This window comes from Mus caroli, unplaced genomic scaffold (assembly GCF_978045245.1).
Source record: "Mus caroli unplaced genomic scaffold, Mus_caroli_1 scaffold_3, whole genome shotgun sequence".
Taxonomy (NCBI): Eukaryota; Metazoa; Chordata; class Mammalia; order Rodentia; family Muridae; genus Mus; species Mus caroli.
The window spans coordinates 81,259,532-81,403,710 of NW_028227258.1; the positions used below are offsets into that span (position 1 = coordinate 81,259,532).

The following is a 144,179-nucleotide window of genomic DNA, read 5'->3' on the forward strand; positions in this document are numbered from 1 at the left end:
TTCTTACCTTGTTCCATTACTGTAAACCCAGGTCAAAGGGTTTCTAACATGCTTTGGATACATCGTTTGGTATATAGACATATCCAATAATTATCCAGAGACTACAGGCCAAACATTATTCAATTTAACGGGAAAAATTAAATAGTATCCAAATCCCTTCCTACAATGAAAATCCCAACCCCCAATATACAATTGCTAGTATATCTTTATAAATATTCAAAGAATTAATATAAATAAGAACCACAACCAGTTAGACATAATTCTGTCAGAAAACAGAAAAAGAAGTGTCTTAGTCAGGGTTCTCTAGAAGAACAAACATGGCAGAATGTATGTGTGTGTGTGTGTGTGAAGAGAATTTATTAGAGTGGCTTACAAACTGTGGTCTAGTTAGTCCAACAGCTGCTGCCTATAAATGGAAGCTCCAAGAATCCAGTAATTGCTTAGACCAAGAGGCTAGATGTTTTCACTGGTCTTCAGTATGTTCTGGAATCCTGGAAAGTAGGCTCTGATTCCAGTGAAGGCATAAAACTTGCCAGCAAGAATGAAAACAAGCAGACAGAGTCAATTTCCTTATTCTTTGCCCTTTATATAGGCTACCAATAGAAGACGTAGCCCGGGTTAAAGGGGAACCATCCTACCTCCAATGATCTGGATTAAAGGCACATATTCCCACTTCAAAGGTCCTGATTCAAAGTGAGTCTCCCCACTTTAAGTGATTTAATTACAAAAAAAAAAACCCCAAAAACCCAAAAAACAAAAAACAAAAAACTCCCTCACAGGTATACCCAGCTGCTTGGGTTTGTTAATTCCAGATGTGGTCAAGTTCACAACCAAGAATAGCCACCACAGCAGGCATGGTTCCTATATTTATTAGGTTAATATTCAAATCTTGATTCCAAATCCTAGTAAGGAAATTACAAAGGAAGTTACAGCCCACTCTTGGGCATAAATGCAGTTCAGCATGTTTTACAATTATATAAATTCCAATACCAGATGAGGTCATTCCATATGCAAAGTTAATTTAACATTTGCAATGGGATGACTACAGTTTATTACATGAAGGGGGGAAAAGGGAGTCAAGGAAAATGACATGATTACCTTGATAAGACTTAGAAAAAATATTTATCCATGATAAAAATTCCAAAATATTAGGAATAAAGAAAAACATATTAACCTATAAGGAAATAGATTTGCATAAAAATAACCTGTAAGATTTATAGAGAAAAATTTTAAAAATAGAAAAAAATTAAACAGTTTTAAAAATGGAAAATATTTTATTAAAACAAGTAAAATTAATTAATTGAAATGTAAAAATTCATTTTCAGAGTATCATTTAATATTTTGCTTAAAACTATTGACACTACAATTATATGAAATAAGGTAAGAAAAATGACACAGTAATCAGAAATAATGGAGATAAACATAGCCATCATTCTTAAATATAATAATCATATGGCCAAAAAGCATAAAAATTACTATTATTATCAAGTGATGAATTTCTCAAGAGTATTGGATAACTGTTCAATATGCAGAAATAAATTGCATTATGGTAATAAGACAACATACATAAAATGAAACAATAATAAATGACAATACTATATCACAATCAATAAACATCAAATATCTATAATCAAATTACCAAAACCTGTAAACTAAATATAGGCATGATGTACACTTATTGTATGGTACAATGTTTGAAGGCGCAATATTAAAAAAAAAAAGTAAATTTTCTTCAAAGTTTGCATAGATCCTACAAAAACCACAATAAAAATCCCAAAGCTTTTATTTTTAATCTTAAATTAAAATTAATGAGAGTGTGTAGTGGTGTATGTCTTTAATTTCAGTATTTGGGAGGCTGAGGCAGGTGAATCTCTGTGATTTTTGAGGTCAGGTTAGTCTTCACAGTGATTCCCAAGACAGCCTGGACTATATACAGAGATACTATCTCAAAAGAAAAGCAATTTTAAAAATATGCAGATGAATTCTATAATCACCAAGGCAGGGCTGATGAAGATAAATAAAAGTAGACCGTACTAAACATCAAGAACTGTTCTAAAGCTACAGTAAGTAAATCAACATAGTATCTATGCAAAGATAGCCTATTCCACCATGGAACAGAACAGATCTAAAGACACCCTCTCCACCCTTTATCAGTCTGTTAATAAATGTACTGAGGTACACGTAGTCTATTTTGCCCTTCAAAAGAAAAGGCTTATTCTCCCATCTAACAATGCTGCTTGAAGCTGATCATCGTCAATTCTCCTTCTTTGAGGATCATTTCAGTTGAAGACAAGTGGTCACCCCCTCTTCTAAGTTAGCCTGCACCCCTCACATGGACAGAAAGACACAGCTACTCACTAATCTGGGTAACTCTGGAAGGCTCCAAATCTATTCATGGAATCCACAAAAGCTTTTGTAGAGATGGCTTGTAAGAATATCTTCTATGTCTGATGCCACTTCTTTTCAGTTTCATCTATACTTAAATGGAATCCCAAGAGTGCTTCATAAATGCCTGGCGAGCTCATTTTTGTCTAGGAATCTGCTCCACATAAAAGCAAAATTGCAGCAGCTAGTGCCAGGACTCTGAAAAAAAAAAAAAAAAAAAAGCAGATGCTAGAATGTGTTTCCAGAGTCAAGGCATCTGTTAACTGACGGAGGGCAGCAGGCTTCTGCAAAGACAACCACATACTAAATAGTTCCACTTGCACCTGCAGGGCCAGATGTGATGCTCTTCGGGACAGCAAAACAGCAGGTGCTTCATATGTGGCCACTGATTCCTCTGTGCATTCTTTCCCATCTTTACCCACTAGGAAAGTCATAAAAAACCTTGGAATTAATTAGAATAGTCAGAATATTCACAGACATTTATAGCTTTTTTCTTGGATTGTGTTAATTCTCTCACACTGTCCCATGATTCAGTTCAAGAAAATCTGCACCCATAGATATGGCACAAAACAGAAATTATATTGTTCAATTGGTTTGATAGCATTATCTTAATTGAAATGTATATGCCATAAGTGACTAATGGTTAGAGGCCTCATACCATCTATATATTGCAATAAAACACACAGATTATCAGCATTTATTACAACACTAACATTTTCAAGGGTCAAGAGGTCCTTTATGCTTAGAAGTGAGAGAAAGATTATTGTTTTCTTTATCTCCTATTATAATGAAGGACAAACTTGGGTAGATCCATTACCATTAAGGATATACTACATGCTAAACTGGAAGATGGTGATGACTGTTCTACTGCTGTCCTAGTAAGGAACATGAGAATCTTCTACCCTATGGGTATGACCTACAGCAAAAATGGTGGGGTGTCTTTTACACCTCATTAATTTATTTGTTTATTCACTTTACAGCCTAATTGAAACTCCCTGGGTTCTCTCCTCCCAGTCCCACCTTGACAGCCCCTCCCACAGGAAATGGTTCTTAAGACAATTGATCCTATCTTCTTTAGATGTGGTCTGTGATTTTCACCCTTATTCTAGATAATGCATCAGTAGTTAAAAAAAATATGAAGAGTTTATTAGTCTCTGCAGGGACATCACATGGAACCTCAAGGTTCAATAGCAAAGCCACACCATCTCCCCTGGATAATTTGATGCCTTTGAAGAGCAGTCCCTGACTTGGTGTGTCTAGCATGATAACAGTCCAGAAAAGTACTGGAGAACTGTAAGTGATTATGTGGTAAAAATTGCTCATGATGAGCCAGGTTCTTCCAAATTAGCCATGAAATGAAGCCTACCAACAATCCTCTGTGAAGCAGAATTAGTACACTTTGCAGTGCAAATATGGGCATGTCTAAAAGCCTAAGCTGGTACTTGAAGTTTACCTCATGTCTTAGATAAGATTTCTAATGCTGTGATGAAACATCATGACCAAAAATCAAGGTGGGGAAGAAGGGGTTTATTTGGGTTACACTTCCAGACTATAGTTCATTATTGGAGAAAGTCAGGGCAAGAACTCAAACAGAGCAGGGTCCTGGAGGCAGGGGACTCCAGAGGTCACAAAGGAGTGCTATTCATTGGCTTGTTTCACATGGTTTGCTCAGCCTGCTTTTATATTGGATCCAGGACTACCATCCCAGAAAAGGCACCACTCACCATGGGCTGGGCCCTCCCTCTTGAACACTAATTGAGAAAATGTCTTACAGCTGGATCTCATGGAGGTATTTCCTTAACTGAGGCTTTTTCCTCTTGGATGACTCTAGTTTGTATCAAGTTGACACACAAAACCAGCCAGCACACACTCGTTAACTTGAACTGTCAAAGTTAACACGGCCGGGAAGGAAGTCTCAACCAAGCAATTGTCCTAATTAGATTGGTCTGTGGGTATTATTGATGGGGATTGTCTGAATATTCATTTGTATAGGATACCAGACCTATGCAAGTGGTACCACACCTCAGGCATGTGGTCCTAGGCTATATAAGAAAGCTAAAATGCATGAGTCTGCAAGTGAGTTCAAAACCCAGCATTCTGGTAAAGTTTCTACTTCAAGTTTCTGCCTAAGTTTCTTCCATGACTTCACTTGGTGATGGACTGTGACCTGGAAATATAAGTCAAATAAATACTTTCCTCCTGTGAAATGCTTTTGATGACAGTGTTTGTCACAAAACCAGAATAAAATGAGAACAATGATATCGCTCAAGGCCCCATGCTATCGAAGGCTTCTTCACAGTTCTCTCTGTTCATATTCATTGTTAAATTTGTTGTCTAGAGGAGTAAAAGTTTCAAGGTTTATTCGGGGTTGGTCTGTCCTTGGAAGTGAAAGAAAACCACCATTGTAATGAACAAAGCTTTGGGGAAGTACCTGCTTATTAACTTTGCATGAGCAGAGAAATAGCTAACAGTGAGAATTCTATGAAATAATGGTCAGTAGCTAATGGCTTGTCCAGCTAGACAGTAATTTAAACAGGAAAAAATTGGAAATTTGAGAAAAGTCTCTAGAGAAGCATTTTTAATTGGATACAGAGATGGGGACCATGTATGAAATATCTCTATATCACACATGAATTTCCACCAGAGAAAACCTGTAGAGAAATAAGAAACAAATAATTGGACATTATTTTTCATACAGTTAACTCCAGCCAGCCTCTATCACTGTGGCGTTCCAGGGCTACACAGTATATTCATGAAGGAAACAGTGATAGTGGCTGAGATTAACTGTGGCTTGGCCCAGAGGTTTGGGCTCCATTTAGCAGGATGAAATTATCCTTTCAATCAAATGCCTATGGTTCAAAAGATAGAACCAAAATTCAACATATTTAGGGTATTTTTCTTTGAGGAACTCTACTAGTTACTGAAGTGCAGTTGACTGCATAGAGAACCTATCAAGATGAAAGCATCATGGTGGATCTGACAGGAAAACTACATATTATAATAAGAGTTTAACCAACTATTTGGTTCAACAGTGTGAAATCTTTTGTAACACTGCTGCAGACCCAGTACAGGGGAATGTCAGGGACAAGAAGTGGGAGTGGGTGGGTAGGGGAGCACGGTGAGGGGAACTTTGGTCATGGTATCTGTTCACAGCAGTAAAACCCTAACTAACACAAGTAGATTGCACAACTTAAGAAGAAAGAAATGATGACTATCAATTATACACCTAAGGACAGTACATCTAGGACAGTAGTGTTTATATCAATAAGATTCCTTTTCTAAAGTTGCCTGGAAGGGGAGGCTCATTAGAATCCTGGAGGAACTAGATCTATGTTGTATAAGAGTTATACTCAAGTTCATGGCTCCTGCTTCAGAAATTACAAACTGATCCTCTGTCTTCTGGTGTTAGTAACGCTAGAAAATGGCTGTTGTCAGTCCTCATTGAATAGGATGTTCTTAGCAAAAGGCAGGATCTCTGTAGAAGGTCCTGCTTCTTTGGGTCTGAAAGCAAAGACTGAAGAGCATTTTCAAGATCTCAGCTTCAGACCTTAGCTCCAGAGTGCCTGCTCCAGAGTGGTTCACTGATGCTGTCATTGGTGCTGCATTTCAATCTGGCTTCTTTTTATACATCCAGTCTCAACTCTCTGTCAAGTCTATTCTCTCAACTCTCTGTCCAGTCTAGTCTTTTCCCTGAAACTGATTCTGATACTAGAAGTATTCTACAACCATCTATTGACCTGCCATCTCATCTTCCCAGGAAACACAGCCTATACAAGCACTTCTATTAATAAGTGAAATATCTCTATGATAAACCTATATGTTTGTGGTAGATTGCATTTTCAATGAATGGTACTTACTAGCTGAAATGTCTGCCAAATGAGAAAAAGTGTTTTGTCCCTTACTTCAATATCACACAAATATTAGTGTCAGTTGACTTTGTGCAAAAACATTAAGGATAAATCAGAAACATTTTTAGGAGAAAACATGAGAGCACATTTGACTAATATTCCCTAGGTAGGATGCATCAATGACATTTTGATTGTAAAAAAAATAAGAAGTAGACCATTTAATTTTTAGGACTTCTGATCACTGGACATTTAAAAGACTTGAAAGACAAGCCAAGAATGTTGATCCATTTGTGTGGTAGAGACAGGGATCAGAAACTGAAGACCCTCCACTAAGTAGCATGTTTGAGTTCAGCTTGAGATACATCAGACTCTCTCTCCAAATCAAAGAAACAACAAACAAACAGGACATCAAAAATCAGAAACAAAAAAGAAATAATCACTAAGAAGATAATAACTCTTTCCATCTCTTCAGAGCATCTTCAGCTATATGAGGCTGCTTCATGGGTAGTCCCCTGGCCAGATGACAGACAAACCAAATTTGATTCACTCTTATCTTTTTTTAAACATGAAAGTATGAAATGATCTGGAGTCTTAGAATGATGCAGGTAGAACATAGATTATATTCTGACAAGAAGTAAGTAGCTTTCCTTTAATGCTTCTCAACAAAGACACCATAGCACATGAAAGGAAGAAAGAACTATCTTACATCTTAAGAGGGAGCAAAGCCAATGATGATGTAAGTCTTTGGGGTTACTTAATTCTTTAATGTAACGTGTAATGTGTAAGGTGTACAGGTGAGGGGTTACTTAGAGGAGTAGAAATGACTTAAAGACAACTGCATCACCAAAGTCCGCCTTAGTATAGATGACAGTTTACAAATGCTGAGAGCACTAGACCACACTGCATAGCTGCTGGGTAGCTCAATAGGCTGGAGAGCATCTTCTCCAGGTGACTCAGTTGCTCTAAACCTCTTGTGCTGATGTCTAAGCTGATTTCTGCTTCTTCTGGGCTGCTGCTCTAGCCTCAGAGTCTTCTTTGCTGCTTAGTTTATCACAGAGAGGCTCTCATCCATCTTTACTGCTTACTCTGGACGTATTGAAAGCAGTGAAATTGGTCAGTTTCAGGGACTTCCAGAACCTATATTGAGTTGTTTACCTTCTGTCTTAAAAAGTTCCCTTGGGGGATTGAATGTTTCAATATCTTAGAAAATGCTATACAGCTGGGTTCAAGTCTATTCCTGCCCACATAGCTACCTGACAGTTTAAGTTCACAGTCAGTGACTCCATTGATTATTTCTTTTATTATATATTTTCTTCATTTATATTTCAAATGCTATCCCCAAAGCCCCCTATACCCTTCCTCCACCCTGCTTCCCAACCTACCCACTCCTGATTCCTGGCCCTGGCATTTCCCTGTACTGGGGCATATGATCTTCACAAGACCAAGGACCTCTCCTCCCATTGATGGCGGACTAGACTATCCTCTGCTACATGCAACTAGAGACACAGCTCTGGGGGGGGGGGGTGTGCTGGTTAGTTCATTTTGTTGTTTCACCTATAGGGTTGCAGACCCCTTTAGCTCCTTGGGTACTTTCTTTAGCTTCTTCATTAGGGGCCCTGTGTTCCATCCAATAGATGACTGTGAGCATCCACTTCTGTATTTTCTAGGCAGTAGCATAGCCTCACAAGAGAGAGCTTTGTCAGGGTCCTGTCAGTAAAAATCTTTCTGTCATATGCAATAGTGTCTCAGTTTGGTGGTTGTATATGGGATGGATCCCCAGGTGGGGCAGTCTCTGGATGGTCCTTCCTTCTGTCTCAGCTCTGAACTTTGTCTTTGAAACTCCTTCCATGGGTGTTTTGTTCCCCATTCTAAGAAGGAGCGAAGTATCTACACTTAGATCTTCTTTCTTCTTGAGTTTCATGTGTTTTGCAAATTGCATCTTGGATATTCTAAGTTTCTGGGCTAATATCCACTTATCAGTGAGTGTATATCATGTGGCTCCATTGATTTTTAAGCCCACTGTGGGGAGGGTATATTTGAGAAATTTATAACAACTAGGAAACAAAGAGAAATGAGGGTGTAAGGGTCCCACTATTACCTTAAGGGACACTTTCCTCCACTGGGCCCAACTTCCTAACTGTTTCTTTATTTACCTATAGTGCCACAGATTGTTGATCCAGCCTTGATCATGGGGGTATTCAGGGAAGATTTATTCCAACCTTGGTAGTTTGAGATTACTGGTTTATTTCTACTCTAGTCAATTAGTTCATCAACCATGATTATTTCAGATATGTCATGTATTACACAACCCCACTTTCCTTCTTTCATTTTCTTTCCGTAGGGAGTAATCACTTCTTATGCTTCAAGAATCCCGATGAATCTTCATCTTCCAGTTTAATTTCCAGACCCAGCCATGCTGTCAATCTTCCTGTTACGCTGAGTATCTGACTCTTGTCCAAACTCTTCTTCATGTTGTTCATCTTCCTCTACTTCCTTCTCCTCTCTCGTCATCTTGGAACTGGACAGGTAAGATAGATTATGTAGGTAGTTACGTGCCCTGGGAGAAGAAATTGATTTGATGGTCATTCATCTGGTGACTTGAAAACTGCCTATCTGATTATAAAGATGCCCCAATTTTCTTGTGATTGAAAAACACTAGTGTTTAATAAGAGAAGAATCATAGGTGCTGCTGTAAAAGAGCAGATTTGTTTGTAAGCAATTGCATGCATAGTAATGATTTTGACATCTCATTCTGAATCTGCAGTTAGCAAAGCAAATGACTTAAAAAGAAAGATGGACATAAAATGGAGGATAGCAAGACCAAACTGGAGCATATGCAGACAAGTTTTATTCTACATTAGCCTCTTCTCATTTCAGGCCAACAGCACTGGTGAGTGACTTGTAGAAGCTGGAGTTCCTTGATACACACACACACACACACACACACACACACACACACACACACACATTTGGCCCCGTCATTGAAGCAAGAAGAGGAGATCTGGTAGGAGCTGAAGATCCTGCTGGCTGAGGATACATCAGGTCACCAAAGTCAACTAACATGACAGCTGCCATTTTTATTAGCTACCACAATGCAGAACAGTCAGCCAAGACCTTCAGAGTGGTAGAGTAAAAGACTGTTGCTTCTATTGCTTTGCAGTCCTGAACAAAATGAGTCTTGTTGCCCAGACTATCTTGATATCTTACAAGATAGGGATTTCTACATCATTAAGTGTTTGTAAACTGGAGTACAAGTTTGTCATATCCCTTCTGCCATGAAGATGACAGGATTTTATCAATTTCTAAATGCATGGATATCTTGGTGGTACACTATGTCCATGAAATCTAGCTGTGGCTTCTTGCACTAGTACACCATATATAGAAGTGTACCATCACATGGAACAAAAGTAGGTTAGGAAACAAACAAACAAACAAACAAACAAACAACAATCCTAGTGGCTAATGCCAACTCTCTTTCCTGGTTTGAGAAGACAGAACTTCTTGGATGAATCCTTGAATGTCTACTGGACTGATGCTCATGTCCACATCATTTCATGGTGCCTTGTGAGTCTTCTCACAGGGCAGTTTTCACCTGTATTTACTGTTCTCTACAATTACTTCTAAATTGAAGCATAGGCTCCCTTAGGGCCACCATCAGCTCTACAGGACTTATATCTCCAGCATGTTTGGGGCCCAAGCTTTCTCTTTTCAGTGGTTCAAGTCTATGTTCTATAAATTTTGATTTGGATCCAGCATGAAAAAGAATGCAATTAAAATATACTTAGACCATTAAGTCGAAGCTCATTTATTTATTAACTTCTTCTTTCCAGGTTAATTTTAAATGTTATGTTTTTTACCCAGTCACAAATATGTGACCCCTGTATTCTGTGTCATTAATTAGTTTATCCACTATGCAGTAGTTCTGACCAGGGAAGACTCTTTCTGCTCCACTTCAGAAGACTTCACAGCATCAAGGAGGGTTTTATATTTTACTTTTATAAGTAAATGAGATTCTCACTTTTGAACTAGCTAAAGTGAAGTAATATGTCAAAGTTTATGTATTGAAAGAACTCTCAATTGTTATTTATTATCTGCTGAAGCTAAAGTTCATAAATCAATAATGTCTCATTTACTTATAAAATGTTCTTATTTGATAAATTGGGCAAGTGAAGAAGTCTACTTCCAGAAACTATTTGTATTTGTCACTATAAAGAGAGTTGAATATATTATTCCCCAAACCTGGAAATGATATTAAATCTCCTGAGTTTTATTCTGATGTTCACATCTCAGTTTGTTTGACAGTTTTAGATTTTGGCCTTTTCTCAATTTCTTCTAGATCATTCCCCATTTGGAGTTGGAGTCTGTTACACGTTTTGTTTGCACATGGGAAACTCAGTGAGTGTGAACTGTTTTACACTATGAATTGTACATCTTCTTTCACTAGCCTAATGGTGCTTATGTTGCTTGTAGCTGTTTCCTGAGCTAACTATATCTCACCTGGCATTTTGTCTGGACATCCTAATTTGCTTTTCAAATAAATACAATTAACTCAATAAACTGTACATATGACTTTTTTTTTTTTTTGCTAGAAATTCCACTTAACAAAACCAGAATGGGACAAATGAAGATTTTTTTTTTTTTTTTTAGAAAGTCCTTTGGTTTATAGCATACCCAAACAAAAACTTTCTATGAGGTATAAATTTGAGATTCTTTTGCTAAGTTCATATTCTAAATGCATCATTATATTATTACATGTTAGAAAATAAATATGTTATTTAAATATATAACTCATACTTTAAGGAAAACTTCTGGCTCTAAATGGAGCTAGATAGAGTCAATTTTGATTAATTAATTAATCAACTTGGAAATTCCTTTTCATGGTGCTCAGTTTGGATTTGAAATGTCTGCACAGGCCCATGTGTTAAGGTTGTCAGTTTGTGGGTTACTGAGAGGTGGGAAGAATGTTAAGGTATGGTGTGTGTGTTGAGAAGTTAGGTCACTGGGGATTGTTTTCTATGAGGATATTAAAATTCTGGCCCTTTCTTCTTTTTTTGCTTCCTGACAACAATAAATTCACCGAATCGTCTTTGCCACATATTATCATGATGGGCTATGTTACTTCAGGCCTAGTGCACAGCAGGGAGCCAAATAGGATGCTGAGCTGGCTCGGTGTGCAAAAACACTTACTCTAAAAACAAGAGGACTAGAGTTCAAATCCCTAGAACACATATAAAACCAGGCTATGGCTGTATCAACCTGTACCCCATTGTGGGGGGACAGAGAGATCTGTCTTGCTGGCCAGTCCATCTAGCTGAAACAGGAAGGCTTCAAATTGACTAGATGATACTGTTTCAGAAGCTAAGGCGGAGAATAGAGGAAGGCACTCTATAGCCTCTGCATGGGTACTCATGGATGTTCTTATATCCTATGCACACATGAGCAGGAGGTTGTCCTAAGAGGAGGCAAAAGGAGTAGTTCACTGAGGTTAATGTTGGTGGAAATTCTTCAAGATGGGTAGGAATGACAAGGAGGAGTAGAGAAAGGGGTCAGTATCATCAAGAGAAATAAAAGAACTAAAAAAACAGAAGAAAATTAATAAACAAACCAGAAAAAAGTCCAACAAGACCAAGTTAGAGCTGAATTCTCTGTAACCAAGAGTCAAAATCAACCTCCACCACTTACTTCTTTCCCACTGATGTTTTGTTGCATAATGGGGACACCATTGGCACACTGGCAGAAGCAGAAGTTCCTGGAATAACAGAGATTTGCTGAGTTATGGCCTGAAAGGGACAGTGTGACATGGTTTCTCACCCCTGGAGCAGCGCCAACAGGATATGGGCCTCCATGAGTGCTGGCAGTTGCTGTGGGCATGGTGCTTATTTGTATAATAATGTACACAATTTACTTTGTATCCCTCTTTCCAGAAATGTTCTCCCACCAAGGTTAATGACTCTATGATAATTAGAAGCATCATGAATCCTGAGTCTGGGAGGCAAGGGTGTACTTCAGCAAAATGGTAAACACTGGGACATTCAGGACCGACCTTAAGACTGTGGGAAAGACTTCTGAAAACACAATCTCTCGGCTATGCAAAATATAAGGAAGCAATATCAATTATATGAGGGACTTAACAGACCTAAAAGAACCGAGATAGGTGCACTATGATCCAGCTTGTCAGAAAGATACTAAAGAAGGATATAATGAAATTTAGTGAGTTGTGATCACAGGGCAAGATGCTACCCAGCTACATTTATTATAAGAGCTTACAAAGGCAGGCTGATTTCTGAGTTCAAGGTCAGCCTGGGACAGAGCTAGTTTAGGCCCAGGAGGAATGGGAATGATGATGTCAGAGCCAGATCCCAACCAGCTAGCTTACTGTCTGTATTTATAAAGGCAGCCAGATCTCTGAATTGATTGCTGTGTTTAAAAATATATATATACTTGCTGGGTTTTTTTCTAAGAATCAAGGGGCTACGATTATAAAATGTTGATTCATGGAATAATCAAAAGGAAACCTAAGGTAAATGATTGAATTGGTAAGTAAATAAAAGGCTGGTAAAGGCTGATTTTTTTTTTTTTTTTTTTTTTTTTTTTGTCTGCAAGAGATAAGCTAGCAGAGAGCTATTGTAGTTAGTTTTTCTTCTTAGAATTTGTTTGACAGGCTTTCTGGCTTTGGTGAGAAAATCGCAAAACGTTATCTACCAGGTTTTTTGACTTTGGACAGATAGATGAGAGATAGAGATACACAGATATATATAGAGAGATAGGGATTGATTGATTTAGCAGGACATGGTTCTTTGAAATCAGTGACACACCTCCTTCAGTATGGCTGCACACATTCCACACCTCCTAATTATTTCCAAATGGTTCCACTAACAGTCAAACATACAAGCTTATGGTGGTCATTCTTGCCCAAACCACCACAGTAAGTCTGCTCATTTTTAATATGTGTATCAGTTACTTTTATGTTCTTGTGATGTAGTATCCTAAATAGAATCAAGGTTGTATTCTATTTCACAGTTTAAGAGTATTGTACATCATGATTGAGCAGTACACAGAGCAGGATCTAGAAGCAGCTGGCTACCTCATATCCCATCAGAAAGCAGAATAAGAGGTTGCTATATATCAAAAGTGAAATAAACTATTTTATCCTGAGATCAAATAAGTTGATCTTGGTATTATCAAGTTGAACTAATTTACTACATGAATGTTTCTGAAAGTCTCTTGATTGCCGTGTGATGACTTATACATGATGCTGAAGCTGTCAGACTTTACTTTTCTGTGCATGCTGTCTATAGTATATCCCTGTACCTGTATGTCTAGCTGCTCTACAAAATTATGTCCTTTTTATATATTCTATTTTATTAGTGCCATAGTTTTACTTCCTTATGTTTATTTTAAAACCTTTTATATATAATGTGCTATGAATAATCTACATCAGGAGGGCTTGAAAAGGGAATGGATCAATTCTTAGTGTCAGCCTATCCCGTAAAAAGCAGGAAATATGCTTTCCAGCATGAGTGGTACAGGCACTCTGGGCAAACAAGGCTTCTAGGGAAAGCGAAACATCCTTGCTTGCTTTCAATCCTTCACCATCCCCACACTGATTTCTTGTTTTCCCTCATCTCTCCCTTTAGATGACAGACAGACACCTCTGCTCTGCAACTGCCATTTAGGGGAATTCTTTTCTTCATATTCATGACAAGGCTATATTCCCTCATCTGGAAAAGTGATTTATATCTACTTATTTTATCAAATTTATGTTATGTAAACAAATTTTAAATATATTTTGATCATATTCTTCCCTTCTCCAAAGACCTTCCGGATACACTCTCTCCCTTACTCAAGTTTGTTTCTCAAAAACAAATAACAAAACAAACAAACAAACAAAATCGAACAAAAGCACAATATAACAACAAAAAGTGCAAAGCCAAGAAAATGAATTAACCCACCATGCAAATCTACCAAACAGTAACCAGATAAACACACACACAACCACAAAACCATGTTGAGTCCATTGTATGACTGTGCCTGACTATGAGATGTGCCCTGAGTATAGGTGTTGGCTTCACTAATGGGACCTTGTTGACAGTGTACGGAAGTAAACCTATAGTTTTGGCAACAGCCAGGGTTGCTTTTGGCTTCACTTGGGATGCCTTTGGCCAACAGCTTAATTATATGTAACCCAATCTCAGTATTGGGATCTTCATTTGGTGATAAGAGACGGCCAATTGGGACTCTGTCTCCCCATTATTTGGTGATTTCTTTTTTATTGTCTTCATGTGTTTATATATTTTAAAAGTTTCTACTGTGTATTGTGTTTCTGTACTATCCTCAAATGCCCCTTAATTTTAGCAGTTTCTTGCTTGACACTAATGGAGACATACTGGAGGAACAAAATCTGGTTGTTAGTAATAATAATTATTATTATTGGTGTGTGTGTGTATGCTAGATTCTAGTTATTAAGAGTCACATGTGTATAATTTATTTATTAACTAGAAATATGTATAAGCAATTGTAAATTTGAGAATTAATAGTATCTGAGGGATGAACAATTTTAAGCAATTGTGAGTTCAGAGATATAGCATTATTAATATACAAATTAAGGTTTGATTGTTTAGCATTTTAAAACACCATCTACAGCACACAACCAGATTATTTGTGCTGGAACAGGGGCAACTGTGTGTCTTAAGACTCTACCCCACAGCAGCTAGTTGGGCCTACGTGGGCCAACGATCGGCTGGGAGGATGAGAAAAATGACTTTACAATAGTGGTTTTTTTTGGCCAAAGAATTGTCTTGGGCACAACTAATTTTTAATTACCAATTAACAACAATTATAAAACCTTTTTTTTATTTTTTTTGTAAAACCTTTTGTAGTAAACTAAAACACTAAGTAATAAAAGGATACTGTCTCTGAATTTTTTGGGTGAGAGCAAGGATTTAAGGTAAACTTCCCTTGAGAAGCATTAGTTAATAAAATACTTTCCACTTAGGAAACAATATACACTGAAAGATTAAAACTCTTGGCTTCTTGTATAGAAGCAGAAACAATAAAAATTTTTCTTCATAATGTAAAGCTATATTAGCCATACCTAGAGGTAAAATTTTCTAGTGATTACCAGTTTACTAGAAGTAAAAATCTTTGAATTTAAGTATTATTTTAAACATCTGAATAGATCTGTAACACTGTTAAAAGGAAATTTTCTTGAACACAGGGAAAAACTTTTTCAGGCATTGTTTGCAAAACAAAAGAAAGGCCACAAGCCGCTCTGGGGCTGCCCAGAGCCCTGTATTGACTCAAACGTAAAATACTTTTTATTTTTTTATTTTATTTTTATTTATTTATTTATTTATTTATTTTTTTTGGTTTTTCGAGACAGGGTTTCTCTTTATAGCCCTGGCTGTCCTGGAACTCACTTTGTAGACCAGGCTGGCCTCGAACTCAGAAATCCACCTGCCTCTGCCTCCCAAGTGCTGGAATTAAAGGCGTGCACCACCACGCCCGGCTGTAAAATACTTTTTAATCTGAGTATCAATCTTAAATTTGCAATTAAACTGTAAGCTGTAGTCAATGGAACAATGACAGTTTTAACCCTAATTTTTAAGTTTTTTGTGCAAGGTTAGGATAATACCTACAACCTTGGGAAAGCAAAACCTAAGTTTAAAACAATTTATCACCTTTAAAATCAATATTAGAAGCATTACTATCATATTACGAAGTTTGGATGTCAATTAATACCTATGAATACCTATTAAAGTAAGCTTTGACACTTTAATAAAGAGGCATTGCTTTAAATCTTATCTTAAATTTTACTATTTAGGATAGGAACCACATTAATTACTATCTAAACTAGAAATATCTTTAGAGACCCAGCCTCTTGACCTGCCTTAGGCCACGTGTCAGAAGGACTCTAAACTTGAGTTATCAAATTTAATACTAACCATCTGTAGCAATGTAACAATTATTAATCTTAACCAACAACTCATGAGCTGAATGTGAAAACATGTAGAGCACATTATCAATAAAAAAAGAACCAAATAAAGCAGTTAATTTTAGACCAATCAGAGAATATTAATTTTTGTAGCTACAATCATAGGATAAAAAAGCATTTACCATTGTCAAACACATTAATCATGAATCATTTATTAGATTTTTTACTACGAAACTAAGAGGCTGTACACTCACCGCTTTTTTCTAAAACGAACAGTTTTTTAGCAGGGGCCCTTCTGCCACGTGTCTGGTTTTTGGCTGAAGCACGTGGCAGCTCTTAGCTTTGCAGATAAAGTTTTTTATACCATCTTTATTATCTAACATAAAACATAGAACATTCATTTATACAGACTGGACACGAACATATATGAATTGAACACGAGAACAGATTGGTACACCAGACATTAAACAAGACACAAAAGGGGACACAGTACTCTTGTTATAAAGCTCAGAGAGAACAAAGCATGGCACTCCTGAAATTTCTCTCTGCTTTTTGGGACATTTTTCTTTTCTATGATGCATTTTTTTCTTTTTCTTTTTTAAACTGGGGCAATCTGCCTGATCTATAACTTTAAACCCTTCCTTCTTCCACCTAAGCAGCTTTCTAAAAAGCTGCGGCACACCACCTGTTTCCGTTTCTAGTTCTGATTAACACGCTGCTGACCCAAGCAGAACCAGCGTTGGGTTAGCACTGATTTAAACTTAATTCGTATCCTACCTCATCCTTAGCAACACTTTACAAAACTGAAAATTTAAGCTAGCGCTAGCATGTGTACCTGTCCGTTGCTCTGATGCCCGATACGAAGATCCTTTTCTGTGGAGCTCCACAGCAGCAGCCATTTTTCTTAGCATCCCTCTGTCATTCTTCAGGTCCCTGTTTGGGCGCCAAACTGTTGCAGCCCAACCGGCAGTCCGCAACGTGAACGGTTTAACTGAAAATGGCAGCTCGAGCTGAAAAGAGAGGAAGCTAGATGGGGCGGGAGAAAGAATGAGACCAAGACGATTTCATGTTCAAAGCCCCCCTTTACTAGTTCCGACATCCAGTTATAAAGGAAGGGGGAGGGAACCCGATTTCCCGACAAACAATCTCGGGATCAAGTAACAGGATGAACACGTGTGTGACTAGATTCTAGGCATTGAAGATTTGGAAAATGGTAATTCTAGATCCTGACCTAGATTTTAAATCTAGATCTTGTCTTTGTTGTGTGGGTATTTTTTTCCTTGGTTTTTATTTTCTGCCTGATTCTTAGAAGAATGTAGCAGCTGTGGGTTGGTGGGTAGGAAAATCTCTGTGGCCCTAATTAGTGTATTCACTGGGGGTTATAAGTAAAATGGGTTTCTGGATTTTCTTAGTGTTTCTGTTGCTGTGAAGGAAGGAAAGAGCTTATTTAGCTTGGACTTCCATATTGCTATTCATTAGTGAAGAGAATTAGGACAGGAATGCAAACAGGGCAGGGTCCTGGAGGCAAGAGCTAATGCAGAGACCATGGGGAGATACTTCTGACTGTCTTGCTTCTCATGGCCTGATTAACCTGTTTTCTTACTAATTGAGAAAGTGCCTTAAAGATGGATTCCACAGAGGTATGTCCTTATCAAAAATTCCTTTCTGTCTGATGACTGTAGCTTGGGTCGGTTTGACACGCACAACTAGTGAGAATATGGATGTTGGGACCTGAGGAATAGGCTGTGGGTAATGAAGGAGTTTCACAAGAAAAAGGAAGCTATGGTTTTCCACCAGGTTCTGCTTAATTGGTCCATTTGAATGGGAACAGAAAGTGAGGAAAGGACATAGCAGAAGATCTGTTTCAGCATTGGGAATGGCACTGTGGGATTTGACTTGGAGGAATGGAGGAAGAAGTGACGATCTTTAGTTAGCCTACTTGCTTTCCTGTTCCGAGTAGCCCATAGGCTTCCTGTGACTTCCTGTTGGTATTGGGTGGTGGGATGATGTAAGGCTATGAGGAAGGAGGTTTGGAGATTAGGATCTCTGTAGTTTGCTCTAGATGGGGGCAGGGAGAAGAGAGGCCTTGGGAGGTGGTCTGCTGCAAAACTAGGTATGAGGACAGAGTGGATTTGGAAGAGATGAGGGAAAGATGAAGATCTGGTGTTAGGACTGCTGATTTCTCTGACAAAAGTAGCCTGTGGTTTCTGGGACTGCTTGCTGTTAAGAACTCCAGCAATAGCAGGGGGACACAAATCAAGGAGTGGGAGAGGTCATTTAGGAGGAGAATATCTGTGGGACCCACTAGAGATGGGCCCAGGAGTGGAAGGGAGGTTGTGTCAGGTAGTCTGCAGGGCTTGGAATGAGACTGGGGGTTTGAACTTGTAGATATCAAGGGGAAGGTGAGGATCTGAGGTTAGCCTACCATCTTCCCTGGCTAGAGTGGATCTTTGAGTTTCCGGGGAGGGCCTGCAGTAGTTGGGGGCTGAGATTAGCCAAGGAGTTGGAAAAGGGAGATAGGAGGGAAAGACCTACAAACTGGGCTCAGAGAAGCCCAGACTCAAGGCACCATTCTCTTTAGTTGCATATGCCACCACAGTGATCAAATAGCATTGTAACAGTTAAATGACCCAGACCGTAGGATTTTGTTACAGCAGCAATCGGAAATTAATTTAGTGTCAAAACATTCTAAACACTTGGTAGCTGGTATTGTTCACCCTCTAAGTACTAGTAAGAAGGGAGAAGACAGCACTAACAAAGGCAACTGGATCAGGCATAGTTCTTCAAAGTCAAAAGGCTTATTATCTAATCCTTTCCTCTTAAAGTTAATAGCAATTAACTTATTAACTTATTGCTAGTTTTCAACAAAAAAGTATAAAGCATGCATGCTATAAAATGAACTGAGTGTGAAGATGCTTCTGTTTCTTGATTCTTTGTATTCTCCCCATGGGTAAAAAAAAAAAATTAAAAACTCAATTTATTGATTACTATTTGTAAACGGGAATCTATTTGTTAAAAGATGTTACCCCACCAAAGAGCCCCTTTGCAGAATCTAATATTTCTGCAGAAAGTTCCCTATCTGTCAAAAGTACACATTGTTTTATTTTCTGTTTGCATTCCTGGCCCAACTGACAGCCTTCTTCAACTCAGCAGAGAAGAGAAGTACTCAAGAAGTTTTATTTATTTATTTGTTTATAATTTCACAGGACAGGTGTATTTTGATAAGGAGGACAAATTATTTTCCAGAGACCTTAACCTAAAAGAGATTTTAAAAGGTAAATGAATAAATAAAAAAGATAGCTGCTGACTATGAAAGAATTGTGAAGATACACAGTTTTCTGAAATGGAAAATGCTGCACAATGTTCATGTGGACAGGAGAGCCTGAGACACAAGAAATATCCCAGGTAGAATTGCAGGGTAGCATTTTTGCTGTCATAAGAACTAAAAAAAAAAAAAAAGTATATTCTCCATACTAATCATGATTTCAAAGGCCTTTGGGAGAGGACAGATTTGGCTTGTTGAAAGAGAATGAAGAACCAGTGAATCAAATTACAACAGGGGATGTAGCAAATGGAATAGGTAATGGTGTTTTTATATGTGTGTATATATATATAATAAAATGTGCTGTATAAAAAACAAAGATAGATGCGGGGGGAGAATTCTATTCGTCATTAGTGTTCCTTGCTGTATTTGTATTTACAAGTAGAGATTTGAAGGACACACTTATTATACTGCTCTGAAACTATAAAAGAATTCTAGACTGTAACACTTTTGAGCCCAGGAACTTGTGTCCTTCTGAAGACAAGGAAAGGATAGGAGGAAGCTGTGCACTCAGAGGGAAGAGTCCCCGTCCCCAGATTTTGGACTTTGGAATCCTCTCTAACCACAAACAATGGTATCAGAAAGTAGGCCTTAAAAAGGTGGCTAGGTCATGATGTTAAAACTGTTGTCTGAAAAAAGACAGATATTATATTCTTTCAGTTCTTTGAGAGTGCTGCAAAAAGAAAGCATCAGACATTACATCAGATGGAACTCTACCTTGGATTCACAGCTTTAGAACCATCAAAACGAAGTTGTTTAAGCTACCTACTCTATGGGATTCTGCTATATCAATCTGAGCTAAGATATCTTCATCTAAATGGCAATTGAAGTGGCCAAAACATATGGAATGAAGAGAAGGATACTGTAGAGTGAGCTCGATCGAAGACCTGAGAACAGAAAGGACTCACAGCATCTCAAAACTGGAGGGAGAAATCAATGATATGAAAGGAAAAAAAATAGCCAAAGAAGGCAGAGTAGGCAAAAATGGAGACCCTTAGAGCAACAAACAACAACAGACAACATCAGCATCACTGCATCAGAGAAATAAAATAAAGGATGTGTGCAGCCCCTGGGGTGCTGGTCAGAGGAGTCTGAACTGGAGGATGTCTGATCATCTTATATTCAAGAAATATAGACAGACAAGTAAACAAGTGAAGGTCAGGAAAGGCAGAAAGAGATTTCTACTTTTAAGTGATGAGAAAACCCTGGTGTCCAATGATGTCATTAGAAAGAGTGTGCATGAAAGTCAAGTCAGGGAGAGAAATAATGTCTCTCTGCCTGAGACATGATGATACTTGAAGCACAGGGGGGAAAAAACCCAAAGAGGCTCTAATTGTCTGGCAGCAAACAAATACAGTTAATATGTCAAATAGACTTACTCAGAACACATCAGAAAATTTATAATCTCGTCCGTTCTATTTCATCACCTGCTTTGATTGTGTGCAAGTGTAGGAAGACTGTGAACATGTGACATAACCACAGAAAACAAGAACAAAACCCACTAAGATTGCCGAGAATATATATGGTTCTTCTACTATAATTCATTGGAAGTTTAATGATGGCTTATTAGCCTCTCTTCACAGTTTGTAAATGAAGTATCTGATGCACAGCTATTGGAGTTGTGCTGTGAGAATCAAGCAATACAAGGCACTGGGATTCATACTGTCTGTTAGAAAGCTGTTCCTTTAATCGTCTCTCCACAGTTTATATTCTTTTCTGTGCCAATGAAATGAAGCAAACAAAGTAAAACAAAGCCAAGCCATACACACATACTAATGCCAATTTCCTTGTCTTCTCTCTGGGTTTGACTTGATTCTGGTCTTTTCTTGACCCAACCAGTTCCTTACCTACTTCCTTCTTTCCCATTATCCCTAGAGATTCTGCTTCATTATGATCTCTGCCAATCCCTAGCCTTTCTCTCTGTCCAAACACACTGCTTATGCTCAGGTACATGTTATTCTGAGAAGACTATTTCAATATTTCAATTCCATCAATAATCTCCTCCTCCTCCTCCTCCTTCTTCTTCTTTCTCTTCTTATTCCTCCTTACTCTTCCCCCTCCTCCTCTGTCTCTTCCTCCTCTCCCTGCTTCTCCACTTCCTTTCTTCTTCTTTTTCTCCTCGTCCTTCTCCTCTTCCATGAACAGGCATGGAAGGACTGAAAAGTGAGTATGATTGGGGTTCCTGTTGTAAACTTCCCAAATAATCAATAAAAACAATCCTAAAGCTTTCCTTGATGATTTCTTTCATGTTGATTACACATTCATTTTATCATTTATGTTCTCAAGAATCCTTTTATGTCTCCACAAGACCTGCCCTTCCATTAATGCCAGATAAGGCTATCCTCTTCTTCATATGCATCTAGAGCCATGGGTCCCTCCATGTATACTCTTTGGTTGGTGGTTTAGTTCCTGGGAGCACATGGAGGCCTGGTTAGTATATATTGTTCTTCCTATAGGGTTGTAATCCCCTTCCCCTCTTTCAGTCCTTTCCTTAGCTCTTCCATTGGGGTCCATGGGCTCAGTTTAATATCTGGCCATGAGTATCTGCATCTGTATTAGTCAGACTTCTGTCAGCAAGTGTTTCTTGGCATCAGCAATAGAGTCTGGGCACAGTATTTGCAGATGTAATGGATCCCTAGGCAGGGAAGTCTCTGGATGGCCTTTTCTCCAGTCTCTGTTCCATTTTTTGTTCCTGTCTTTCCTTTAGATTGGTTTCAACATCTTTATCCATCAGGGAAATACAAATCAAAACAACTCTGAGACTTCATTGTATACCTGTGAAAATAGCTAAAATCAAAACCACAAGTGAAACCTCATTTTGTGAAGAAGGTGGAGCAAGGGGAACACCCCTTCATTGCTAACAGGAGTACAAACTTGTACAAATACTTGGAAATCAGTATGATGGCATTGCAGAAAATTGGGAATAGCTCTACCTCAAGATTCAGCTGTAGAACTCCTATGAATATATCCAAAAATATTCTACCATACCACAATATTTTCTCAACTATGTTCATAGAAGCTTTATGCATAATATCAAGAGACTGGAAACAACCAAGATGTCCCTTTACTGAAGAGTGGATAAAGAAAATATGGTACATTTACACCATGGAATATTACTCGCCTGTTAAAATCAATGGGTGGAGTGGAAAATGTCATCCTGAGTAAGGTAACTCAGACCAGAAAGACAAAGATGGTATGTGCTCACTTATAAGTGGATATTAGCTGTAAAGTAAAGGATAACCATGCTGCAGTCCACAGACCTAGAGAAGCTGAGTAACAAAGGGGGTTCAGGTGAGGACACATGAATCTCTCTGCAAAAGGGAAATAGACTAGATATTTCAGTTGGACAGGGGTCTGGAGAGGTGGGATGGAGAAGAGGGGAGGATGGAGGGCCAGAGTACTAGGAGAGACAACTGGAATCAGGAGGGTATTTCTAGGACAAGCTAGAAATCCAGTACAATGAAAACTCCCTGGAATCTATGAGGGTGCTAAGACTCTTAGCAGTGTGTGTGTGTGTGTGGGGGGGGGGGGATGTATAGCCTGAACTGGCAGTCTCCTGTAACCATGCATAACTTCCAGCTGAGGGATTGGGAAGCCAACCTAGCCACAATGATTCTGAGTACAATTTGCCCTGTCTTCAAGGTGTGCTGAGGTAATGGTGTGCAGAAATTGTGGGGGAGGCCAACCAATGACTGCTCCAGGTTGAGATCCATGCCAACAGAGGGATCCTGACACTGTGTGTAGGACCAGGAACCAGAGACTGGATAGACTAGAGATCTAGGATAGAACCAAACAGAAATGGAAAAAAAATTAATGAAATGAAATAATTCCTATGATATTCTTCTATACTTATAGACTGGTGCCTAGCTCAATTGTCATTAGAGAGACTTCACCCAGAAACTGATAGAAAGAGATTCAGAGAACCACAGCAAACATTAGGCAGAGCTAGAGGAATCCTGAGGAATAGGAGAAGGAAGACTTGTGGGAGCCAGAGGGGCCAAGGACACAACAAGAAAACCCACAAAATCAACTAACCTGTGTCCAAAGCAGTTCATAGAGACTGAACCACCAACCAGGGAACCTGAATGGGACTGATTCTGAGTATATGTTACAGTTGTGCAGCTTTGTCTTTTGTAGGATTCATAATAGCATAATCAGGGGCTGTCTCTGTTCTATTGCCTGCCTTTGGAACCCTTTCCTCCTACTGGGTTCCCTTGTCTAGCCTTAATAGGAGAGGGGGTGGGGTACCTAGTCTTACTTCAACTTTATATGCCATGGCTCCTTGATATCTGTGGGAGGCCTGCCCTTTTCTGAAGAGAAATGGAGGAGGAGTGGAAGGGAAGCAGGGGAGGTATGGGAGGAGAGAAGGAAGTGGAAATTGTGGTCAAAATGCTAAATAAACAAATAAATAAATGGTTTAAAGGTTATATTGAAGAAAGTAACCTCCCCAAACTGAATAACTAATATATTTATTCGTTTCTAAGGCTTATTTTAAAAACAGTAAAGATATGTCATTTACATAGATGGTGATGTTTCTTTTACTAATTTTACTAAAGGTTTAGATCATATGTCTAAATTATCTAAGTGTTGCATCATATCCTGAAAATGCAATTGTACTGAAAACTTCAACAAAATGATACAACCCAGAAAATCATTTTAAGTTCATATACCATCAAGTATATACTGTTTTTCCCTGTGGGCAGAGCACAAGCACAGGTTAGTAGATATTAAGATGGGTCATGTGATTGTCTAAGCAGGATCTTCAGTGTTGACAGAATACACTCCACATACTGAAAAGTAAGTCTTGTTCATTTAAATCTCACTCAGGTTATAGTTGTAGTATCATAATTAATATGAAGTTTTCATTGAATGTGATTGCTATTCTATCTATTATGTGATGATGTCAAATAGAAAATGTTTTAAGGATCCAGTTTCCAGAGTCAGACATTTGTAGGTACATCTTGCTTTAAATAATTTATTAGCAGAGTGACTTTGGAAAAATTGCATGGTATCCTTTGATTTTCATCTATAATATGAATCTCATAAAATAGTTTAGAATACAGTGAATTAAAAGTACTGCACAATAATGAAGAGTCGTAAGGTATATATAACCTCAATCAACATAAAAGAAAATTTATTTATGTAATTTTCATTATCATTCCTATGCTGAGCACAAAACATTTCAGTACTTAAACTAATAGAAGATAAAGTGGGGGAAAGCCTTGAATACATGGGCACAGGGGAAAATTTCCTGAGCAGAACACCAATGGCTTATGCTTTAAGATCAAATAATCAACAAATGGGACCTCATAAAATTGCAAAGCTTCTATAAGGCAAAGGACACTGTTAAAAGGACAAAATGGCAACAAACATATTGGGGAAATTCCTTTACCAATCCTACATCCAACAAAGGGCTAATATACAATATAGACAAAGAACTCAAGAAGTTAGACTCCAGAGGAAAAAAATACCTTATTAAAATGGGGGTACAGAGCTAAATAAAGGATTCTCAACTGAGAAATACTGAGTGGCTGAGAAGCACCTAAAGAAATGTTCAATATCCTTAGTCATTAGGGAAATGCAAATCAAAACAACCCTGAGATTTTACTTCACACCAGTCATAATGGTTAAGATAAAAAACTCAGGTGACAGCAGATGCTGGAGAGGATGTGGAGAAAGAGGAACACTCCTCCATTGTTGGTGGGATTGCAAGATGATATAACCACTCTGGAAATCAGTTTGGGGGTTCCTCAGAAAATTGGACATAGTGCTACCTGAGGACCCAGCTATTCCACTTCTGGGCATATACTCCGAAGATGTTCCAACATGTAATAAGGACACATGCTCCACTATATTCATAGCAGTCATATTTATAATAGCCAGAAGCTGGAAAGAACCCAGATGTCCTTCAACAGAGGAATGGATACGAAAATCTGGTACATTTACACAATGGAGTACTACTCACCTATTAAAAACAATGACTTCATGGAAAATTTTTAGGCAAATGGATGGAATTAGAAAATATCATTTTAAGCAAGTCATAGAACAACACACATGGTATGCACTCACTGGTAAGTGGATATTAGCCCAAAAGCTCTGAGTACCCAAGACACAATTCACAGACCACATGAAGCTCAAGAAGAAGGAAGACCAAAAAGTGGATGCTTCAGCCCTTAGACGGGAGCACTAAATACTCCCAGGAGGAAAATTGAGACAAAGTGTGGAGCAGAGGCTGAAGGAAAAGCCATCCAGAGATGGCCCCACCTGGGAATCCATCCTACGCACAGACAGATATCAAACCCAGACACTAAGGCAGATGCCAAGAAGTGCTTGGTAAAAGGAGCCTGATATAGGAGCCTGTCTCTTGAGAGGCTCAGTTGGAGCTCAAAGCCAACCATTGGGCTGAGCACTGGGTCCCCAACAGAGGAGTTAGAGAAATGACTGAAGGAGTTGAAATGTTTTGCAAACCATAGTAAGAACAACAATACCAACCAACCAGAAACCCCCAGAGCTCCCACTAAACCACCAACCAAAGCATACACATGGAGGGACCCATGGCTCCAGCTGCAAGAGAATGGCCTTGTTGGTCATCAATGGGAGGAGAGGCCATTAGTCCTATGAAGGCTCGATGTCCCAGTGTAGGGGAAGGCCAGGGAGGTGAGGTGCAAGTTGGTGGGTGGGATATGGGGAAGGAAGATGGATAGGGGGTTTCCAGAGAGAAAAATCAGAAAAGGGAATAACATTTGAAATCTAAATAAATAAAATATCTAATAAAATTGCTGACATATTAACTAATATTTAAGGTCAACTTGGGTCTTGAGTTAACAGCCTTCTTGACTTCATTTTTTTCTGATGCATACAAGCATATCTGTGTCTATATATTTGGCTGTTTTTCCCTGCTTTATTCATATGCAACTATAACCAAACAAATTTGGGAGGGAGGATTCTTTGTAAACACAGGAACTCTTATGATGAAGAACAAGACCAGCACTGGGTGACACCTGTAGTTCCTAGAGTCAATGTGTCTTGATATTGCAATAGATATTAAAGCTGTAGTAATATTCTAACTTCCTTTATTGCTCTATTACTGTGGGTAATTTCATTTCCATTTCTAGCCCCTGGTTTGTCATAAAAATATAGTTCATAGTAAATAGTGAAGATTTTTATGTACAACACTAAAGGTATTTTGTAATTAGTACTGAATTTTAAAAATTCACCTCTTATTTGAAAATGGGCTTCAAAACCAATTATACGATTGCTTATAATCTGTTGTATCAGGAGAGCATGTGGAAGTGATCATGGATTACCAAATACTATTTTCATTGTTTCATTAAGGCTGGCTACCCATCCTCTTTTGCTTTACTTTGCAGTTCATGAATAGTGCTTAACAGGGGTTAATAGACTCATTGTTTTCAGCATTTTCTGTTCTAATATTCTCCTTTACACTTTATTTCTTCTATTTCGAGAAAATGATGATTCATGAAAAACACATCTCAAGCAGCTGGATATGCTTATTTTTTGCTCATATTTGCTGATTATAATGCCAAATGGAGTGTAATTGATGGAAAACTTCACAAATGATGACTATATTGCAGGCTATTATTCTGGAATGAGCCAGGTAGAACTGAGCAACAAAGAAATTAATTTGTAATTAATATTTTATCTTAGTTCTGAGACTACTTGAGAGGATGAGTAAAAATTGCCTTTCTCAAAGACCAACTGATATAATAATTACCTCCTATTCCAATATTCAATTTAAGATACCTATTTAAGATATTTAAAATATCTATTTTAGAATATATTTAAGCTACATGACCAGGAAAAATAAGATTGGCATATTTTAGGGAAGTTCTATATACACAGAACATAGGTTTGTTATTATTTTGAGATAGGCCTATACAATATCTCCAGTTATTGTAAACAAATGAGACAAAAAACCAGAATGTAATATCTAACTGGGTTCCACATCTATCATTCTATGAAGCAAATAGAAATAAGCATAAATGGGGAAAATATTGTTTGTGGCTCCTCCTCTCTTTTCTTCTAAATATTTAATCTCAATTCATCTGTTTGGCCCTGGAGAAATTATGAAAATTATATATGGTCATGTGCATTTTCCTTGAGCAATATCAGTAGATAAAAAGTTAGAGATGCTCTTGCTGTCATTGAACACAAGAATAGTAGTGTATTCATAGTATATTAGGATGTTATCTTAGAATTAACAGTATACTAGAATGTAGTAAATACCTTGAGACAGAAAAAAAGGAAGTCTAAAGTTATCAGAAATCTTGGGATGTAGAAAAATATTGAACTTTTAAATAATATTTAATAAATCTCCCTGAGGTGTTAATATCTGAAAAAGAAGACAATGCTATTAAACAGTTAATACATGGCTTTCCTTGGGAAGATCATTTTCACCACAAGGAACAATTGGAGGCAAACACCCAAGGTGGGATGAGGATGGTGAAAGTCAGGGCAGCTGAGAAAGAGAAAGTGGGAGGTAAACTAAACAGAGTCACAGGTGTATATGGGGTGGGTGTAGAAGATCTTGCAGACAAATATATCCACTTTGGTTCATAATGTCCAGGGGTCACATTGCTGGGATTCAAGCTGAGGAATGATATAATACAACATGAAGTGCTTTGAAATGCATTCTGGACTGTGTGCTGCGAAGATTGAGAAACAGGGGAATAGTAGGAAGCAAAGTGTAGAGTACTGTTGTAGTACAGTTTGGGGACAGTCGATGGGGACCCATTCTAGGGTGGTTGCAGTACATATGGTCAAAAGTAATTGGATTCCAGGATTTCTACATTAGTGGTAGATGTTGGGGGAGGAGGGAGGATAAAACTTGAACAGCTTCACAATTTTTAGTCTTGCTCTCCCAGAGGATGACTTTCTATCAGTGGAGAAGAGGAAGGCGGCTTGTGGATCGACCAGTTTTAGAGAAGAGATGCTTTTAACATGTTGAGGTCAGCATATGCAGTGGTTAATAGTAATTGCCATCTTGAAAGGCTCTACACTCACCTAGAGTGATGAATATCTGGGCCTGCTTATGTATGAGGGTGCTTTCATACTAGGGTAACCTAGGTGAGAAAAAGACCCTAATTTGTGTCCACTCCAAGGGCTGAGCTATTAAATAAACTTAATTCACAGGTGTAAGCAAGTTTGGGGCCAGCATTCATGGTCCTCTGCTTCTTGATTTTCAATGAAATATGACCATTTGCCTGATATTACAGCCACCACGCCTTCCACACTATGATAAACTGTAATCTCAGGACCATAAGGAAATATATCCTTTCCCTTAAGTCATTTTTTTTTGTTAAGTATTTATTCACAGCAATGATAAAAGGAATTAACACTATATATATACATATATACACACACACACATACACACACACACACACACACACACACACACACACACACACACACACATATATATATATATATATATATATATATATATATATACAAACATTATACATATACATAGATATAAAACACAGAAAAAATTTAATGTTGAGAAAACATTTGGATACATAGTGTCTAAAGCAGCTCTGGAAAGAAGTCTAGTCTGATGAGGTAAACTTATTAATTAACACAGTATTTCAAAATGTGTAGATAGATGAGCAAACCAGGAATGGAGGAAAATAAAATCTAGAAAAGCAAGTAAACACGTTACAGATTATGGAAAATAAACTACTTCCTGATGCTGTTTTAGAAGATTCTTCTTTCACATTATCACAGTCAACAACCATGTTACTATAAGGTGGTCATATCTGTAGAAAAATATTCAAAATTGTGAGTGTAACTGTATTCATGCAAGATCGTTAACTCTGTCCCCTAAGCTTTGGGCACAAAACCCCACCAATCCATCACAACTCCTTGGTACCTTTTAATGAACAGCCCCCTTTTCCTTTATAATTGTCAGATTTCAGAGTACAGAATAAAGGAACAGAAGGCAGGAAAGAGACAAAAGTCTGACCTCAGCAGACAAAACTGCATTTATTAGGGCAGTAGCAATGTGCATCAACTGTCCTTCGAGGAGGGGAAGTGGTGTGAAGAGGAGGGAACGCCTATGAGCTCTTACAAGAACGGGCAGAGTTCTTCAGTATAAGGAAGTTGATAGAGGGGTGAAGGTACATGTGTGGGGCAAGACAGTCTTGAGAAATTTGTGATTGTTTTTGTGTGTGTGTGAGTGTGTGTGGCAGGGACTGCAAAGCAGTGCACCTTGAGAAGTGTCTCCACAAGCAGTTCTCCCTGACTTATGAAAGTGGTTGACCCATAACAGTTGAGGAACAGGAGTAAGGCCATTTAAGCAGCAGGACTTCTAGTTTCCTGAAGCCAAGGCATACTTTTTAAAATACTTCATATGTGTATGTATTTGCACATTTAGCAGGAAAACTGAACTAGTTGTGGAGATTCTGAGCATGGGTCCAAACATGATTGGGTAAGAGCTGAGTCTATTTCGTTACTCAGACTCTCCTGAGTAAAACTCAGGTTTTACTCATTTTCAACACTCACTTCTTATTCCTTATATGATCTTTTCTCCAATTGCCACATGGTATACAATGTGTATAGTAAGTCTTTATAACCCTTTTTAAAATTATTTTTCTTAATTAGGTATTTTCTTCATTTACATTTCCAATGCTATCCCAAAAGTCCCTCATACCCTCCCCCAACTCCCTTTCCCACCCACTCCCACTTCTTGGGCCTGGTGTTCCCCTGTACTGAGGCATATAAAGTTTGCAAGATCAACAGACTTAGAAATGTATGGTTATAGAAAAGAAATCTCTCCCATCACATAATAGTCAAAACACCAAATGCACAAAACAAAGAGAGAATATTAAAAGCAGTAAGGGAAAAAGGGCAAGTAACATATAAAGGCAGACCTATCAGAATTACACCAGACTTCTCACCAGAGACTATGAAAGCTAGAAGATCCTGGGCAGATGTCATACAGACCCCAAGAGAACTCAAATGCTAGCCCAGGCTACCATACCCAGCAAAACTCTCAATTATCATAGATGAAGAAACCAAGATATTCCATGACAGAAACAAATTTATATGGTATCTTTTCACAAATCCAGCCCTACAAAGGATAATAGATGGAAAACTCCAACACAAGGAGGGAAACTACACCCTAGAAAAAGCAAGAAAGTAATCTTTCAACAAACCCAAAAGAAGATAGCCCCACAAACGTAATGATAACATAAAAAATAACAGGAAGCAAGAATCACTAATATCTCTTAATACCAATGGACTCAATTCCCAAATAAAAAGACATAGAAAAACATACTGGATACATAAACAGAACCCAGAATTTTGTTGCATACAAGAAACGCGCCTCGGTGTCAAAGACAGACACTACCTCAGAGTAAAAGGTTGGAAAACAATTTTCCAAGCAAATGGTCCCAAGAAACAAGCTGAAGTAGTCATTCTAATATAGACTAAAATCAACTTTCAACCAAAAGAGACAGTATCCAAATTGACAAAATCAGAAATGAAAAGGGAGATATAACAACAGAAACTGAGGAAATTAAAAAACTCATCAGATCCTACTACAAAAGCCTATATTCAACAAAACTGGAAAATCTGGATGAAATGAAAGTTTTCTAGACAGATACCAAAGACCAAAGTTAAGTCAGGATCAGATAAACCATCTAAACAATCCCATAAGCCCTAGTGAAATAGAAGCAGTCATTAAAAGGCTTCCAACCAAAGAAAGCTCTGGACCAGATGGATTTAGTGCAGAATTCTATCAAACCTTCAAAGAAGACCTAATACCAATACTCTTCAAACTATTCCACAAAATAGAAACAGAAGGAACATTATGCAATTCATTCTATGAAGCCACAGTTACACTGTGCATTCTCCCTTGGAGATGGAACTGTTTCTGTTTAATCAGGAACCTGTCACAATTTCCTTACATAGAGGACTTCATAAGAGAATTTTTCTACTTCTATTGTTTTTAATATTTCTAATAGACTTTAAAAACTGTTTGAGTGCATGTTACTTTTAGCTTCAGAAGATATCATATATATTTAAGAGGCATTTAACTATTATAAATTATTTTGATGACTTAAAAATGTAAATACTGAGTTGTATATTTTAAAATAAATTCTATTAGTTTAATTAAAGAAGACAGTTAAAAATAAATAAATATTTAATAATGTTAAAAAGATACCAAATTGACAAATCCAAAACATAAAATAAAAAAAAAATGTGTGGTCATGTTTTGATACAATTAAAGGCATGCTGTTCTATTTAGTGAAGCTTTAAAACAAGGCAGCCATGACTTTAGCAATGGAAATAAGGATTGCTTCCGAGTTATTGCTGCCCTTGTGACACAGAAAGCTTTGTGGAGCTGAAAGACAGTGTCTGGGTGGAGGGAATGTCCCTCTCTCATGTTTTACAGGCCTATACATGAATTAGTGGAACATCTGCTCTTCTACACACAAGGCTGGGCCATGCTCACTTGGTTTCAAATCTGCTAGGCTTCCCTTAAGAGTTATTATCAGGTGGGCATGGAGGCACGGGCATAATAATATTCCAGCAGTAGCTTGAGGAAAGCAAGATGGGATTCCGAGATACAGTCTGACCTCAGCAAACAAAACTGTGTTTGTTTATTTGACAGAAGCAAGGGGCATCAACTTTCCCACAGAAAGGGAAATTGAATGAAGAAAGGGAACGAACTCCTGTGGGGTCTTAAAGGAATGGGTAGGGTGCTTAAGTTTAAAATAAGTTGTTTCTTAACTATGGAAATGAAAGCTAGAGTAGTTTAGTACCAAAAGGCAAAAACTAACTGGCACTGTCATGCAAAATCAGTGCTAAATCTCTTCTAAGATCTGTAAGCCCCTTACAGGCATGCATTTCAATTTCACCGGCTATAAAATTGAGAAGGATGTACAATTGTCTAGACACACTGAGGGTCAGTGGCGACACTGTGAAGGGGCCCTGTTGTGCTCAATGTCAACTGTGCAACCAATGTTAGGAGCAGTGTTCCTTGCACTATGCTATACTACTGTAATGATTCTGACCACACGAAGCCTGAGTAGAAAGGTCAGACTCAGAAACTGGAATTATCATTCCGACATTAAGGTAGAAGGTGGAAAGAGAAGATGATGAAACCACAGGAACCTCGTCCACTTTGGTTCAGGAAGGCCAACTGCTGTCCCACATCATGTAGTTAGTGTCACAAGCCTCCCCTTGAGCCCTGCTCCTTTATTTTAGCTCCTTTTCTAGCAGTTCCCCCCACCCCGGGGGTCCTGCGATGATGCCCTCCAAAGAGCCCTAAGGTCCCTTCTCCCTCCCTTCTCCCCCTCCCCACCACCACCGTGCAGCGTCTCGTCCCTCTCGGTGGCGACCTCCGCCCGCGGTCCCCGCAGTTGTCCGCGGCGCGCCACGGCGCACGCTCGGGGGCGGAGCAGGCGCGTCAAACTCGGCGGCGGCGGTGGCGGCGGCGGTGGCGGCGGCGGTGGCGGTGGCGCGGGCGGCGGCGGGACTCGCTGGTCGCAGCTGCCTCTGCGCCCGCCACCTGCGCCGCCGTCACCTCGGCGGAGGGCTGAGGGGCACGTGCGGTAAGGCCTGGCGGCGAGCTCCCTGCGGCGCGGGCTCCGGGTCTGCGCACTGCGGCGGGGCCGAGCTGGGGCCCGAGGCGGGCTCGGTGCAAGACGCAGTGTCCGATGCCCGCGGGGGACGGGGCCAGGGTTTGGGGACCAGAGGCGCCGAGGGCCCTGGGGTGCTGTGGGGAGGCTCACCTGGCCCTGCAGCGGCCGGTCGCTCTGGAAAGCCACAGAGCCTTGCGGACAAGGGTCGCGCGGGAGCCCGGCTGTAGCAGCTAGCATCGCTCCAGGAGGATAGGGGGCTGTGAGCCAAGCGGGGACAGACCTACTGCAGTACTGGGACTCTCATCCCCAGAGGTAGAGAGTAGCTGCGGGTGAAGGACCTAGTGACATGCCCTTTGGGCCTGCTTTGGGGGTGTATAGGATAAATATGGGGTAAACCTGAGAAGAGGGGGCGGGTAAATACAGGACACTGGTGTTCCAGATAACGGAGTGGGATGGGAATTGGGCGTTTAGGTCTCAGATTGCAGAAAACATTTTTATGCTCTGAAAACAAAGCACACAGAAGAGGGTTATTTTGTTGTTGTTGTTTTTGTTGTTGTTTGTTTGTTTTTAGCTATTCTGCTGTTAGTAAATGCTTGGGGGTTGCTTTATTGTTCATTGTACTTTGGCAAGGATAGTCTCTTCTGGGCATAGGCAGTGATGTTAATTTGTAGGTAGGAACATTATCTGAAGCACACTTCCAGTTTTGTTTCTTTACTATTACTCAGAACTATCTTTTTGAAGATGACTGGTACAAGAGTTCCCACACGAATGGGAAAACTAACAAGTCAACTTACTGCATGGCATTTTCAGGGTACAAAGTAGCATGCAAATTTAATGATATTTTACAAGCAGTGAGTTTAGAGTGTGAAGTTGTTTCATGCCAGTCTTCCTTTACCTTTCTATTTGTTGCTTTCCTTTGAATTAAGTCCGTTAGTGATTATCTTTTTGAAAAAAAAATACATAAAAATCCATACAACCTAGATTTTAAAATTTGATATCAAGTGTTCTAGCTAGAGTGAACCATTTTAACAGTGGGTTAAGCATCCTTACAGGTATGAACCTATTTTGAAATACTCTCCAACTTAATGCCAAATTTTAATTTCATATAATCCCAGATTTGGAAATTGTACAATCTCCAATCATCTCTTACTAGAACCTGGTTTTCTCTATATCTTTACTTGAACTGAGTCTCACCATGACTATAAATAGGCTTTCCTGCTATATAAAGGACACTTAAACGTTCAGTGATGTAGGATTTGAGATACGATTGTTGGTTGGGTAGCCATCATGAGAAGCTCCTTAAAGAGAAGTCACAGGCTTATCACATGCTCCCTAAGTGTGAATATCTTCTTGTTTTCTCTCGTAGATTGAGCTGCTGAAACTTCCGTTTTCAAGATGAAGTTTTCATTGGCAATCTCCTTTTTTATTTTAATGTCCTTGTTGTTTGAAGACGCTTGTTCAAAAGAAAAGTCTTCCAAGAAAGGGAAGGGGAAAAAGAAGCAGTATTTGTGCCCATCGTACGTTCCTCACATCTTATATCCTTCTGCAGAGCAATGTTGCTACTTTTGTTAGAAAACCTGACCGGTTATAAAAATGCCCACCTACAGCACTTTTTGCATCCACTCATGCACCTACTGTGTCCTGTTTGCAAGATGTCTGAGTAGACAGATGTTTGAAATGTGATGGTGGCTTCCTGTTGGTAAAGGAAGCTTTGTAATATACCTTTCCATATCGTTTACAAAAGCGAAACAAGTTATAACTTTATTTTGCCAGATATGCAACTTTAATTGGATGCTGTGGGTCCATGCTTTGAGCAAATACAAGTTCAAAGAGTAGATTTAAAAATGATCTGAAATGAGAATCATTAAGAATCAGATAACTATTATCGTGAGGTCTATTATATTTACATTGCTATACACAGTGGAAGTAAATTTGCATGGTACATGACATTTATTCTGAAGGATTTTTTGTAAAGGACTTACAAAAGGAATTTAGTGTATCCCTCAAAAAGTGTGTGATAAAATATAGAATTACTTTTGTTAAAAAAAAAAAAAGGAAAAAACAATCCAGCTACAGTCTCCCAAAAGTCAAAGTTTATCAGCCTGGGTTCTTTTCTGAGAAGGGTTAATATTACTGGTCAATAAAAACTGGAAATATCCAACCATTACAGCAGATAAACACTAAGTAATGACTTCTAAAGATTATGTGTTTTTAGGTAATAATATAACACATGTCATTATTTTGCTGTTATAGGCCATTTTTCAGTTACTATTGTTGAGAAATTATATCGACCACAGACAACAGTTTATTCCAACGTCAAGAACCATTGAAGTTTTATAAATGTCTGTAAGAAACATAAAGTGCCTTTTAGGGAGAAAAGATGTTAGACTTGATAGATACATTGGTAGTTGATACTTTAGAGATGTGGAGACTTAAGCCTGAAGGCAGGGTCATGGAGACTAATGTCTAGCATTCAGGAAGTTTCATGTCATGTCCAGAGGCATCTCCTAACTTTATCATCGACAGCCTACCTATTTAGCATTTTATGTTAGGATGAAGTGTAGGCTAGCCTTGAATTATGTGCATGCACTTTCTTGGCCTCTGGGTAAGATACCCTTGGGTATCTGCTGAGGGGTGAGAGGCAGGTCAGGCCTACCATGTGCTGACATCAGAACTCGTCAGGGTTAAGATTTTTGTGTCCTTATCAGATCAGCCCCCGAGGGAACTAGAGGATGTTAGGCCTTGTTGACACAAGCTGGTATATTCCTTGTGGTTGTGGTAACTGGGTGTGGTGAGGGTAGAGTCAGGCTATCATGGACCAGTCTGGCTTTTTTTTCACAAGTGAGTGATACTATGGTTACTACCTTCCAGTCAAACCCTTTCTGTACTTCCTGCATCCAAAGTCATATTGTTTAAAGATCATAACAGCAAATCTTGTTGCTTCCATTTACCTTATAATAGTATTTAGAGGACACTTGTTCTTTTTCACAACTACACTACTAAATTGCCCCAAGTGTATACATGGTCAGTGTATATGGTATCTATAGTTATTTAAGACAGATTTTTGAAAATGGGGTAAGATAGTAAAGTTTCTCTTAGAGCATGTGAAAATTATGAGGTTTCATAAGCTGCCATCTGCGCCTGTTGCGTTCTTGTCACAGTACTTCATATGTTACATCATGAGTTGAAAATTCATCTCAGCTAGTTTCTACCATAGTCTTAACTTTATTTTAATTTTTTATGAGAATAAGTAAAGTTTCATTGATGGTTGCAGTAATCCTATCAAATATCTACCTTATCAATATGTAAACAGGTCTGAGATTATAACTCAGCAGGCAAATGAATGTGTTCTGCTGAATTTGGTCGCTGGGACTCGTACAGTGGAAGGAGAGAACCAGTTTCTACAGAGCTCTCCTGACAGCCACATGCTTGCTGTGGCAGACACACATGTGCATACACGATCACTAAAGTAAACAGACAGACAGACAGATAAATATTCTCTGGCAAAATACACTTGTATATTTTTTGGGTTGGATTCATTTTATAAATAAATATCTCTTGCCATAGGAATATAATTCTATAATCCCAGCCCTTGGTAGGAGAATTGGGAGTTCAAAGGCATCCTGGTTTATACAGTAAGACCTAACCTAAAAAAAAAGCAAAACTGAAGTAAAATAAATGAAAATCAGCCTTAAGACTAAGAGCTTAAGAAATTCAAAAGTGTTTTCTCTGGCTGAAATTTGGTCTACTATATGAAAGTGCTGTAAAAACTCAGGCTACACTCTCAGCCATAGTAAAGTGCTGTAAAGTAATCTTATATGATTATTGATAGTTTAGAAATCTAAACTATTTTGTATAAATTCATTAAGTGTATTAATACGGAGAGATTGGCAGAGTTGGAATTAGAAATCTCAGAAATTGAGGGTAGAAAATGAGTACTTAAGATCATGAGGTTCTTGCCTGGTGAACTTTTGTTTATTTAAGCACTCTCAGGAGTGGCATTGATAAGCCATGGGAGCATATAAGCCTCGCCAGTATATTTGTAGGGAATAGAAGTTAACTATTTTTGTTTTTTCACTAAAAGAGTATTGTTTTTTCCTGTCTATTCTGAGAATGTACATTTTAAAATACAGGACAGGGGCCGGAAAGATTGTGATTTTTCCATTCTGCTGGTAAGAGTTCACCTAAACCTATGCATATAGCTGCACTCACCCACCATACATATAACATAACATAAACTCCCTGAATTTTATGTCTAGTTCAGAGCTGGTTAGAGGGTAACACCCTCCATCCTGACTGTCCCAAAGCTCAACTCAATGTGCAAAAACTGTTCTCAGAACTCCTCCACACCTCTACTAACACAGTGGCCCTTTGCCAGCAAATGACCACACTACCTCCTTGGCCATCCTCGGATCATGTTTGACCTACCTTTCCTACATCAGCATCTCAAATTCAGCAGGTACCAAGAGTCAACAGCTCAGTAGCTCTTCTTTACCACCTCTGCAGTGTCTCTACTTTCACCGCTTTTTAGAGTTATCTGATTTGTCTTCTCTATAATCTATAATATGGCTTGTTTTAACTTCTTCACTATTCTCCCCTCCCCCACCTCAGGTATTTCTGCTCCACACTGACTCTAGAGTTTATTTTGCTGTTTTGTTTTGTTTTATTTCTGTTTTGTTGTTGCTTTGGTTTGTTTTGCTTTGGTATTTTCTCCTGGGAACTTGGTTCTAATTAGGTCATTCCAATATTGAGATGCCTTGCAGGAATTCCATGGCTCTTTGGATATGGCTGACATTTCTTGTCTCTACACAGAAGATCTTTGATGGCTAGAGTCCAACATCTGCATCCCAGTCTGTGGATCATCCAGTGCACACCTGCTCTTTCCCATCTCCATCATCATTCTGTTCTTTGCGATAGTTAAAGCACCAGTGCTCCCTGGCTGTGTTAGTTAACTCCCATCTCCAGGCTCTTGTTGGAAATTCATAGCAGTAACTATCACTTGTTCACTACTGAGCCTCAGTCTGTGTGCCTAGACCTTTACAAATACACACACTACTGCATATATCCTCTTCACTCAGCATTTTAAAAAATTCTTTAATCCATTTTTACAGTCCAGTCTTCATCCCCCTCCCAGTGCACTCCCCCCTCCTGCTCCTCATCCCATACTTCCCTGACCCTGTCTCCAAGAGGATGTCCCCACCCCTCCACCCACACCCTGCCAGACCTCCGCACTCCCTGGGGCCTCAAGTCTCTCAAGAGTTAGGTGCATCTTCTCTCACTGAGGCCAGACCAGGCAGTCTTTTGCTGTGTGTCTGTCAGGGGGCTCATATCAGCTGGTGTATGCTGCCTGGTTGGTGGCTCAAGTGTCTGAGACATCTCGAGGGTCCAGGTCAGTTGGGTTGCTGGTCTTCCCATGGGCCTGTCCTCCTCCTCAGCTTCTTCCAGCTTTCCCCCAATTCAGTCACAGGGGTTCCCAGCTTCCTTCTGTTGGTTGAGTGCTAGTATCTGCATCTGACTCTTTCAGCTGCTTGTTGGGCCTCTTGGAGGGCAGCCATGATAAGCTCCTCTCTGCACGCACACCACTGTATCAGTAACAGTGTCAGGCCCTGGGGCCTCCCTTGAGCTGGATCCCAATTTGGGCTTGTCACTGGATCTCCTTTTCCTAAGTCTCTTCTCCATTTTTCCCCTTGCAGTTCCTTCAGATGGGAATGATTCTGGGTCAGAGCTTTTGACTATGGGATGGCAACCCCATCCCTCCAGTTGATGTCTTGCCTCTCCACTGGAGGTGGATTCTACAAGTCCCCCCTTCTAACTATAGAGCCCTTCATCCAAGGTCCCTCCCTTTAGTCCTGAGAATCCCTCACCTCCCAGGTCTTTGGTACATGCTGGAGGGTCTCCCCACCTCCTACCTCCTGAAGTCACCTGTTTCTATTCTTTCTGTTGGCCCTCAGGGCTTCAGTCCTGTCTTGCCGCCCCCCCCAAAAAAAATCTGATCATGTTCTCCCCTTTCCCTCCTTGTCCTTTCTTCCACACTGCCTCCCTCTGCCCTTCATGACTGCTTTCTTCTCCTTCCCAAGTGGGATTGAAGCATCTTTACTTGTGCCCTTTGGCTTGTTAACCTTCTTGAGTTCTGTGAATTGTATTCTGTACATTTTTTTGGCTAATATCCACTTACCAGTGAGTACATACTATTCATGTCCTTTTGGGTCTGAGTTACCTTACTCAGGATGATATTTTCTAGTTCCATCCATTTGTCTTTAAAACTCATGATGTTCTTGTTCTTAATAGTTGAATAGTATTCCATTGTGTAAATGTACCAAATTTCTGTATCCATTCTTCTGTTGAGGGATTGTTTCCAGCTCCTGACATCACAGACAAGGCCACATGAACATAGTGGAACACGAGCTCCTGTGGCATGGTGGGGCATATTTTGGGTATAGTCCCAAGAGTGGTATAGCTGGGTCTTCAGTAGATCTATTTTCAGTTTTTGGAGGAACCTCCAGATTGATTTCCAGAGTAGTTGTACCAGTTTGCAATCCCACCAGCAATGGAGGAGTGTTCCTCTGTCTTCATATCTTTGTCAACATGTGCTGTCACATGAAGTTTTGATGTTAGCCATTCTGATTGGTATAAGGTGGAATCTCAGGGTCATTTTGATTTCCATTTCCCTGATGACTAAGGACTTTGAACATTTCTTTAGGTGCTTCTCAGCTGTTCAGGATTCTTCTGCTATGAATTCTCTATTTAGTTATATACCCTAATTTTTGATTGGATAATTTGGGTTTTTGGTGGTTAGCTTCTTGAGTTCTTTATTAATTTTGGATATTAGTCCTGTGTCGAATATGGGATTAGTAAAGATTTTTTTTCCCCAATCTGTATGTAGGTTGTCGAACTGACCATAATGACATCAAAATCAACCTAAATATAAAACTATGACCTCTACTGAGAAACACTTGTGTGTGTGTGTGTGTGTGTGTGTGTAAGTGTGTGTGAGTTTGTGTGTGTAAGCTGACACTATGTTGTAGGGAAGCGATCCCATTCTCTGTCCTCATTTTGACAGTCTGATTTCGATAAGAACGTTCTCCATTTGTACAACCTTCTTTACATCCATGGCTATGATTGTTCCTGGATCTTCTCCAGATATTTGTAAACTCATGAGAGAACAATGCTTACTTGACTCATTACCAGGGAAAACAGAATGCCTGGCACAAAATGTAAATCAGGTGATAATTTCTTTTATAAGTGAAGGGATACCAAAAAGCCTTTGTCCTCTTCTTTATGCTTCTATTATGTCTGGATTTTACATCAATTGATATGGTCTCAGCATATGGGCAACTAGATTTATTCACAACTATGCTAATGAATTGAATGTTTTTACCCTGGGTTATGTTTGTCAGAGGCAGAATTTTGGCTTCATTGTATTCAGCATTTTATCAATGATTAAAAAGAAATATTAAAGAAAACAAAAACAAACTAAAATTTGTAACATTGGAAACGGTGATGTGAGATAGAATTGGGAGCCAATATAACCCTGAATTAAGAAACTAAGGCTCAGAAATAAGAGTTGCATACTGAATATCATATGTAATATATATCCACTTATATATAGATATAGTAATATATATATACACACATATATACATGCTGTATTCATACATATATACATATTTATGTATGTACTACATGTATACACTATATATGTATACACTATATATGTATATATATGTATGTATATATGTGCTATATATATGGCAGGTCATGTGAAGTGGGCCTATCTTGCAGGAGGGTAGGGGCACTGACAAGAATGTATACTTGGATGAATATGAATGGAACACAATGTTATACAGATAGGAAAATGTCATAATGAAACCCATTTATTTTTTATGATAATAACAACAAATAAAAATAAACTGATGGGCAAAGACCTAATGAGATAGGGAAATTGGTTTACCTACTATTTGTGCAAGTATGGTTAATAGAATATTTGGAAAATGTTTGATGATGTTATCATATTGATACAAATGAATGTGTTTTATTCAGACATTTAAAGCAAAGTTTAAGGGCATTTTTGCACTGTTTTACACAGTATTCCCAGGACAGAGAAATAATAGTAGAAGTAATTAAGATCTTTTCATACTGGGAAGTGCTAAAGGAACTGAGATAATTGAAGGTTGTTTGCAAGTGCTTGAAAATCTGTGACGTGAATAAGAAACTACACTTTACGGCTTGGCATCTGCTTAAAGCCAGGCTAATGAATAGGAGCTATATGGAGTGAGACTTTTGGCTTCACTTAAGTTTTTACTAGCAATCAGATGAAACGTAATTGACAGGATCAGGGGTGGTGCAGGTATCATCATGAGAGCCACTCTGGCATAGGAAATTTGTTTAGCTGGCCTATGTTAGGGGACTTGAAAATGAATAGATCGTATATTGGTGATTAAAGATATTTCAATTTGTGATATTTTAAAAATTTCTGTAGACTTGACATTGTATCTAACATCTAACTAAAAGCAAGAGATTGAGTCATCATTCTACACATTTAAATTTTCTCTTGCTCCAGTTAGGCAGATGTGCCTTTATTTTTTTGGTGGACTGACCTGGAAGGTTCTAGTATATAAAATGCATAAGCCTTGGTATTAAGTTGGTAAGAAGAATTTGATGACCTTCATTAACATAATTTTCCTTTAGGTCAGGTTTGTTCATGCCATTAATCCAAGTCCACAGGAAGAAGGGACAGGAGGCACTTTGTGAGTTCATGGCCTGCCTGATCTACATAGGAAGTTCCAGTTCAGACAGAAATGTATAGAATGACTCTGTCCCCAAAATCCAAACTCATCAAACAAAAGAAAGCTAAACACTATAATTTCCCTCAGAAATTTCATATAAGTTTTATTTAAATCTCCTTCAAACCCAGAAAAATCTCCCTTCTGACCTAATCCAGCAGGAAAAGATAAATCAATCCACCATACCTCTCCAGAAATGACTTCAGGATGCTGGATGATAATGACCAACACATCCATAAACAGAAGGCTTGTGAATATGGGTCTGTATTTGCATATCCTAAAAACCAGAACTGAAATATATTTAACAATACTAGCAATAGCAAAGATATGATTTAACAAACTTAGAGGAACATTGATTTGTATGTCAGATTTCTGTCATAGGAGATATAGCAATTCCTTTTCATTGATTTGCCTGGACAGTGTCCTGGTATGTATTACTAGTTTGGTCATTTCTGAACTACTGGGGCTCATTTTTTTTATTTAATTTATTTTTATTTCATGTGCATTGGTGTTTTACCTGCCTATATGTCTGTGTGAGGGTTTCAGATCTCCTGAAGCTGAAGTTACAGACAGTTGTGAGCTGCCATGTGGGTGCTGGGAATTGAACCTGGGTCCTCTGGAAGAGCAGTGAGTGCTTTTAACCACTGAGCCCTCTCCTCAGCCCCTGGTGCTCATTTTTAGGCTGAGGCCTCTGGATTTCAACCATCGGGCAGCTGATAATTTTAAGTGAACTATCATGTTTATGAAGAGTACTAGAGAAATGTCTTGAATGTGGCATGTGTGGCACAGACCTGCAGATAGTCTGTAGTTTTTTTTTCAAATGTATGGCTTATTATGCAAACATTAAAGATCTGGGACAACTCACAACAAACATATATATCAATCAAAAATGTAGCTCTAAGTGACATCGCCAATACTTGGAGGCAAGGTCCAGTCATACATAGACCATGGGTCAGGATAGTAGGAAGTAAGCTGAAAGTCACGTTGGCTGCAGAACAAGCCTATGTTCAGTGCTGGTTGGGGAAGGACAGTTTGTGGATGTTGGCACTGCTTCAGATTCTTGAGAAATGTATTACTTAAGAGCACTGGATGCTAACTACTCATGGTTTCAATTGCGCTTATCCAGGTCAGTAAGGGTGCTGGATGATCAGTGGTCACCAGAGTCAGAGAAGGAAATCTTCCTCATAGCAGACATGATCACTGGAAGGGCCCCCTGTTGCTGGAGTACATGTGTGTTGAGGTATTTTGGAACCTAGCATCTACTGAGCTGCTTGGAGCCTGGGTGTTTGTATAGCTTCTGAGCCTAATCTTGTCTTCTCAATCTAGTTAGCCCCTGCACATGAGTGGCACAGGCTACCACTCCCAGGACATTTTGGGGCACAGTCAGCTGCTTACTTTTGCTATCAGCAAGTTCTGGTATCAAGACACCAAAGAGTGCTACCATCTTGTGAAACACTCTGTGTTGCTTTCAGAATTTTGATCTATGTGTTTTCTACAAAATCTTTCTTTCTTCTTTTTCTGGCCTGTACCATGTTTTCCTTCTGAGGAGTTTCACATAAGCCATTAGTGATTGAGGTAGTTCTTCTATGGGTTTGCAATCATTTCAGCCCATATTTACCATATCTGCTAAGTGTTCTCCAATCCTTGACACGCTAGTGTTAAAATCATGACATAAGTAACCCAGCTTTACTTTTGCTCTTGTGCCCGCACTAAAAAAGAATGGGAGTTATTTCTATAACTTTGCCCATAACCTAAATTATTATATATAAATATAAATGCACTTGATACCTTCTCTGAGCATGTTTGTCTCTTTTAACATTTAATGCCAGAATATATGCACGGCATCAGTTGTATATAATGCTGAGAGGCAAGTTTACAAGGGAAAACAGAAGCCATCATGTTTATGCAAATGATAATGGTAGTCGTTAGTCTCTCTGGTTTCTTTTGTCTAGCTTTCCCTAGCAGACTGGATAGCGCGTCACTCCCTTCCTTCCATTTGAGGATGTGCTTAGTTGTACTTACTGTAGAACTATTCATGATGAAAATGTCGGCCAAACATGAGAGGCTGACGGAAAAAGATATCACTCATGTAAAAAGGGATGCCCGTGGGGATTGTCTGTCCTGTCATCTACTGTCCACGTAGACCAGGGTCTTCTTCTTCCTCCTTCTAGTGTTCAGTTATGTATTTTTCATACTATCTATTTTGCAATTTCTCTTTGCCCGCATACTGTTATTTTGCAATCACTTGAATTAATGATCTTGTCCTTCCAAACAATTCTTCAGTGTTTAAAATTGGCATCCCCATTATTCCAGTCAGTCAGGCATGAAGCCCAAATGGGAGCTGCACCTTTCCTTTGAAATGAGCTCCTCTACCATCATGTTCGGGTTTCATTTCCATGCATCTCCTCTTACACCGATGTCAACAGATTTGTCATGGTGTTTTCCCAGTGACGTGCCTTATTGTGATATGTCTCAGCATACTGTTTCCATTCTCTTCCTGATAGTCCTGCAATCAGTAACACATTTTCCAGCACCCTTTAACCTAGATTTCAAGGGACTCTTTCAAATTTATATTCCAGACTTTGGGTACAGCTACAATCTTGCTTTAGACAGGTTGATCTGCTCCATTTCTTAACCTTTCCTTAATATTATTATTGTTGTTATTATTATTACATTTAGAAACATAACTTTCTGTTTATCCAGATTTTGCCAGTTCTTCGGGACTTTGCTGAGTAAATATTGCCTTGTCTGAACAGAATGTTTAAATAGCCAGCAGCTTCAGTCAGGAGTGGGAGTTCTGTGAAGTAACAGTGCTCTGTAGAAGGGTAACTAGTTAATGTCTTGGAAACTGATTGAAATTCAGCTTTTGGAAGAAAAAAAAAGTATCCATCTTCCGATTTACTCACCTGTAATACTGTGCCAAATGCCTGTTGCTATAATTTTCAAGAGTTAAAATTATGTGGAAGTTTGTTCCTAGGGTCTCAATTGGTACTTGGTTGTTCGTGAATGTCTATTGTGTGTTGTTGGATTTGTTTTACTGCAGTTTTTTTTCTTTAAAGAGTAGAAATATAAATAACTTCTAATTAAGGCTTTTCTTGTGAAATAAATTAGACTGCTTTTGTATAAGCACAATTATGTAACAATGACTAAAGGAGGAAATGTAAAGGACATAAGTAAATTAAAGGATACTTGAGACACCTCTGTAGAGGAAAGGGAATTATTTAGTAGATTTTTTTTTTTTGTCACCACAGTGATTTTAAACTGGAGGAGATACAACCAAAATCAAGTATCCCTTGGATATTAATAGTATTTAAATTAATTTTCCTAACCCTGTGTTTAGGATTGGTGTTGGGCTCTTTCCCAGAATCATTTTCTTCCACATCATATATTTTGGCCTTTGATTAAATTAAATCCTTCATATGATGAGGTCTTTACTTCCTAGTTAAGTCATATGTATTTTAAGAATCTTCACTGCAAACAGTTGAGAGGAGGTGGCCATATAGAGTTTTAGCACCTGGCTATTTAAAGGTTTGTGCATAAGAGCTCCATGTATGATCGATAACACAGTTGAATCAGATAAGTAAGTGATGACATAGGAAAACAAGAGCTAATCTTTTGACACATCCATGGTTCAATGGCAGTGCAGTTAGACGTGGCATCAGTAAGACGAGTTCATCTTGCACGTCTCTTCACACATGCTGGACAAGAAGTGAAGCACTTTGGGTCGTTTATTTGTTAATGTGCACATCTAGTTCTTCTCTACTTTTTGACACAGATAATATTTTCTTCCTCATAAATAAATCTAGTCACGTCCTTGGAACCATTATTACTTGGTAAGGACCATGTGCTTTTCTCTACATCCCAGCACACCCCTGTGTCCACCTCTCCATCTTTTCCGTGCTTCATGGTTAGCTTCTAGAAGTCCCTGCTGAGTCTTTCCCCTAACTCTTCTGACTAGTACTGGATACACTGCTTTCTCTGACTCCTTAACCCTTGGGTCTTTCCCGAGAGTCACTCTTGACTCTTACATGGCCCTCCCATCCATATTTTATCTGTAGCAATTTCTGGCTTTGTGTGTGACTAGGGACCATTGGGAAATGATGTATCTACATCTTTATCTCTAGCTGTATTTACTATGTGATATCCAGCCATTCAATTTCCGTTTCCTACTGTACTTTACAGTACTGCACTCTAAATGCATTGGGCACAGCTCAGTGGTAGAGTATTTGTGTGAGGTCCTGGTTTTAATCCCCAGTACAACAAACAAACAAGCAAGAAAAACTTATTTTATGTAGTGTAGGCATTAAATATTAATAAGAATAACCTACTTTATGAAATTTTCACAGTAAGTATTGTTTTTAAATTAGTGAAAATAGCATTTTGGTTTGCATTGCTGTGTGTTAGTCTGGGGGCTGACATCATGGAAGACTCCTTATTTACATTCTCCCATGCACATTTGTATTAGGTTCACAATGGCTTATTAATTTAGCTGATCATGAAGAAGAGATGACCACGTGAAATGGGGAAAGGGAAGAACACTTAAATAGCTTCTCCTAATTTTGAATGTTCTTTAATGTTGTGCCAAAGTTAACAAACGATATTTCCTTAAGAGAGAGTGATTTTATGTGAAGCCTACAATCAGATCAGTGAACATTTTGTTCTGTTTCATTGCAGTTCATTGGTCAGACATGCACATTGAATGGACTCTTTTGTTCAGAAATGATTTTATAACAACCTAGAGTAGCAGCTAGAAGATACTCGCTTGCCTGCTTTGGACATTGTCCAGAGGTTGATCCCATCATTACACAGCATCAAATGACTCTGCCATTGAGTGTCCCTCTTTGTGTCAGTGGAGAGAGGATATACATCTTGGAAAGTGCTCAGACTCCTAGGAGTTAATGTCCTCCTAAGATTCTGATTTGTGTTAGAAAATGTGTATTTGTCACTAGCAAGTCATACAGCCATGTTTATCTTTTTATTACTTTTCCAAACAAAACAAAACAAAATAAAACCAAAACCTCGCCCGTAGTGTTTTGTTTTTTTATTTTTCTCTTTTATTCTTATTTTGTTTTATTTTGTATTCTGTGAATAACCTTCCATGAAAAATAGAAATCTAATTTAGCCCATAAGTAAAACTATCCAAGTGTTTTTATTCCCAACACTCTTCAGTTTAGATGGTAGCTATAGCACTGTGCTGGTACAATGCCGATTGTAGTTTCAAAATGCAGTAAAATTATGTTTATCTGAGTATTTCTTTAGAAACACTGCTTAGGGACATTATAATTTTTGGGTAAGTTGCTGTTAGGGTGTTAATGTTTAATATGTTTCGAAGGCTTGTGGTGTTATTTATAAGTTGTGTGGGTTTATATATTGGTGGTGTGTGGTATATTTTGATTTTGTGGGAACTTAGGTTTTGGTGTCTGGTTTATGTTGGCAGTGTGTGGTATGTTTAGATGAAATTTGGTGTTAAGTATTGGTTATGTGGATTTGTGTTTTGGTGGTGTGTGATGATGTATATTGGAGATAGTGTGTATTGGAGATGTGTAGCGTTATGTATTAGTAGTATGCGCCATGTTGTGGTACTGTGTGGTGTTAAATATTGGAGGTGTGGGGTTTTATGTATTGATGTGCAGTGCTATCATTTGGTGATTATTATGTTTTGGTGGCATGTGGCAAAGAATGCATTGCCAATACATTTAAATATTTTCTTGATTTTGTCTAATGAGCAAGCATTTTATCCACCATGGCCTTCGAGTGATGAGCACAATTGTCAATATTTAACAAAGAAAATAATGTGCTGCTGGTTTTAAGAGAATAGTTTTGACTGTGGTGTGGGCAGTCTGCAGGTAGACAAAGCAGGCTTTAAGAACTGGTATTCTAGTGTGCAGGCACCTCAGATGTTTGGAATAGAGACAGCTGTTCACTTCTCTGCTATGGCCAGCCTTTTCTCCTTCTAGCTTTTCTCTGCATGGCCAGTGACTTCTGAGTTAAACTACTCAGCTTCCACTTTACTGTGATATATTCTGTGACTTCTTCCTGACATCTGCCCTGCTTTTTTCCCTGAAGTTGTCCCATCCCTTCATATCTTACTACTTTCAGCCAAAAGCCAGGTATTATTCAGAGTCCCTGCCCTGTAACTTGTGCAAAATTCAGTACTAAAGATACAATGCCAATAATTACAAGTTCCAGCCAAAACTGGTTGAGTTAGTTCTGAAAAGAAAACATAACTCAGCTCCCAGAGACATGGGCTCATTTCAGTTTTGTCTTATGCCCTTCCACTGAACCAGATCTGTAAAATAAAGGCACTGATAGTAGGGATTGATGGATTTCTCAGTGTAACTGAAGTGAAATATTTCCTGCAATTTTTATATGGAATAAATTAGCTTCTCCTTCAGAGGCACATAGCCTGTTTGAAGACATATCACTTCAAATGTCTCTGACCTTGAAGGAGCAGATAGTGCTTCCAAACACCTCCATTTTCTCCTCTGGTAATGTGCACAGCCAGCCTCATGTGCTACCCAAAACAAAGGCTCTAAAGTGGGTTACGTTAACTTGTGATCGCAGAATATCTGAAGCAAAGTTCAAAGAATAGTTTGTATTTTTAATATTATTCTTAACGTCCTTGGACTTTTACTTAATTTTGAAAAGTAGAAAATGTTATTGGGGGAAAATATCTGCATAACTTCATTGGACATAGCCTTCTTTGTCACCTTTGATGCTGGCCAGGTTAGAGACAGCATTTATGGCATATTTTCCTATGTGAGGGCGAATGCCTGGTGTGATGCCATTACATCTTCCTGAGAAATGCATGCAGAGTATACAGAGTGAGTTGGTCATATTGCTGGCATGGTTTATTGTGAAGCTGGGGCAGGCTAACATTTTTATGATTCCATGTATAGCAGAGGACATCCTGGTTCTTTGGAAGATTAGAAAACAACTCTTAAAAGAGGTGAGCACAGATCTTCTCTAGACCCTTACCAGCTGAAAACAAGCCCATCATAGCACTGAGGTGTAATTCCGTCCATTCTGGTTCTTCTTCTTTTTTTTTTTTTTTTCTTTCACTAAACACCAAGAAGTGAACACATTTCATTATTGTTGCTCTTTATATCTTACTTATTTTAATTACTGGGTTTCCTCAAAGTTTTCACTAAACTTTTTAAGAATAACAGAATGTTACATGCAGAATACATAATTTTACAGGATGCCTTTTCCCAGACCCGTGTTCTATTACATGAAAACTGGTGGCTATAGGGTGGAGAGATGGCTCAGTGTTTCAGAGCACTTGCTGTTCTTCCTGAGGATGCGGGGTTGGTTATCAGCATCAATATCAGCCACCCACAACCATCTATTACTCTGATATCAGAGAATCTTGTGTTGTCTTCTGGTTTCTGTAGGAATCTGGACACATCTGATATATATTCACACTCACAGGCATACTCATATACACATGTTCCTTAGTGGTTTTTAACAGTGATGGGAACCCACATCATCAGTTCATAGCTGTGTTGAATAGATATAGATATAGATATAGAAGGAAAGATTTTTGGTTTTTTTTGTTTGTCTTATTTCTTATAAAAATGATCAGTTTGTGTTTAAAATGTTGATCTTGTCAAAGAACTTTAGTTTATAGGGTATTAAATTTTATTATATATTGTTTACTTAAATGTTGGTTCATTTGAATATTCTTAAATTCTTGCTTTAAAAATCTCTGCCTAACTATGCCCATTTATCTTGACTTCATGTCCTCATGGGATGCCATGCCCAGATTCAGTAAGGAAGAATTTGACAGGAAGGAATGCCATCACTGCAACCTCTGCTTGGGCACGCCTTGTTGCGGTAAATCTCCAACCCAAATACGTTCCGACAATAAAAGCACAACTCAGTTAATAGGAATACAAGCTGTGCACCTAGATTGGGCAGATCTACTGCTACACTACCATCTTCCACATCTATGAGACCCCTTAGAACTCACTGTTTCTCCAGGCCACATGCTTCTGCTCTGCTTCCCTCCCACCTCCTCCTCAGTTGTCCTCTCCCTCTCCTCTCCTCCTTCTTCTCTCTTCCAACTTTTAGCTCAACCCCTTAATTTGCCCAATTACCAATCAGTGGCTCTAGCCTTTATTTTAAAAATTAAGGTGAAAAGGTTTACAGGAAATCACCTGAGGGCTGACTCATTCCTTAATCGTAGCCCCTCCCAGGAGAATGTAATTAGCATCAAATTACAAGGAATCCCAGGGCTATCAGCAACTAAATCTTCCCAGTTTAGGTGCTTTAGGCTTGGTCCTCATTTTGGTGAGTTGAGGTGATGGTACTTTAAGAAATCTTACTTAGTTGAAGGTGGTTGGGTCCTGGCTCCTCTAGAAAGTTGTGTAGAATGCGTTTGCTTTTAGGACAGCAAGTTGCTAGAAATAAGAGTGCTCTGTTTGGCTTCCCTTATGATGAGTCCTTCTCTGCTTCTTGACATGCTTGGCACTCTGCTCTTGGACCATAAAATCTGAGAGATACGTGACTTCTTCCCTTTATAAAGCACTCAACCTCAGCTGTGATTATAATAGCTGAATTATTAATGCAATTATGAATTATTAATAATTATTAATATAATCATTTATATTTCATTTTAATTAAATATTAGTATTTATATTCATATAAATTGTGTGTTTAACATAATATAACATTGTATTTTCTGTTAGTAATGCCATGGGGGGGCATTTACAGGTTTTCCAAAAATAATAATGAGTATATAGAAAAAAAAATAGAAGTATTGGTTTTGGCTAAAGCCCTAAGGACTAGGAAAAAGCAATAGATCTCAGCCCTTGCACAGCAATGTTAGGAATCAGAGCCCTTCTGCCAGCAGTGAGGACTAGGAAAGGAAGCCTGGCCTGGGGACCTTAGCTAAGTATCTCCTATTCAGGCTCTGTTAGGGCTGAGGAGACCAAGGAAGACAGCATTCAAGGGAGCCCTGAGTGCAGCTGCGTCTCCACACTGTGATCATGGAGCTGTAAGGAGAGTGCATTTCCTTCTGGATGACACAGTAAGAAGCACTTGGAGGAAGAATCATGCCTGCCCCTGGTGTTTTGCAGGCTCATGGCAGACTGTGATTCATTCTTGCCAAGAACCCAGAGGCAGCAGTGGCTGAGGCCTTGGGGCCATGGAGCAGAGATGTGGAATGGGGAGAATTTCTGCTGGGAAAGAGAATATTGAATATTTACTGTTACTCAGATGTGGTTCATAGGAGGTAGAAGAGAGTGAAGACAGCTGAAAAGCATAAGGATGGGGAAGTTTAGAGAGAAAGGATTTTGTCCACAAGAACCTAGGAGGGGGCTGGACTCCAATAGCACCAATGTAAGGTGTAGACTTGGGGCAGGCAGGAGCTGAAGTTGGAGAACAGCCAAAACTCCTTCTTGGCAGTTGATGCAGAAGAATTGCTGTGAGCTTGAGGTCAGCCTGGGCTATGCACTAGGCTCTTGGTACGAGGAAACTCAAACCAAACCAAACCAACAAGCAAACAAAAAAACAATCAAGCAAACAAACAGAAATTTCCGAGACAGGATCCGAGAAAGGCACAAAGAAGTATCGATCAGTAAGTGCAAGGCCAGCCCAGGGAATCGGCCACACCAGGGACAATGCTCTTATATGTCTCTGTCTCAGGGCCTAGCTGGTTTTAAGTTTTTCCATCAGGCATCCAGTTTTGTGACCAGGACTCAACAAGTTGAATGTGCAGTGACAATTCTGAGTGGTAAGAAGGTGCCAGAAAGGAGTTTTCATTCTCTGAAGGTGACTGAAAGGATCAGGAAAGTTGCTGGAGATTTCATCATATATGCTAGGAAATGCTAACCCACAAGGCAATTAGCATATGGTGTGGAGGGGTAAAGTTTTCTAAGGAGTCCTGTGGATTTTAACTTTTCCAACCTACGGTGTTACTGATGGCTAAGCAATAATTTATAGATACAGAAAGGGCTAACTTTCTTTTTCTGTACTGGACGGAGGTAGGTAATCTAGTATTCAGAATAATGTCCATATTTGTTGCTTGCTCCTGCTGGATAGTGGTGTTTGCCCATCACTGTTCACATTAGCCTGTGGGGCTATAACAAAAAAAAGTCATTCAAAAGACGGTGTTTTGTTTTGTTTTGTTTTGCTTTGCTTTGCTTTTGTCTCTGGTAACAGATTTTTTTGCATATAAGATCTGACATAAAGGAAAGTGAAAGAGTCATGATAGCAGAGCCAGGTATGGTGTTAGGGGTGGCCTTGGGTTTTGCCACTGAGTTCCTGACAGGAACAAAGCCCCTTTATCTAAATGATTTGTGGTGTCTCTGAAGTGACTTACTTAAGGAGCTTTGAAGTTTAAATTATTCATACCTCAATATCCCGTCTTTACTTCTTTCAAAAATTGGTTTGTAGTGGCAGAGAAAATATTGCCTTTCAAAACGTAGTCTCATCAATTTTGGGAGAATAGTGGGATTAGAGTGGGGATTTGGGGGAAGGAAGATGCATGAATATATAGCATGCATTTATAGAAGAAGGGAAATACTCAGCATATTTGCTTAAATAAATCCCATGTCCGTGGCTTTTTGTGGCTGAGAGTAAATTGTGGATGTCTATCATTCCAAACAGTCACTGCTTTCTTTTCCTTTCCACATGACACAAATAGGCTCCGAGGAGTTGTCTGTCTCACAGAATCATTGCTAATCTAGCTTTTTTATATGTGCTGCCATAATTCATTGCTGAGACAGGCCTTTTGCGAATTAGTTTCCTGCAGTTATCTTCTCTGTTTACAGAGAAGCTCACAGAGGCAGCTACCAAATGTCTCGAGCCACAGTGCGTGTCAGCTGTAAGTCAGGCCTCCAGTCTAGCCAGCCAGGCCTGCTTAACTCACAGAAAGGTCAGCTATATATTGATTTTCTATTTTTTTTCTTTTCCCCTCTTGCCTTTCCCTCTTCTTTCTTCTCCCTTCCTCCCTCCCCTGCCCTCTTTCCCATTCCACCCTCCTCTTCTCTCCCTCCCTCTCCCCTCCCTTCCACAGACATGGAAAATGTGCAGTGAGAGGCTTGGGAGCACCGAGTCTTTTCTGTGTCTCCCTGTAGTTAAGGCAGGTGCTGCTAGACAGCCTAGGCTGGGCTGAGCTCACTGTCATCTCACCTCTGACTCTGAAATGCTGGGACTGCAAGCCTGTCACCATTCCTGGTTTACCTATTTTGGTTCTTTTCTGTCAGAAGAGAGGACGATCTTGCCTTTGATGTACAGTTAGGAAATTTCTGAGTGATATGTTGCATAACAGCATGTAGCAGGATAGTTGACCACATACATTTAGAAGAAATCAATACCTATTACTTAGCGGGAGAGCTGAACATGAACACTCATGTACTATGTTTTCCTGAACAATACAAATTACATGTATATTACAAATATTAGTTTGCAAAATATAAGGTTATATGATTAATGACTCTTGCTTTTTTTCAAAGTATTATTTATATTTGTTTTATGTATATGAGCCCTTTCTCTTTGTGTATGTATGTGCACATGTATATTCAGGAGCCCGGGAAGGGCACCTGCTCCTGGGAAATGAGCACATATGACTGTGAGCCACCATGTGAGTACTGGGAGTGGAACTGAGTTCTCTAGAAGAACAGACAGCGCCAGTTCCCCAGTCTCAGATTTGAGTGGACTATAGAGTTTGATGCCAAACTTTGTCTGTTTTAGAGACTAGCAGAGCATGCAGATAATTATGGTACAGGTCAATGACATTTCGAGATGCAGAAGTTCCATCTTCCGGATACTCTCCTGTGTTTGTCTTGAATTTCGGTGTAGGAGTGCTAATGTTATAGATGTGTGCTCTTGCACCTGGCTTTACATGGGTTCTGGTGATTTCAACTCAGGTCTTCATGCTTGTTCAACATGTCCCCTTTGAGCCATCTCCCCAGGCTTGCCTCTTTGCTTTCTTAGTATGGTCATTTGATGGAGAGACAGAAATTTTTTATGTGTCTATCTTCTGAGACAGTACCTTAGAGCTTTATAGAGTTCAGAGGAATTTGATGTGTGTGTGTGTGTGTGTGTGTGTGTGTGTGTGTAAGGGTAGATTCGGAAAATGAGAAAGCACTTGTTCATGTTTCTGTATTGGGAACGTCTCTTTGGGTTATGCCATCAAGTTCCTGCACACAGTAAGTGCCCTGATGTGCTGCAGTGGATGACAATGAGGCTTCAGCACCTGAGTTTCCATGTCCCTTAGTCTACTTCTTTGAATTGATCAGCCCTCAGCCCCTTTCAGGGATTCATGCACGTTACTCCTCTGCTTCCTTCTATAAGACCCGTTGTTCAAGTCTTTCATATGAATGAGATAGTGTGCTACTGGTCTTTACGTACCTGGCATATTTCCTATGACACAGTGGTCTCCAGTTCCATCCAAACTGATGCAGGAGACAAGGATTCGTTCTTTCCTTATAGGTGAGTATATTCTATCACATACATAGACTATAGATACTATGTATATGGATAATGTATATACTGTATACATGCTTCCTTTTGTATTCTTCAACAGAAAGCTGCTTGGATAGGTTCTGGACTTTGGCTGCTATATATATAGTAGAGCAGTAGAGATGGGGCTGACAATCTCTTTCATAAAGTGATTTTATTTCTCTTGGGTATATATGTTGGAACTACTGTACCATGTGATAAATCTGTCTTTATTTTTTAAAGGAACCTCTAAACACTTTTTTCCATAATGTCTATCCTAGCATCTTTGTAGGACTGCATGAGTTCCCTGTTAATCATGACCTTGTGAGCAATTCAGTATGCTGTCTTTTTGATAAACTTCCACTGAAGATTTCTTTTTTAAAAAAGGCTGACTTATTACTGTTTCTTTCATTGTTGATGCCTTTCTATTCTGCACAGTATTTTCCTCTCTTCTCGGGTCAGGAGGATACGTCTGTTTTAGCTTAGTTTTCTAGCGGCTTTGTTGTTTCATGACACACATTTGCTCTGTGATCCTTCTGCCCTGCTTTGACTCAGGCAGCCTGCACTTTTGGTGTCTGTCTGTGAAATCATTGCCAAGAGCAATGTCACGAGGACTTTCTCTTGTGTTTTCTTTTGAAGTTTGAGATCTTCTGTTTAAGGCTTTAATGAATTTTGAGTTGATCTTTGTGTGATCCAGAAGATAAACATCCAGTTTCTTTCTTTTTCTCGTGGAAGCCTGGCTTCCCTAGTAAATGCACTTGTCAAATGCAATGTTTTCTGCTCATTCTGCATTCTTCTTGGCTGATTTACTGAAGATCAGTTGGCTATACTGTATTTATTTCTGGTTCCCTTCTGTTACATCAACCTAGAACCATTTTAACTACTGAAATTTTGGTAAGTATTTTAGGAGAATTTATTTAACACACACACACACACACACACACACACACACACACACACACACACATCACTCTCTAGCTAGCAATGAGAATACCGAATAGAGAAGGTTCAGATTGGCATATATCAAATTATAGGATAGTTTCAAAAAGAGAAGGCATCCTGTGAAATGGATGTGAAATATGAAATATTCTTTGAGGAGAGACAGATCTTTAAAAGAAAATTAAAAAGCAGCTATTAACCACAGTGTAAAACTTCATACTATAGCCAATAACAGTGGAAATTAGCCAACTCCTACAGGCTGCCTCTATGCACTTGATAATCTATGTCATTAATACACCTTTTGCTTTGTAATATATTTTTAAATTAGGAAATTGTATACCTTCTTAAAACACAACCTTTCTAAAAATGTTTGATTATTTTGTGTCTATACATACCCATACATCCTTGGGTAAACCTTTGACCTCAAATTTTTCAGAGAGGACTCACTAAGTGATGGAGCTATACCATGTATGTGGGCAACACCAGCTCATATACCGGGAGTCTTGAAGGAATAATTGGTGAAACAGAGGGAGCAAAAGGGTCACTCTTTCTCTCCTTTCTAGACCACTCTGCACACCTTCCACACCATGGTCTTCTGAAACTATGAGCACAGATCTTTCTTCCTTAAACTAAATCTCTTAGCTGTTTGTCCAAGCATCAGAGTCTCTTTTGGCTCCTTAGGAATTTTTGGATGTTTGAATTTTATTTCTGTAATAACTTTCATTAGGTTGTGGACTTATTTGTCATAGAGATAGGGTCAGAGATAAGGATAGTATTTCATGCTGTCCTTCTGTGTAGCCAATAATGCCCGTGGACTTTAGATATCCCTGCCTTCACCTCCCAAGTTTGAGGATGGTGGAGCTTATGCCACCATGCCCTGTTTAGGAGGGGCTGGAAATTGAACCCAGGGTCTCTTGTATGCTAGGACAACACTAAAAACTGAGCTATCAACCAAGTATCTGTAGTGAGGATTTTAATAGATGATTGCCTGAATATTACATCTCTATTGGGAGTGTGGACATTTTAACAGCCCTGTCTTCTAATCCATAAACTTGGCTATCTTTCTATTTGTTGCTTTAATTTTTTTATAGTTGTTAATGTACAAATATTTCATTACCTTAATAAGGGTTAAGGTTATTTCTGAATATGGAATTCTTTTTTGATGCTGTTGTAAATGGGATAATTACCCAAATTCCCATTTCACAGTATATTTATGATTTTTTTTCAGTTAATACTGTTTCCTGCAGTGGTACATTTTCAGTTCTAATAGGATGCTTGCACAAGTGTCTGACCGTGTATGGATGCGAAGGAATTCTACAGATAGAACCATATTACAGAAAACAGAGGCATGTTTAGACTATGCAGTTTAGATGCGTTTTTCTCATCAGACCACTGGTTAAGACTTCTGGTACGTGTTGAGCAGATGTAGTAAGAGGCAACATCTTTGGTCTTGATCTTAGTGTAACAGCTTTTAGTTTTTCACTCTGGAATGTGGTGTTTGTTAGCATCCTGTCTAAGCTCTGCCCCACAGTTACCTGGCAATAGCCAAGTATGCCTGACTCACTAACTCACTATAAAAGGGGCTGCTTGCCCCCTCCTCACTCTCTTGCCTCTCTCTTGCTCTTTTGCTCTTTCTCTTACCCCCTCCTCCATGCACATGGCTGGCCTCTACTTCTCTACTCCTCTACTTCTCTACTCTCTCTCTCTCTCCCTCCCTTTCTCTGCCTCTTGACTCCCTTCCCCATGCCTTAAATAAACTGTATTCTATACTATACCATCCTGTTGGCTGGTCCCTCAGGGGGAAGGGATGCCTCAGCATGGGACCACCAAGGCATGCCCCTTCCACCATAACTCATCACACCTCCATTGAACAGAACCCCCTTCTCTTTATCTTTTTATAAACACAACAGGGTTAGATGTGGACTTTTAATCTATGGCAGTGGTACTCATATTCTGTGTCATGACCACTTTGGGTCAAGAGTCACATATCAAATAGCCTGCATATCAGATATTTACATTATAGTTTAAAACAGCAAGATTACAGTTATTAAGTAGCAATGAAAATGAGGGAGGTCACCACAGCATGAAGAACTGTATTAAAGAGTATTAGGAATCTTGAGGCCCACTGGTCTATGGCCTCTATTACACAGAAATGTTTTTCCTTCTATCTCTAGTTTCTTGAATATTTTTAATCCAGCAGGAATGATAAATTATATCAGATGATTTTTATGCACCTATTGATATGATCACATGGATTTTTATCTATATTTCTGTTATAGTGAGTGAGGTATAACACTAATTTGCAAAGGCTGAGCTATCCTTGAACTCAGAGATAAGCCCCACTTGATTGTGGCATATGGCCATTGAAGGTGCTGTTGAATCTGTTTTCCTAGTCTTTGTGAAGGATTCTTGCTTATGAGGAACATGGGCTTATAGTTTTTTATGGTGTAATGTCTGGCTTTAATATCAGGGTCATGCTGTCCTCATCAAGTCCTTGGAGGTGCTCCCCCTTTAAGATTTTGACAAGTGCTGGCTTGAATTTGTTTTTTAGCTGTTCAGTAGAATTTGCCAGTGAAGTCATCTCTTCCTGGGCATTTTAAAACAAATTCATTTCCTTTGCTCGTTAAAGATCTGTTCAGATTTTTACTTCTTCATGAGGAAGTCAGAATGTTGGCTGTGTCTAGAATTTTACTACTCATTCAGAGTTAATCCACCTATGGGCATCTAGTGGTTCATCATCTCTTATTAGCTTCCTCCCTGCCTTGACATCACTTGTAATGTCTCTTCTCTCGTGTCTGACTTTATTTTTTGTCTTTTATTTCTTTATTATGCTAAAGATATGTCCATTTTATTATATACTCAAAGCATTGTTTTTTAATTTTTTATTCTTTATTTCATTTTTGCTAACCTTTGACTTATTTTGTCATTTTTCTCTAGCAGATAATTTATATATGTCTATTTTGATAGCATTTGTTCAAGGAACTTTATCATGTTCTTTTTAATGGATATCATGAATCCATGTTGGTAGAAAATACCTCCTTTTTTCCCTGCTTGGTGTACTGACTTCATGCAAGAGAGGAACTTGGTCAATCAGCCTGTCCACTGTTCTGCAGGTTATAAAACTTTCACGATAGAACAAGTTCATGTTGGTTTTTTCTCAATGGTTCCCAAGTATGGAGGAGGTATGTTATGTCCTCTTTGTCTTCTGTGATAGGCAGGCCAGACGCTAGTCCCTTAGCTTTTAGAAAAGTTGAAAAGCTGCACCTGGGTCCTTCCTACCTTGGTAAGAATTGAACACGTGGTGGTTTTATTTGCTTGCTCTGAGTTGAGTTAGGAAAGGTCTTCTGTTTAGTCCTGACTCTTGTTCAAATGACCATTTGTCCTCTGTAACTTTTATTGACTTAGGAATGCTGGTTCACATCAGTGCTCTGAGGCAAAGGACTTACAATCTCTTTAGGAACTCCAGAAATTACAGTGTTGTTAAATGCGTGGTTCAGCTGTTCCCTGCTGAGAGCAAGGCTAAGTCTGTATTCCTCTGGGTTATGAAAAGTCTGCATGCTAGTTAAATTAAAATGTGCCCTCTGTATCTGACAAGAAGCTGCCCTATGCAGAACCCCAACAGTTTTCCAAGATAGAGAGAGCCAGGATGTCAGGTCTCACTGAAAAAATTAGGCACTAGATACCTGATCTAATTCTTTGGTTCCAGAAAGAGATACTGAACTGAGAATTTCCTGCTGAGCATGTCCTGTGCTAGGTTAAGAACTATGGCCTGCAAATATTTCTCTCATATTATTAGTCACACTGTGGAGAATTTCTCAGGAGTCTGAGTTGCAGGAGGAACTCAACTAGATGCAAGGTTTCCACAAGGGAAGGAACCTGATGCATAGGCTAAGCCAAGGGTTCCTTAGAGGTCCCTTCAGATAGTTCATAAAAAATTAGATAGAAACATTATTTTCTCATCAGCAGGGTCCCTTCAATTTTTAGTTGGTGAGCAAATAGTATGACTAATCATGTTGGCTATCTAGATAACAAGAGCTATGAGCATTGAATCATGAAGTTCACAGGGAGATACAGAGAGTAGCTGCCTTCTAGGGGCTGAATTATCTCCCAGATTCAAAGGAGTGCATTGGATTTGTTCTGAAGAAAAGAATGTCTGAAAGCTGCTGTGTCAGCTCATCCTTTTGTGTCCTTGAAACATTTTTTTTTTATGCTTCTAGACCATATTTTTATCCTGCATATTTGTGCAAATATTTCTTGATCACCATCCTTGTAGGGGAAAGATTAGTATCATTTGCTTCAGGAAATGGGAAATTCCTACTGAAGATGCTCCATTTTTCATTAAAAGTTCTTCATTATTATGTGTGCTCACTCTTAACCTGTGTGTGTGTGTGTGTGTGTGTGCGCGCGCGCACTCGCGCATGTTAGTCACGCGCAGAAGACAGAGGACAATTTCTTCAAATAGGTTCTCTTCCACCTGTGTTTTGATTCCAGGGATTGAACTAATGTCAGTAGACTTGAGAGACAACTCTGCTCTCTGAACCACCTTACTGGCCATTCTGAGATCTTAAGCTTTTAGTTCTTATGCTTAGCAAACTATCTGCATTTGTTTCTTCTTCGTGGAGAAGTCTTCCATGTGGGTATATGTCATTTTATAGCTGTGTTTTCAGAGTGTGACGTTGCTAAAGGTATTGTGGTTTGTGGGTTGATAGGTACTTCCTTAGCTTGTCTTAGTGCACCAATGTCTCAGAAGCCCACAGAGTAAGAGGCGCCTTCATACTCCCTATCGTTTGAAGACCCTTCATAAGTGTGCTATTCACGTGGCTCAACACATTGAGCCTAATTTCTAAATTACTCAATGGAATACGCTAGTGACAACTGAACAGTAACAGTGCTTCTGAGATGAACAATGATCAGAGCCTTATTTTGTTCAGTCCCTTCCACCTTGGCATACTGTTCAAAAGTAGGCCTCTGATGTTCTTTTAAAATCATTGACTCTTGATGCATATATATTTTTTCAATATTTTGGATGAAAATATTTGGAGATTATGAGCACAGTTGGTCCTAGAACTTCAAAAATATTTAGCAGTTTTATGCCCAGTGCTAGTTATTTCCTTCACATGGCTCAGAATATCAATGAGATGTTGACGGTTTATGATGTTGAGTGTCTGTTTGGTTTAAAGATGCCAGAAGTTCATTTTGCCAATAGATTATCCCGCACCATCAAAGCCAATGAGCCCAACTGATTACAGCTGGTCCATGCTTTCTCTGACTAAAGCTGATGAGCATGATGTCAAGAGATTTACTGACTGATTATCATCTTTCTGACCTGACACAGTCCCCATAGAAAGGTCATCACTGTGAAGTTGTGAGGCTTGGGTTTCAGTGGTTCCTAGGTACAGAGAAATGCTGTCAGTAAGTCTTTCAGCAACTGGATGAAATTTTCCCAGCTCTTTTGTAACTGTATGAGACGTCTCTCTGTAAGACCCAAGCCTTTTCCATTAACAAATACCAGCTGTGGGTGCTTTTCATTTAAATCTCTGGCACTTGTAAATTTCTTAAACCCGGAGTTTCCTAGCTTCATAGCAGTTCTAAGTAAACATTAAATACTCTCTTAAATACCTAAAGGTTTGTTCTTTAATTTTGAGCTTGAGGTCATTTCTACAGTTGCTTAAATACAATGTTGATGTGCAACAGTCTTAATGAGAAATGCCTTTATAGGTTCAGGCACTTGAACACTTGGTCCCCAGCTGGTGACAGTGTTTGGAGAGGTAATGGGGAGAGGCAGCCATTCTGGGGAAAGTACATCACTGGGGAAGGATTTAACAGTTTAAGGCCTCTCCTTCCTAATATGATCTCTCAGCCTCCTGTTCCTGCTGCCATGCCAGTAGCTGCTATGCCTCCCCACCATCTCTCTGGAACCATAAGCCAAAATAAACTTTCTTCTATAAGCTGCTTTGATCCTGGTGTTTTATCACAGCAACATAACAGTAATCAATACAAGATCCAAGTGTACAGTGATTCTTGGTAAAGAACTTTGTATTGACATCATTTTGTCATGGCCTCTGTGCTGAGGCCAGGTCTCAACCTCTGACAAGGTCATCACCATCCCTGCAAACATGAAATGCTATGGACTGAATTTTTGATTATTTTCCCAGCTTTCTCCTAGGGTCACGAAGAAGAAGGTAAAGATACACTGCTCACATGCATTGCTATATTGAAGCTCCCATCCGAATCCTGCGGGGTGAAGCCATCCTTGCTCTTGGTGCACTAGTCACAGAGCAGTGTAAAGATAAGGGAAGCTCTTGAGATTGCTTTGGGAAGATCAAAGGAACACAGCAGGGTAGGGAGGGTCACTCTCCTGTGGCCCTCTCACCACAACTTCTCTTTATATCCAGGGTGACCACCTGGCTTCTAGGTTCAGCTGCATCCTGTGCACAGCACCCATGTGTCAGCCATCCCCATAGAGCCAAATATTCTCATCTTGAGCCTGAGTATCCCTAAGACCTCAGTAGTTGGATGTTCTACTTTATTCCATCTTCTTCCCGTTTGCTGTTCTATCCCCACCTCTCCCTATGCTCCACCAATGCACAGCGTCCTTGTGTACCATTTTCAGAAGTATATAGCTTTATTTTATCAAATTTTCAACATCCCACCCAACAAAGAGTAGAAACACCACAGGCTATGCCTTCCCCTGTTGGCTTCTTGGCTTTGTGCTTGAGTTAGGTCATGTGCAGAGCAGCATTGGCCCCAGGTTTCTCACTCGGACAATGCTTTCAGCCTGAGAAACCCCATGACTGTGGCTGTTGCATTTTTTTTTACACTGAAAAAAAAAGAGGAGGTATTCCCTTAGATGTAGAATTACGGTTAGAGGAAAAGTGAGGCACTGGGCCCATGTAGACCGTTTTAGACTAATCAGTTCCAGAGTTGTCATATGATGATAAGATTATTCTACATTTAATGGAAAGTCAAACCTCTGTTTAGAAAGAGATTTCTGTGTTTTTCTTTGAGTGCTGGAAAGCGTTACATCATGCAGCCATATAGCCTGACACATTCTTTACATAACTTCCCATGTTAGTAATGACTTTGGTTCAAGCTTAGACAAGTGAACAATGCAAGGATGGTGGTAAAAAGGCTTGTTATATAAGACAGAATTTCCCCGCTCATTTGATTACTTCGGCTGAGTGAGTTATTTTCTTAATATCATAAAGCTAAGAAGTGAATCTTATTTCATAATACATTGGAATTGTTAATAGACTGAGCAAAAATATTCAAATGGCTAAACCATTCAAAATATGAACATTCGACTACTGAAGCAGTTAGTCAAATTAGGTTTCATTTAAAATTACTAATATCACACTTTGCAAATTATGTGTGTGATTATATAAACAATCAAATATTCTGTGTGCACATTGTACTTTGTTTTATAGAGAAAGTAGCTGTAGCCATCTAATCCTCCCCCAAATTAATAGAAAGTATTTTTATGTAATTTTAATATTGGTAAGATACACAAATGATTACTATTTTTTTATGATTACTGTTTTTATGTGAGTTAAAAAACTGAATTCATGCCTATGAATATAAACTATGTGTGATTTCTTTACATTTTTGTATGAATTTTAACATAAACTTCTAACATAGGAAAAATGAGCTCCTTATTAAATATTCAGGCCAAGTTTTATCGAAACAAATAATGGGAAAAAAGGCTGAAGAAATTGGTGTATCCCCTGATACATGTGTGTGTGTGTTTGGTTGACTTTTGAGTGATGTTTTTCAACGGATACGGATTCTATTTGTTGAAATACAACAATTTGTTCTGACTCTAAGGGGAATTGAAAGCCTTTGGGAATAGCTCCAGTGTGACGCTGATAAAGCTCAGAAGAAGGTAATTCTCATATTTAGTAGGGACTGAGAACAATAATTAGTAAGATCAATAGAACCTTGGATGCAGCAGCATAGGAATCCTGAGTCTGGATGGTGGACACAGACATTATTGCAGGATGTTGGACCCGTGAGCCCATCACAGTGCTGCCATGCAGGCTAAATCCACACAAACAAGCCAAAGCTCTGAGCCATGATTTACCTTTGAAGCGATCAGTGTAGAGAAGTCATTTCCAGCTTTCTGCAGTTGGCATGGTAAGGAGGTTCCTCTTGCCTTCTCCTTACACAACAAAGTTATGGAAAAGTAACCTGATATTGAGAAGTTTATTTTCCTGGCTCTGTTTCTGTGTCTCTTACAAAGAAAGCAACAGGGGTAGGTGGCTAGTGACTAGTCCTTATTTTTCTTTTTTTTTTTTTGGTTTTTTTCTTTCTTTGTTTTTTGTTGAGAACAGGATCTATAGTCTACACTGACCTGGGACTTTGGTCCTCACACTGGCTTCAAACTCAGATCCTTGGACCTCAGTCTCCTAGGTGCTGGGATTGCAAGTGTGAGCCACAGTGCCTGGTTTGGGCTATTTATTTACTCATCTATAAAACTAACATCCTTGTCTGGATTTGTTGGAAACTTTAGTATATCTTATGGAGAGAAGCTCCCCTTGATTCTGTAGTTTAAAGTCTGAGCATGTACAATATTAAAGTCAAATGCTGTCCTTTAGCTTTGAGAGTTGTAATGAGAAGGTAGATAATATTTTACTTACACCATGCAGAGTTTCCCATGGGATGAGAAGTCAATTTGTAGATGGGCCAGACTTTACATTTTAAATATTTATTTATACACCGTTCTTCTGTTTTCATTATTATTATCATCATTATTTTTTGGAGCTGCTGATAAACCACCAAATTCCCTTATCAATCAAACTTCCCCATTTATCACCAATTTTTAATCAATCTCTCTCTCTCTCTCTCTCTCTCTCTCTGTCACCTGAAACATACCCTTCTGCTTAGATAGATAGGTTTTCTCTTTAATCAAGTAACAGCATGTTTATCAGTTGAAAGGCTGAAATGGATAGGTGAATCAGTCCTCCACTACCCAATCCATACTACAGAAATGACCTGAACCAGTCAGGGCAGGTAGAAAGTACTGAATCCTATGTGCGTTTAGTACAGGGCACTCCAGGTTAGAAGCCATGATTCCCTTGGTAATCATAGGTTCTGTTTTGTATCAAGTTGTTACCCTATAAATAGTCATGGAGGAAAGCTACACAATTGTCATCAAATGATTCATTTATTTGTGTGTATTGCCTGGAATGTGATTGCATGGTTTAGGCAAATTTTTGAAGCGAGATGAAGGTTAAGGTAAATTTAAAGCAAATTAGGTTTAGAAAGGTACAATTAGAAGAAGAGCTTGCAATGTTGAATGTATGGGGCTAATCCTGTGTAAGTGGACAGAGGCAGGACACACCTTGATAGACACAGTTTATGATGGAGGAAACAAATGAAATGTCCTGAAAGTTCCAAGCTATACAATTAGAGGTAATTGTCTTTATTCTCTCTTTTTCTTTGGAAGAATGTAATTGTAAAAGATTTTATATCAAGAGACACAATAATAGCAGCCCTTAATTGATTCAATAAAAGTATATTTCATAATTAATTCCATTTTCCCTCCTTGAATGAGAAAATCGATAGATAGGATTGAATAGTAATTTGCATCCTAATATCCAATTTATCCTCATCCCTTTATTCTCCTTAGAGTGTCTGATCCTGTGAGAAGAGATGATAACTGGCTCTAGGGAGATTACAATTTTACCAGCAGCGAAATAGAAAATCTCATTACCCGTGCCAAGATCCCTGGAGGTGTGATATTGCAGTTGATAAAGGCCATGAGAAGCAATTTTAAAAGAATCTATGCAATCTCCTGCGCTTTGGGAAATTTAATTAATTGGTTTTCATCTGTTGTTTAATATGTTGCACTCAGAATGATTTCTATCTGAAAGGATTCTTTGTAGCAATCCATAGCTGGGCTAGCTCTTCCATAAACTTGTGCTGTCTTAAGTTTCTCCTCTAGTGGCCTCCTTGTATTAGAGCGGAGATGACTAGGACATATTTTAGTTGCGATCAAAAAGTCAAGCCAATTGCATTAAAATTTGCTTCACAGAAATTAATGTCATTTATCACCACATTAGTACATATTAGATGATACCAGATGTTGTCTCCTTTTAATCTTTCTTGGGGTCATTATGGAGGTTTTGGTCATGTGTGTGTTTTCTGTTTGTTATTGGTTTGAAATGATTGTCTGATAAAACATCAAGGGTGGGACAACAAAACAAATAGAAACAACATAACATTTATAAAATGTGCTGTTAAGCTGTCAATTTAGTCATGACTCACTATTCAGAAGTAATAGCAACATGGCATATACTTAGTAATTAGCCAACAGCAAAATAGAAAACCATGATAGCCTGCTCTCTTCTAAATAAAGAGCTTATGACAAATATATACAGAAAATATGTAGTAGTACTTTTATTGGTGATTTGTTTGTGTCATTGATCTGTCAGTAGCAAGACTATGTTTAAGCCATATCTACCATGGGTAGCCATTATTTAATTTGAAGTGAAAAATGTCATTGTTTCTTAAGAATAACATTTTATAAATAGTCTGATTATCTTATGGATCCTTAACTGTCTCTCTGGACACGTTATCTCACAACACTTACATTCTCCTTTGCTTCTACAAGTAAATAATATGCATTGTTCAACAAACCAAACAAAACCAACCAACCAAACAACCAAACAAACCAACCTGTTCTTTGCTATCTCACTGACTTGTGCACATTTGACTGTAGATTGTGTTGCTTGAGGACAAATGAAAGGTCTGCCTAGTTTTACTAAATCATAGGAAACCTGGACAGTGTTTTTAACAATACTGTTTCATGGAGTTAGTAAAGTTACCTTGCAAGGATACACTTGTTTTTATTTGTAATCAGATCACCCTGCCTCTGACAGTGTTTGCAACTGTTCATTTACTTCCACTAGGAAAAGTCTTGGTGGAGTTGTGTATTTGTCTTAAGGGAGCCAAGCCAGTTCTCCTGAGAAAAATGACTGCTTTCAGTTGATTGCTATTTCCTAAAACTTACTGGCTGCTTCTTTGTTTTTTTCTCCTTCAGTCAGCAGTCACCCGAGGACCTGGCCCGTGTGCCCCCCAACTCCACCAGCAATATCTTGAACAGGCTGCTGGTCAGTTATGATCCCAGGATTAGACCAAACTTCAAAGGTTCGTTGTCCCTCTGTTCCCACAAATTCCCTCCAGTCTTCATACCTATATAATACTGTTTCTAATGTGCAAAAGGATAGGATTTCAAGTTAACATTTAACTGTCCTGCAATGTGCTTAGGGAAAGAGCTATTTAATGTTTAAAATATATTTTTTGTTTTTAAGAAAAATATTAATTCTAACAGTGTTACATAGTTACCAGTTGAAAATAGTGAAAATGTATATTCTGTGAATTAATAGGCTGGCCTCTGAGATCGATTTTCTAAGAACTCTGTGTCCCTAATCTTACTGATTTAAAGTTTAGGCTCTGAACATTGATGTGGTATTCAATAATAGACATAACAGTTAATAATTTGTAGACCAACCATTTACTCAGGGAAAATGACCAATCCCAAATGTATATAAATTCTCTCTGTTATTAGTATTTCATATTTATAAAAAAATAATCTATGTTATTTTGCTGAAGAAAGGCAGCCAACTTGTTTTAAAAACATGCTAACTTTATAAATAAAACAGCTCCAGAATAAAAGTTATTATATCAGCAAAATATTCCCACTTGTCACAAGTTTTAAGGAAAAATAAAGCCCCGGTTAAAATAAAAACCCTTTATGACCAGATTGCATTGTTGTTCTCTGGAAGGCGGTGATCGTTACTGTTGGGAAGGGACAGACATTAATGTACAGAAGATTAGCAATATAAAGCTCAAAATTTTTTCTGCCTTTGCAGAGGAGAGAGAGAGAGAGAAAAAAAAAAAAGGTCTTGCAGCTGCTTCTAGTCAACTAGAGTTCTACAGCGATGTTGTAAAAACAGGGATTTTGTTCATTACCAGAGCCTATTCAGTCCCTCTCCACAGCCGCCTCAGTCACAGTCTGGGTTGTCACGTGCCTAGCACGCATTGATTCACACCTGTTTCTCATCAGCAGTGCTTAGGAGGCTAAAGGCGAAATGCACATGTTCCCTTTGATAGGCACAATGAGTCAGAAAAGAAAGAAAATTGCAACATTATACTTCAGTTCTCACTCCATGAACTTTCAAGTTATTTTCCAACAGGTCAGACAGAAATCTTTATAATGGCTCTATTATAAGTCTGATTAGCTTTGTGCTTTCATGCCATAAAGTGGAAATATAGTAATTATCAGTAAAATCTATTGAATACTGCTATAGCAATTCATTTAAAGATTTGAAATGATTAGAAATGGCAAAAAATAAAACTATTTTTAAAAGTGAATTTTACAAAACTCTTTAGTAAGTAGACCCATTAAATTATGCAGTTGGCAATTAAAACATATATTCCAGAGTTTATACAACTTAAAACAGAAATATTTCTGAGTAATGTACACCACTGAATATAACTGAAGTTAGGATTTATTTCTAAAAGGATTTCTGCTTGGATAATGAAATCAACAGCAATTGTGAGCATGTTATATTAAAAACAAAGATTTTTGCATCTAAATGTACATTTTAAAAATACAAAGGTTAAATATTAACATCCTATTATAACAATTCTGACCAAGGGTTTTGCAGTCTCTAAATCTATCCTTATTTTTTTTCATAGGCATTCCTGTTGATGTAGTAGTCAACATTTTTATTAATAGTTTTGGATCCATTCAAGAGACAACAATGGTAAGATAATAATTTCATACTTATGATTTCCAAACTTTAAGTCAGAGGACAGTGTAAACCATCAAGACTGAAAACCAAGGAGTGATGGTGGAGAGAAATATATTCAATCTAGCATGGAAAACTACAAATTCCCAAGTTGTGTTAAACCAGAGCTTTCAACACCTGTGTAATTTTACAATTCAAATTCAGCCTTGGAACGTTTAGGCTGAGGAAATATGAATTCACCCTGAAAAACTGTTTGTATTCCATCTGGGGGAAGGACTTAGGTTTTTAAGCTAACTCTCTCTCTCTCTCTCTCTCTCTCTCCACCCTCGTCCCATGTGTGTGTATGTGTATGTGTGTGTGTGTGTGTGTGTGTGTGTGTATGTGTTAAGTGTGTGTGTGTTTCTGTTAAGCAACAAAGTTTAGCAAATGTCCCCAATGAATCTATTCAATGTGGCATCCTCAAAATATATCCTCTAAAATCCTGCAGATACTTAAAAAGCCCAAATAACACTGACAGAGTAGAACAATCTACCTGAAAAATGTGCTCCTGAGTCAAATATCTGTGTTATGTCACCTGCTGAATGATGACACATTAAAAAATAAAATCAATGAAAAAAAAAAAAAACAAACAAAGATCAGTTACTTAGTGACCCCAGACTTTATAGTCCTGTTTTTGGAGATGAGAAATACAGAGCCAGGAGATTTCCAAGAGAAGGACGACAGTGGAGAGCAGTGTTTAGGGTTAGCTCACGGCTGCTAAGGAAGAAATCTAATACAATACAGGACAGACAGCAGAGACCTAGCAGACTAAACAGAAACCCTCAAAACTTCACCTCTAAGAACCCTCTCTTACTCTTGTGAAACGAAGAGCTCACATAGATAAAAATTAATAAGTTAATTAATTAATTTTAATACTTAAAATTAATAAGCACTACACCTTTCTCCTAAGTGACAAATGGCAGGACATTTCAGAGGAGTGTTTTAGTGACTTACAATGTATGTCTATGCCATTTAAGTGTATTCTGAGAGACTGTATTCTGAGATATTCTGGAAGATTATATAATACTCTAGCAGTTCCACTAGCATTACAATCAAACCTGCTAGCATCACTGACAAAAAGCATCTCAAAATCTTTTAAATCTTTTAAATAATTGTCTAAAATTCTTTCTATCTATGACTATCAAGTGCTCAGGAGCTTAAATATTCTGAATATACTTCTACAACAGCAAATCCATCACAACTGTTACTATAAGTATCAGAGAGTAAGCACGACACATAGTTGTTTTTGGTGTCACTATCACCCACCAACATCCTTACAGCAAGTATAAAATTTTCACTTGTATACATTTTAATAATTTTATGCAATTCTAAATGAAAGTGGAACCAACTTGCTGATATTATCAGCTCTAAGAAACTGTAGCATTTGTTCAATAGAAATCAAAACACTGTACAATAACATGCTTCTGAATAAAATAATGTCTTTATGGATCAAAAAAATATAATAGCTCTGCAGCTAAAAACAAAGGAGAAACTACTTTAATGACCCTTTCTGTATTCTGAGAGACTCCTCTGTATTCTGAGATTTTCTGGATGATTATATAATCTTCTAGCAGTTCCACTAGCATTACAATCAAACCCGCTAGCATCACTGAAAAAAAGTATCTCAAAAACTAAAGTAAAAATATATAACAAAGGAAATTTTTTCTCCCACGTAAGTATTATTTTAGTATTTGGCTTATTAACAAGGGAAGATAGCACCTACTCCTCTCAAACCATGAACACACAACAGACTTTGTTAAAGCACTTTGTAAGAAGCCAGTGAGGGTGTCACTTACATTACTCATTGTTCAGACAATCTGAAGAAAACACATTTCTGTTTTCTTCAAGATCATGGGCCCTGCTCCCTCTTCATCTTCTCTGTGCCTATTACTCTACCAGGAATTTCAGGTCTGCTTTATGAAATAAATTCTCCCCTGTGGCCATTCCAGTTCTCTCAGAATGAGCTGAAGAGAGAGAACAAAGAGTCTTCCCAGAAACTTAAGTCATCATCTGAAAATTTATACATCTAAAGAGGAAAAGGAGAAAATGTTAGAATTCTAAGTTTCAGTTACTTCATATAGACTGGTGAATGGCTCCACAGGGGTCTTTTTTTGAATGGCTTCTTGAGGGCTAGGAGATGGCTCTCTATAAAGTGTTCACCATGAAAGCAAAGATGTGACTTCAGGTCCTTAAAAGACCCCACAAAAAAGCCAGACACAGTGGTCCATATCTATAATCTCCCCCCCCCCCCCGCCCCAGACAGACGTCTTCTAAGAAAATGGACCTAGACAGACTAGTTCTTCATTACTTGTTAAAAATAGTGAGCAGAAAGATCAAGCTGACTGTGGAGTTGTTCAAGTGCACATTCATATATGGTCAGGAGTAATAGAGTCATAGGCTGCATATTAAAAACACACTAATAAAAACAAAACTCTTCCCAAGCAAGATGTTGGGAAAGCAGAAAGATCAGCTCCATCAGTATGTTGGTTACATCTTCATGACAACATGATGTTGATTATTCAAGTTGTCACCAAATAGACTTGAACCTGAGCCTGTCATGCTCCATTGGGTGGCACTTTGCAAACAGGAGAGACTACAATCCAGAGGACAGTGTTCTTGCAAGCATCCTAAAGTTCAGTGATGATGACTTTCTGCTTTTACAAAATGATACAACATCTCAACGCACCAAAGAACGTGCAACAGCACTCATGCATGTTCACTCATGGTTTAATTCATTAATGGAGGAGAGTCTTCCCTGTGAGAAACTGCTGAAATAAAACAAATCTTAATGTCTTGGAAGCCCAGCATGTCACTCCACTTTAGGCTTCTCCAGGATAGACAGGCAGTTGCTTATTCAAATCTCAATCCAAGGCATGGAGTTGAAGGCTGGATTGAACATTAATAGCCACTAGTCAGGTGGTAGACAGATGTGGGACAACTTCTGAAAAGAGAGGGGTAACTCTTTCCTCCAGTGCGTGAAATTGACATGGCAGCCTTAGCGCTGTGGGGAGGGGGAGGGGGTCCTCCTGGTTTATTCATCCCTTTACTTTGATTTCGGCTGCTTTTCCCTACACTAGAAGTTATCTCAATGTATTTGCAAATCCTGGTTGTGGAGTGGAGGAAGCACTGCATCTGTGTCCATCTTCCCTAAGTTGTTTCTTATTCCTGCAAACCCGAACCTGGGCCTTTTCCTGCCATTCTGAGGTCTCACTCAATAGTCTGTGTCTGTGTCAATTCCAGTGTCTGTCTGTGTGGTTCCCATGCATCCTGCTACCCACCACTGTTATCAGGTGTTATTATCAATGCCATAGGTGATATTTGATGTCATTAATCGTAACATCACACAAATAATCAAATGATTATTTACCACCCCAATATGAAATTCCTAGATGGAGTGGTGTTTCTAATTTCTTCACCAGTTTCTCTGCTACTATTTGTGGCAAATAAAACAAGAGCTCTCGAAGCAATGAGAAGAGTGTCTAGGGAACATATGCTCTACAGCCACACTCTTAAGAGTTGTTGATTTTTCCATGTGTTCCCTACCATTTACTTAAGACAGTGCGTTTTCTTAAATGGAAAGCGAACCATTACCCACGGAGGAAAATCAGGCCACATAGGTGATTGTAATAGTCTACGCATGAGCACGTTGTCTCATCAGAAACACACAAGAGCTCTTTCATTGAAATAAAAGTCTGTTTACACAATCCGTTTTCTTTCTTTAGGCATGCTTTGTAATTATATTGAGTTATTGCTATGCTACAATTCATGATCCTGTCGGGATTTCTATGCCTTTCTGCTGCATGCCTTTTGGTTGATTTAATAATAGACTTCAAATCATTCTGGGCAACACAGCTGTGCTTGTCAAGAAAGGCAAAATCATGTCTGGGATCGGCTTAAAGGGCTTATTTTTAATTCCTTGCAATTGCTCATCTTTGTTATTTTAAAATGATTTTATCTTTCCTTGTATGTACAGATTTAAAAATCTATTTTCAAATCCATCCTTCATTGGCTTCCAACATATTTATTTATTTGAACCCTTAGATGTACTTGTTCAATTTTTTCTTTACTTTTCATCTATTTTTTTTTTAATCTTAGGTATAAAATCAGAAGTGATGAAATAGTTTTCCTATTCTTTTCTTTTTAAAACAAAGACCCCTCCCCCCCTCTGTGTGTGTGTGTGTGTGTTCTACAGCATGCCTTTGGAGGCCTGAGGACATTTGGGGGTACTGGTTCTTGACTTTGACCATGTGGCTTCTAGGGATTGAGCCCAGATCCTCAGGCACAGCAGTAAGTGCCTTGCCTTCAGAACAGGATCTCTAGATCCTCCTCTCTTCATAGTCTTAATCCTCAAGGTTTTCTCCTATGATCGACTGATTCTTTGTCTACCAGTGCTACTCAGGTCCTAATCACAGGAAAGAGGCTATGATGGTATTCATGGGAAAGGAGATGCTGCTGTTAAATTCAGGATTGTAAGAAGAATAGGTAGGTTCACTGTAGTTGTCCACTTGTATCCATGAGAAAGGTAATAAAAAAGACACAGGAAGATCAGACACATTAATCATCACTGTAAGAGAGGAAAGATGGATTGGAATGGTTTGAGGAAGGGCTGTGACCTAAGAAATATAGACAGCTACCAGAAGCTAAAAGGAGAAAGGAAAGATGTCCTCAAGTCTGTAAAAGGCACCAATCAGCCCCATGGACCGAAAGCTTGAGTGTTACCCTTGTTATTTTGATGTCTGAACTGCAAATCTATAAAATATTGAACAATGTTTTCCACAGCATTTTTATTTAGTTCTGAGAGCAAATACGACACTAATACATAGACTCTTGAATGTTTATAAATAATACTTCCAGAAGCCTAAATCCTGCTGGAGGAATATGTACTTAAAGAAAACCTCTTTCTACTCCAGTGAGAGACTTATCTGATAGTGTCTGACTCTACATGTACCAAGCATCTCATTTGTTTTATACTGAGTAACTCCTAAAATAGCTCTTTAAAGTAAATTCTATTAAGAAATTGAAAACGATCTATTTAAAAATCAATATTGAAAATTATCGTTTCTCTTTGTCAGAGCTCCTCTTATAGCATGCTAAAGTTTCAAGAGAAAGTTTGTGTTTTTTTTTTATGATGCTTCCTGTTTTACCTCTTTTACCCAACTATACCATTGAGCTTCGGTGGTTAAACTACATAGGCCATAGCACCTATGCCAATTCAGAAGGAGAAGAATAATTGAAGTTTGATTTTATTTTTCTAGTAATTCATCATTCTCAATGCATAGGAAGGAAATTAAGTTTGAAACTTGAAACACGTTAAATGTTAGAACCTTTCAAACTCCCACAGACTTCCTTGCTTCTCTTCTGTATTTAATAGAACTCTATTGAGCACTTTCTAAGCACACAGTCCCAGAAGGTGCTGCTTGCTATCCTTCTGCTCTTTAGTTCCTTCCAAAACTCATACATGTAAGCTAAACACCAATGCAATAGATAGTCTTAAAATGTGGGGCCTTCTGAGATAAAAGGGACTAAAGGTGGAGTCCTCAATAATGCAATTCATATCCTATGAGGGGAACCAGAGGGAGCTTGTTTTCCCATTCCACCTTGTGAATAGGACAAATCAAAAAGGCACTTTGAGGAACAGCCCTTCATCTGACTTCCATGCAGAACTGTGGACAATGCATTTCTCTTGCTTAGAAAATACTGGCCTCATGGGATTTTTAGTCTGAGGTCAGTAGTCCTTAGTGAAGAGCTTATAACATAAATGGGCAATTGGTATAGATCTGAAAACAATAAATGTAACAGTAAAAAATGTTCAATAGAACTCAGTAAGTACTTTAAAAAGTGATACTTTTGAGAAAAATCATTAAAATATGAACAAAGAACTCCTAATTAGCATTTTCTTAACCCAACGCTTCTCATGGGAAACTTCTAGTCTGAAAAAAGTCTATCTTTGGCATCAGTTTGGGCCATGTTTCTAAGCAATCATTGACAGAAAATTAATTATAAGGCTGCCAGATGCTACAAGACTTGATCTTTTCATTTTCTTGCATACTAATTTTATTTTTTATCCCAATGTAAGGAGAACAAATGAGTTAACACTTGCTTATATGAGAAACAGGTAAAAGTGAATCATGGAAGGTTTTGCCTAATGAGTTTGTGAAATAACGATAAATAATTCTCCCTATTAAAATACCATTGATGAGACATAACTGGCTATAGTGTCTCATTGTGAAATGTTTTATTGCTTTGGAGAAACAGTTTAATTTGAGTTTTAATTGGTACTGAAAATTTGGAGAACATCCATTTTGCAAATAATGACTAATCGAGAGTTACTTTGAATGAACAATGAGTAGAATTTGTCACCAAGTACTTAATAAACAATTAAGTCATTCCTCATGGATAAAGTGGCCTGTTTCTGATGGAAATTTGTTTAACACAAAACAAGTATTAGCACTATAATTATTGTAGATGGAGCAATTAAAAAGGAAAATAATAGACTTCAAAGATAGCTGTCTTAATAGAGAGCATTTGAAATGTCAATAACTAGTAATTATTTGGAGTTTTGCATTAAACATTAACCAGAGGTTACTAACTAATGAGTTCTTATCTTTTAATGAGTGTTGAACTAAACTCTTAATTTTAATAAAACAATTTAGACTATGATTTTGTTGCGGTTCATGCTGAAACCCAGTAATATGTAATTTATAATTAATAGAAAAGTAGCTTTGATGTTTGTTCAAAATAAAATAGATCATAAGAGTAATAAGTGATAGATAGATTGAGAAAATGAAGTAAAGAACCTCCAGTTGGAGTTGTTCATTGGAATATTATTTTCATACATATATGTTAAAGATAATACAATAGGCCATGGATAGTTTAGTTGGTAAAGTGCTTGCCATAGAAGCACGATTCCCTGAGTTTGATCCAGACTTTAAAAGGTTTGGCATAATTGCATGCATACCTCCCAGCATGGGGAGGTAGAGACAGGTGAATCCCTGGGGCTTACTAGTCAGTCACTCTTGTCTACTCTATGAGCTCCAGGCCTATGGAAAACAGTGCTAATAAACAAAACCAAAAATGCTAACAGAATATGCCTCTAAGAATTGACACTTTTGGCTGACCTTCGATCTCTAAATGCACACAGGTACACATGTACTCACACTCATAACTACATATGCACCCACACTAACACCTAAAACATGGGTCATCAAAGGAGTCTGAAGTTTATGTAGTACATTGTACTTACTCTAGTGGATCTTCAGAAAAGAAGGGTGTAGAGGTGCTATAAATGTGTTAACAGTGTGTTGACATTCTTTACTTAGAAGTAAGGCACCATTAAGAAATGTTGCCTAGTGCACAAAGTCTAGCACATGGTGAATTAATTACACTGGATACAAGAAGTTTTTCTGAAGCAAAGGAGACACACTAAGAAGTCTAAGAAACTAGCTCGTGGTCAAAGTGTTTAAAATGTAGAGTGGAGATCTGAATCAGAACCTTCGCATTTTCAAGTCTATGATGCCATAGTAATCAGTCTTATTAATTGGAGTAATGTATTTTTTCCCCTCTAATGTAACTTCACTGTATGTGGTGACAAATCCCACAGACATGTTTTCATTCAAATACATACATGCGTTTTGAGTGTACTCACCCCCATTCCTACTTCTATCACCCCTCCTTTCAGCCCCTTTCTTCTCCAACATTCTGATTTTATTCTCTTGTGATCAGTGGGAAAGCCTACTAATAAAAGGAGAGGGATGAATGATGGCAGGACAAAACCAACTATAAAATTAAAGTGTTTTTCCCTTTATTTTTTCTTTTATCGAAAATAGATTCTTTTCTCAAACTATATATTCTGATTATGAGTTTCCCCTCCCTGACAACCCAACAGGAGGCAAAGAGTCCCAAGAGTAGGTGATAGAGTCGGAAACCTACTCATTCTTACAATCAGGAGTCCTGTGAAAATACTAATCTAATAGCTTTATTAAATCAGACGACCTGGTGCAGACCCCTGATGTCCTGGTGTCTTCCATTTCGTCTGGCTCTTACAATCTTTCTACCTCTTCTTCCCCAAGATTCCCTGAGCTCTGTGGGAGAAGGGTTCAATGAAGACCTCCCATTTAGTCTTCCTCTCTATGTAATGTCTGCCTGTGGGTCTCTTCATCTGTTCCCATCTGCTGCAAGAGGAAGCCTCTGATGATGACTGCATAGGAAAATGACTTATGCCCCTAGCAGAATATCATTAGAAGTCATTCTATTGATTTTTTTTTTTTTAAAGATCAGTCTTGTTTGGTTATACCTTAGGTGTCTGAGCTAGCTAGTCTCTGGTTCTTTGTTATCCAAGGAGTGTTTAGTATGAGTTCCTTGAGTTGGCCTTAGGCAAAATCAGACATTGGTGGGTTATCTCCACAAGTTCTGTGCCACCATTACCCTAGCATATTTTGCAGGCAGGACATGTTGGAAGTCAAAGGCTTTGTGTCCATGTTTCTTTTTCAGTAGCCTTCAGGGTCCTTTCCTGTACCAAATAGACTAGAAAATAGGGGTGAAGTCTTTATGAAGTCACCAGTTCAACATTTCCATATTCAGTGAATTGTGTGGGTGTTGCCGTTGACAATGGGGCAATATTCTTAGTTGGTGGAAAGCAACTGTTTGTCTTAGCAAAAGCCTGTGTTGTTTGAGAATTTCTAGGGTACCTCTTTGGCCAACAACTCACTTAAATGTAACCCAGTCTTTCAACTAGAAGCCTTGCCTGGACAAGAAATGGCTAGTTGAGACTGTATTCCCTACTACAAGGAGTCCTCATTAGGATCCACGGAACTAGGTTGACACAGTATCCCTCAAATACTCCCTAATTCAAACCATCTCTCATTGCACTATCTCACCCAACCTCATGCCCCAAGACCTGACTCCCACATCTGTCTCCACATGCCCCAAGTCTCCCAGTAAAATCTATTCTAATTTTTCCTTCCAGGGAGATTCATACATCCCTCCTAATCTCCCCACCTCCACCTTTTCCTTATTTCTCTGGGTCTATGGATTGGAGCCAAGTTATTATTTTCTTATTAGCTAATTTCCATTTGTAAGTGAATTCATATTATTTTATCTTCTGGGTTTGGGTTACTTAATTCAGGTTGACTTTTGTATAGTTCCATCCATTTGCCAGCACATTTTATTATGTCATTTTTAAAAGCTGAGTAATATTCCTTTGAGTATTGTACTACATGTTTTTAACCATTCTTTTGCTGAGGCATATATGGGTTGTTTCCAGTTACTGGATATTATGAATAAAACTGCAATGAACATAGTAGAGTGAGTGTCCTTGTGGTAGGATGGAATGTCTTTGAGTGTATGACCAAGAATGATATTGCTGAGTCTTGAGGTAGTTTGATTCCCAGCTTTCTGAGGGCCTGCCATATTGATTTCTAAAGTAGCTGTAAAACTTTGCACTCCCACTGGCAAATGAGGACTATTCTCTTGCTAAACATCTTCACCAACATGAGCTGTCACTTGAATTACTCATCTTAGTCATTCTGACAAGCATAAGATAGAATCTCAAATTAATTTTGATTTGCATTTCTCTGATGGCTAAGGATGTTGAACACTTCTTTAAGTGTTTTTCAGGAATTTTAGGTTGCTTTGTTGAGTATTTTCTGTCTAAGTCTGTACCCCATTTTAAATTGGATTGTTATTTTTTTATATCTAGTTTCTTGAGTTCTTTATATATTTTGGATATTAGTCTTCTATCAGATGTGGAGTTCGTAAAAGAAATCTTTCCCAATTATTTAGGCTGCTGCTTTGTCCCATTGATGATGTTTCTTGCCTTACAAAAGCTTTTCAGTTTCATGAAGTCATGTTTATTAATAGTTGATCTTAGAGCCGGCAATATTGATGTTCTGTTCAGAAAGTCGACTCCTGTGCCAATGTATTCAAGGCTATTTCTCACTTTGTCTTCTATCAGGTTCACCATATCTGGTTTTATGTTGAGGTGTTTGATCCCCTGACCTGGAGTTCTGTTATTAAACTGAGCTTGTCTCTGTAGTTATACCTCTTTGTACAGCTGGGGTTCTTGCCTGGGCACAGATGTAGACTCTTTCTTATGAAGTCTATTGTCTGATATGTATAGACTCTTTGTGGTTACCTGTATGATTTCAGGTGCTGAGTTTTTGGTCCTTGCATAGTCATAGATGCACACTGTCTGTATAATGCTACTTGACTGGAACACACAGACTGTCTCTGGTCACTCTCCAGGACAGAAGTGTGGAACCTATTTTGATGCTATTTCTCTTTCAGTTTTGTTTATTTGGATTGGTGTCATCCCATAAGCTCAGAAGCTTTGTGATGTTAGAGTTCCTGTTTCAGTCCTTATTTTATTTGTGCTAGAGAGTTCAGATCATGGGATGGATAGTGGTTGGTATAACTAGAAGTCCCATTCCCATGCCTTTGATGCTTTCACATTTAAGTTCTTGCTGTTGTTCATTTTCTTATAGAGAACTGGTGAGTCACATGCTAGTCAGTGGTTTGAATGAGACTTCCACTGTGTGGGATTCTGCATTGTTCTGACTCAGTTTTATTTCCCTTTCAGATAAATGTATTCAGTGTAGTCCCTGGTTCTCCATGGCAGGCCAGGCAAAGAGAGAGGTATGTTTTCTCCTGCAGCCTCGTAGCTGTGGAAGCAGTAAGGGTCTTTGTAAAGTCACCTCTTGCCTTTAATCTGATAAGGTGTTGAAAAGAGATTTTTTTGCTGCTTAGACTATGTACAGGACTCAAGATCCCTGACTGAGCACAGGCCTGCTCAGTGATGGTCCAAGATCCCTGCCTGAGCACAGGCCTGCTCAGTGAAGATCCAGTGTTGGTGACGCTTCTGAATCTTTGATTCTTTTTCCTTTGATCTTCCCTCCTCTCCCTGTTGCCATGGATGCCATGGGGCTTTGTCCCTTGTATTAGCCTCTGACATTCTTCTCTGTGAATTATCTAGTTTTGAGAGTCATGTTGGAATTTTTGAGGCTCTTCTGTGTTTTAAGCTGTTCTTCCAACCACCTCCATTTGAATTCCATCTACCTCCCCATTGCAGGTCAAGGAGTCTTAAGCATCTTGCTCTCCTCCTGCTCAAAGCTTCCTGTCTTTCTTTAAAACTGAAACCATTTTATCTGTACCATTCATCTCATATGTAGCTGCTCTCTAACTGTCTCCAGTTTGTCCCACAGATTCTATCAGTCAGTATCTGGGTGTCTCTGCTACCTTCTGATTCCAGATTAGTGTAATTTTTGAAAAGTCATTTGGGTAGAGACAGCATTGCACCATTGTTCATTTTCCCTACGGATGGCTGTTCTTTTACAAGGGTCCTGATGCTTTGTATGAATTTTCTCGGTCTTCTACCATTGTCCACTGATAAAATATGCTTTGAACTTAGTGTGATAATAAGTATCATGAATATATCTTGAATTGGGTAGAATCATAGATTAAACATTTGCAAAGAAGTAAAAAAAAATAACATGGAGAAACACTTTTTAAAATGTAATTATTCTGCAAAAGATTAATTTTGCATAAGTTAGCCATATAGTTTTGGAAATTGGTAGAACATAAAGTGTTTCCAGTAGTACCAGCTGGGGTGTGGAAATTTTAATATAATATATAACAAATCTTCTGAACTTCAACCCAAAATATTAGAACAGCGTAACCTATAATTATGCAAAGTAAGCTGAAGTTAATTTAAGGTTAGCATTGCTTTAATCCCTCCCAGATATCATCTTGAATGTTGTCATGAAATATTGATATAGTATCCATAAAATTAATTAATGGTAAGCAAATTGGCAGACATATTCCACAAGGTAATTGGTTTAGTGTAAAGAATGCTAATGAGTTTTTAATATTTCCATCTCTGTATGTATATATACTAGCCTACTAAGACAGGACAACCTAGTATGAAAGTAAAATGCAGTATCCTTAATCTGGAAATGTGATAGGGAATTTCTGGGCGCCATGCACAGAAGATAATGATGGATTCTCTAATTGTCATTTTATCTATTTTTATTCATGCCTACTTCTAGGAATATAGAGGAAAATAATTGAAGTCTGATTGAATATGTCACACCATAGTAACTGTACCAAGGAAAGGAGTTAAACTGTGAGTGTGGGTGACTCCCAGTTATCTCTAAGTTCCCTAGTCTCCCGACAAAAGCAAAACAAAATGAGACACTTAAGCATGATTTTCCAGTAAAAGGAAACCTTTAAAATCTCTGATGATTAGATGTATTTTGTATTATGCCCACATTAAATATGCTTTCTGCAGAAGAAAATAACTACAAAATGATGTGACTGTACTTTATTAATAAACAAAGGAATCACTAATGAAGAGAAGACTCTATCTGGTGTGGTTTCATAGTAGTATCATTGGCTGAACATGGAACTGTAGCATTTCTTATATCAACCCTGGTTAAGAATGAGTTGTCTAAAAGTTTGGAGCTGAGATGAAAGGATGGACCATTCAGAGACTTCCCCACCCCGGGGTCTATTACATAATCAGCCACCAAACACAGACATTATTGCATATGCTAGCAAGATTTTACTGAAAGGACCCTGATATAGCTGTCTCTTGTGAGGCTATGCCAGTGCCTGGCAAATACAGAAGTTGATGCTCACAGTCAGCTATTGGATGGAACACAGGGCCCCCAATGGAGGAGCTAGAGAAAGTACCCAAGAAGCTGAAGGGATCTGCAACCCTATAGGTGGAACAACAATATGAACTAACCAGTACCCCCAGAGCTCGTGTCTCTAGCTGCATATGTAGCAGAAGATGGCCTAGTCGGCCCTCATTGGGAAGAGAGGTCCCTTGGTCTTGCAAACTTTATATGCCCCAGTATAGGGGAAACACCAGGGCCAAGAAGTGGGAGTGGGTGGGTAGGGGAGCGGGGGCTATAGGGACTTTCAGGATAGCATTTGAAATGTAAATGAAGTAAATCCCTAATAAAAATTTGGAAAAAAATAGAATGAGTAGTCTATAAGAATACAGTGAATAAATATTTAACTTTACCAGTTTAAATATAGAATTATGTGATGGTGTCCTTTGGCAAAGCACAGTACTTAAAGAAGGCAATTGAAATCATCTTTGACTATGAAACTTTATAATATCAATAATTAGGGTAGATCATATCAGGGACAGGGATGGTTAACAATTCAAATTGTGATCCTAGTGAATGCTCACTATGACCTCAAGTTGAATACTACCATGTGCTTATGTAAAGTACAATGATCAAAATTTTCTGAGAAACTGACTTAGCATAAGGCGTATTACTCCTGAAGGGAAATTATAGATGACTGTGGAGTAGATACAAAGGTTTGACAGACTTTGTGTCTCCTGGAAACTTGGAGTTGGTTGTTTTAATAAATAATCACGTTACCTCCATTAGAATAATGTATGTATGTGTGTGTTCATATGTGTATGTAAGCATGCATGAGGGTGCTTGTGTGTCTGTACATGTGTATGTGAGTGTGCATGAGTGTGCTTGTGTGTGCACATGTGCTCATAGTTGCAGTTGTGCCTGTGTGCTAATGCAGTATATTGACTTAGCTGTGCACTGCCCGTTTTTGCATTCTGAATGAAAAGACTCTTTTACTCCATCTGGGTCCAAGTTCATTTGATTAAGAATGTGTCTTCTCAATGCTGGTACTGCAAAGTCAGTGTTCAGGGGCATGCAGGTGTGCTCCGATAATCCTTAACTGACTTAACTTGGAACTCCTATAGTCTGTATAATATGCAAGGCAGTTTATATGTTGAATTTTAAAATCATTTTTACTTTTATATGATATGTTAATTCATATTGATGTGGAGCACAGTGATATTTCAGTAGGCTTGTAGAATATACAGTAGCCATTTATAAGTAATGGACACACCTATTATGTTAGTGTGTTGCTGTTTTTCCTATATTCAGTGCAGTTTGCAGGCTGCATGGTACTTTCCTGGCTGAGACTAAGAAAGTGCACAGTTATTCAGCGTCTTACCTCCTCTGGATACTGAACAGAATCTGAATAAAAAACGAAAATGATAAGAAGAGTATGTTTCCTGCTTTTATTTTTCCCTCTGGAATCCCTGTTTACAGCTGATTTAAAATATTTATACATATGTAAGGCATATATATTTATACCATGTAGAAAGGTATTAGTTTTAGTTTTTCATAAAAAGTAACCTAGTTCTTTGTATCTACTTACATGGATTTAGAGTTTAATTATGTTATTTAATTCATTTTCCAAACAGCTTTGAAGGGATGATATATGAACTTTGGACTGTTGTCTATAAAAGTCCTGAAACCCAATATAATGTGTGCCTTGAATACTTTTGTATACAGCTGGTTTAGTGGACAAAGTGAAAGCCATCAATGCTACATTTTAGTGTGCACTGATGACTCAAGTTTGTGCCAGAATTTGTCTTATCCACTTCTTCCCCCTTTTCTTGTCTTCTTTGAAATAGGGTCTCACTCTATAGCACTGGTTAGCCTAGAATTCATTATGTAAACCACCTGAATCTGCCTCTGCCTCCCAAGTTCTGGGATTACACCACCATGTCTGGCCAGAGATGCATATTCACTGGTAAACTTAAAATATTTTTGTCAATCACACATGTTTTTTTTTGATTCGTATATTTTTAGCAAAAAATGCCCCCCCAAATTGATTGTTATAGTTATGTGCAATTGTTTCTGAACATTAACTAAGAACTGACTAAAATAAATTAAGTATAACATAATATTTTTTAAGTTTGCTTCCATTTTGGTCTGTTTCATATAGTCCAAAACTCATTTTATTATATGCTTCAGGCTTTGCGCTAACTCATATGTTTGAATCGTGATGAATAAATTTTCTCTAAACATCACAAGAATATATATCAGTCCTCTGAATCAGACTTCTATAAATGTGTTCATTCATGTGCAAATGGATTTTTGAACAAATAATGCATATTACAGTGAACATGTTTGGATCTGGACATGTACAGATTTCTGTTTCTCTTTACTCTTCTATAAACAATACTTTGTAATAACTTTTCCCACACCATTCACATAGTATTAGGTGTTATATCTAATGGTTTAAACGTATATAGGATTGCATAAACCAAATAGAAATTCTAAGCCATTTTATATAGAGATTCTGACATTCACGGGAGTCTTAAAAACAATTACTAGTGGGTATTAAGATACAATGGAGTATGTAGAGTTTTGTGTGTGTGTGTGTGTGTGTGTGTGTGTGTGTGCACTTATGATTGTCACCTTCTTGATTGCTTTTCTATTTAACAAAAGATATATGCAATGTTTCCCTCTGTTTTCTATCTATTACTATCATCCTTCTTTGGGAGCAGGAAGAGTCACTGGTATCTTTAGAATTTTTCTCGTTTAGATGATGCTATCACTTAGTCATGTGGAATTATTTGTTTGCTACTCTAAGAGTAAACATACTTTAATTGCTAAAATGGTCTGTAAAATTACATGTCATGCCTACATTTATTTTACTTTTAAGCAATTAAAAATATCAATGGAATATGCTTTTCCCTTCCCCAGGACTATAGAGTTAACATTTTCTTGAGACAGAAATGGAATGACCCCAGACTCAAACTACCTAGTGACTTCAGAGGCTCAGATGCACTGACAGTTGACCCCACAATGTATAAGTGCTTGTGGAAACCTGACTTATTCTTTGCAAATGAAAAAAGTGCCAATTTTCATGATGTAACCCAAGAAAATATCCTGTTGTTTATCTTTCGGGATGGAGACGTCCTTGTGAGCATGAGGTACCCTGTTCTATTTAGATCTTGTTTATTTGTATTTTCCTTTTCAAGTCAGTGGATCTCAGAAATGTACACTCAATGATTCCAATTTTTCTGTTCTTGCCTTCAGGTTGTCTATTACTCTTTCATGTCCTCTGGACTTAACTCTGTTTCCCATGGACACACAACGCTGCAAAATGCAACTTGAGAGCTGTATGTAAATGAGGTTATAAATGATTTGGGGAATAAAATGTTTATATCTAGATAATGTGTTCTATTATTGTGTTGTATAATTGTGAAAAACCATAATGCTTATTTGACCATACTAACATCATACTGCATAGGCTAATCTTGAAGAAGACAGAGATTTCCATTTTAGTTGGCTTTTTAGCAAGTTGATGTTGGTCTGTGTACTTCTTATTCTGAAGACTGGACTAACTTGGATTGGCAATGTGGAAAATATATAGAAAATTATAATCCTCTAAAATATAATTGTTCTGTGTTAATAGTCTCATGGTAAAAATTGGAAAACATTGAAATATATGTAAGCCCAGTCAAGTGTGATTTTCTATGGAAGGAGAGAAAAATTATTTTTTACAAATGTATATTTTATGTCCCTATGATTGTGTTTTTCAGCTTATAAAAGTTGTACTAAATGCTATAACCTGAAATTTCTATAAAACATATTCACTAATTTTCTATGATGATTATCTTTAGAAAATAATAAGCCATCAATCTTGATAAATGAAGGCTGATATCATAAAGAGTCTTTAGTGTAGATGCTTAAAGATTAAGCTAGTTTAATGAGTTATAACAATCTTGTAAAATATTCTATGTATGTTTGTTAGATTATATGTTATTTAGTGGGTTTTGTGGCTTTTTAATGCTCTAAAATGAATCCTAACTTTTAATGATATTTGTTGATTTCTAACAATGAGATTATGTTTAAGTCTATGCAATGTTTTAGTACCATATATATGTACATATATAATATATACATTATATATATCAGAATATGCTTAATACAGATTTAAATAAGCCCATATTCACTTACTGCACTCATTTAAATACTTCGTAGGATTTTAGAAACCAATGATCTTTGCAATGTTTTGTTAGGTCATTTCTGGGTGTAGTTCTGAGTTGATACCACCTATCCTAATTCCAGGCCATGAATTCCTTGCTACTTCATTGATGCTATAATGATGACCACTTATTCTGCAGTCTTACTTCAGTTAGACTGCCATGATGCAGGAACCTGGCAGTGATTTATTTAAAATCATACCTGTTTTAAAACTTTAGGTACATAGTACATGATTATAAATGGAAATATGCCGTGAGCATTAATCTCATTTTCATGGTTTTTACTGATAGGGATGCAGAAGATATTTTCTATACGTGGTGGTCTAGGATTGTATCTGATTTTGATGATTATTTAACTTATTCTTTCTTTAGGATGATGACATGTTATTCTTGTGCTGATATTTTGTGCATGGCCAAAAATTAGGCCACTGTGAATTTTAAATTACAAATCCATAACATAATGTCATGATTTCTTACCTTCTCTGTGTTTAATAAGCATTATTGAAATAAGGAGAAAGCATTGATATGCATATTTTCCTCTAACTTGTTTATTTACTTATTGTAGTTGGATATACAACCGATGATTTAAGATTCATCTGGCAGTCAGGAGATCCTGTTCAGTTGGAAAAAATTGCTTTACCTCAATTTGATATTAAAAAGGAGGATATCGAATATGGCAACTGTACAAAATACTATAAAGGCACTGGTAAGTGATGTCTTAGAAAATAAAACTAATTACCCATGTTTCAAACTTTTGTTTGAGCTTTAATTATAGATTAGGAAAGAATCAAAATGATCTAAAATAAAATAAATGTAAGAAATGTATCCTCATAACCATGTGTTAAAACCTTTTATACAGAATATTCATTTAAGATGTTTGATCTTTTAATTAAGAAATAGATGGGGTTTTCTCTACGTAATTCTCTTGGTAAGAGCCTGTCAATATTTCATTACAGTAACACAAACTTTTTCAAGTAATGTTTCCTTAGACGTTGCCAAGTTTTGACAAGTTTATCTTTGGAACTGAGCATTTAATATAGCACAGTATAATCCATCTTTATTCATCTGTTGTCTTGTGAACTGTTTTATTTAGATGAGAATTAGACTGTCTTGTTAATTTCAAAAGCATTGATCTTTATGGTACATGAGAAGCAATAAGAGTAAGAGAAAATTGATGATAATGATCATAAGTGAATATTCCTTGTGTGGTATTATCTGTCAGGTCATAGGATATGCAAGGCAAAGGAAAGCAACCTTAGTTATTAAAGTGCAATGAGCTTTTGAAGAACTTCACAAGTCACTCCCCCGCACTCATAAAACTCAGCGTGCAGCCTCTGCATCTGCACTACCAGCTTATGTCACTAAGGGGGTTCAGTTGCAGTAGCGTTAAGGCATTTCACTTAACAATTTAAAGTTAAATAATACAGAAATTTGATTATGCCACTATTAGCAATTCTTAGTTTAACTTGGAAGCAGCCTACAATTCTGCAGTGAAAAACAAGTCATGGCAAAGTTACCCTGAACTACATAGGAGCTAAGTTTATGGTTTTGGAAGCATTTATATTATGCACAAAGTCTACTATTATGATGTCATCAGGTGAAAATACTTTAAATTGAGAGAGCGAAGAGTTTCATATTCGCAGTCCTAATATAAATATATGCAAGATCAGGAAATTTTGTATTAAACTTAAAGCAAGCATCTGCTGTTGACTTTCAAATGAATTAATGAGATTACATACTCTTATGGGGAGACTTTGTAGTAAATTCAGGATACATCATAAATAAGTAGTTTTTCAATTTAAATGAGAAAAAGTGAAAATTCCTTACTTCTTAGAAGGGAATTGGAATATGTGGTGCAAAGAAATAATTTAGATGACTGCTCTAGAGTCCCGTAAAGGGCTTCAAGGTAATTTTTGATTAATCATGAATAAGACCTTTTAATTCCAGTAGCTGCAGACAACAGTGACAGCGAGGTTGTAGGTAACATTCTTTGGACATTTACTATGTTTCATATTATTATCACTATTTATATAAATCAGAAGTAAAACATTCAGTATTTAGATAATATTTGCAAAACTTTGTAAAACCAGATAGTTCAAAATATATGTGATACTAAACATGCAAATTTGTATAAAATTATGTAGCCATGTACATCTATTTATGTTCTCACACAGTATTGGCAAAACTAATTTGTAAAGGAAGTCTAAATTGGCATTAACTTTACTGAAATTATGCTATTCCATGACTAACAGATAATGAAGGTGAAGAATACAGGGACACAAATGAAAATACTTAAATTGGGTGCCTAAGTGAATAATGAAAGAAAATGACACAGGAAATGGAAAGAAAATTGAAATTTCCCAGTGCACATTTATATCAATTAGCTGCCCACCTGCCTCTCATAAATATAACAGACTAGAGAGAGATCAAAAAGATCAAGAAATGTTTCTAATAAAAGTTTATGAAGCAAATCACTGTAATATCCAACATACATTTTACAGCTACCTGTATCGACAGCTCATGAAGGCCCCTAGTCAGGACCTTTATGAAAGACCATGGTGGAACTCTGCTTTAAAACACATGGGATATGGCATTTAGTCAGGATACCTTTAAACATAGTGAAGTGGAATGTACATTTTTATTTTAATATACAAATTTATAGTGACAATGTATCAGTATATATAGTATATACACTAATATAGTATGAATACTATATATTAGATATAGTTTAGTATATATAATATACATAGTATCTGGAAGAGCTTCATGTATATATATATGTATATGTAAATATACATATATGTATAATTGCTTATAGTTTCATATGTTTTGTACTTCAATTCATATGCAGTAGGTGAATGAATAAATGATAGTGTTACAAAATGATATTGTTACTGCATAAATTGATATTATTACAAAACAAGGTGCTTTGAGCACCATACTTAAAAAGTACCATGAGTCTTTTCAAATCTATCACTTGTAATACAAAATACTTTCTGTTTTTATGAAAGGTTATACTTTTGAAAGATTGCCCATAGTCATTGATCAAGAGCATATGGTTTTGTTATCAGGGGAATAAGTTTAAATGGGGGCCAGGATAGACAATGGCTATCCCCTTGTCTTGTGAGACCTGTGAACAATATACTGTATTGCTTTGTTTTTAATGAGGTTAAAACTAGTGAGCTGCACATTTTGTTTCTGATGTCATCATCAGCATGTGCTCCCATTCCTACCCACGCACTGCTTCTGGTCCATGTTATCACCTCGCTAATCTCCCAGAGATAGTGCTGGGTATAATTTATAATATGGGCAGATTCATCTGGAATAACAAAAAACCTAGGATAGCAAAAACTCTTCTCAAGGATAAAAGAACCTCTGGTGGAATCACCATGCCGGACCTAAAGCTGTACTACAGAGCAATTGTGATAAAAACTGCATGGTATTGGTATAGTGACAGACAAGTAGACCAATGGAACAGAATTGAAGACCCAGAGATGAACCCACACACCTATGGTCACTTGATCTTTGACAAGGGAGCTAAAACCATCCAGTGGAAAAAAAGACAGCATTTTCAACAAATGGTGCTGGCACAACTGGCGGTTATCATGTAGAAAAATGCAAATTGATCCATTTCTATCTCCTTGTACTAAGGTCAAATCTAAGTGGATTAAGGAACTCCACATAAAACCAGAGACACTGAAACTTATAAAGGAGAAAGTAGGGAAAAGCCTCAAAGATATGGGTACAGGGGGAAAATTCCTGAATAGAACAGCAATGGCTTGTGCTGTGAGATCGAAAATCGATAAATGGGACCTCATAAAATTGCAAAGCTTCTGCAAAGCAAAAGACACCGTCAATAAGACAAAAAGGCCACCAACAGATTGGGAAAGGATCTTTACCTATCCCAAATCAGATAGGGGACTAATATCCAATATATATAAAGAATTCAAGAAGGTGGACTCCAGAAAATCAAATAACCCCATTAAAAAATGGGGCTCAGAACTGAACAAAGAATTCTCACCTGAGGAATACGGAATGGCTGAGAAGCACCTGAAAAAATGTTCAACATCCTTAATCATCAGGGAAATGCAAATCAAAACAACCCTGAGATTCCACTTCCCTCCAGTCAGAATGGCTAAGATCAAAAATTCAGGTGACAGCAGATGCTGGCGAGGATGTGGAGAAAGAGGAACACTCCTCCATTGTTGGTGGGATTGCAAGCTTGTACAACCACTCTGGAAATGCCATTTTTAAATTAACTATTTTCTTTTGGGGTGGTGAGGCACGCCTGCTATTCCAGAACACTGAGGTAGAAGGATTATAAGTTTGAGGTCAGCCTGGCCTATATGGAGCAACTAATTCAAAATAATTAAACTTTTTAAACAATAAGCATTATATGTAAACTGCTGACCAAAAGGACCAAAATATCTGGAAAAAATCTCCAACTTAGAAGTATGTCTTTCAAACGGAGTTTTGTCAGAATAATTCTGTCACTTGTCTTTTCTTTTCTTCTTGCCCCCCACCCCCACCCCAAGGACAATAAAACCCTTCACCACACTCCCGATACTTATGAGTAAATTTTGGTTGATGTTTTGGAAGTTCTAGAATGATATTCTAGAGCAGTTTCTGCACGTATCTCAGCATGAGATAATAAAAGTTGAAGTTTGAGAGCCTTGAAGTGCAGGAAGGATGAAGGTGGACAGGAAAGTCCTGTCTTCCCACTTCAAAGCCCTTGAGTGGTCACTAAAAACCTGTCATTGTTCTGCCTACTGTCTAATACTTACCTAAAGTCTTAAGGGTTAACTCTGACTGTGACATCTTGGAGACTGTGGTATCTCCCACCCACCAGATGTAGTTCACACAGGCTGAAAGTTTGGCTGACAAATACAGGCCAAGTGTGTTTCCTCTTAAAATGAAACTGCTGCTTTGATTTTGGGGTAGGATATCACAGGTTCATCTTCCATGCTAGTGCCTCTAAAAGAGAAAGATCAAGGGTTGCAGACTCTCACACAAACTTAGTGCCTAAACATGATATGGAACAGCATGCATGCACTGCTCCTCAGCAACATGGGAGGTTGCCCAGTCAGAGGCAGCAGGTTCCACCCTCTTTATTTATTTATTTATTTTTAATTTATTTTTTTTAATATTTTTATTACATATTTTCCTCAATTACATTTCCAATGCTATCCCAAAAGTCCCCCATAGCGCCCCCCCCACTTCCCTACCCACCCATTCCCATTCTTTTGGCCCTGGCATTCCCTTATATTGGGGCATATAAAGTTTGCAAGTCCAATGGGCCTCTCTTTCCATTGATGGCCAACTAGGCCATCTTTCGATACATATGCAGCTAGAGACAAGAGCTCCGGGGTTCTGGTTAGTACATCATGTTGTTCCAACAATAGGGTTGCAGATCCCTTTAGCTCCTTGGGTACTTTCTCTAGCTTCTCCATTGGGAGCCCTGTGATACATCCAATAGCTGACTGTGAACATCCACTCCTGTGTTTGCTAGGTCCCAGCATCGTCTCACAAGAGACAGCTATATTTGGGTCCTTTCAGCAAAATCTTGCTAGTGTATGCAATGGTGTCAGCGTTTAGAAGCTGATTATGGGATGGATCCCTGGATACGGCAGTCTCTAAATGGTCCATCCTTTCATCACAGCTACGAACTTTGTCTCTGTAACTCCTTCCCTGGGTGTTTTGTTCCCAATTCTAAGAAGGTGCACAGTGTCCACACTTTGGTCTTCATTCTTCTTGAGTTTCATGCGTTTATCAAATTGTATCTTATATCTTGGGTATCCTAAGTTTTGGGCTAATATCCACTTATCAGTGAATACATATTGTGTGAGTTCTTTTGTGATTGTGTTACTTCACTCAAGATGATGCCCTCCAGGTCCATCCATTTGGCTAGGAATTTCATAAATTCATTCTTTTTAATAGCTGAGTAGTACTCCATTGTGTAAATGTACCATAATTTCTGTATCCATTCCTCTGTTGAGGGACATCTGGGTTCTTTCCAGCTTCTGGCTATTATAAATAGGGCTGCTATGAACATAGTGGAGCATGTGTCCTTTTTACCGGTTGGGACATCTTCTGGATATATGCCCAGGAGAGGTATTGCTGGATCCTCCGGTAGTACTATGTCCAATTTTCTGAGGAACCGCCAGACTGATTTCCAGAGTGGTTGTACAAGCTTGCAATCCCACCAACAATGGAGGAGTGTTCCTCTTTCTCCACATCCTCGCCAGCATCTGCTGTCACCTGAATTTTTGATCTTAGCCATTCTGACTGGTGTGAGGTGGAATCTCAGGGTTGTTTTGATTTGCATTTCCCTGATGATTAAGGATGTTGAACATTTTTTCAGGTGTTTCTCTGCCATTCGGTATTCCTCAGGTGAGAATTCTTTGTTCAGTTCTGAGCCCCATTTTTTAATGGGGTTATTTGACTTTCTGGAGTCCACCTTCTTGAGTTCTTTATATATATTGGATATTAGTCCCTTATCTGATTTAGGATAGGTGAAGATCCTTTCCCAATCTGTTGGTGGTTTTTTTGTCTTATTGATGGTGTCTTTAGCCTTGCAGAAGCTTTGTAGTTTCATGAGGTCCCACTTGTCAATTCTCGATCTTACAGCACAAGCCATTACTGTTCTATTCAGGAATTTTTCCCCTGTGCCCATATCTTCAAGGGTTTTCCCCACTTTCTCCTCTATAAGTTTCAGTGTCTCTGGTTTTATGTGAAGTTCCTTGATCCACTTAGACTTGACCTTAGTACAAGGAGATAGGAATGGATCGATTCGCATTCTTCTACATGTTAACAACCAGTTTTGCCAGCACCATTTGTTGAAAATGCTGTCTTTCTTCCACTGGATGTTTTTAGCTCCCTTGTGGAAGATCAAGTGACCGTAGGTGTGTGGGTTCATTTCTGGGTCTTCAATTCTATTCCATTGGTCTATTTGTCTGTCACTATACCAGTACCATGCAGTTTTTATCACAATTGCTCTGTAGTAGAGCTTTAGGTCAGGCATGGTGATTCCACCAGAGGTTCTTTAATCCTTGAGGAGAGTTTTTGCTATCCTAGGTTTTTTGTTATTCCAGATGAATTTGCAGATTGCACTTTCTAATTCGTTGAAGAATTGATTTGGAATTTTAATGGGGATTGCATTGAATCTGTAGATTGCTTTTGGCAAGATAGTCATTTTTACAATGATGATCCTGCCAATCCATGAGCATGGGAGATCTTTCCATCTTCTGAGATCTTCTATAATTTCTTTTTTCAGAGACTTGAAGTTTTTATTATACAGATCTTTCACTTCCTTAGTTAGAGTCACGCCAAGATATTTTATATTATTTGTGACTATTGAGAAGGGTGTTGTTTCCCTAATTTCTTTCTCAGCCTGTTTATTTTTGTGTAGAGAATGGCCATTGATTTGTTTGAGTTAATTTTATATCCAGCTACTTCACCGAAGCTGTTTATCAGGCTTAGGAGTTCTCTGGTGGAATTTTTAGGGTCACTTATATAAACTATCATATCATCTGCAAAGAGTGATATTTTGACTTCATCTTTTCCAATTTGTATCCCTTTGATCTCCTTTTGTTGTCGAATTGCTCTGGCTAGGACTTCAAGTACAATGTTGAATAGGTATGGAGAAAGTGGACAGCCTTGTCTAGTCCCTGATTTTAGAGGGATTGCTTCAAGCTTCTCACCATTTACTTTGATGTTGGCTACTGGTTTGCTGTAGATTGCTTTTATCATGTTTAGGTATGGGCCTTGAATTCCTGATCTTTCCAAGACTTTTATCATGAATGGGTGTTGGATCTTGTCAAATGCTTTTTCCGCATCTAACGAGATGACCATGTGGTTTTTGTCTTTGAGTTTGTTTATATACTGGATTACGTTGATGGATTTCTGTATATTGAACCATCCCTGCATCCCTGGGATGAAACCTACTTGGTCAGGATGGATGATTGTTTTGATGTGTTCTTGGATTCGGTTAGCAAGAACTTTATTGAGGATTTTTGCATCAATATTCATAAGGGATATTGGTCTGAAGTTTTCTATCTTTGTTGGGTCTTTTTGTGGTTTAGGTATCAGAGTAATTGTGGCTTCATAGAATGAGTTGGGTAGAGTACCTTCTGTTTCTATTTTGTGGAATAGTTTGTGAAGAACTGGGATTAGATCTTCTTTGAAGGTCTGATAGAACTCTGCAATAAACCCATCTGGTCCTGGGCTTTTTTTAGTTGGGAGACTATTAATGACTGCTTCTATTTCTTTGGGGGATATATGGCTGTTTAGATCATTAACCTGATCTTGATTCAACTTTGGTACCTGGTATCTGTCTAGGAACTTCTCCATTTCATCCAGGTTCTCCAGTTTTGTTGAGTATAGCCTTTGGTAGAAGGATCTGATGGTGTTTTGGATGTCTTCAGGATCTGTTGTTATGTCTCCTTTTTCATTTCTGATTTTGTTAATTAGGATGCTTTCCCTGTGCCCTCTAGTGAGTCTGGCTAAGGGTTTATCTATCTTGTTGATTTTCTCAAAGAACCAGCTCCTTGATTGGTTGATTCTTTGAATAGTTTTTCTTGTTTCCACTTGGTTGATTTCACCCCTGAGTTTGATTATTTCCTGCTGTCTACTCCTCTTGGGTGAATTTGCTTCCCTTTGTTCTAGTGCTTTTAGGTGTGTTGTCAAGCTGCTAATGTGTGCTCTCTCTAGTTTCCTTTTGGAGGCACTCAGAGCTATGAGTTTTCCTCTTAGAAATGCTTTCATTGCGTCCCATAAGTTTGGGTATGTTGTGGCTTCATTTTCATTGAACTCTAAAAAGTCCTTAATTTCTTTCTTTATTCCTTCCTTGACCAAGGTATCATTGAGAAGACTGTTGTTCAGTTTCCACGTGAAGGTTGGCTTTCTATTATTTATTTTGTTATTGAAGATCAGCCTTAGTCCATGGTGATCTGATAGGATGCATGGGACAATTTCAATATTTTTGTATCTGTTGAGGCCTGCTTTGTGACCAATTATGTGGTCAATTTTGGAGAAGGTACCAGGAGGTGCTGAGAAGAAGGTATATCCTTTTGTTTTAGGATAGAATGTTCTGTAGATATCTGCCAGATCCATTTGATTCATAATTTCTGTTAGTTTCACTGTGTCCCTGTTTAGTTTCTGTTTCCATGATCTGTCCATTGGTGAAAGTGGTGTGTTGAAGTCTCCCACTATTATTGTATGAGGTGCAATGTGTGCTTTGAGATTTACTAAAGTTTCTTTAATGAATGTGGCTGCCTTTGTATTTGGAGCATAGATATTCAGGATTGATAGTTCCTCTTGGAGGATTTTACCTTTGATGAGTATGAAGTGTCCCTCCCTGTCTTTTTTAATGACTTTGGGTTGGAAGTCAATCTTATCATATATTAGAATGGCTACTCCAGCTTGTTTCTTCATGCCATTTGCTTGGAAAATTGTTTTCCAGCCTTTCATTCTGAGGTAGTGTCTATCCTTTTCTCTGAGATGAGTTTCCTGTAAGCAGCAAAATGTTGGGTCTTGTTTGTGTAGCCAGTTTGTTAGTCTATGTCTTTTTATTGGGGAGTTGAGTCCATTGATATTAAGAGATATTAAGGAAAAGTAATTGTTGTTTCCTGTTATTTTTATTGTTAAAGTTGGCATTTTGTTCTTGTGGCTGTCTTCTTTTAGGTTTGTTGAGGGATTACCTTCTTGTTGATTCTAGGGCATGGTTCCTGTCCTTGTATTGTTTTTTTTCTGTTATTATCCTTTGAAGGGCTGGATTCGTGGAGAGATAATGTGTGAATTTGGTTTTGTCGTGGAATTCTTTGGTTTCTCCATCTATGTTAATTGAGAGTTTGGCTGGGTATAGTAGCCTGGGCTGGAATTTGTGTTCTTTTAGTGTCTGTATAACATCCGTCCAGGATCTTCTGGCTTTCATAGTCTCTGGTGAAAAATCTGGTGTAATTCTGATAGGCTTGCCTTTATATGTTACTTGGCCTTTTTCTCTTACTGCTTTTAGTATTCTATCTTTATTTAGAGCATTTGTTGTTCTGATTATAATGTGTCGGGAGGTATTTCTTTTCTGGTCCAGTCTATTTGGAGTTCTTGTATGTTCTTGGGCATCTCTTTCTTTAGATTTGGGAAGTTTTCTTCTATAATTTTGTTGAAGATGTTTGCTGGTCCTTTGAGTTGAAAATCTTCATTCTCATCCACTCCTATTATCCGTAGGTTTGGTCTTCTCATTGCGTCCTGTATTTCTTGGATGTTTTGAGTTAGGATCTTTTTGCATTTTACATTTTCCTTGATTGTTGTGCCGATGTTCTCTATGGAATCTTCTGCACCTGAGATTCTCTCTTCCATCTCTTGTATTCTGTTGCTGATGCTCGTATCTATGGTTCCAGATTTCTTTCCTAGGGTTTCTATCTCCAGTGTTGCCTCATTTTGGGTTTTCTTTATTGTGTCTACTTCCCTTTTTAGGTCTAGTATGGTTTTGTTCATTTCCATCATCTGTTTGGATGTGTTTTCCTGTTTTTCTGTAAGGACTTCTACCTGTTTGATTATGTTATCCTGTTTTTCTTTAAGGATTTGTAACTCTTTAGCAGTGTTCTCCTGCAATTCTTTAAGGGATTTTTGTGCTTCCTCTTTATTGTCTTCTGCCTGTTTAGCAGTGTTCTCCTGCATTTCTTTAAGTGTGTTATTAAAGTCCTTCTTGAAGTCCTCTATCATCATCAGGAGATATGCTTTTAAATCCGTGTCTAGCTTTTCCGGTGTGTTGGGGTGCCCTGGACTGGGCGAAGTGGGGGTGCTGGGTTCTGATGATGGTGGGTGGTCTTGGTTTCTGTTAGTAAGATTATTACATTTACCTTTCGCCATCTGGTAATCTCTGGGGTTAGTTGTTATCGTTGTCACTGTTTAAAGATTGGAGCAGAAGCTGTGCTCCACTCACCAGAAGTCTTAAGATCCTGTGTTGGGTGTTGTGGGTAGCTGGCGAGTGTCAGTCGACCCTGCGCCCCAGCTGCCCCGGTGCTTTTCTGACCGGAAGAGCTCCACCCTCTTTATAAAGTGTCGACAACTAAAGGAAAACCCTTTGCAGTGTTTACTTTCTGAAATCGTCAGGGGTATCCTGTCCCTTGAAGGTCCTTCTAAGTGATGGTTTTATGTAGGTCTGATTCTCACAACCATTACTTATCTGGCTTTGACAGGTTACTACACTTGTGTGGAGGTCATCTTCACCCTGAGGAGACAGGTTGGGTTCTACATGATGGGCGTATATGCACCAACCCTGCTGATTGTGGTTCTCTCCTGGCTCTCTTTCTGGATCAACCCTGATGCTAGTGCTGCCAGAGTACCTCTGGGTAAGCTTCCCTGCTTCTATTCAACCATGACTGTGGGGCCTGGTTGAGCATCCTATCCTGAAAACGTAAGGCCCGAAAAGTCCAAGTGCAACAAGTAGAAAATTACACACTTTCATTTCCTGGAAATCATAATAAAGACACTATGTATAAAACTACCTTCTGGTTTTGTATTTAAAGTGTACACATATATGAACTGTAAATGAATATTTTTTAAACTTGGGTCCTAGCCTTAAGACTTCATATGATATATGCAAATATTTCAAAGTCTAAAACCTCTGAAAAGCCTCTGGTCAATGCATTTCTGAACAGGAATACTAAGTGATGCCATTTTGTGGTGAAGTACATCCAATTTAAGCTTATCCCCAACGAGTTAACAAGTAAATGAAACTCAGACTATGGGGTGACTCCTAACCTACTTTTCTACCTGCTGGTCCAGCTACCTCTTGAGCAGTGTTCCCCAAATACTTGCTGTTTCTCCTGCCTCATGTGCTCATGGTGTATCTTGCGTCATAGCACCTTCCTTTCTTCCCCTTGATTTCCTGCCTCAGACTCCCAAGCCTGGGAACCTAAACCCCATCTAACTCTCTTCTGCCCAGCTATAGGCTGTCAGCGTCTTTATCCAACCAATAGTTTTAAAATAAGGAGCAAGGTCATATAGTATTACTTTGGTGTAGTGAGGATTCTCTCATCCCTAAGGGCAACACAACCTTGTAATTATTAATGTAATTTACCATTACAATACATAGCAAAAGTCCAAACCTCAACACATGTGATGTGCATCAGCAACTACTTTGGAGCAGAGAATTTAGAAATGATGGCAGCCTGCTGTTTGGAGTGAGGGGGCTTCTTTCAATATTTGACACTGATCCATATTTTCTCAATGTTCATGCAGTTGGCAAACTTTTTTCCTGTTCTGAGAATTTTGCAGTGGTTGATTCATTGATTTTCTTTTCAAGTAGGTACTTATTGATTGGATATAGTCATGTATTGCTAAAATATAAAATCTTCACGAGTGCCAGTGTTCAAATCACATGACAGTATGTACCACATAACCTCTGTGAATAGAAGGCTTCTCCATCTAGATTTGTGTCATTACAGTCTGATGTTCACACAATGACAAGATTACTTGATGATACATTTGTCCGGGCATAGTTTCATCTCCAAATGGCATATGAGTGCCATCCTATGATTTATTATTTTAGGAAAAGCCTACTACGTGCCATTTAAGTTCTGTTTCTATTTCCTTTTAATACTCATGTGCTACAGCTTTTTATTTTTAAGGCTGGTGATAAAGAAACACCATTTTTTTTAACCATTTAAATCATACCATTTCAGCCATTCAAACTTGTACGTATTTAAAGAGTCTTAAAGGGTATTTGCTTTGGCTGGAGATGAAGCTCAGTGGGAAGGAAGATGCCATGATATGTGGACGTCCTGGGTTCCATCTCCACTAACCTCTTCCTCCCCCTCCCACAAACAGTGTTGAGAAAATAAGCATGTACCTTTCTTTCTGTGAGGAAAGTAAGTAAAGGTCAAAATGGAAACATCAGTCCTGTCAAAAGTTTGACTAGGGAAAGTGTGAAAATTTTCCTTTGTTTGTGCTTTCTGAATCTCCCCAGGACTTCACATAGATGAAGCTCTGGTATACATGGCTTCCCAGCAGATGGTGAGCTGCTACTTTTGGGTTTATTTCCCCCTCCAAAATGGTTTTGTGCATATCTCATTATGAATTATTGAAGGGAATGAATGGAATACAGTTTTAGACATTATATACTGGATGATATGTATGTATGTATTATATATGTTTTAGACATGTGTATAATATAATATATATATAGAGATATAAGATGCACAGACATGCATGCCTCTATGTGAGTGTGTGTATGGGTTCTGAAAAATGAGCACAGGGGCAGTAAGTCTTGGTGAATGCCTTTGTAGCAACTGAGCTATATTTTATTACATAAAATATAGATTTTTAAAGGATAGGAAACCAAAGAAGAAATGAAAATGAATATTATATTTAAATAAGCAATTTGATCAAAATCAATCAAGGAACCATAAAGCCCAAGTCTTTATTTTGTTACTCTATGGGTGGCATTTGTGTGTTTGTGCAGTGGTGTGAGCTTGTGGGTATACACTCAGAAGCTATGAGTGGATATTGAATATAAAAGTAATTTATGTCATTATCTAGAAGAGAGGAAAACAAGGGCTTGAGTCTGACCATTAGTAATAGTGATGTCAGACTCCATTTTTTATTAATTTTAAATTAATCCCTGCCTAATTTATTGTGGACTGAGTGGTGAGAGAAAGGTAGAAACAAGGAGAATGCTTAGGGGATGGCTCATGGGTCCAATTGACAGTCATTTATTGCGATAACTGATAGTACCCTAGACTTCCATGTTAATATTCTACTGACAGATTAAAAACCATTGAAACTGATGTTGATTTCCAAATATATGACTCACAAATGTTATGCCTGAAATAGTAAGTTAGATGCCAATCAATTTATCATTTAAAAATGTGATGAGGATCTAAGCAGAAACAAACAAACAACCATACAAACGAAAAACCAATAGGAGACAGGGGGCTTACTGTGTCCAGAAAGTTGAGTATCTTGACTGACAGAATCTCTCTGTGGGCATCACTGGACACTGTGTTAGTCATGGTGTGTACTCTGTCTGTGGCACCAAGTCATCTTTCACCATCACCCTCCTGAGGACAGGAAGGAAGGTTAGAAGAGAAGGAAGAGAAGACCAAATGACTACAGAGGAGGAAGACACTTGTAATTGGAACAATTCCTCTCTGGAGTTTTATGATGGCTTAATTTGTCTTATGTTACATAAACTTAATTCCTGTGTGATGATTTCACGTGTTCATATATAATGCTGGTTTCCGTTTAAAGCTAGTATTTCCCATATCAGGATTGTGTTCCTTTTCTTAAAAAGGTGAGATTTTCTTTCTGAAATGAACAGGGATGCTCTATACTTCATCTTCTCTGCTAGGCATTATATTGTAAACAAAACAACCAACCAACCAACAAAAAAAAAAAAAAAAAAAACTTATCAAAAATTTAAGTGCTCTATTCTTGTTTGTGGGTGAAAATTCCTCCTACAAATAAAACTCTACAAAAAGCCAAGAACTCAGTAAAAAGGAATAAATCACAGAGCTCGCCAGTTCTCTCAGACACACTCTCAAGGTTTCATGATTAATCCTCAAATTCAATCCACGCTGGGCTTCCAAACCTTGGTTTAAAACCATCTAAGTTTTAAATGCTATATATTTACAAATATTTACTAACCACAGTTACTACTTTATGTAGTATAATATATTTCTTCCAGTCTTTGATCCTTAAAGACACCTAAGGGTTGCTTGCTCAATAGTGAATGAGCAATAGTTGTAAAGCATTTTCCAGGGCTAAACCCAACTGATTCTCCTGTTGCTAGGCATCTTCTCCGTGCTCAGTTTGGCCTCAGAGTGCACCACCCTCGCAGCCGAGCTTCCTAAAGTGTCTTATGTGAAGGCGCTGGATGTGTGGCTCATTGCCTGCCTGCTCTTCGGGTTTGCCTCCCTCGTGGAGTACGCTGTGGTCCAGGTGATGCTGAATAATCCCAAAAGGGTTGAAGCTGAGAAGGCCCGAATAGCTAAGGCTGAGCAAGCAGATGGGAAAGGTGGAAACGCAGCCAAGAAGAATACTGTAAACGGCACGGGGACCCCTGTTCATATCAGCACTTTGCAGGTAAGAGTGGAATGAACTATGGATGTGGGTTGCCTATCCTCTTCAGTGCCAGAAAAGAGACACTATGTGAATGAAATGGTGGGACTGACATGTATTTTCAATAGATGAAACAGAACTGAGTCCAGCAGAGGTTTTGGGAAGCACTCTCCGAAAGAATATAACACGTCAAGGAATTCCTAGGAAGATCTAATACCTTAAAAATTTTGAAAACTCTCAACTGAGTTTAAAAATAACGACTTTACTTTCTCATCATTCAACGGAGAGTTATTTCAAGCGTTTTTACCTCAGTATATAAATGTTAGTAAGAAGCCGAGGGACTTAGGGTTTGTACAGACCTTCAGACAGCTCTGAGGCTAGGAGAGCCATGCTGTTGTTGGACAGTCATTTTTCCCGTTCCTACTGTGTTAAGGAGCTTCTAATGGTTTGTCAGCAGATCACTTACCAACTGGATGGCTGGCCCACAGACACGCTCACCACACAGGTAAGGATCTCTCTAGCCTATCCATCATAGCCAGAGAAGGCCCAAATAGCCTTTCTGCCCTTGGCCCTGCCTTGCCATGTATCTTTGACTTTAAAAATAGATAATTGGTTTCAGAACAACCTGCTGCTTAGCAGATTAAAGATACCTGTGCACTTACTCAGAGAGTCATGCTTGATGCCCACAGTTAGGAAAGAAAAGTCACCCAGAAGACTCTTTCTACAGAGCTAAGGGTTATGAACTCTCCAGGAGACCAATAGACCTAACCACATCCATGGACACTGGGCCTACTTTGACCGTGTTCTGGCCCTATGGGTCTCTGTGTGTTTTCCAACCCCCAACTGCCCTCTTACAAGGAATTCTAGAAAATATGCTACATATAGAATTTTTAGAGAGAAGAACAAACTGATTTTTTCTATGTTGCTTATCCTGAGGCTGGTGTATGTGTGTGTCTATGTGTGTGTGTGTGTGTGTGTGTTTACTGTATTCTCCATTATACCCTAGTGTTCCAAAGTTATGTTTATATTTTGACATAATTTCTTTATTCACTATTTTGTGTGGTATGCTGTTGAACTGTCTCCTGCCATCTGAGAGAGACAGTAAGAAAAATCAATAGGCAAGCAGAGAAAAGAATTGGTGAGCTGTAAAGTCTACAGAAGACATTACCCAATCTGAACAACAGATAGAAAATTCCTTGAAATTTTAGCAGGGCCCCAGGGACATAGACATCTAGCTGTGTAGCCCACATTGTTACTGCGGTTCTATAAAGCGGAATACATGTATTCATACATAGTTCTCATCACCTGACTTTTATAAATTACATCAAAAAAGAACTAATAATCATAATCCTGCTCTCCATGATTCTAAATGAATATTGAAGAAGAAGAGATGCAGGTGAACTCTCTTCTGCCATCTGAAAGTGCTTTGTTTTCTCCTTTATCCATGATTGCTGTTCTCTTTGGTTATAGGACTGTAGGATATAGGACAGTTAATTTCATTTAGCGCCTCACAAGTATAATGGTGCTTTCTTCTTTTTCTATGGCTTTCCATGGGAAACAAATATTCTGGTTCTTTTTTCCTATATGTACTGAAACTAAACTCTAAATTTCAATGAGATTGCATTCTTTACACTTAGAAGGTAATCTCTTCCTTAGACTCCACCCTTCTTCCAGTTACTTCCTCTGCTCTTACATTTTCCTGTTCATTCAGTCAGAATGTTTATAACTTGCTACTAACTTTTCAGGTTCAAATTTCCACTTGGTGAATATATATGCGTTTTTTCATGTCAGTTCCTATTTCTTACTGAGATAGTCTAGGTTTTCATTTTTTATAAGCATATTGGTCATAGATTCATTTTTTTATAAGCTTATTGGTCATAGATGCTTTAGTATTGTTCCCAAGTTTTAAAGATTTGATATCTGGGATTGACATTTATTATGTTTTTTTCATTCAATTTGAGATATCCCCTAGAATGGCTGCCAAATCCTTTATATTATGAGATTCTGAATCATATTTAAAGCTCTTGTTTTAGAGGCTTTAAGTGTCCCGTGGCATGGACAGTATTGATTCATTGCTGCTCCCAGGGGAAGTGGAAATCTCAGTTCCACATCACTAGGGAGGGCCACTTTCTCCTACCGAGTGGAGAGGAAGGGCTCAACTCTCCATGTGGTCTGCATAGGTACAGCTCCTAAGATGCCATGCCAGTGTGGTAGAGGGCCATCTGTCAATGACCGTGTCTCACACCATTTCTATAGGAATATGGGACTTACTGCCTTCAATGACAGCAACTACAGCCTTCCCACAGCTTTTGTTGGTGTGGATAGAAAAAGATCATTTGTGTGTGAGTGTGTGTGTGTGTATGTCTGTGTGTGTGTGTGTATGTGTGTGTCTGTGTGTGTGTGTGTGTGTGGTGTGTGTGTGTGTGTGTGTATGTGTGTGTGTGTGTGTATGACATTTGGATGGAACAGATGATAAATCATGGGCTCCACATTTTATGAATTGCTAGATGGTTCTTACTTTTTCTGTTGTTTAGACAGAGCAGGCTCCTTTGGGGACCCTTTGTCTGTACCTGTTGGTACAACTACAGCTCCCAGTCAGAATCTTGTAAAGGAAAAGATAATGATTGAATGCATCACTGTGTGATTCTATGGGTTTAGAGGCCCAGGGTCTGGCCCCTCCCCTGCACCTTTACAGTGGTTCTTGTGATAATCTTCTTCCTTCTCCTCCTCTCTCCTGTTCCTCCTGCCCTTCTTCCTTATTCCTCCCACAGAAACATCTCCTTTCCAGGCTACTATTCAGTTTTCTGCCCCTTGTTGCCTGCTTCTTCTCTTAAAGTGTTTTCAATATAAAAGGTAGGGTTTCCATGAAACTCAGTGAGAGAAAAGAAGACAAAGTCTGCTCTCTCCTTCCAGGAGCAGACGTCCATTGTATTATGCAGACCCATAGACTCCTCTTTACTTCTGCACGTCACCTGACTAATGATTACAGCTATTCACCAATGTACTATGTGGCCTCCTGAGTTAGCCTCCTGAGGGCTATGATTATAGGCTTAGGACACAACATCTGCTTTGACACTTTTCTCACTTTTATCATGCACCAGGAAAACTATTTTCAGAGAAATTGTAGTTCCCTCCCGCAGGGTTTGACCAGAGTTTCTGTTGCCATCAAAGCCTCAGAAGCTGCTGGTACTGAGCAGAGCTGAGAGACTGGAGGGTATGCTTCAACACATTGGCAATTCTTTCAGGGAGATTAACATGATCCTTTGCTCCTGCAGTGTGTATTTATTTCTTCCAGAAATGCAGACAGGAGCCTTGAAGACTCCTCCATGTGGGGAGATGTTCACATGTGATTTTCTAATTGTAGTCCCCTGCCATTCTGTTGCCTCTCAGTGTTGAACCCCCACCATTGTCACCCTCTGTGTGGAGCCTCCTGACATCCCATTATCATTCCTTTATCAACAACATGAGATCCCACATAAGTTACCACTAAGTTTACAGTAATCTATAACTTGCTAAGTTCACAGAGTTGGTACATGTTAACATGTGCAATAAAATAAAGATAGAAAGAGATCAATTCTTTTCAAATCTAACCATTCTATGACAAAATACATATATAATTACAGCTTTAGAGTCATAATCCACTTGTTTCCATGTTTTCTGGTTTTGAAAACACAACAAATTCCTAAGTAATTTCAATAAGGAAGCATGTCACTATTTTTGGTCTAAATAACAATAGAGGCATAATAATCTTTGAATTGTAGAAAACCCAAATGCCCATTTAAAAGATAATAGTATGATTACTAAGGAAAAGTATGGCTAAAACCACAAAAATATAACCCAGATTTCAGGAGACTCTTCTAGGAAATAGATTTGTGGTTGTCGTGCAAAATTAAGTTTTCACCCATGTGTCTGGCTATTAGGCTGTTTGCTTTTCATAAAAACAAAACCATGGTGCTGGCTTAGCCAGCTTTCAGTATTTTGGTAGCTGATGTGTCTTTCTATTATGTTTTTCTTTTCATTTATGAAAACAGCTCCAAACCCTTTGTTGTTACCATCAACTTTTCCCTGACACACCACACTTGTAGACAGTGAGTTCATGAGTAAAAGACAAAACAGTTCCCATGCTCATAGACTTCAACCATTTAATGAACAAAAGCTGGTGTTTGACTGTGGAAGCTGTCTCTTTATGTTAAAGATATGTTTAAAGCTAGCATTAATTTAGATTCAGTTCAAGTTGTTTCCTCTGGACATCTTTCCAACATGTAGAGAAATTATCTTTAGTTCTAGAAGTTCTATACAAAATCATTGGCTTTTATGTGAACCACACACAAAATTTTAGAGGTTCAATTAGGAAATAGTACTGTTGTTGTTGTTGTTGTTGTTCCTTACAGCTTTATCTTTATGTTGCCTCATTTCTGTTATCAGCATATGGTGGAGGGGACTGTGTACACTCTGAGAGTAAATGAGATGCGGGGAACAATGGGAAACTGATGAATTTAGGATTCAAACAGACACATTAAGAATGTGATGAGTAGAATTGCTGTCTTACTTAGGTGGTTCTTTTATCTACTTTGGGAATTATAACTGCTGAAGAGGATATTCTATTGTAAAATCTTTTCTCCTTCCATATACACATTTGAATTAATAGTGACTTCAAAATGACAAAGAAAGTTTGTGTAAAATCCCCGATAAATGGAACAAAAAGAGATCCACCAACTAGTGAGACATGACTTCTTTTTTTTTTTTTAAGATTTTATTTATTTTATATATGTGAATACACCTTCACTGTCCTCAGACACACTAGAAGAGGGCATCAGATCCTATTACAGATGGCTGTGAGCCACCATGTGGTTGCTGGAAATTGTAATCAGGCTCTCTGGAAGAGCAGTCAATGCTCCTAACCTCTGAGCCATCTCTCCAGCCTCTGAGTCATGACTTCTTAAAGGAGGTTTGAGGATCCTTCGTAGGCAGGGAACCAGTCTTCTTCTTTCTTCAGTGATGTCATCAGGAATGCCTTTTCTAGCACACATGTGCTCCATGCCACTTGCTCTGAATGTGCCAGCCCAGCACAATGTCCCAGAGAGTTTCCAGGGAACTATGTGTGGGAAGGTGACAGTTTCTGGGAACTGTTTATTATGTGCTTGTTATGATATTGAAGTCATGCTCTCCTCACTGCTGTGAGTAGATATTTAAGTAATTTGGACTTTTTATGGCTGTGATTAAGAGGTCAAAAGTCTTATTGCAGGACAAATGGCTCCATCATTAATTAATCAGCAATTCTATTCGGAAACAGGAAGGCAATAATGAAAGCTCTGATTTCACACTCAGAGTAATATTTTCTCTGGACCATGGACAGATGTTTATTTCTTAATATTTAATCTGAAAAAGTCTTACAACCTAAATAGTAACCTAAATTAATGTTGATTCATGCTTTATCTCTTAGTATAAATTAATTTAAAAAAGCCCATTCAATGGTATTAGCCTTCTTATTTGGGCAAAGTATCAGTGCCTTCTTAAATGTCTAATTATTCTGGTTGGTTAACCAGTTGACTATTATTCATGCTAATGTATAAACTCAATTTTAAAGTATCCTTTTGAAGAGATATGGTATCTATAACTAAATTAAATCCTGTCACACCATCTCTCATTTTTGTGCTCAGGTTGGTGAGACCAGATGCAAAAAAGTTTGTACTTCCAAGTCTGATTTGAGATCCAATGACTTCAGCATTGTTGGAAGCTTACCAAGAGATTTTGAATTATCCAATTATGACTGCTATGGGAAACCCATTGAAGTCAACAATGGACTTGGGAAACCACAGGCAAAGAACAAGAAGCCTCCTCCTGCCAAGCCTGTCATCCCAACAGCAGCCAAGCGCATCGACCTTTATGCAAGAGCATTGTTTCCTTTCTGCTTCTTGTTCTTCAATGTTATATACTGGTCTATATATTTATGATAAACCATTTCCCTTTGTATGAAATACAACACCATTTCATTGTGACCAATGCAATTCATAATTGCTGATCTGTGGAAACTTTGCATTTTCATAGCAATATATTGCATTTTGAATGCCACTTGATTATAATAAAATACAGCACCTTACTTTTGAATGGCAGCATGACCCTGTAACGTCTGTGCTCCAACTGTGAGATAGATAGAAAGATGTATGTATATTGAGCATAGTACTTTAAGAATCAATGACAAATATGCATACTACATAATCTACATAATGTGCTCTTCAGCTACTGTAACTCTGTAACTGCAAATACTTCCAGTAATCCTGATGAAAACATAATGTGCACGCTGACCCCTGTCATGTTCACTGGTCCATGTATGCAGTATCGTACATCCCCTTCCTTGTAAGAAAGAAAGCCATCTTATTAAATAATTTTCGATAGTATTATTGCAGATTGAGCAAGATTATATGGCATAGTGTTTAAAGTTTTTAAGAGAGGTAGATCAGTAATAGTTATGCAGGCTCCTTAAGAAATAAAATCATAATTATACATTTATAAAGCAAGCTTATTTTTAAGTGTGCTTGTGTCGTCAAAATGCCAGATAATAGAACAATAAGCATTTCTGAAGAAAAGAGAAATCTGGGCTAGTATAAATGCATAGCAAGTTCTGGCTTCTGGCAAAATACAAATAAGTGATAGATGTATTAATTAAATATTTTGGATAAAATAAATCCTTTAATCCACCTTAAATCAAAGTCTATTTTCATGCCTTTCATTGGTTGGTATGGAGAGCATTAAGCATAAGCCTTAAAAAGAGTTGCACACACTTCAAACCTAAATAGTGTGGTGACATGTGATTCCAGATTACTTGTAGACTCCAGGAATTGTTAGCATGAACTTGAAATGGAAAAATCATATTCACTGAAGGACTTAGGTTGTTTATTTTAGTAAAATGTTTCTATATTTCAAGTAATATTCAAACTGTTTTTGGAATTTTTTTATTTATTTGAATGTATTTGAATATGTTACAAAACAATGATTTAGTTAATATTTTTTTTAATTTAACCTTTAGACTTCACTCTTTTCTTCTCCCTGAAAGTCTAGATACTGGGGCTGGCTGACTTCATCTTATTTCTACCTGAAAAGAACCCCTAAGCTTCTTCTTATAAAGCCCCATTTTCTAACAGTGTCATAGTATATCTGTTTATTTCTGTCTTAGCTAAAATTGGAGCTATTAGTAATTAATGTAATGTAAACAGACCATAAAGCCATTTTGCATTATTTGGAGTGCTTTTGTTCTTGTTGATAGTTTGTACAGCCAACTCATAACATAATGCATTAAAAGTATTATTTGTGCAATTGCTATTTGCTATTTACTGCTATGTGATTTATTGAAGATTTTCATCTCAGGAGCATCCCCAGTGGTTATGGCCTTCTTTAAATGGTATATAGAGTAATCCTCTGTAGTCTTTCAGTACCATCCAATTACAAAAGCATGACAGTCTAAATCATTTTAAAATGCCACAAGTAAAATGGGGAATAGTTTTCTCTCCCGAGACCTAGGCAAGTATTAGTTTAATGGGCCAGCAGTGGGAAAAATACCTTGAACAGGTATCATTTAGAGAATCTCTTTGTAGTGATATTTTCTTACATTTGCTTTTATAACTTGCTTTCATGTTAGGGCCTTTCATCTAGGGTATTAGGTGTCTGATAGTGAAAGCAGTGTCATGATATAGAAATGTACTGTAAAAACAGTGGGGAAGGAATTTTGTCATGTAATACAATATAATAGCTTCTTAATATCAGACTATATCCTTGGTCTACAGTCTCTCCCTACTTCTTATTTTGAGCTAAATATGCAGATGTTTTATGAACCAGACACATCTGTTTAGAATAGCGCATGCATTGTTATCCTTGCCTTTTTTCTCTTTCTATGATTCCCAGTGTTCAGTGTGCCGAGATTCCAACCCAGACCCGTTTTTAGGTATCTCTAACCTCAGTCTGACTTTTGACTATAAAAAGTAATTTAGCATAAGCATATAGAATAAATGGCACTTAACCTAACATTATTTGGATTTCCTACATTATATGTACTGGGATTCTTTTTAGATGAAAACATACTTATATTCACGTATAAGTATGAACTCTGCCCTCTCTTGGGAGGATTTTTTTCCCATGTGGAAATGAAGTTGTCCTTTTTCAAATACAAAACTATATTACAATGCTATTTGTGTATGGATGTGGCTGTTTATGTGAATGCCCAGGGTGAAGCTGCTGACCTGAAAAACTGAGACATTTAAAACTCTGGTGTTTCCTCATACATTTCTGCTAAAAGATACGAATGCATGCTATTACCAGAACAAGCTCTCTCCCTATTCCAGTTACTACCCAACCTCATGTCGACCTGTTTCTTTTTCATTTCTTTCATTTGGCATCATTTCAGAATATTCCAACAAACTTGAAAAAGTACAAAGAATTCCTGTGCATCCTTGATCTACAGTCCGCAGACACTCCTCTTTTCTCTTTCTTTTCCATCACTCTGTGTACACAGAAGCTGCTCTTCAAGATTGTAAATGGCAGCCATGATGTCTTTTTACCTATACAACTCCAGCGTGTCTTTCCAAATTACAAGGACCTTTCATTACATGACCACAGTGACAGAATGGGTCCTCATCAGGAAATTGGCATTGAACGAATTATTAATTCTTTTCTATTTTCTGTGACTCTCCTTCATAGTACAAGCCAGGATCATGAGTTTTATTTCATTGTTATGACATCAATTTCTTTAACATGACTTGGGTTATGTTGAGTTAGAGATGGTTAGTGGTTAAGAATCCTTGCAGAAGGACCATGCCTCAGTTCTTAGCATCCATGTGCAGCAACTCACAACTGCTTATAACTTCCATTCCAAAGAATCTGGCCCCTTTCTGGCCTCTGCAGGTCCCCCACATGTGGAACTTGGGTAAACCTATACATATATAAAGTATTTTTAAAATGTGATTATGCCACTATCCATAAAGATATACTTAATGTCTCATGTTGGGCCTCAGTGAACCAAACAAAACATTCCCTTATCATAAAGTTATTTATACCCTAACATCCCACTAAATTGACTTCAACCAATTTCTCTCATGTTTAGACTTAAGTAAAGGGCTAAATTCTGGCATCCCCTTTTATGGAAATGGTTAGTATAATGCTTTTATAATAAAGCTGCTCTTAACCTTCTTTTTTGATTTTTAAAATTTTATTTATTTATTTTAGTTTTAATAACTTTTCCTTTAATTGTTGTTATGTATTGGGTACATTCTTTTTATTTATTTATTTATTTTCCTTTTTTTAATTAGGTATTTTCTTCATTTACATTTCCAATGCTATCCTAAAAGTTCTACACGCTCTCCTCCCCACTCTCTCCCCCCACTTCTTGGCCCTGGCATTCCCCTGTACTTAGGCATATAAAGTTTGCAAGACTAATGGGCCTCTCTTTCCACTGATGACCGACTAGGCCATCTTCAGATACATATGCAGCTAGAGACATGAGCTCCAGGGGGGTACTGGTTAGTTCATATTGTTGTTCCACCTATAGGGTTGCAGATCCCTTTAGCTCCTTGGGTACTTTCTCTAGCTCCTCCATTGGGGGCCCTGTGATCCATCCAATAGCTGACTGTGAGCATCCACTTCTGTGTTTGCTAGGCCCAAGAATAGCCTCACAAGAGACAACTATATCAGGGTCCTTTCAGCAAAATCTTGCTAGTGTATGCAATGGTGTCAGTGTTTGGAGGCTGATTATGGGATGGATCCCCAAGTATGGCAGTCTCTAGATGGTCCTTCCTTTCATCTCAGCTCCAAACCTTGTCACTGTAACTCCTCTTAACCTTCTAAGGGGGTAAAATCAAGCTCTTGGAAAATGTCAGCCACATCACCAAAGGAATAGGAACCTTTTAGAAACATTTGTGCAATTAACATAAGATTATTTTTATTCCTAGTGTTCATGCACCCATAAACTAGATCCTTATATTTTGATACATTTAACACTTTCTCTGTAGGTATTTCTGTGTCATCAGCAAGAATACTGAAGTTCATGAATTCTGATGTTCATTCTCTATTACACTCTTAAATATTTTTAAGTGTCTCAAATCTTACACACTCCACCTCAAATAATTTTTAAGTCAACAAATTTGTGATACGTTATTTTGCCAAGGGTTTGTGTGAATCCTAAACTGTTGAGTTGAATAAAACACAGCTCCCACTAATAACAGAATGTCGTACAGCAACCATCAGTGTGAATTGCATATGCTAAATATCTAAATTACTATGATAAAGATAACAATATAAAGCATATTAACCAAAGGACATAAATATATCTACATCATTTGTCTAACGTAAAAGGTCTTAGGTATACAGAAGATAGTGAGCAAAGTGACTCAGCTGCTAAAATGTTTGTGGCCAAGCCAGGAGCTCTGAGTTGGATCCCTGAGACCTACACAGTGGAAGGAGAGAACAGACTTTTACAGGCTGTCCTATAATTTCCATGCAAGTACCATAGCACACACCTCCCAAGTGAATATAATTAGAAAAAGAAGAAATAAATGTGGCTAATTAAACATAGTTTAACAATGTATTATCGAATCTTAAAGCTAGAAGTTAACCCAAAGGAGAATTACAAATTGCAATATGCAGGAACAGTTCAATCAAAAAAAAAAAATCATTAAGAGCTGTTGGGTGAGCAGCAGGCAAATTTTCTTAGCTCATTTTGAAGTCTGTCTACCTAATGTGTATTTCTTAACCAAGACCCTCATGTGCTCTTAATCCTATAACTTTAATCAATTGCCAGCAAGTCTTAATTTTCAGTGGGAGGCAGTTCAATTCAAACAGTCGCTGTGGGAAGAACAGCAGAGCAGAGCATCTCCCACCCCAATGGCTTACCAAGACTCTAGGTGCAGCTAAACCTCCTCTGCCAATTCCCTCTGAATGGATATTTTATTGGTCAATTACTATTGCCTCACTGTAGGCCACCAAGGACAGAAACAGAAACACCTTGTATGAAATGATTGGCAAGAGGAACAGGCCAAGCGCCCTAGCACTGAAAGTCTCTACTCAGGTTACCCTGTGTTAGAGCTGTAAACGTTGCCTTGCCAGAGAAAACTGACATGCCATGGCAACACACATGGTTACTCTTTGAAGACTACAACCGTGTGCCATTCGATTTATGGGAACTTCCTCCTAAAATATGGGTCAGATCTGCTCGCTACCCTCAGACACCCCAGTGTTTAGCATCATTCTAAGTCAGCATCAGCCAGCTTGACAGCTGTGAAGGTATCTTTAGTTTATTAACTGAGAGCATATTATAGAGGACTCATTAAGAGGGAATAACCTAGTAAATTCTGCTTTGGACTATTATAAAGACTCTTTCTAAACACAGCTGCACTTTTCCTGTTCATTCATTCCTAAGCTCAAAAGCTCTTTCATTTGAAAATCACAAGTTTCCAGTCAGTGTGCTGGCATTTTGGAAGTTTTGAAATTTTTTAGGTGAATTAATTTCAATGTCCAGTATCATCACCAGAGTAGAGGAGAAAGTGTTGGACCAGAGCTTGGGATGGCAGCTGGGTACACTGCCAAACTTGCGTGTTTGTTGAAGAATCTTTCCTTCAGTTCTTCTATCTTTAAAGGAGGAGAAACAACTATGTATGAATCTATAATAATACATACATCTGTATGGTTAAAAGCAAATATTTGGAAATAGTTAAGCCTACTACTTACTTTGAAAAAAATCCTTATAAAATTGGGTGTCTGGCTAAATAAAAGCCTTTATGGTCACTTAGAAAAAGCTTCAGGTTAATTCTGCTCCTAAGATAGGTTAGTAGTCACAGTTACCCAAATTCGAGTGTGGTAGAGGAGCTATAATTTCACAATTACATCTTCTTGGACATTAAAATTTTAATCTGGAAGCTACAATTGTGAGTCAGGCTGTGTGTATGACAAAACAATATCCTAACACAAGAACTTCAGGGTGTTCCCACTTTCCAACACATTAAACGGAAGGCATGAGGAAATGAGGGGCTTCTGAATATTTCAAAGAATGAAGACACATTTCCTGTATCTATTAAACAAGCTGTACAAATTTAGCTCAACTTCTTGTATCTTATATATACACACATATAATTGATATATTAGCTTATATATGGTAATTAGTACTCATCATAGTTACTCTAAAGACTATGATTCTGAAACATGAAATGAATTTTAAATTATGTTCAATAGAATGGCAATGTTAAAGTATTTTATTATATTCCAGTGCTTTGAAATTAGATAGTCTCATCACTAAATAAAATAGCAATTCTCAATCAATATATGAAATTAACACAATTCTGAACAAATGATAATGTTTTATGTTCTGAACTTGCCTTTAAGTGTATGAGGCAAACTTCCAACTTATAAAGTCACATTGAATTCCCCTTAACACAATATGCTACATTATAACCATCGTGTCTGTCATTGACTAAGGAAATACTTACTCAACTCTTGACATATGAAAGTACATGATGGCACAAACTGTTAACCCAATTCTAATTCTGGATACACTTTGAAGAAGTTTGAGAAGGGTGGGGCATCACTCTAAGGAAAACACTTGAATAGTTTAAAAATCCAACCACATTTTACATACAAATCCTTAAAAACAAACAAACAAGGAAAACCAAAGACTTCATTTTTTTTTTTTTAACAAAGGAAAAACAATTAAGAAAACCAGAAGGAAGCTCTAAATAAGGAATAATTTATGAATGAAGGACAGTATGATGTGTATACTGGCTAGGTGCAAATTAATCACTTCAAATAAGGATTTTAAAATACAGCACAGATAGATATTTTTTTCTTCACTGCAGAAAATATCCTTGAAATATGACCTATTGTATTTTAAGCTATTAAGAACATTTATATATAAACGCTAGTGTATGCTTTTAAGTTCTCCTGACTTTTCCATGATACCATTTATAGTGTTAGTCAACACACAGACACATACATATTTTATATAAATATTATTTGTCTATAATACATTCCATGTGTTGCATATCTATCTTTATATAAGTATATATATATATATGCATATATACATACATACATACATACATACATACACACACACAACTGACTGCATTAATGAATGTTCTATTCACAAGCATGTGCTATAAGTTTTTCTTTTCTAAGTTCTGCAGGGTATGCATTTTATGCATGTTCCATAACAGTTTCACATTATAGTTGCATTAGGAGCCTTTTGCCAACTTGCCTATTAAAAGATCAAATAAAATAAGTGTGCGCTAATTGATATGAACCAGATGGCCCACAAAGAAAGACTTAGTCTCAACAGATTGTTCCATTTACTTATTTGTATGTTTATTCATTTTAAAAAGCTGCCATTCTTGAACGTACCCCAGGCTCATTCTTCTGCACCTCATAAAATGAAGTGTACCCCCTTCCTTCTAGACACCAAAAGAACTCCCGTTCCCTATATGCCACACAGTTCTCAGAGGATTCTAAATCGTTTTTTTTTCCTCCAGTCTCCTGCTCTAATTCTTTTAGACATGAAAAAGATTCCAGTATATTTAACTCCTTCCAGATAGGCCATGTCCTCCAGGGCGCCTGGTGTAGCTTCCCATGTTGCCTATGTATTCCCAACTCTTTTATCACTGCTGCAATGAAATATTTTGGTTTCCCTTCCTATTTGTATTTCTTGGTTACCCTCCTAAATAGTGTGTCTGAACAATGGTCCACATCCTGAGGGTTTATTTTATTTATTTATCAAATTCTTTTTTGTATTAGATATTTTCTTTATTTACATTTCAAATGTTATCCCTTTGGCTAGTTTCCTCTCGGAAAATCCCCTATCCCCTCCCCACTCCTCCTGCTACCCAGTCCACCCACTCCCATTCCTGGCCCTGGCATTCCCTGTACTGGGGCATAGAACCTTCTCAAGACCAAGGGCCTCTCCTCCCATTGATGGTGGACTAGGCATCATACATATGCAGCTAGAGACACGAGTCCCACCATGTGTTTTCTTTGATTGGTGGTTTAGTCCCAGGGAGCTCTGGGGGTTCTGGTTAGTTCATATTGTTGTTCCTCCTATAGGGCTGAAGAGCTTCTTGGGTCATTTCTCTAGTTCCTTCATTGGGGACCCTGTGCTCTGTCCAGTAGATGACTATGAGCATCCACTTCTGTATTTGCCAGGCACTGGCAGAGCCTCTCAGGAAACAGCTATATCAGGTTCCTGTCAGCAGGCTCTTGTTGGTATCTGGCATAGTGTCTGGGTTTGGTGGTTGTTTATGGGATGGATCCCCAGGTGGGGCAGTCTCTGGATGGTCATTCCTTCAGTCTAATTTTGATGTGCTCCACTGCTACATCTGTTTCACTTGTGCACGGTTGTAACTTTTCCACAAACTGTTTAAGTTAGATTCTAAACTCTATGATACACATCTAAATCTGTCAAATTCAAACATATCCTGCCATTTCTTTTTTTCTTTGGGTGGACTTATTTATGGGACTTGGAGCCTTCTCTGTGCTTCCTACTAATGTTCCTGCATTTCTTCTCTACCTATGCAATCCTCCTTTCTTTTGAAGATGGTGTGATGCTACAACTCCGTGTGTGCATGAGAGAAAATGGAAGGAAGAGAAGAGTAGGGAAGGGTGCTAATGGAGAGAGCTGTGTTTCAAAGTTTTACTTTGGCAAAATTCTTTTATATGTGGTATAGCCATCAAAGAGCCAAAATGATTGTATTTCTTAGAAACGGGATTGGCCGGCCAAGTATTTGTCATCTAAGTTCTGAATCTGCATTGGAGTTCCAGAAGACTTGTGACTTGTGCAACTTCCGGTGTCTTAGCAATTGGTGAAAGAAATTAAATAAGTCTGGAGAATTTATTGGTCTTTGCGTTTTCTAGGGTTTTTTTGTGACATGAAATTGGCTTTGGGATGTTAAAGATAGACAGGAGGGGACATCGAGTCCGAGCTAATTCGGAAACTATTGACTTCAGCTGTTGTGTGCACGATGGCTGAAGATGCTCAGTAGCCTCTTCGTAGCCCTGTCAGTCATTTATGCATCTTCTTTTGAGAAATGTCTAATTAGGTTCTTTGAGAGTTTTATAACTTGGCTTTGTTTTCTTTCTATGGATTTCTTCTGTGTTTTGAATGTTACGCATATGCATGTATTGGTTGCAATAGGCTTTCTCCTCCATATGCTCTATTTTCCTATGTGGTTGCTTCCCTTGCTGCCCAGTGACTTTGGTGTGACTTAATTCCCCTTTTCTTTTTCTTTCTTTTGTTTTTTATTGGATATTTTACTTATTTACATTTCAAATGTTATGCCCTTTCCTGATTACCTCCCTAGAAATTCCCTAACCCATCCCCCTTCCTCCTGCTTCTATGAGGGTATGCCCCATCCACCCACCCACTCCTGTCTCCCAGCCCTCACATTCCCCTACACTGGGGCTTTGAGCCTTCACTGGACCAAGGGCCTCTTCTCCCATTGATGCCCAATAAGGACACCCTATGCTACATATGCAGCAGGTCCTTCCATGTGTACTCCTAAGTTGGTGGTTTAGACCCTGGGAGCTCTGGTTGGTTGATATTGTTCTTCCTAAGGGGTTGCAAACCTCTTCAGCTCCTTTAGTCTTTTCTCTAATTTCTCCATTGGGGACCCCGTAATCAGTTCAATGGTTGGCTGCGAGCAACCGCCTCTGTATATGTCAGGCTCTGGCAGAGAATCTCAGGAGACAGCTATATCAGGCTCCTGTCAGCAAGTACTTATTGGCATCTACAATAGTGTTTGTGTTTGGTGACTGTATCTGGGATGGATCCCCAGGTGGGGCAGACTCTGGACGGTCTTTGCTTCAGGCTCTGCTCCACAATTTGTCTCCATATTTGCTCCCCTGAGTATTTTGTTACCCCTTCTAAGAAGTACCGAAGCAACCCTTTTCTAATTTCATTTCCTGTACTTCAAAAATCATATCCAAAAGCACACCACACTGAAAATATCATATAGCCTTTTCTTTATGTTTGCTTCCTGAAGTTCAACAGTTCCCATTCTTATTTTAAAATATGAATCTATTTGGAGTTTATTATATATATATATATATATATATATATATATATATACACTATAAAATAGAGATCTAATTTCATTCTTTTCAATGCACATATTCAATTTTCACAATACTATCTAATGAAGAAATTACTCTTGAATTTCTTCTTCTTCTTCTTCTTCCTCCTCCTCCTCCTCTTCCTCTTCCCCCCTCCCCTTCCCCCTCCCTCTCCTCTTCTTCCTCCTCGTCCTCTTCATCCTCCTTCCCTTTTCTCCTCTTAGCACCATTGAGGAAACCAATAGACAATAGATCAAAGGAGTAAGTTTTATGCTCTCCCATCTACTCCAATGGCCTATGTGTTTGTGTTCATTTCAGTAAATGCTGTTATAGTGAATTGAAAATAAAGAAGAGTGGATCCTGCAGTTTTCTTTCTTAATTGTAAGGTCGCAGTTGCTAATCAGATGTTTTTGTGGCTTGTCTGAAATTTTTCATAAAAATATCACTGGTATTGTAATAGGAATGTCATTCAATTCTCAAAATAAGGAAATATGAATATTTAATAATTTTCTTTGAATTTATACACATATAATACAATTTTATTTATGTGTCTCCTTTAATTCTTTACCAGTACTTGATAGTTTTTAGTGTGCAGTTTTATTACCTAAGATTTTAATAAACTAATTTGTTGCTTAATTTTTAAAGATTTATTTTCTTAATAATTGTGTGTGTGTGTGTGTGTGTCTGTCTGTCTGTCTGTGTCTGTGTGGTTATATGCACCCAAGTGCAGATGCCTGTAGAAACAGATGAGATTGTCAGATTACTTGGAGCTTGCGTTACAGACTGTTATGAACTACCCAATGTGGGCACTGAGATCCAAACTCCAATCCTTTACAGAGCAGCAGATGTTCTTAACTGGTGAGCTGCCTTTTAATCTGTATAAAGTTTTAGGGTTTTTTTTTTTTTTGTTGTTGTTGTTTGGTTTTGCTTTTAATTGGCATGTAGTTGGGGTATTGGAGGAAAATGAATAGGAAGAAATACAGGGAGAGATAACTAACATCAAAGATACAGCAATGTCCTGTAGAATGTTACTACTATAGAAGTCCCATTAAAATATATACATTCAGACAACACATATGTATGAATATATATGTATATGTATATGTACATATATATGTATACACACACACACACACACACACATATATATATATACACAATAGGCTAATAAATAAAATCTCAGTGCCAAGAATGGGTAACCTTTGTAGTTGTTGAATAATGAATTTCCATTAATCCTCCAGATGCCACAGGCCTGTGACCTTGGTTATCCTCCAGAACATAATAGTAAAATACTATTGAAGAAGCCACGTATTTGAGTCATATAACACAGAGAAATCAAGCTGGATTCCTGGAAGCCTCATTGCTAATGGCTAGCTTTCAGAGTGCTGGAAATATTTTACTTGCTACAGGAAGAGAGAAAGAAATCATCCATCCTAACTAGACATGAATGTCAAGAGCTACAATTAAAACTGATCTGCCAAGACATGCCTACAGGTGCACTGATGACACAAACATAATCGGAATAACCAACCACTTTCTGATTGGACAACACGAGCTCCACAAGTTGAAACTTGTATTTTGCACTATTATTGTCATGAACCTATGACTAGAGAAGTCATAGGACCTTTAGGAAAACCCACTCCTTTTTATCCCCACTAAATGGGCCTAATATAAAACCAATTAAAACAAAACTGTTGTTTTGCTCATAGAGGGATCATCTTTCAACCTTCATCAGAGAAACTTCTTTCTGCACTATGTAAGGGACTGACAGAGACTCACAACTGGCCAAGTTATAGAGAATGAGAACTTACATAGTACTCAGACCTAAATGGGACGTCTCTAGCATTGCTCATCTCTCAGAATTCAGGGATCATTCCAGAAGAGGGGGCTGAACAATCATAAGAGCAAAAGGTGGTGGTGAGTACAAGAAGACAGCTTTTTATGGGTGCAGCAAGCAGTTGCAAATATGAATGCCTAGCAGTTGTGGCAGCAGACACACTAGCATAGGTTCAGCCCAGTTAAAATCCCAGCATGGACAAGGGAGGTGGGTACCTAACTTTAGCAAAGGAAGCATTGACAACTGGTAGCTGCTGGGAAGGGAAGCATCATTCTTCAGGGTGTGGCTCCCAGTAGTTAACTTCAATCAATCACACTCTTGTAAAAGGCCTCACATCCAAGATTATATGGGTAGTAAAACTGTTCTTTCTGGGTTTATTTTATTCAGTTAATTTTTAAGGACACAATGTTGGGTGAAAAGGAAAAGGGGAGAGCAGTTGTGATGGTTTGTATATGCTTGGACCAGGGAGGGGCATTATTAAGAAGTGTAGCCTTGTTGGAGTACTTGTGACACTGTGGGTATGGGCTTTAATACCCTTGTCTGAGCAGCCCCCCTGATAAAGAAGTAGAACTCTAGAACTTGCCTTATCTGGCATCAATTCGGGGAGGAGGGGGGAGGCCCTTGGTCCTGCACAGGCTTGATGCTCTAGTTAGGGGAATGCTAGGGCAGTGAGGTGGGGGTGGGTGGTGGGTGAGGGAGCACCCTCATAGAGGCAGGAGGATGGGGGATGGGTGATGGGATAGGGAGGTTGTGGAGGGGAAACCAGGAAGTGGGACATTTGAAATATAAATAAACAAAATAACATATATATATATATATATATATATATATATATATATATATATAAAGAAGTAGAACTATCAGCTCCTCCTGCACCATGCCTGCTTGGACACTGCCATGATCCCACCTTGATGATAATGGACTGAATTTCTGAATTTGTAAGCCAGCCTCAATTAAATGTCCTTATAAGAGTTGCTTTCGTCATGGCATCTGTTCACAGTAGTAAAACCTTAAGAGAGCAGTGCATGTGATAAACAACAAACAAGCCCTTGAGCTAAATGCTCACATGACAACTAAAAAGAGGAAAATTGGTGTCTATGTTGAGTGAGATTGTGGATTGTTCACGATTAATAGAAACATTTAGATTTTTTATACTGATTACTTTTTACCCAGAAATTTTATTAATTATTTGTTTTATATTCTACCTATCTTGTGGGAGAATCTTTTGGAGTTTTATTTTCTATATATTAGAACAAGTCACTTTCAAACAGGGGAAATTTAACTTCTTTTAAATTTGATTTCTTTACCTTTCTTCTCTTGCCTAATTGCTCTGGCTCAGAAGATTTCTTTTTTAATCCAACCGACCTTGTGCTTTCCAAGGAGGTACTGTGTTTTGTGATGCAATGTTTCTGGTGACTTGTCAGATGTCCTTATAAGACTCATTTTTTAATAGGCCAATTGCTTTGTCTCACAATAAAATATTATTTCTCTTGACATTCTCGACTCTGTCTAGATGCGTTGTTATTTAGTTAGCTACTGGAGTTTCAAATCTGTTTCTATCAACATGCTGTTTTCATTATGAGAGCTCTGTAATGCAACTTGATTTTAAGGATGGTGATACCTCCAGCAGCTCTTTTATTATGCAGGATTATTTTAGCTCTCCTGGATTTTTGTGTTCCCATATGAAACAGACGACATTTTTTTCAATTTCTGTAAAGAATGATGCTGGGGATTGCACAGAATGTTTAGATTGCTTTTCCGTAAATTTGGAGATGTTTTCATCTTCTGGTGTTTTCCTCAGTTTCTTTCTTCAATGCCTTAAAGTTTTTATTATACAAACCTTTCACTTGCTTGGCAACAGTTTTTCCAAGATATTCCATTACTCTTTTTGATCTATTGTGAAAGGAACTGTGTTTTTCTGATTTATTTCTCAGCATGTTTGACATTTGTATATGAAAAAGAAGCTATTGGGCTAGAGAGATGGCTCAACTGACTGCTCTTCCAGAGGTCCCGAGTTCAATTTGCAGCAACCACATGGTGGCTCACAACCACCTGGAATAAGATCCAATGCCCTCTTCTGGTGTGTTTGAAGACAGCTATAGTGTACTGATACAAATATATTTTTTTAAGAAAAAGGCTATCAATTTTGTGTGTTAATATTATATCTTGATCCTTTGTTAAACGTATTTTTCAGCTGTAGGGGTTTTCTGCTAGAGATCTTGATGCCTTTCATTTGTAAAGTCATATCACTTGCATACAAAAATACTTTCTTCTTTTCTTATTGTATCTCCCTGATTTCTTATTGTTCTAAGATTTCAAGTAATATATCAAAAATATGGGGATAATAGACAACCTTGTCTTGTTATTGATCAGTATTTATATTAGTTACTTTCCTCATTGCCATAGCAAAACTTCATAGAAAAGTGACTTCAGAAAGTGCATATTTTGATTCATACTGAATGAAAAAAATGAAATAAAAAGAAAGGGAAGAAACTATGACTGCTTCTAAGTATGGTGAAGGAGAAAGTTTATTATAGATATTAGGGAGCCATAGCCAGAGGCAGACAAGTCTGGGACAGTCCAGACTCTGAACTATGTGGGGAGAGGGCAAGGGGAATGGAGACAGGAGACCAGGGAGTGCAGCAGCCAGAAAGTCAAAGGTACAAAAGAAACATAAGAGGCAGAGAGGGGCAGGGAACTGGCAATAAAAATGTCTGGTTTATACAGGAAGAGATGAAAAGCAGCCCAGTCCCTGGGCTGGAAGTTTTCAGGGTAGGATAAGTGTAGAACAATTGCCTCTCTGCATTCTGTGTGCTGGCATAGCTACCATGAAGCATGCACCCTCAAAGTAAGTGTGAAGTTTTATGGTATATTTCATTTGGAGAACATGCCTGTAAAACCGACCTCAGTGTCTATCCTACTGCCTTAAGGAAAGGTCACTAGCAGCAGGCTTGCTCCTCTGTGATTTTTAATTAACTGCAAATGAAACTTAAATTAAAGACCAGTATTCCTCATAAATATAAATGCAAAAACCCTTGAAGAAATATTTGCAAACTGAATCCAAGAACACATCAAAAATTATCCAACATAATCAATTAGGCTTCATCTCAGAGGTCCAGTGATGATTTAATATACACAAATCAATAAGTATAATCCAGCACATAGACACAGACAGAAAGACAAAAACCACATGATCATCTCAATTTATGCAGTAAAAGGCTTTGATAAATCCAACATCCTTTCATGATAAAAGTCCTGATAGATTAAGGATACAAGGAACTTACCTCAACATAATAAAGGAGACTTACAGCAAGCTCAACATAAACGGAGAGAAATCCAAAGCATTTCCACTAAAATCAAGAACAATATGCCAGCTATAACTGTAATAAAGAGAGATGGAGGGATGCTTGGAGAACCTGGAGGCCAACACCTCAGCTTGTTTTCTGGGTCTGAAATTTCACTCTTATATGATGCATGTCTTCATGATAGTTATGCCAGCACTCAGAATGCAGAGAGTCAATTGTTCTACATTCACTTTCTGCTTTTTATTAGTGTGGGAATCGATCCTGTACAATGCGCTGCCTCCATTCAGGTTGAGTCTTCCAATATCAGTTAAGCCTCTCTGTAAACACACTCACAGACATACCCAGAAGTGTGTCTCCTGTGTGATTCTAAATCCTACAGAGTTGACAGTTGGTATTGACTATCACAACCATGAAATAGTTCCATTGCAGACTCCAAAACCTTCAAGTTTTCTTAGACTGTTGTACCCTCTGCAGGACATCACAAAACTAAGAACACTTGATACTAGGTGTTCTCCAGGTAGCTTGTTTATTGGCATATTTACAAATATATCTCATTTCCAAGCTTTTCTGCAAATGCCTCACAAAGGGAGGGAATCTTCCCTATAACTATTGCTGATGTTCAGTTTCATATTCCACCCTTCACTTCAACCAACCACTTGATGCATATTTCAAACTATTAATAAATTTTTATATTTCACTTTATGGTCTATTTTATAGTAAAAATTATAGCTCCCAAACCCTTTGACCTCCAGGATATGAGCTCTATCATGTATAGAAAGGATTCTTTCTAGAGAGTGTGTTTACAGTGACCACATACTGTTTTGTTTCTTTGATATTTTCTTTGACTAGCTTTATTAACTCCACATCTGTATTTATTTGAATTTCTTACAAACAGGATGTGCTAGTTCCAGGCAAAATATTTTTTGTTTGTTTGTATATTTGTTTAAAACTGGTAAATCTTTATAAAAGTGGTTTGGAAACATTCCTGTTTTTAAATTTACCTCTCAAATTATTTTCTCCAAATAGAAACCATTATTTATACTAACTGCTTCTTTTTTTAGTTTCTTCTACGTATTGACTTATGAGTCTTTTGTTCCCTGTAGACTTGTAGCAGATGAAAGAGTTCTCAGAATATCACACTTACATTCACCAGAGAATGTTGGTACCATTTCTCATTGTTTCTTGGCAGACACCATAACCATAATACACATAGAGTCATAACAATTACAGACTCAACAGTAAATTATGGGTTATGTCTGACCTGTGACTTAACTTTGTCCTTTTAAGTATAATTGAATTTCCTACAAATGCTTGTGTTAAGACAACAAACTGTAAATTTACTGATCTGTTTCTGCTGTGAGTAATGTAATATTCTTTATAACTCATATTATTAGAAGCATGGAAATGATACCATCTTCTTTTAAAATCCAGGGTATAGGCCATTACAGAACAATACAGAGTTAACAGATCTTTAACATCTCATTGTATTTGTCTTACATTTGCCAACATGTTTTCATCAATGTCCCAGTTACCTTTGCGATCTAGATCTTTGGTTTTGGACCTGGACAAGGGAATGTGGTGCATATTTTACATATCAAAGCAGACTGGCTTCCAGGTTCTCCCAGCATCTCTTAGTCCCTACCTGGCAACCCTGACCTCAACCCCAATCTTGCCAGCCCAGGGATGGGGGCTGCCCTTCCCCCAGAGTCTCTTCCCTATATAATCCCTATATAAGAGAGACATTTTGCACATGAGTTCTTTCTTTCTCTACTTCCTCTCCCTCTCTCTCCCTCTCTCCTCTCTTTTTCTCTTCTCCTCCTCCTCTCTTTCCTCCTCCACCCCTCCTTCTCCTTCTTTTCTTTCTCTGTGCCCATGTGCTCTTTCTCTCTTTCTCTTCTCTCTTCCTGTCTCCTCTTTCCTTGGTGACTTCCCTAGCCTCCTTCTTTGGGGTCCAGTGAACTTGCCCTCCCCAGAGCAGCTTCCTGATAAACCTGCCTTTAATATATTCTAATCTGGCTTAAATTGGTTCTTTTCACCTGCAGAGAAATAACCTATCCCTGGCATTCCTGAAGCTATCCCTTAAATATAGCACATTATATAAATATTACATATCCAAAAATCTATCTTTGAGAATGTTGTCTCCAGTTTTTGTTGATAGGCATGAAGTTCTATCAGAGTAATTACTGTTTTAAGCTGAAGACTATTTGTATGTGACTACAAATATTGTAAGTTGCCAAGGCACTCCACAGTAACTCCCCCAGGTGAATAAAGTTTCTTTCTGATTTCAGTGTTCCTCTCCTCATTATTTGTGAGCCCAACATTCATGATGTCTCTTCACAGCAATAGAGAAGCAGCTAAGACACTTTTAAATCCAGATATAAGAGTATTTCAAACAGCGAGGATTTAAACAATTATTAGTTGTAAAAGATATTACATTTCCCCATTCCACATATTCTTACCTCTTCATACTAAGAACTCTGTCCAGTTGAACCCCTGTCATTAACTCTCTCAGAATTGATACATGTCCCACATCAATTTAAAATGTAGAGCAGGCATTCCTATGACCCCATTACTTATTTAGGTAGTTAGTATTTTAAGTCACTAGAATTAAGATTTTTATACTTTGTAGGTCCAGATGCTGCTGCTGCTGCTGCTTCTTCTTCTTCTTCTTCTTCTTCTTCTTCTTCTTCTTCTTCTTCTTCTTCTTCTTCTTCTTCTTCTTCTTCTTCTTCTTCTTCTTCTTCTTCTTCTTCTTCTTCTTCTTCTTCTCCTTCTCCCTCTCCCTCTCCCTCTCCCTCTCCCTCTCCCTCTCCCTCTCCCTCTCCCTCTCCCTCTCCCTCTCCGTCTCCCTCTCCCTCTCCCTCTCCCTCTCCCTCTCCCTCTCCCTCTCCCTCTCCCTCTCCCTCTCCCTCTTCTCCTTCTCCTTCTCCTCCTCCTCCTCCTCCTTCCCTTCCCCTTCCCCTCCTTCCCTTCCCCTTCCCCTCCTCTTCCTCCTCCTCCTCCTCCTCCTTCTTCTCCTTCTCCTTCTCCTCCCCCTCCTCCTCCTCCTCCTCTTCCTCCTCCTCCTTCCCTTCCCCTTCCCCTCCTCCTCCTCCTTCTTCTTTCTTCTTCTTCTTCTTCTTCTTCTTCTTCTTCTTCTTCTTCTTCTTCTTCTTCTTCTTCTTCTTCTTCTTCTTCTTCTTCTTCTTCTTCTTCTTCTTCTTTCTTCTTCTTCTTTCTTCTTCTTCTTTCTTCTTCTTCTTCTTCCTTCTTCTTCTTCTTCCTCTTCCTCTTCCTCTTCTTCTTCTCTTGCTTAATAAGGGATATTAATAAAGTACACTGATCAGTTATTTCTCCACTGGTGAGATAAGCCAAGTCAAGCCAGGTTAATATATATATAATCATTGGCTTATTGGGAAGCTGCTCTGGGACTAGCAGGTTCACTGGCCCCAAAGAAGGAGCCCAGGCAAGTCGCCATGGGAATCTAGACAGAGATAAGATGAAAGAGAGAAAGTATGCCTGCAGAAAGAAGGAAAGGGAGAAATAAAAAGAAGAGAGGAAGAAATTACAATGTCTGGATTATCTAACGAAGAAGGTCTGGGGGAGAGGCAGCATAGCCCCTGGAATAGAAAGTTCTCTGATGGGAAAACTTGTGCCAGGTAGGGACTGAGGGATGCTGGGAGAATCGGAGGCCAGGTCTGCTTTGGTCTATAAAATATGCACTCCCTAGTCCAGGGGTCTGAAACCAAACATGCAGCCTTTTACTTATCATGAAAAATATATTCAGGTGGACTGAAAGAGTACAATTTGGTATTCTAAATTTTAATAATTATCTCTAAGGTTGTTTTTTTTAAGATGAGATAAGGAAAAAATGTGAATCATAGTCTGTGGCCATTCCAATTAAAAGCCATGTATAGCTGCCAAGTGCTACTGGGTAAGCACCAGTGTAGTCAGCTCTGTAGGTATCTATTCTCTTCCTGTTAACATTAAGCACAACTGCTTTTCTCATCAGGCCTTTCATCAAATGTCAGAGTAATACTTCACTCACACTATGAGAACATGTTCTGACCATTTGTTAAACTCATCATCCAGTTAGTCATTTATTCTAACTTCCCAATGTACTGCACAGTTGGCAACAATGGTAAATTGGAGGGTATCTTCATGAACTAGATTATTTTTTCCTCTAAATTCTCATAAAGAATATCATATCTCAACACTCAATATACATGGTCATTCATTGTAAGCTCATCCAGAGCCCATTTGCTGGCTTTATAGCAAACCTTTGGTACAGCAGAAGGCGATTCCAAAACTCTTAACAGGGGCTGGAATCTAATTCCTGTTTCATTTTTAATCAAACGCCTCTCTGCTTGGTCTTCTGAATGAATATGCCATTTTCCATGAACTTTTGCCATCTGAAGTATTTTGTGACAGATTCTAATTGAAGTTTGGTTCTGATATTGAGAATTGCCACCAGTGACCAGAAAGCTCGGGTTTTTTTCCAACTGAGGGAGAACTTGCTTCTGCCTACACAGCAAAGGAAGTAAGACCTCACTTCAAATATGAACTTTGATTTATTATAGGATTATATATTGAAGGTAGATGGTGATGTTGTTGTAGGAGGTCCTGGAAACTTTGGGAAGTGGCATTCCAAGTGGGAAATAAGTTGACCTTGTCCTTGGAGGGTAGTCCGTGGTCTGCGAGTCTCTATCTCTCTTTCTCTGTCTCTTTCTTTCTCTCTTTCTGTCTGTCTGTCTGCCTGTCTGCCTTTCTGTCTCATTGTTTCTCTTACTAGCCTCCCCTAGCACATGTTCTTAGTACCAGGAAGTGCACTCTTATCTCAGGACCAAGAAAATAAAACCAGCAAACCATGGATGGATACCTCTGAAACTATGAGCCAAAATGAGAAATTCTGTCCTTTAATTTGATGTTCCTTATATTTAGCATAGCTCCAGAAAGTTACACAATACTTCCTAATTGGAAGTAGGTACCAGGGTAGTGAGGTTGTTACAGATAATAAACATGATCATGTGGTTCTTCAACCTCTGGGACTTGTTTGTGGGAGATATTTAGAAGAGTTTGAAAACATGAACTACAGAAAACCCTACAGCACTGTAGGATGCTCTTGAGGATAATTCTGGTGTGAACTCAGAACAGAACACTTGTGAGGTTTCTCATGGAAATAAGGACTGAACTGTGGAGTGCAGTAGAAGTCATTTTTGTTATATTCTGGCAAAGAACTTGTCTGCATTTTTCTGTGATCTGAGACTTGTAAAGTATTAAATTAAAACTGGAAAACTAATTGATTTGATGGAGAAAAGTCTATAACAGTTACTTATTCAGACCATGACTTGGTTATCCTGAATATCTTAAAGCAAATATGTAGTAGAAAGATATGAAATGCTTGTCCTTTGATCAAAAAAGACTTCAAAGTTGGGACTAAGGACACCATGAGTTTTAAAATATGTATTTTTAAGGATAATTGTTAAAATACCTTGAGGGCATCCCAGTTATTTTCTAAAATATAGCAATAAAATTGGAGCCTGAGCAGACAGTCTCTTTGACCCCTTTATTGATGGACCTTCTTCTTCAGTTCCTTGTCACTGTAGTCTTGTTTTGATATGGAGATAGTTCTCCTGGGCCTTATTTCATTTCTGTCATTTTCCCAGTCATGTGGCCATGTCCGGGTCAAGATTGATGCTTAAGTAAGAAACAATGCAGAAGCTTTCATGCGCCATCACACTCCTGCTCCCCAGTATTGCTCTGTAAGCAATCTCCTGTTCCTATGTCTTGATGGCACAATTTGATAAGTGGTATCGTAGAAGCCATGTATACAGGTACAGTTCCCAGACAATCTCAGACCCCTTTATCAGCATTGGGTCCAATCCTTCAGATGACCTATCATTTTCCCCACATCATCAGAGAATGAGAAAATTAGCTTTAATCTGCTGAGCACTCTGTAAAAGAGGAAGTATATAGACTTCATGTATGTGACCATCGGCAGCTTGAACCTAGTTGCTGGCTGTGTGGAAGGACACAAGTTCACTCACTCTCAAGTCACTTATGTTAGACATCCACAGGTCTTAAATATGGGATTTCTCCTGAAGTAACATCCTTTTGTATCCTCCTTATCTTGCCAATTTTACTTCACCCCTGGTTTTCCTGTTTTCACAAGGTCCTCTGGAATTTAAACTCTTAGTCAGATTCTGTTTCTTATGTGATTTAAAACATCAAAGGTATATTCAATTCATCATTTCCACGTTTTACAGCAAGAATAGTAACTGGGTAGCCCTGGCTGCTGACCTTCCTTCCTATTTCCAGTCGGACACAGCACCCCCACGATGTACATATTGATCTCTTTTCTGCTAGACTCAGATATGGTCATAGAATGTTTTATAATCACCTGTGCCAGAAGACTACGATAATCCTTAAATATTTCAACCTCCAATAAAATCAAGAACAGCAGATGTTTTCAGCACTCAATCTCTCAGTCTACCAAATCTAGAGAATTATAAATGATATTGAATCCCTGGTGGTTATTGTTGTAGGTAACCTCATAAGAGATTACTGATATTGTCTACATAGTTTCTAATAATGATGAATAAAGAGGTTTTATAGCTCTCAGGTCAAAGTGAATGAATGGGATGATTTGCATGTCGATCATCACAGGGGTGTCTTGGCATATCCACCACCTTATTTGGGGTGAATTTCTTCCTGTTGAATTTTATGATCATTTAAGTTGAAATTACAGGTAGGGTATTGACAATATGACTCTTGTATTCTTTCACACAATTTGAAATTGACTTCTTAATAACTATTCTTTAAAAGATCTGATAAGGGGCTGGAGAGATGGCTCAGTAATTAAGAATACTTGTTGCTCTTGCAAAAAACTTGGGTTTGGTTCCCAGCACCCACATGATAGCTTACAACACTGTTACTCAAATTCCAGAGGAAACAATCCCCTCTTCTGGTCTGTATGGGCACAAGGCATACCTGTAGTACACATACATCCATACATACATACACACACACACATACACACATATAATAAAACAAATAAATCTAAGAAACATAATGAATATGTCTTGAAATTTTGGTATACATACACAATGGAATGTCATTCATATGTAAAGAAAAATAAAATTATAAAATTTGTAGAAAGATGGATAGAAATGAAAAGCGCATAAAAATAATAACTCAGGCTCAGAGAGACAAAATCTGTGTGTTCTCTCTCATGCTCTATGTGCATCCTAGCTTCTAACAATTAAATGTGCATAACCAAGTGAGAATAAATATTGGTAAATGTCAAGAAACTTTCAATAAAGAACTTTTAAGGAAGTCAGGAAGTGGGTGAGAAAGACAATAAAGCAAAACAGGAGAGACACTGTCTGGGGGAGTGAATAGCAACAAAAAGAGTCAGGACAGAGGGATGGGAGGGGAGAGCTAACCAAAGTAGAGTATAAGAACCCAATATGGGAACTTAGTCTTTTGTAATCTAATTTAAAACAATAATTAAAGTGTAATCCTCTTTCCTTATGACAAGATCTCTGTTTATTATTTCTTGTTCCTTATTACGTGATATAAATACCTTAGCTTTTGTACTTATGTCTTGGTGGTGGTTCTCTGATTTAAGACATTACATATTATTGTCAAAAGATCAGTGATCACATTTGAGGTTTATATTGCTATATTTCCCATGGTGCATTGTTTGGCCTGCAGAGGTACTCAGTAATTATAATATAAATGGGGAGTAGAACTGGAGAAAGAGTGTTTATGAGATAGGCTGGCCTACATGTGAATTGTATACATATTTTTGAGAGATTTTGAATCAAAACTTGTATTTCTTCATTATAGTTTTATTGTATACTTATATGCTAAATATATGATGAACACTGGATTACATATGACTTTAGGAGCTAGATATGATTTATGTATATTTATATTCATGTCTAACACATACTAATTTAGCATTGTTGAAAATAACATAGCCCAGTTTGTTATTAGTTGCAATAATTTTGTGCTTAATAAGGTTGTTCTGAGTTATGAAATTATGAAGTGTTCAAGTATCTACTGTTTGATACTCTGGACAGCCAAGACATGAGTGGTGGTAGAGGGTTTCATAGTGATTTCACATTGTAAAGACAAATGAAACAAAGGAACAAATGATCAGCCAAGAAACCAGGAAATCATGGTGTCACTAGACAGTCAGTCTTGTGGATCAGTGAAGTAGAATCTATGATCTAGAACTGAACACACACAGCTATCAGTTCATGATTTTTAAATTATGTCATTTCTTCAACAATTGCATGCATGTACATGCTGTCTTTGAGTCACTTGCTTCTTCCACTGTTGCTTACCCATCTCCCACTTTTATAAGCTTGTCTGCTTGCTTAGCCTCTCTCTGTATTTCTAGGTTTGGGAATTGTTTTGTGACCCATTTAGTTTAGCCAGGGTCATGTGCATGAATGTTGAATCTAGACTGTCCTCTGGAGCCTGAGGGGGCCTCACTAGCACACAACAGAAGGGAATGACTCCTTCTCACCCTGAATCTGTCAGGAGCAAGTGAGAAACAGGCTTCTTTACTTAACTTCTCTCATTCTGGCCTCAATGGTAGCAGATATATTTTATAAAATCAGCACAGACACACACAGCTATTGTTTCTACTGCCCTTTTCTCTATCCTTTGGTACTTATGCCTTTTCACTGTATCTCACAACGTTATCAGATTCTGAGAGGGGGTGTTATTGATAACATGCTTCAGTTAAACAGCTGAGCACTCAACTATTGGTTATTTATAACACTTTGTACAAACCGCGTCGGTGTTTACTACAGTTCAGAAGAAAGAGACTTCTCTGATTATGTCTGAGAATGGTAGCTGTCTATAGACATAAAAATATATTTTTTGAAGTAGTGGTTTATCACTATGTCAATTGACTAAACCAAATAGTTATGTTCTGCTCTGATCCTATATTCTTCCACACCATGAAGTATTAAACAGATTTTCAGTTTCAATAGACCCTACCCCATCTAGGTTCAAATCTAATCAGCAAGTGGTTAGATATCTTCATAACAGCCATACCAATGTAACTCAAGTGGGTATATCCTTCCTGGAAAGTTGGTCTTATAGTTTATAGGATTCATAGCTAGGTAAGATTACTGACTCCCACTACCTCACTCACTAGCAGTCTCATAGCACTTTCCAGAACTGTAAAAGCTGCCCAGCAGGATGAAGCTTCCAGCTCAGTTTCATTTTGAATTCTGTATACCAAGCAACAAACGTTTGTTAGCCACTTGATTTTATAACAAAGGTGCCGAAAACATACACTAGAGAGAGACAGACCTTTCAACAGATGGCACATGGAAATTGGTTAATCTAAGAAGAATGAAGCTGGATATCTATTGATTACCCTGTATAAAGACTGATTCAAAATGAATCAAAGACCTTAATTTAAAACTGAAATTCTGAAACTGTTAGGGACACATCAAAAACACTCCAAGATATAAGTTTGTGAGGAGACACTAATATAGGACATAATACCAAGAACTGACAAAAACAACTAAACAAAATGAAAAAATATGCCACACAGCAATGGAAACCATTGACAGAAGACACAGCCTACAGAATTGGAGAAAATCTTTGCTGACATTTGAGAGAATATTAGTGTCTGAAATATATTAAAAAAACTACTGTAAACAACAACTACAAAAACAAAAAACAAAGCAAAACAACAAACAACCCACCACCATCACCACCAACAAACAAACCCAAAGGGGTCCAGGAAGGAGGCTCAGCTAGTAAAGTGCTTGCTACACAAGGATGATTCCCAGCAAGTATGTTTGAACAAACAAACAAAACAAGACTGACCATGACACCAGATAAATGTGTCTAATAAAGTAAACATCTGGATCTGGCTGTGTGCATCTGTCATCCTGAAATCTGGGTGGTAGAGATAGGAGAATTTTGAGACCAGCCAGTCTCTTGGAATCAGCCAGTTCTCGGTGAAGTGAGAAAACCTAATTTAAAAATATGGCAGAAAATGACTAAGAAATACATTTGGTGTTGAACGTTTATATGCATGTGCACACATGCATGCGCACCTACACCTATCAACACATAAGAACAAACAAAAGTGAGATAGTAAATAAGAGACGAGTGAAATGAAAGTCTTCAAAAGATGAACTGCAAATAGATCATAAGGATATGAAAAAATAGTCAACAGTTTTAACCATCAGTGAAATGCAAAGTAAAAACACATTCAGAATGGCTGCCATCAACCGAAATGCTGGAGAGGATGCTGGGACAAAAGAACATTGTAGAGAACTCGTAGAAATTCAGAATGGTCTAGCTACTGTGGAAATGTGGACGGAGTTGCTTCAAAAACCTGAAAAGAAGCTATCACATCACCCAGCTCTATCTTTAAGTTAACATATCCCAGAGAAACCTGCATACTCATGCTTATTGGGTAACATACACAATAGATTTTCATTCATATTTATAATCAATGAATGATATTGTTTGTAGCAAAATTGATGCAACTGGAGATCATAATATTAGGGAAAGTATGAGGCGGGCAGACACATGGCTCAGAAAGTAAAGGTATTTGTTTCACAGGGAGGAACGGAGATCTAAGTTCCATCCCACAGTCACATGTGAAGGCAGAAGAGAGAACTAGGTGGCACAAAGTTGTCTCTGGTGTTCACATGTGCTCTGTGACATTTGTGGTCCACTCCATAACTTAATAAACTTACATCATCATTATCATCACCATAATAATAATAATAATAATAAAATTTTACAAAGAAAAATCAAGTTAAACACTGAAAGACAGATATATCTTCTTATTTGTGCATTATAAAATACTTTATAAATATGTAAAGTCATATGTGTATGTGTGCACACATGCATGTGTAGCATGAAAAAGAAGAGAGACTGGGCAAAAGAAGGAGATGAGCAAGAGAGGGGAAAGCGTCTGTGGAACAGGAGAGTGGGAATAAGGACAAAGTATATATTGTACTTAAAAGAAATTTTATGAAACCCAGCGTTAGATACAATAGATATGCTGTAATAGACAAATGAAAATCGACCAAATCTGAAAAGCTACTTTGAATTTTTAGTGACCAAATATAACAAATAGAAATGAAGACTGTTGTGGGAAAGAGTGGCATAGTTCATGGGTCTTCTGAAAGGAGCAGACCCCTGAGCCCCAGGTGACACTGCGATTTTATAGAGACATCTATGCTGCAAATATTTTAGTCTAGCTCATTTTAGCTGCTGTTCCAGTACACTGTCCTTTTCATTTCTGGAAGTGAAGTAGCTGAAGTGTTTTCTGTCTGCAGCTCTAGAAATAGTATTTGAAAAGTGTGATCATTTCAGCACTGATAGCTTCTCTCACCCATCTGTCCTCTCATTAACTCTGAAAATTTCTCAGAGATCAAGTATTCTAAAGTTGGCCCTATCAGAGTCTGAAATTGCTTCATGGGAGCAGGAGTGCCTCTGACTCTTTTGCCTGCAGTTGAGACTCTTTTTCTCCTCTTGGGTTGCCTGGTTGAGCCTTGGTAAGAAGGTTTTTGACTTGCCTTACTATATCTTGTTTTGTAATATTTAACCTTGTCTCTTGGAGGCCTCCTTCTTTCTGAATTGAAATGGAGCAAAGTGGAGGTAGAGAGGAGCTGGGGGGTGTGAAGGGAGAGGAAACTGGCCAGGATGTGTTGTGAAAACTCTTCAGTTGTATCCTCATAACTCTTTTTTTTTTTTTTTTTTTTTGGTTTTTTTTTTTTTTTTTTTTGGTTTTTCGAGACAGGGTTTCTCTGTATAGCCCTGGCTGTCCTGGAGCTCACTTTGTAGACCAGGCTGGCCTCGAACTCAGAAATCCGCCTGCCTCTGCCTCCCAAGTGCTGGGATTAAAGGCGTGTGCCACCACCGCCTGGCCTCATAACTCTTATATTAAGAGTTTTGAATCTTATTGGAAATAATTTTAATGGCTTAGAACGCTGTTTAATGTCTGTATTAAGATTCTGTACAGGAACAGAACCAATAGAATTCCTATATAATTGTATTAGGAGATTTATTAGATTGCTTCACATGATCAGAGCCGAGACAATTTCAAAAAAGACCTTGGATTGTCATCAGATTTAATTTTGTAATGAAGGAGTTTTTAATGTATTTATAGAAGTATGTTGACTATGTAGATGTTCCTGTTCTCTCTAATATTTAAATTTTAAAGACGAAATCATTTTAATATTCAGAAGTGTGCCTACTGAAAGGGAGTTTTAGTTACTGGTAGTGGTAGTTATAATATTAATCAAAGGTATAGTAATAAATTGAGGATGAGATTTCCTCCCATAATTATATGGGAAGTCACTATACCCTCATTTTGTTAAATAAAAATAAATCAACACACTTATTTCCCCACTGAGGTGAGACATTCAATTTGGTTGTATTTTGAGGGACCTGTTTCTCTGTTAGGGTCATGTAATAAACCTCTGAACTTCGTAATTCTCACAAAATGAAGAAATACTCTGCAGTAATACCAGCTTTTGTGGAGAACGTCATTTTTGGAAGCATGTGCACCTACAGATGCACAGGATGAGTAAAGTTCCATGCAGTTACTCCAGGCTCTCGGACATTCCCAGTCCCAACCTCTGCTCCAGCATTTGGTCTCCCAGCTTTCAAATCCCTCTGCTTGTCTTCAAGTCTGTGGAGGAGCTCAACCTTATCACTCTCACAAATCAAGCATGCCAAGGAAGGAAGTAGGCCAAACGTATATCATTGCTCTTCTCCTCAAAAGCAATTTCTAAATATGCAAACACATTGATATAAAAATCTTCTGCTAACCTTAGAAACAAACTCTGACCTTATGGAGAGAAATTTAGAATACTATGATACTAATCTGGCAGCTTCACGCTGCTGATGCAGAAATGGATGTCATCTTTTAAAATCAAGTTCACTAAACGTTTAGATAAAGGAGAATTCAAATCTTGGCCCCCCAACTGTGGATAACATTAGAGAAGGAACATGCCTCTATTTTCTAAAGATTTCAGGGCACCTTCTCTGTGGGATCCAACTGTATGCTTCTCTACAGTCTGACCCACTTACTTTGGGGATCATCTATAAATTCAAATCCCCTCCCCACTTTCTTATCCCTATTTTATCTTCCTCATGATTTTGCTTGAAACCCACCCCAACAACTTTTTAACTTTTCTTTTCCTGAGAAGGGGGTCTGTCTGTGTAGCTAAGGATTTCAGGCTGGTGTCTCAATCCCAGGCTCAAGCGATTTTCCTTCTTCAGCCATTTCTATTTGACAGCAGGACAATGGAATCCTTCTACCCCCAGAGCACACATATTTCATGAAGGCTAGATACTAGAAAGAAAACAGTTCTCATACCCTCTTTATTAGAGAAAAATCACAACATATATTACATCTGTAAATTATCTGCCCCTAACGGTACCAGCCTCCCTGCTCTCTGGTTTGGAATGCATTCCAGTGAAGGAGAATGCTAGCAGCATTGCCAAACTAGGCTTCTGTGTGTTGTCTGACAGGAACGTTTTTCTAAAATTAATGATGAATTGTAGGATTGTGTGCATTTGCAATTAACTTTTCAGAATGTTGGGTTGTTGGTGAGATGTATTTGGGGGTGTTTCTTTCTTATTTCAGTAAGCCACTTTGGGCCAATCCAATGTACTTAAAGGAGAATCATGACCGTGATGTCACCATGTAGAAGTCTCTGTTAGCTGTAATATTAAGGTGTTCCTCATACATAATGTAAGGTAGCAGATGTTTCTCAATTGAACAGCACTCACTGTATTGGTATCTTATCACTGAGAACACAAGGATGAACAAAGAACAATAGGTCAGGAAAATCAAACCCTGTGTCTTTATTATGAGGGGGTAAAATGTTTATATCTTAAATAGTAAGCCAAACATGGGGTATTTTTAAAACAGTGCCCAACCATTATGTACATTGTCACACAGAAGTCGTTACTGCTTGGAGGAATGCTAGTGGGTCAAAATGTCTTTGGTGGAATTCATTAGCATCACAGACACAAAATATTTATAAATCTTAAAGTTGTCAGAAGGAAGGTACAATTTGGGGTGTATTTGGACCCCAAGATACTTTGTGACTTAGGGGTATAGAGTAGCAAATGATGCTGTTCCAAGTGATTCACTGTGTCCAGACAGTTGAGGACACAGCCTGAAAATGATAGAATATTGCATTCACAGCAGACTTAAAGTATTCTAAGATTAGAGATTTTTTTCTATACAATGTTATATGACTTCTCCATTATTATTCTTAGTATTATTTATCTACCTAGGTGAGTGTAAATGATGTCTTTCTTCTCAGTATTCCTTTCTCAATCTCTCCATTTTTAACCAATATTCCCAAGTTCTATTTATTTCTCTTTTTTTTATGAATTTTCTTTCTTTTTTAATGTGTAAATTTTCTTTTTTTTTTGATTTTTAATATTTTTATTACATATTTTCCTCAATTACATTTCCAATGCTATCCCAAAAGTCCCCCATAGCGCCCCCCACTTCCCTACCCACCCATTCCCATTCTTTTGGCCCTGGCATTCCCCTATATTGGGGCATATAAAGTTTGCAAGTCCAATGGGCCTCTCTTTCCATTGATGGCCGACTAGGCCATCTTTCGATACATATGCAGCTAGAGACAAGAGCTCCAGGGTTCTGGTTAGTACATCATGTTGTTCCAACAATAGGGTTGCAGATCCCTTTAGCTCCTTCGGTACTTTCTCTAGCTTCTCCATTGGGAGCCCTGTGATACATCCAATAGCTGACTGTGAACATCCACTCCTGTGTTTGCTAGGCCCCGGCATCGTCTCACAAGAAACAGCTATATTTGGGTCCTTTCAGCAAAATCTTGCTAGTGTATGCAATGGTGTCAGCGTTTAGAAGCTGATTATGGGACGGATCCCTGGATACAGCAGACTCTAAATGATCCATCCTTTCATCACAGCTACGAACTTTGTCTCTGTAACTCCTTCCCTGGGTATTTTGTTCCCAATTCTAAGAAGGTGCACAGTGTCCACACTTTGGTCTTCATTCTTCTTGAGTTTCATGCGTTTATCAAATTGTATCTTATATCTTGGGTATCCTAAGTTTTGGGCTAATATCCACTTATCAATGAATACATATTGTGTGAGTTCTTTTGTGATTGTGTTACTTCACTCAAGATGATGCCCTCCAGGTCCATCCATTTGGCTAGGAATTTCATAAATTCATTCTTTTTAATAGCTGAGTAGTACTCCATTGTGTAAATGTACCATAATTTCTGTATCCATTCCTCTGTTGAGGGACATCTGGGTTCTTTCCAGCTTCTGGCTATTATAAATAGGGCTGCTATGAACATAGTGGAGCATGTGTCCTTTTTACCGGTTGGGACATCTTCTGGATATATGCCCAGGAGAGGTATTGCTGGATCCTCCGGTAGTACTATGTCCAATTTTCTGAGGAACCGCCAGACTGATTTCCAGAGTGGTTGTACAAGCTTGCAATCCCACCAACAATGGAGGAGTGTTCCTCTTTCTCCACATCCTCGCCAGCATCTGCTGTCACCTGAATTTTTGATCTTAGCCATTCTGACTGGTGTGAGGTGGAATCTCAGGGTTGTTTTGATTTGCATTTCCCTGATGATTAAGGATGTTGAACATTTTTTCAGGTGCTTCTCTGCCATTCGGTATTCCTCAGGTGAGAATTCTTTGTTCAGTTCTGAGCCCCATTTTTTAATGGGGTTATTTGACTTTCTGGAGTCCACCTTCTTGAGTTCTTTATATATATTGGATATTAGTCCCTTATCTGATTTAGGATAGGTGAAGATCCTTTCCCAATCTGTTGGTGGTTTTTTTGTCTTATTGATGGTGTCTTTAGCCTTGCAGAAGCTTTGTAGTTTCATGAGGTCCCACTTGTCAATTCTCGATCTTACAGCACAAGCCATTACTGTTCTATTCAGGAATTTTTTCCCCTGTGCCCATATCTTCAAGGCTTTTCCCCACTTTCTCCTCTATAAGTTTCAGTGTCTCTGGTTTTATGTAAAGTTCCTTGATCCACTTAGACTTGACCTTAGTACAAGGAGATAGGAATGGATCGATTCGCATTCTTCTACATGTTAACAACCAGTTGTGCCAGCATCATTTGTTGAAAATGCTGTCTTTCTTCCACTGGATGTTTTTAGCTCCCTTGTCGAAGATCAAGTGACCATAGGTGTGTGGGTTCATTTCTGGGTCTTCAATTCTATTCCATTGGTCTATTTGTCTGTCACTATACCAGTACCATGCAGTTTTTTATCACAATTGCTCTGTAGTAGAGCTTTAGGTCCGGCATGGTGATTCCACCAGAGGTTCTTTTATCCTTGAGAAGAGTTTTTGCTATCCTAGGTTTTTTGTTATTCCAGATGAATTTGCAGATTGCACTTTCTAATTCGTTGAAGAATTGATTTGGAATTTTGATGGGGATTGCATTGAATCTGTAGATTGCTTTTGGCAAGATAGCCATTTTTACAATGTTGATCCTGCCAATCCATGAGCATGGGAGATCTTTCCATCTTCTGAGATCTTCTATAATTTCTTTCTTCAGAGACTTGAAGTTTTTATTATACAGATCTTTCACTTCCTTAGTTAGAGTCACGCCAAGATATTTTATATTATTTGTGACTATTGAGAAGGGTGTTGTTTCCCTAATTTCTTTCTCAGCCTGTTTATTCTTTGTGTAGAGAAAGGCCATTGCTTTGTTTGAGTTAATTTTATATCCAGCTACTTCACCGAAGCTGTTTATCAGGCTTAGGAGTTCTCTGGTGGAATTTTTAGGGTCACTTATATATACTATCATATCGTCTGCAAAAAGTGATATTTTGACTTCATCTTTTCCAATTTTTATCCCTTTGATCTCCTTTTGTTGTCGAATTGCTCTGGCTAGGACTTCAAGTACAATGTTGAATAGGTATGGAGAAAGTGGACAGCCTTGTCTAGTCCCTGATTTTAGAGGGATTGCTTCAAGCTTCTCACCATTTACTTTGATGTTGGCTACTGGTTTGCTGTAGATTGCTTTTATCATGTTTAGGTATGGGCCTTGAATTCCTGATCTTGCCAAGACTTTTATCATGAATGGGTGTTGGATCTTGTCAAATGCTTTTTCCGCATCTAAGGAGATGACCATGTGGTTTTTGTCTTTGAGTTTGTTTATATACTGGATTACGTTGATGGATTTCCGTATATTGAACCATCCCTGCATCCCTGGGATGAAACCTACTTGGTCAGGATGGATGATTGTTTTGATGTGTTCTTGGATTCGGTTAGCAAGAACTTTATTGAGGATTTTTGCATCAATATTCATAAGGGATATTGGTCTGAAGTTTTCTATCTTTGTTGGGTCTTTTTGTGGTTTAGGTATCATAGTAATTGTGGCTTCATAGAATGAGCTGGGTAGAGTACCTTCTGTTTCTATTTTGTGGAATAGTTTGTGAAGAACTGGGATTAGATCTTCTTTGAAGGTCTGATAGAACTCTGCACTAAACCCATCTGGTCCTGGGCTTTTTTTAGTTGGGAGACTATTAATGACTGCTTCTATTTCTTTGGGGGATATAGGGCTGTTTAGATCATTAACCTGATCTTGATTCAGCTTTGGTACCTGGTATCTGTCTAGGAACTTGTCCATTTCATCCAGGTTCTCCAGTTTTGTTGAGTATAGCCTTTGGTAGAAGGATCTGATGGTGTTTTGGATGTCTTCAGGATCTGTTGTTATGTCTCCTTTTTCATTTCTGATTTTGTTAATTAGGATGCTTTCCCTGTGCCCTCTAGTGAGTCTGGCTAAGGGTTTATCTATCTTGTTGATTTTCTCAAAGAACCAGCTCCTTGATTGGTTGATTCTTTGAATAGTTTTTCTTGTTTCCACTTGGTTGATTTCACCCCTGAGTTTGATTATTTCCTGCCGTCTACTCCTCTTGGGTGAATTTGCTTCCTTTTGTTCTAGTGCTTTTAGGTGTGTTGTCAAGCTGCTAATGTGTGCTCTCTCTAGTTTCCTTTTGGAGGCACTCAGAGCTATGAGTTTTCCTCTTAGAAATGCTTTCATTGCGTCCCATAAGTTTGGGTATGTTGTGGCTTCATTTTCATTGAACTCTAAAAAGTCCTTAATTTCTTTCTTTATTCCTTCCTTGACCAAGGTATCATTGAGAAGAGTGTTGTTCAGTTTCCACGTGAAGGTTGGCTTTCTATTATTTATTTTGTTATTGAAGATCAGCCTTAGTCCATGGTGATCTGATAGGATGCATGGGACAATTTCAATATTTTTGTATCTGTTGAGGCCTGTTTTGTGACCAATTATGTGGTCAATTTTGGAGAAGGTACCATGAGGTGCTGAGAAGAAGGTATATCCTTTTGTTTTAGGATAGAATGTTCTGTAGATATCTGCCAGATCCATTTGATTCATAATTTCTCTTAGTTTCTCTGTGTCCCTGTTTAGTTTCTGTTTCCATGATCTGTACATTGGTGAGAGTGGTGTGTTGAAGTCTCCCACTATTATTGTATGAGGTGCAATGTGTGCTTTGAGCTTTACTAAAGTTTCTTTAATGAATGTGGCTGCCTTTGTATTTGGAGCATAGATATTCAGGATTGATAGTTCCTCTTGGAGGATTTTACCTTTGATGAGTATGAAATGTCCCTCCCTGTCTTTTTTAATGACTTTGGGTTGGAAGTCAATCTTATCAGATATTAGAATGGCTACTCCAGCTTGTTTCTTCATGCCATTTGCTTGGAAAATTGTTTTCCAGCCTTTCATTCTGAGGTAGTGTCTATCCTTTTCTCTGAGATGAGTTTCCTGTAAGCAGCAAAATGTTGGGTCTTGTTTGTGTAGCCAGTTTGTTAGTCTATGTCTTTTTATCGGGGAGTTGAGTCCATTGATATTAAGAGATATTAAGGAAAAGTAATTGTTGTTTCCTGTTATTTTTGTTGTTAAAGTTGGCATTTTGTTCTTGTGGCTGTCTTCTTTTAGGTTTGTTGAGGGATTACCTTCTTGTTGTTTCTAGGGCGTGGTTCCTGTCCTTGTATTGGTTTTTTTCTGTTATTATCCTTTGAAGGGCTGGATTCGTGGAGAGATAATGTGTGAATTTGGTTTTGTCCTGGAATACTTTGGTTTCTCCATCTATGTTAATTGAGAGTTTGGCTGGGTATAGTAGCCTGGGCTGGAATTTGTGTTCTTTTAGTGTCTGTATAACATCTGTCCAGGATCTTCTGGCTTTCATAGTCTCTGGTGAAAAATCTGGTGTAATTCTGATAGGCTTGCCTTTATATGTTACTTGGCCTTTTTCTCTTACTGCTTTTAGTATTCTATCTTTATTTAGAGCATTTGTTGTTCTGATTATAATGTGTCGGGAGGTATTTCTTTTCTGGTCCAGTCTATTTGGAGTTCTGTAGGCTTCCTGTATGTTCATGGGCATCTCTTTCTTTAGATTTGGGAAGTTTTCTTCTATAATTTTGTTGAAGATGTTTGCTGGTCCTTTGAGTTGAAAATCTTCATTCTCATCCACTCCTATTATCCGTAGGTTTGGTCTTCTCATTGTGTCCTCTATTTCTTGGATGTTTTGAGTTAGGATCTTTTTGCATTTTACATTTTCCTTGATTGTTGTGCCGATGTTCTCTATGGAATCTTCTGCACCTGAGATTCTCTCTTCCATCTCTTGTATTCTGTTGCTGATGCTGGTATCTATGGTTCCAGATTTCTTTCCTAGGGTTTCTATCTCCAGTGTTGCCTCATTTTGGGTTTTCTTTATTGTGTCTACTTCCCTTTTTAGGTCTAGTATGGTTTTGTTCATTTCCATCATCTGTTTGGATGTGTTTTCCTGTTTTTCTGTAAGGACTTCTACCTGTTTGATTATGTTATCGTGTTTTTCTTTAAGGATTTGTAACTCTTTAGCAGTGTTCTCCTGCAATTCTTTAAGGGATTTTTGTGCTTCCTCTTTATTGTCTTCTGCCTGTTTAGCAGTGTTCTCCTGTATTTCTTTAAGTGTGTTATTAAAGTCCTTCTTGAAGTCCTCTATCATCATCAGGAGATATGCTTTTAAATCCGTGTCTAGCTTTTCCGGTGTGTTGGGGTGCCCTGGACTGGGCGAAGTGGGGGTGCTGGGTTCTGATGATGGTGAGTGGTCTTGGTTTCTGTTAGTAAGATTATTACGTTTACCTTTTGCCATCTGGTAATCTCTGGGGTTAGTTGTTATCGTTGTCACTGTTTAAAGATTGGAGCAGAAGCTGTGTTCCACTCACCAGCAGTCTCTAAATCCTGTGGCGGGGGTCGTGGGTAGCTGATGGTACCCCGGTGCTGGTCCAGCCGTAAGAGGCCTGTGGTCCTACTCAGGCCGGTTTTCTGCTTCCCTAACTAATGCAGTCTCTGGTCCCGCGTGCAATTGGATTGGAGCAGAAGCTGTGCTCCACTCACCAGAAGTCTTAAGATCCTGTGGAGGGTGTTGTGGGTAGCTGGCAAGTGTCAGCCGACCCTGCGCCCCAGCTGCCCCGGTGCTTTTCTGCCTATTTATTTCTAGCTTCAGCAACGAATCTCAAATGAGAACGATGAATTTATTTGTCCATGGATGTAAGTACTGGCTTAATGTGGGCCATGTGACCTAAATGCTGGGACATCTGAACACTGAACACAGTTTTCTCAAGCAGATCAGTCTACAAACAAATGAGGAATTAATCACAGGCTTAGATTAAACGCAAGTCTCAGAAATTGAGAGTGGTTAGATTAAGCAAACTCTGACCCAGCCTTGGCATCGATTCTATCAATGGGTTTTTTCCCCGTGTAAGGCACTTGCATGTATTTTCAGTACTGTCGAGGTCAAATAAATTGATTTTTAGTTTACAATTCATAGTTTCTTTTAACTTATTACAATTTTCTATACTTATATGACATTGTCTCCTTCAAAACAAGTTTATATAGGCCTGATATTATCTTTAAAAAAAAAGAGAGATTTATTTATCTATTTATTTAATATATATGAGTACACTGCCCAGAAGAGGGCATCAGATCTCATTACAGATGGTTGTGAGCCACCATGTGGTTTCTGGGAATTGAACTCAGGATCCCTGGAAGAGCAGTCAGTGTTCTTAATGGCTGAGTTACCTCTCCAGCCAGTGATATTATTTTAATAACCAAATTCCTTGTAATGACTTCTCTTTGCTGATCTTGAGGTGAAATCAACTTTCATGACAGTTATTCTGAAGGTTTCGGCAAAGAGCAGAATAAACCCTGTGAGTCAGTTTTGAGCATTAGACTAACACCTTTCAGGTGGGTGGGTAGCCAAAGTCTGGTTTCCCACAGCTTTGACCAGCTTCTCTAAGGAAGCCAGACTCTCTGCTATTCCATGTTGCTGTTGTCTGTGTCACTTATCCTTGGTAATTTCTTTAACTGCATGTCTCCTTTTTTCCTTTCCCTCTCCCTTTTTAGAGATGAGGCTCATTATGTTACCATTTGCTTTGGCTTCCAGGGTGCTGTGTCAGATTCCTGAAGTTAAATGTTTTCCTACTTTAGGTCACTAAATACATGGACACAGATGAACACGGAAACCTTAGCTGTTTGCTTTAATATGTATCTGAGTTCTTTCTTTTTCTTGTCTATAAGTATATCTTATATAATCCAATTTCTCCTTCTTAAATTTTATTAGATAAATTATCAGTCAAACTGAATGTTTTTGTATAGTTCAAACTGACAGAGACCTTAAGATCAAATTTCTCCTTATTTTGTACTTCCATAATTTTATGGAAGAGGGAGATGATCTTCTCTGACATTTGAATCAAGCTGCTTCTTTTTGGAGCAAAGGTAATGTTATAGAAGATGTTAGTACTTTGATGCAATTTTTCTTTCTTATTAGAGTATAAACTCTGTAACAGCAAACATCTATTTTCCATTGTTTTGTATATAAATATTCTGCAAATGTTGGTTTGATGGATAAAGTTGTAATATAAAAAGTAAAAATTTAAACTGAGTACTTAAGGAACATAATTTGATTTCATGTCATAGGCAGTAACAGAGTTTTATCCAAAAACTATATTAACTTATTTTTTCTTACTATATTAGATATTATTGTTATAGAAGATGGGGAGGTGGCACAGTTAGTTAAATGCTTGGTACAAACATGACAAGCTAAGATTAGGTACTCAACACTCATAAAAAGCAGTGCATGGTAGCTTGCTCCTGTGATGGCAGAAGAGCGGCCTCTGGAGCTCTCTGGGAAGCTAGTGTTTTGAATTTATGATGTTCATACATGTGTGTGCATACAAGTTTGTCATTATTAGTAGAACATTCTTCCTAAACTTAGACAACTCATTCTTTATTTTTCTTGTATTTGGATTGATTTTTATAAAGCCTTTAGAATTATTTCTATTAAAGTTTTTTTTCTATACAAATTACTCTTTATTTATTCCAGTAGAAAATTCAATATACTGTTCTATGTGATATTTGTATTGAAAACAATGGAAATTCCTGACAAATGAGAATTGGTCTTATTTTTCTACATCATTAACCATGAGTGACTTCCACCTAACAAACTAGGCCTGCCTCCCTTTGAACAAAGCAGCACGGAGAACATTCAGAGAGCAAGACAGATTTGTACTTTAGGTCATGGGTGAAAGCCAACTGATTCACTAAAACTGATCTCTGCAACAGTTGAAGTATATTGCTCAAGTCTTCCCAGTCTCTGCAGTTAAAATGAATAATTTTATTTTCCTTCGTTATATTTTCATTGATGGGGACTGAATCCAAGATCCCATACTTATGAGGCAAGTTGCTTTATCAGTGAAGTAAATGATCAACCCCCAGTGCATGATTTTAATGATGAAGTTAAAATGTTCATGAAGTCTTGATGTCATGAAAATACACAGTACATATTTTCTTCTCACTCCTTCTACTGAGAGTGTTAGGACTCATGTGTTTATCTTTTCTAATGTTTTATTTTCTCTATCCTTTCAAAATTATCCCATGATTGTGAAGCTCTTGCCTGAACATACCATCTCTCACCTCCTGCCTCTGATATAAGTG

At 38.1% G+C, this 144,179-nt stretch overlaps 1 protein-coding gene across 4 annotated transcripts; it reads left to right on the forward strand.

The window, feature by feature from the left end:
- Positions 1–32,972: 32,972 nt before the first annotated feature.
- On the forward strand, positions 32,973–106,469 carry Glrb (glycine receptor beta). 4 transcript variants are annotated; one of them, XM_021157780.2, is made up of 11 exons: positions 32,973–33,071; positions 34,468–34,618; positions 66,312–66,418; positions 67,973–68,040; positions 83,601–83,830; positions 83,937–84,019; positions 85,452–85,592; positions 96,082–96,234; positions 99,678–99,970; positions 100,401–100,451; positions 105,607–106,469. In XM_021157780.2, the coding sequence occupies exons 2-11, from the start codon at positions 34,497–34,499 to the stop codon at positions 105,898–105,900; spliced, it is 1,542 nt and encodes a 513-aa protein (XP_021013439.1). In that variant the 5' UTR covers positions 32,973–33,071; positions 34,468–34,496; the 3' UTR covers positions 105,901–106,469. The 4 variants fall into 4 exon arrangements, with proteins under 4 accessions (XP_021013439.1, XP_021013440.1, XP_021013441.1 ...); XM_021157781.2 differs by having other exon boundaries at positions 100,404–100,451; XM_029475575.2 differs by lacking the exon at positions 32,973–33,071 and adding an exon at positions 33,274–33,413.
- The last annotated feature ends 37,710 nt before the right edge of the window (positions 106,470–144,179 follow it).

Coding starts and splice junctions, on each gene's coding strand:
- Glrb (XM_021157780.2), top strand. CDS start 34,497: ATGAAGTTTTCATTGGCAATCTCCTTTTTTATTTTAATGTCCTTGTTG. Junction 68,041..83,600: donor CCATTCAAGAGACAACAATG/GTAAGATAATAA, acceptor TCCCTTCCCCAG/GACTATAGAGTTAACATTTT. Junction 99,971..100,400: donor TTCATATCAGCACTTTGCAG/GTAAGAGTGGAA, acceptor ATGGTTTGTCAG/CAGATCACTTACCAACTGGA.